This window comes from Colius striatus, chromosome 5 (assembly GCF_028858725.1).
Source record: "Colius striatus isolate bColStr4 chromosome 5, bColStr4.1.hap1, whole genome shotgun sequence".
NCBI lineage: Eukaryota > Metazoa > Chordata > Aves > Coliiformes > Coliidae > Colius > Colius striatus.
The window spans coordinates 13966176-14093908 of NC_084763.1; the positions used below are offsets into that span (position 1 = coordinate 13966176).

Consider the following 127733-nt stretch of genomic DNA (forward strand, 5'->3'; position numbering starts at 1 on the left):
GAATCTCTGCATTGAAAGTGAGCCCTTTGCACTTTCACTCAGTTTCAGAACCAATCAAGACCTTTGGCAGAAGGAATCACAAAGCTGGCTGTGATCAGTGACTAATTTCCTCAGTTTTGACTTCTCTTTTCTTGTTATTTTTAAGCCTTCACTTAATATAAAAGTAGCATTTTAATATTAAACTGTATTATTGTACCTGGAAATTTTTATAAGGGTGTGTTGTGTTTTTGTGTCTATAAAGATGTGTTTAAAACAAAAATATTACAAGGGATACCATTAATTTCATCCAAAAATTTTAGACTTATATTAAAACATAACAGGGTATACTGTTAACTTCTCATGTGTTTATTACAGTGCAGCTCCACTCTTTACCTTTGCTTTATCAAGAAGACTTTTAAGCAATCAAACAAAAAACTTGTTGAAGACACACCATAAGGAGAGTGTTCTGAAAGTTATTTATCATTAACCCCCTGTATTCAAGTAGCTATGCAATGACTTACATGGGTCTTCAGCCCTGAAAGCGGAGTCTGCTACACTTTTCCTTGAGCACTTCTGGTGGGTAGTTGTCCTCACCTGTTCAGAATACAGTAACAAATTATAGAATCACAGAATAGTTTGGGTTGGAAGGGACCTTTAAAGGTCATCTAGTCCAGCACCCCTGAATTCATTGGTTTTGTGGGATTTAGAAGATTTTGGCAAACTTTGCATTTTATCCAGGAATAGCTGCATTAATTTTATACACATATCACAAACACTATATAGAGAGAGATGAATGCTACGGTGGTCTGATTCTGCATCCATCAATAAAAAAAGTGAATTAACTTGAATGAAAAAACGAAGGAATTAAATCATCTTAAGTTTAGATGAATGCAAGGATTATGTTTTCACTTCTTTCCATAGTAAGCTCTTCTAACTTTTTAGCTAAGAGACACAAAGCCCAGGGTTAACATAACATCCAATGTCTTTTTATGTGGTCTGTAGTCACAATTTAAGAGACTTTGTAGAGAATACAGGCAATTATTAGACTGCTCTCATTTTCATTTGACAGACAGATTTTACATTTTTACAGTAGCAAAAAAATTGGGTCTTGGGCTTCCAAAGCTGAGTGCTGAGGCAGAAGTGCCTAGATCCCACTGATGGTCAGCTAATCTTTAATGGAAGCAGAGCACTTGTCAATATTTTACACCAATATAAAGTATTTAGCCCCACAGTCAGCTTTTTTTCTCTACTCCCAGCAGTGCAGCAGGATTTCTACATGTGCATTATGAAATGAATTCTGAACTTAGTTCACATTTGCATTCTGGCTGATTTTCCACTCTAGCTATATCTTTTCCTTCCTGAATACACAACAGACAACCAGGACAAAGTCACTCAAAAAACTACATTGAGGATTTTGTATCCTATTAGAAGCCATAGCACTCAGTGACATTAGAATCTAAAGTTACACTTTAACTCCTTACAACCTTAACTCTCTGTTGGTGAGGGCACCCTGCATGAGAAAGCTGGTAATGTTTATGCTTTTGAAAAGAACATTTTTAGAATCAAATGTTTATTTCTCAAAATCAAGGATGTTTCTAGGCAAAAAAAAAAAGAAAAAAGCAACAGTGCTCCATGGAAATGGCAATTTTAGCAGAGCTTTTTTCAACATCAAAGCCACATCCATCCCATCAGTTGTTCCTGGCTAAACAATTTGTGAAACTGATGGCAAACACCAGGTCCTATAAGATGTCAGTCATCAAGATAAGGAATCATGGAATTAATATAGGATTAGGATCTAATCTCTGATTTTACCTAAAGAATGAGGCTGAAGACCTCTGTGAGGGGAGAATGAATATAACCCACCCAGCAATGCACATCCTTGAGTATGCCCAATCTTCCATCCCGTGTTTTTGCAGAATACTGACAATTCACAGGGAAACCACAACAAACCAACCAAGCCCATCCCAGACCTACGATGTGGTAACTTACTCCTGAGGAAATTTATGAATGGCTTCAGAAACCTCATTACATAGTCGAGCTCAGGCTTGTGAATTCTGCCAAGCTGAATCAAATGGTGTTCCAGAGGAGGGCTCACGAGCTTTTCCAGTTCATTTCTGTCATAGGACTTTCCTAGCGAAATCGCAAGCAGGGCATAGCCTTGGCACTTAGCTTGCAGGGAAACTTTATTCAATGTTCCTTTGTCCCATTGACTCGTTTTTCCAGCAGATATGATGATGATAACTTTGAGTGGTCTTGGATTGGGAACCCCTGAGAAAATGTTAGCAATTGTCCATTGTATGGCGTAGCCGACAGCAGCCTCCCCATTCAGCTGCTGGAGAGATTCTTTAACATACCTCCTCATTCCGTCTGTACTGCCGTAGGTAACAAAGTCAAATTCTTTCTTTACTGGCCTCTTCCCTGTGCCTGCTTTGAAATCTGATAGTGCATGGCTCACCACAGCTATTCTATCCCCTGCAACAGATGTTTTTGGATCCGAGGAAATGTTGAATGCAGCGATGGCTTTGCTCATTAAGTCTTTGACTCGCTCAAATTCAGCACCGCTCATTTCCTGCGAGCTGTCCAGAATAAATGCTGCATCAACATATGCCCTTGGTAATCGTGGCCTGGGCTGCCCACAAAAAGCATCTGGGTTACATTTGTCTGCAAAACAGTGTGAAATTAATTAGCTTCTTTTTTACACAAAGCAAATATGTAACAATGAATATGATCACAGATCTAAAATGTCAGGGAAAATAAAGGGATAAACCCCAAACCCACTAGGAAGGCCTCAATGCACATTAGAGAAATAAAGGCTGGCTCAAAACACATAATTATGCACCAGGTTCTGCAGAACAGTTGGTACTCTGTTTCCCTTTGAAGTAAAGAAAAAAGATCACAGGAATGGATTTAATTCCATTATAATTGTTTATATTCAGACAAATTAAAAAAGAAAGCAAGACTGATAAAAAATGCAATATCAGGTCCTTACTTGCCATTACAATCCTCTTGTTTGCTTCAGTGTGTATTTGGAAAGGTATTTGACTTTTTTATTATGGCAGGGATCACTATACACATCAACTGTAGCAACTCTCGTTTGGGCAACCTGTTAGAATGCATTTCTGTGGCTGTTTAAATAGAAGGTTTATTGCCAACTAATACACCTGCTGGAAGCTTTTCTAAAAAATAAAATATTGTGGCAATAAGAGGAGAAATCAAAGCTTTTTGGAAAAGCACTTTGGGTCAAGAGAGAAAATTGCATTTTCAGAATTACATTTTTTTCCCAGTATTGCAGAAAAAAAAAGGGTCACTGTTCACAACAGAAAGAAAAGAGTCTTTGTGATATTGGTGATCTTCACTAAATTGTTGAGGACTCTGGTCTGGACTCAAAGTTCATCAATATTCTAAAAATTGCAAAATTACTGCAGTCAACACTTTTAAAACATTTGCTAATCTTTTAAACTACTTTCTATGAAAAATAAATCCAACTCAAGGCCTACAACACACACAAGTAGATTGAGGTCTGGGACTTCCCAGAAGAAAGCATTGATTATCACTGCTACAGTTTCTTAAAGGTTTTTAACCTTTTTTATTTTAAAGCTGAAGTTTTTAAAGGTTTTAAGTGAAGGTCACTAATAGACTTCACAGAATGGCAGGGACTGGAAGAGATCTCTAGAGATCATCCAGTGCGATCTACCTGCTCAAGCAGGTCCCACCTAGACCAGATCACTCAGGAACACAACCTCCAGAGAACGTCTCCACATTCTCCCTGGGCAGCCTGTGCCAGGGCTTCCTCACCCTGACAAGAAAGAAGTTTTTCCCTGTGTTTAAATGGAACTTTTTGTGTTCCAGCTTTTGTCTGTTACCCCTTGTCCTGTCACTGGACACTGCAGAAAAAAGTGTTGTCCCATCCTCTTGACAAACACTTTTTAAATACTTTTAAGTATTAATGAGGTCCTCCCTCAGTCTCTTCTCTAAACAGCCCCAGTTCCTGCAGCCTTTCCTCAAAAGGAAAATTCTCCAGTCCCCTGATCATCTTGGTGGCCCTGTGCTGGACTCTCTCCAGCCGTTCCCTGTCCCTCTTGAGCTGGAAAGCATGGAACTGGACACAGGACTCCAGATGAGGCCTCACCAGGGCAGAATAGAGGGGGAGAAGAACCTCCCTTGACCTGCTGGCCACACTCTTCTTGATGCACCCCAGGATGCCACTGGCCTTCTTGGCCACCAGGGCACATTGCTGGCTCATAGCACGTTTATTATCAATCAGGACTCCCAGGTCTCTCTCTGCAGAGCTTCTCTTCATCAGTTTGATCCCCCGCCTATACTGGTGTATGGGGTTGTTCCTTCCCAGATGCAGGACTCTGCACTTGTCCTTGTTGAACCTCATGAGGTTCCTCTCTGCCCAACTCTCAAACCAGCTGAGATCCTGCTGAATGGCAGCACAGCCTCTGGGGAATCAGCCAGTCCTCCCAGTTTGGTGTCATCAGGGAACTTGCTGAGGGTACACTCTGTCCCCTCATCCAGGTCGCTGATGAAGATGTTGAACAAGACTGGCCCCAGAACCGATCCCTGTGGAACTCCACTGGCCACAGGCCTCCAACTCGATTCTGTGCCATTGATCACCACCCTCTGGGCTCTGTCATGCAGCCAGCTCTCGATCCACTTCACTGTCCACTCACCCAAGCCACACTGTCTGAGCTTTCTGGTGAGGATGTTATGGAAGACAGTGTCAAAAGCCTTGCTGAAGTCAAGGTAGATGACATCCACTGCTCTTCCCTCATCTAGCCAGCCAGTCTTGCTCTGTTACATTTGATTAACACTGATTGTAGGATACAACAAGAAAGTATATACTTTTCAGCCAGACATTCTGGCCACACAAGGATTTAAATACCTGTAAAGAAATGCATGGGTTGATCCTATGTAGAAGGTTGCCATGACAAGGCAGACAATAGGTTACCAATAAATAATGTTTACTGGAAATGGATTCTACTTAGGAATTCAATACATCAATGAGAAACAAGGCCAAATAGTTTTGCTAGGGTCAGGTAAGGCCTGAGGAATGCCTCCTGCCTTCTGCTTACCTTACCACTCTTCACTATGCAGCTCTACATAATACTCTATTTGTCCTTTAATGATACTTCAAAATACTGTATTGGTCTTACCATAGCACAAAGTACAGAGTCGAAATCTTTGTAATGTGTCATTATACTGTCCCCCACGAACATTTAACACCTGAAACAATCCAGAATCATCCATCTAGAAGCAAAAAATAAAGACAGTAGGAGAGTACTGTAAGTTCTCTATGACTTCTTGCTGTTGATGAAGTATAAATTTACTCCATAAACATGGCCCAGATGACCCATTGGTGGGGGGCAGAGGGATGCACTGCAGACACTGCACATATCCCAGTTGTGGTAATCAACATAGACTTGTACCTAATCAAGCCCTTAAATGAGATAAGTTTTCTAGTGCAAACCTCTCTGGGCAACCTATTCCAATGCCTCACCACCCTCACACTAAAGAACTTCCTTGCATCTACTCTAAATCTCCCCTCTTTCAGTTTACAGCCATTACCCTTTATACTATCACTACATGCCCTTGTAACAAGTCCCTCTCCAGCTTTATTGTAGGTCCCTTTTAGGTACTGGAAGGTCTCATCAGAGCCTTCTCTTCTCCAGGTTGAACAACTCTGACTTTCTCAGTCTGTCTTCATAGGAGAGGTGCTCCAGCCCTCAGATCAATCATCTCTTTGTCCCTCCTGTGGACTCACTCCAACAGGTCTATGTCCATGCTAAAGGTTCCAGAGCAGGACACAGTCCTGTAGGTGGGGGTTTCACAAGAGCGGAATAGAGGAGAAGTATCACTTCCCTCCATCTGCTGATCATGCATCTTGTGATATAGCCCAGGGTACAGTTGGCTTTCTGGGCTGCAACCACACATTGTCAGGTCATGTTGAGCTTCTTGCCAACCAATAACCCCAGGTCCTTCTCCACAGGGCTTCTCTCAGTGCACTCATCACTCAGCCTGTATTTCTGTTTGGGATTGCCCTGACTCATGTGCAGGACCTTGCACTTGATCCTGTTGAACTGCATCAGGTTCACACAAGTCCACCTCTCACGGCTGTCAAGGTCTATCTGGATGGCATCCCTTCCCACTAGAGTGTCAACCACAGCACTGAGCTTGGTGTCATCACAACATACAGACCTTGGGAGAGATGACCACACTCATTTAATCTCATATTGCACTTATTTCTAGAAAGAGCATTCCAAAGAGATGATGAAAAGGAACCTCTAGAAAAGCTCTAAAGATACACTAGCCTAGAAAACAAAGCTTGACTTTTAATCTGAGAAATTTGTTTGAGAATGTCTAGTATCCTTGGCAGTGAAAGTGGATGTCCTTTACTAATGCTATATTTATCACCTTGATGAAGATAATTTATATCTAGTAACAGAGTCACAAGCAGGAGACAGAGCATAGTCCAAGTGTACTAGAAGAACTGTCTTCTTTGGAAACCTCCTGTGCTAAAACACTGCATTTTTATCCTCATAAGAGTTGACTCCTGAAGTCCAGACAACAGCAAAACCACAGATAGTCCTTGCTATCTGAACTGTTCCTGTGGTTAGTTCTTGAAAAAACTCAGCATGCAAACTTGGCAATACCAAAAATTAGTAGTGTTTTACCTAGAATTCAATATTTTAGCACTTTGATTTTTTAATTTCTGTTCATTGCTACATATATTTCATACACATTAAAGCTCTAGAAATGCTAGTAGGAAAAATAAGAGAGTTTTTAACCTCTTAGTAATTAATTATGTGTTCTAAGCATTTTCCATTATTCCACTCCCTTTTGGTAGCTTCTTTGCCAAGAGGTAAAACAAGGAATTTGCACCTGGCCAATGTACAAGGCTGTACATTGCAGGTTTTACTACTAAATATATTCTGTGAGTTTTTACTATTTTTAAGTGAACTGTCTATAGAGCTGAGAACCATGATGGGCTTCATGATCTGCTTCGTGGGCTTATAAGAAGATGGGAAGAGTCCCAAAGCCTTAGAACTCTAAAAGATGCTGTAATCAGAAAGTTATTGACCATGAAATCTTCCTCTATAAAGTTACTCATGTATTTCCTGGTCTGCACACATTATCTTTATCATGTTCTGCTAAGGTGCTCTTATAAATTTCCAGCATTGCCACACCTTTCGTTAGCTACCTCTATGCCAAATTTGGATCAAAGTTTGGTACAGGGAATCACTATGCTCAAAAGCATTACACATGAGATAAACCTGACCTAATACATTCAAAGTTGCTTGTTTTAAGATAACATTAATGAGTATAAAGAGAAAAAGCTTAGTAAATTTCTTACCGTGAAAGCTTGGGAGATATGGGGTGTGTTTTCAAAAGCAATAACTACTGGAATGACTTCTACTGCGCTCAGCTCCAGGACAGCTTGTTTAACAGAGGATGCATCTGTGGCTGCTCCATGGCTGAAAACCACAGCTATTTTTCTCACATTAGGACCTTGTAGAGTTCTCTTGAAAACATTTTTGGCAATGAATCTCATTGCACCTCCAGTATCCCGTTCACTGGAGGATGACTCATAAGAAATGTTTTTTAGTGCATCGAGTAGCTTATTCTTGTTGTGAAACTCTGAGAAGTGGATCAGATGGTGAGTAACTGAGTTGTAGGAAACAACAGCGACTCTGGCTCCTACTGGGCAGTTGCTGTCTCTGATTCTGGCATCACTCACAATTGCTATTATAATCTCTCTCATTAGTTCAAATATCTCGGGAGTGAGTGTCCTGGAGGTGTCCAAGGCAAACACCAGTTCAGTTGGATATAGTGGGCATTTTGGTTTTCCTAGGAAACAAAATACACCAAATTATTTTACTCCCTTGCATATCAGACAGAGAGACTAATGCACATAAAAACTACACATAAAATGATAAAATGCTAAACTACATCCTGCACTTGACACATGCACAAAGAAAAAGAGGGATTCATACAAAAATCTAAGCAACTTCTACTGAAGTGAGGTGTAGAAGAGTACAAATTGCTCATTCTTACCAATAGGTTTTACAAAGATATTGTAAAGGTATTGATTAGCACTATTTTACAGATGGAGAAGCTGCAGCACAGAGAGTAGAAGTGTTTTTTTCAGCATCAGGTCAAGCAGGACCACAAGTGGGCCAGGAGTAGAAATGATCTTGGGTTTTGTCAGAACTCCAATGGCTCTGCATTCACCTGTACTATAAACCAATGAGTTGTGGGCCTGCTGCACTGTTTGTCCCACTTGCTGGATGTGTCTGCAGGGGCAGAACACACACTACTGACAACAGAGTGAGCTTGCAACAGTCTGCACTGGGTTGCATAGAAGTATCCTGTATTTCCAGCACAGTAGTCCCCTTTAAAGATCCTCTTGGGCACAGTGTGGGCTTACACTAACTCAGGTACTGCCATGCATCTCAGATACTAATTTAATGCTATTATTACCACATTATTCTTAGAAGCACTGTGAAGGTTTGACAATGCATGTCACATTTCTGGAGTAAAACACATTTCATCCTGCAATTACTCCAGATATGATATTATATTGAAAAGCAGAAGTTGTGTTGAAGAAAATAATCTGCTACAACAGGAAGAGAATGTAATTTAAAAGCCATAGGCTCTAGCAGATAACATAACTGCAGTAATAATAAGATCATTTATCTTGCACTCATGAAGGGAGGAAATTACCTACCCACCATTCCAGCCAAATTCAGTGTAGGACAAAAATTCCATTATCATTTCCTATACATAACTGATATCAGAAACATTCGGGCATGGAACACAGCAAGTACTGACAGACATTGAGACATAATGGAAAGAGGATAGTTAGGAAGAAAAAAACCCTTCAACAACACAGTAAAACAAAGGAGTGTAGTATTGAAAGGGGAACAAATAAAGAGAAAACTTTAAATTGATATGTGAGATAAAATTATTTGACAATCCAGTGTAAAGCAGTAGCAGAACTGATGGGAGAGAACTTAAGAACAGAAAAGAAGGCCAGAGAAGAGACCAGCAAGAAAACTGCAGTGATGAAGTTGCAAGATAATTAGAATTATGAAGGGTCAGGGAAGGATAATGCTAGCTATATCTCTCAGAGACAAGTAGAAAGAAACAACAAAAAAGAATATGCTCAGGAACTGGATACCATCACATAGATAATAGGACAAAATTACAAAGGAGGAATTAATGGTATTTGGTATTGGCAATACTCTTACCAACAGGGTTAAATACTGGTGAAACAAAACAATACAAGGCATTAAGAAGGCCTGTGAACCCTTATTGCAAACAGAAATCTTGTGACATATAAAAGATATGAAGGAACTGCATTGAGTTTTAAATGCTCTCTTTCAAATCAGCTTCTTCCACCTAGCTTCACATGAATAGTTCACAACACACTGTACCACTCAAATACACACCAACATATGCACTAAGTATTAAACACAGACAAATATGCTGGGTACCGTGTTATTGAGGGGATAATCCTCAACTGCTACTATTAGATCTGCTCTTCAGGGAATGGAAATGAGGGTCATACAACAAGTGGTTATTCTCTTAACCACTATTGGCATTAAACAAAAAGAGTATGCCTTGATTTTGAAACACATAACGGTGAAGCACATCCAGGAGAAATTTATCGCAAGTAAGCAAATCTGAGCATTTGAGAAGTTTTATGAAACAGCAGGGGAAGGGGAGAGGATAATGTTGGAAAGGTAAAAAAGAAAACTTTATAAGCAAGACCAGTAAGGAACATTTCTTTTTGAAGGAAGAGGGAAGCAGATGTGCTAGATGGCTCAGTAGACTTCTAACTCTGCTCTCCACAGATTTCCTAGGCTTAGCACTTCTCTGCCACACTGCTCCACCTGCAGAACGGTAGAACCTATCTAGATGGCAAGAGCACAGATGAGTAGTAGGTGAAATGTCTGTGTTACGATGTGCATACCTCAGAGTGCAGAGAGACTATGAAGTCTCAGTTTGCTTAGGTTCAGTATAGCTAATCACAGAGATGTGATATTTGAACCTGAGCTAGTGATGGCCAAATAATATCTGTTAGTTTTAATTAAGAACACTTACCACTGCTATGAGTATTAACGTATTTAGTCTCACTGAGTCACTAGTAGAGAGAGACAAACTGCAGAGGAAACACTGGTGACTAAACACTTGCATTTTAGATAGCTAAGTTAAAAGGAGGTTTACTCCATCCTACACATAGATTAACAAACTAAAGCTCCAGTTCAGTAAAAACTCAACTCTCACCTAGAATTTAACTCCTGTGAAGGGAACACACAGCTCAGAAAGTTTGGTTGAGTGGGGTTTAATACTGCAAAGGCAAAGTAGTTCACAGACTATGATATCTCTGCTAGGTCCATTTGACAATTGAGTAACAGCATTCTGCCTGTCTAGTAACAGTAACATAGGAGTAAGCAGTACTCACCATCCCAGCAAGCTAAAAAAATCAAAAGACAAAAAGAAAATTTAATTGTAAAAAAAATTGCAGTTTTAAATACAAAAGTTTCAATCACTGGTGGAATACACATGGAATTAAGTTCCCCTGGTGCTACAGGGTTTAAGATTTTCAGTAATATACAATACATGCATTATTGTCTTCCACTGCTGTGAGAGTAGTGGAAATTGCACAACTACCCTTGATTTTGTTGGACTAAAATGACAAGCAATTCTTTGCCCTGCTCTAGACCAAACATTTTCATTGAGGGGTTTCTACCAGAGTTTTCAGATATAAATATACCATTATCTGCAGAGCTCCCACTATTTGGCATAGTCTCTTTCTAAGAAATTAGGATACATAGACTAGAAAAAAGTAATGCAAACTTACCTCATGGCAACTGGAACCACTGGACACTTAACATTTCTAAGAAATGATATCATAGTAACTTTGGCAATAGAAATTACTCAAAACAACCAAAGAAAAATGTTTTTGCATTCTGAGTCCTAACATCATTTCTCAAGTATCTACCTGCTAAGACCATAAATTCACAGGCTCACTGAACACAAAACTTATATGATATTGATAAGACAGGGAAGAAAGCAAGTGGTGAAACTGGGGTTTACGATATCAGAACAAGACTGAACACTTACGGCTGTGTTTGCGGACATAGTCAATGAGTTCACATGGCTGTGGGCAAGAACAAAAGACATACATGAGCACATGACTACCCAAGGAGATGGTGCATTTGAAATTTATAACGTGGAGTGTGCTAGAGATACATACAGAAAATGAGGCTTGTCCATTCAGTCCTTTTCCACCCTAAAGAAACAAGAAAAGGAAAAATGTTTCATTAATGCCATCTTCATCTCACCTAATTACTCAGCTATTTCACTAATCACGGGGAAAAAAAACCCCAAACCTCAACAAACAAAGCCAAGGGCTGACTGTGTTACACATTTTTATCTGTTTAATTTAACGTTTAGCATGATTTGGGGATATTGACAGTCTACAGTAGAACTGAAGGTTTCCACTATGGGTACATTTTTACTTCAGTAAGTGTGAGAAAAGATCAGTATTTTTACTTGCAAGGACAAGATTTCTAGTACTTTGAGGCATTTTTGTACTTGACTGATGCAATTAATTTCAGTTATGATCCTATTTCAAAGCTATAAGAAATTCATAGTATATCATCTTGTATCTGACAAAGACGTACAGGGACACCATCAGCTTGACATGAGCTGCAGATCTCTTAGTAGTGATAACAACTAATGGCACAAAAACAAACCAAACCTCTCTTTTATACCACGTTGAATTTCAAAGCTGAAAGTGAAAGAGGAAATAAATATTTCTAAAGAGAGCCTTTCTCATTTGAGACTTAAGATACACATCAGCAAACATCCACAATGGTACCTCTAAAGGCTTTGTGAGAAACTTGTAACTCCACACTGACAGCCGAACAGTACAGCGGGCATTGTCCTTGGCTTTAGTTTAGAGGAGATGCTCAAAGCATGAGTCAGGTGCACTTTTCAAACGTGCACATGTTAGGCATTTAGATGGTGACTTACCAAAATTACATTTATAGGTATACAATTAGTCACCTGCATTCAGAAATACCTGATTTGTGCTTATATGCAGATGAATTCACCATCTCTTTTATTTAATAAAACATCAAAGTTCAGAATGTAACACAATCATGACAACTACAATATATGCACAATGCATCAATCATTAGAACCATCAGAACATTGCACATATTACCAGTCCAGACCGCTGTAACAGGAAGAAGATGTTTTGATTCACTCCTTAACTTCCCTTCAAAATTAAAAAGAACAAATGTATTTTCTAGTACTAGTAAAATATATGTAGCCTAGGTCTTACCCTGTGTCCTGGAGATCCTCTGTCTCCTGGACTGCCTTTCAGACCAGCAGGTCCTGGAATTCCCTAGGAGTAGTGGCATATTACATATGTGATATTCAAAGAACATACACAAGTGACATAAAATTTACATTTTCTACTGGAAACTAACAGATTTCCTTCCTTCTTCCTTTATTTGCTCCATGTTTAAGTTCCACTGACTTCAACGTAGGTGACAAGAGCATCATAAATTGTTAAGAGATAAACAACGTGGATAGCGTCAAAGCATCCTTTTTCTTCTAGTAGTTCAGCTCATTTTTGTTCTGTGTGTTATTCATCCAATACATTCAAAGCCCATTTAGAAATACAATCTCAAAATTAAAATTAACATATGCATATCTTTGATTTGGCAGCAAGAACCTCGTTTAATTTCTGATCTTTTTGGAAAAGGAGTGCTGAGCAAAACAATTTTAACGTGACTGAACTCTTCCTGGTTTGTTACTACCCACAGCTACCAGATCCCCTTTCTGTATGGAGAAGCCAGTTCTCATTGCTCCCTGACACAGGAGATCTGAAGCAAATATTTAGCTGTAGAAAAGATTGTGGGGGAAAAAAATAAGAGAAAGAAACATACAAGAAGCCAGAAAAATCAGGACAAAGAAGTTAATGGAGAATAAATGGGATCATCCCACCACTCTTAAACCAGTAGATTTCTTCTATAGCAGGTTTTTATCTAAAAGGTAGAAAAAAGAAAGTAAATTGAAACAGGAGGTAGGATATGCAGAAATGATCATTGCTTCTGTCTAGTATGACTCATGCAGGGACAAAGCATGGCCAGCACTAGCAGCCTTTGAAAATGACAGATGTATCTAAAATTCAATACGGGTGTGCAATCAGCACATAAATGAGGAGCCTACTAAAAATATTCATTAAAGAACAACAATGATAAGGTACTTGCCATTCTGCCTCTGTATCCCTTTAGTCCACGTTCCCCTGGAATTCCCCTGTCCCCAGCATCACCCTAGTTAATGGGAAAAATAACAAAATTACAATATGAAAACAAGATCTTCTGATACCGCAAACTTCTCAAGAAATTATGACATCGTTTTTCCACTGAAACATAGAGATAGGGAAGATTACTCCCAAAAGATTAGTCATGGATTTGTGTAAAAAATCCAAAGCAGAACTACAAAATGACCTGCCAATGACTTTATTAGGGAAAAGGAAAATGATATGCAGATGGGGGGTTGGACTAGATGGTCTCTAAAGGTCCCTTCCAACCCTCACCATTCTATGATTCTATGTTACTTTAATGCATTTTCATAAGAAAAAAAACCAGACATGTATTGTCTTGTTTCAGCCAAATTAAAGCACTTCTACCCTGCAAAACCCATACTGTTGGGTATGGTATATTCTCTCCTGCTTCCAAAATGTGCTGCTTCCAAAATGTGATTTATGTACTTGTTTACTTAAGCACACACTGATTTCCCATGAGAACGGTGAAGAGCTGGCAGTTCAATTTATTTAACAAAACTTCCAATCTCTCCCTAAATACTGTGTAAGTAAAAATACTGGAAAAAGTATTAACAGGAATTTCTGTGCACAGAACATTGAAAATGTCTGGTGATATCAAGAACTCTCTCTGGTTTTCTGGGGGTATTTATATAAGTCAGTAAACTGTCAGAACATGAGACACTCATTCTTCTTCTTTACTCCAGAAACAAATGGCCATTTACCAGGGTGGTTTGGGTCAGAGATTTGGCATTCAACTTTCCAACATTCTCTCTAAGCCATGATGTTCAGTAGAATGACTCTGCTTTTGCAGTGGCCTCAGCTTCACATCCAAAGAGAGTGTAGATGTTAAGCAGCCTTATTAGCTTAAGCCTAATGTATAATACCAATTTCACAGTTTAGTCCTATTTATACAATCTAACCATCCAGCATTTCACAGAATCACATAGAATCACAGAATGGCAAGGTTTGAAAAGGACCTTTAGAGACTACCTAGTGCAACTCCCCTACTAAAGCAGGTCCACCTAGTTCGGGTCACATAGGAACATGTCCAGACAGGTTTTGAAACCCTCCAGAGAAGGAGACTCCACAACCTCTCTGGGCAGCCTGTGCTAGGGCTCCCTCACCCTCGCAGTGAATTCATTGGTTTAAGAACTGGTTGAGGCTCTATACTTCACATTCAGCTTGGAAAAAAAAGGCTCAATCTTTTTCTGGAAAGCCTGATTTTCCATAAGTTGGAACTGAATAAATAAATAAATAAGATGCAATGCTTTTTTTTTCCATGGGATATAAATTCATTTCACTCAGTTGTCACAATTGTATTACTTAATAAATTAACTGAAGGAAATCCTCTCAGATTTCTTATTTGGAAAACAGGTCTTATCAAAACCTTCCATAAAGACCCAACTTCTGTTTTGCAAAGCAGTAGAGTGCAAGAGAGATTTTTTTCCTCAGCTAAATGTATCTTGGTGTTTAAATACAAGAAACTTAAAGCTCATAACCAGTCCACAGGGATATTAATGGTTGGCATATATCAAACGTAAGCTTATTAAACAAACACTGCCAGAATAAATTAATGTTATGTTTAGAACCACATAGAAACACACAAGAGGCTACCTTGTTATCTTACTTCAGTAAATTGCTAACTTCTCATCTTTAGAAAATTATTTTTCTAGTTTAGTTCCCTTGTTGAAACTCTTGTCATATAAAGCATGATGTAAACAGAGTGTTGGACATGAAAAATTTAGGTATTTGAAAGTAAAGAAAGATCAAGGACTCTTACTGATAAATTTCCAATTTATTTCTCTTCAAAATCCTTTTTTCTCCTTTGTCCATATATTAGCAGCACAAAGTTAGCCTGAATTAATTCATTCTGGCATTGTCATACAATGAAGCAAAGCAAGATTTCCTATGCCCATCTACTTTCACTGTAGAGAAGGCAGCAGCTGTTTTCCTAAAGTTTGAGTCTATAGGCAAGTTGGTCTGAAGCTTCAGGAGTAGGAAAACCCACTGCTAGTCCCATTTGTGTGGCAGCCTCTGGATCCTTGGAGGTCAGAAGAAGCCTCTGCCTGCATACACTATCTTTACTTAAACAACTGAACTAGTGCAACAAATTCAAAACTTGCTGACAAAAATGCACATGGAGCGTGACTTCAGTGAGTAAACCATAGCAGAGACAAACAACTAATAGGTGGGTTTCTCAAAAATCATTTCAATTTAGGCTCAAAGTTAGGGCTCATTTGGGTCTTCCCTTTCCACGTCTTCATTTTATAGCAGCCAGCATCAGGTTGTTCCTCCCAGCAAAACATAGACTCTGTTTTTACTTTGTACTCACTGGCTGGAGAGGGGACAACGGCAGAGGAAAGCTTTCAGCTTTCATTTACCACTTACATAGCTTACTCCTCCTCTTCCTTTAACAAAACTGAATCCTAATTATTTTCATAAAATGTCAGGAAAAGTCACTCAATGTGTGGAAAGTTATCTACAAAAAATATCATCATTTTATAAGAAGTATTGGTAATAATATCTGCCATTTTTGGAATGGTTCTATCAGCTACATCTGAGTTACACCCATATAACCAAAATGCAGTAAAGAACAGCATCATTTAAGATAACATAGGAAAGCCAAAGAACTGTTGATGTAAAAAATCAGCATATACCTTTTGTCCAAAATCTCCAGGAAATCCTTTATTTCCCTGTAACAGAGAGAGCAGAGATAATTAAGTTCAGCATCCTCCCACTGTTGTTTTTTAACTGGCATTTGAAAGCAATATGTAATTTTGTATATATATGTATTACTACTCACGTTGTATGTATGTTATATCCAGTGAAGATCTACTTAGGGTTTTAATTTGTCCCAGTGAAGTTGACATTACACTGGCAGCTAAAGGGGAACAATCTCAGCACATGAAAATTCTTGAGGTATATTTCTTGTAAATTGGAGTTGGGGAAAGGCTGGTACTGTTGGTGCTGATGTGACATACTGTATTTGTCCAAAAAACATTCTAGCAAGCACTTGGTATTGGCCAGGAGACATTGTCTTGTAGGTACACAGTGTGCCACATGAGCAACATTTAAGGACCATCCTTCCTTTTTTTAATTCAAGGGACAGGCTCATGGCTCATTTATTGATTGCTGGATTCAAAATCTCTCTCCACCGCTTCAAGATGAAGCCAATAATGCTTCTGTCAATGTGTGGGATGTGCATCTCCAGTTTGACTCCTTCCTGAATCATCATTTCAATAACAATTGCCACAGTTTCTGGCTTTTGCCAGAAAGGGAACTGCCATGGCCACACAGCTGGGTTCTCATCAGGACCTTGATAATGACTTTTTGAATAGCATTACTTGTTGCTTGCATAAAGGAGCTTAGTATCCCCTTTAGACACATTCTGTATAAAATACACTTTTGCAGGCATCAGCTCTTATCAACTGTAGAGTGTAAAACTAGAATGACACTTGCTATGTGATTTGCCTGGTGTTTCTGCCAAAATATCATATAATTCCATGTCTGAAAGCATCAAGATTTCTCAAAAAATCCACTGAAGCCTCTTCCACCCTACAATCAGTATCAGAAATGTATTCTAGAATCACAATATGAACTCAATTTGTCAACGTGACAGATGATGGTTCTTAGTAACGGGGAGTTCAAAGTGTAAAGTTAAGGGTGTAAAACCCATGGCAAGCCACATTAATTTTAGCAAATCATTGTTTAGTCTCAGTTATGTGCTCATATAGAACAGATAGTGTGTTAGTCATAGTGAGTGATAATTAGAAATCAAATCAGTAATTGCGTGGGTTAGAGGTCTAGCCTGTATCTTTGGGATGAAACTCAAATAGCTATAAATGGTTCCTGGTTTTGGACTTCCCCTGCCTCTCCCTCTTGTAGCAATTAATTTCTAAACTAATGGAGAAAATAACAATTTCCTTATGATTCCTCTTTCAGTTTCACCTTTACTCCTTTTTCTCCAGGTAGGCCATATCCAAAAGCACCATCTTCTCCCTGTAAACAGACCATTTTTATTTAAGTATTTGCATTTCTAGTATTCATGTGTCTATCTGCACCTTATTTTACTGACCAGATGGGAATTCAAGAGCCTTGGAGTACAGAATCACTGTAAGTCTGATGTAAGGAATCACAATATTTTGGGGAGGAGCCAGATGACTTCTACTCCACCGTGTACATATGCACTCTTTGGCACTGAACTCCAAAGAGAAGTAAAATCTCTGCATGAGCAGAAAGATCTTAAAAGGAAACATAAAGGTAGAAGTTGGTCCTGGCAAAGACAGGGATGGAGGGAATATGTATGACATTGTCTCCAAAGCTGACCCAGTTTAACAAAGGAAAGTATTACACTGAGAGGGAACAGTCAAGTCTACAAAAAAATCCCTCTCCTGCAATCACTGATTTCCTTGAAAATACTTCTGCATTGTCTTTAACTGTATCTCTAAGCAAATTGTTCAAACATCTATCCCTCAAAGAAACTATGTTTTAGAACTACTAAAAACTGTTCAGGCTCTTATTAATATCTCTTTACAACCAGCACAATTAGAACCGTACTTCAAATGATCAGATACAGAAAGTTTCAGACTCAAAACCTAAACCACTTGGTCATTCTCTATTTACTAGGTCAAATGATATTTCTTCCCAATACTATTGACACAAATATTGTAATATTATAGTAAAATGTAGTAAAGGTTTGGGGTTACATCTGTTATATCTATTATATTATTTATATCATTGTAATTAGTTATATCTATTTCCCTCTCTACTCTGCCCTGGTGAGGCCTCATCTGGAGTCCTGTGTCCAGTTCTGGGCTCCTCAGCTCAAGAGGGACAGGGAAGTGCTGGAGAGAGTCCAGCGCAGGGCCACCAAGATGATCAGGGGACTGCAACATCTTCCTTATGAGGAAAGGCTGTGGGAACTGGGGCTGTTTAGTCTGGAGAAGAGGAGACTGAGGGGAGATCTTATTAACATTTATAAATATCTAAAGGGTGGGTGTCAGGAGGTTGGAACATCCCTTTTTTCTATGGTATCTAGCAACAGGACAAGGGGTAATGGGATGAAGCTGGAACACAAAAAGTTCCATTTAAACACAAGGAAAAACTATTTCAGTGTTGAGGTGAGGGAGCCCTGGCACAGGCTGCCCAGAGGGGTTGTGGAGTCTCCTTCCTTGGGGGTCTTCAAGACCCACCTGGACATGTTCCTATGCAACCTGATCTAGGTGACCCTGCTTCTGCAGGGGGGTTGGACTAGATCATCTCTAAAGGTCCCTTCCAACCCCTGCTATTGTATTGTATTGTATTGTATTGTATTGTATTGTATTGTATTGTATTCTATTCTATTCTATTCTATTCTATTCTATTCTGTACTTGTAGTTAATATCCATATTCATTCACAACAACTCTAATATAATTATTAGGAGACTCATAGCAAAAAGTAGTTTAAAATTTATATTTTCTTACTATTCTGAAGACAAAGATCTATATTCTCTCTGTGATTACACTTACTATCAGGTCTTCATTGACCAAACTGAAATTATTTTTGAGTTACATGTCTTTCATGCCAGGACAGGCCTCTAGCTTTATGTTTGGAGTAGCCAAAATAAGCAGCATAAGGATAAAAACAGAAGTACAAACCTGATTTCCACGCAAACCATTTGGACCTCTTTGTCCTTTTGGTCCTGGATCACCAGGTTGGCCCTATAAAAAAAAAATAAGTAAACTATTCCCATACTTATTTGAGTCATGCTTGGTTAAAGGAATACTGTGCTCTTCAAAATAAGGTTCTGCAAAGGAAACCTGAAATATTGTATTGAAGGTTTCTCTTCAACTCTCTAAATACAGACTGAAAGGAATACTTTCATAATATGTACAGATAATTAGATTTTTTCAAACAATATATGATTTCCAAACCAAAAAAACATTTCTAGTGTCAGGTCAATCAGCCTCTATTAAAGGATGAGAAATTACTAGTATTAAAGGAGTAAAATCCTTGGCTCCAAAAAACCAGCTTGCAGTCTCACAACCCAGTTTCAAAAGAGATGGAAAAACTTCCTTCATCTTGTACAATAACTATTTGACCACACTTGTTGAAAAACCCCACAGACTCATCTACAAATATGAAGGAATCTGACTAATCTGAAAGAAGATACAACAACGCTATTACCTTCAATCTACTTTATTATGATGTATAAAATCAGATAAGCAGCCTCAGGGTTGCAGGCAAAAAAATTGCCTTAAACCCAGCTTCTGTGTTCAAGGTCACTTTGCACTTACCCTTTATTCAGATTTGCAAATGCTGGACTAAGGGATCTCATACCAAAGAAATTTTGTGTACATCCTGAGCCACTCAAATCTGTGCCTCTGCAAATTATGATTGTTTACTTTTGAGATATTCTACATATCCTGAAATGCATAAATACAGCATTTCAAATATCTTACACTTTCACCAGAAAGATTGATACTTTTGTCAGGCATTTGTCTTGTGGATTCTTGGCTTATGATTCTGAAAGTTTAAGTTAAAAGGGAACATAGAACTCTGTCATAGTATTTTTATTGGAATCACTTCTAATTTTTGGTTATATGAAGTTTTTCCCCACACTCTTTAATAGCAATTTTGTCCTAGCACAGCACTTACAATTTCTTTCAGGAAGTGTAAATGAAATGAACTGTGAGGAAGAACTGCACAACACAACATGGTTTACCATGCAAATGATACCAGCCTTATTAAGTGCTTACAAAACAGCTTATCAACTTACAGAATTAACAAACTATCCACAGGGTGAAAGTTACATTAAAGATTTAATAGGTGAAACAAAATTCATTTTAAACTCTGGTTCCCTGAATTTTCTAGTCCACTTGGGTAGAGAGAGACTTTTCATATAAGTGCAAATCTAAAAAGCTTACACTCTTGAAAATCTCTGTGCAGCTGTGGCCAGGGCCATTACTAACATGTGCATTGTGCTGGCTGTGCTTGCCTAGTTGTGGGGTTTTTTTCAAAAGAATTTAAGTACCACACAAACTGCAATCCAAAAAGAAGTGTGATAAAAGTGACTCAAGTCAAGAGACTAATCCTGCAGATATCCCCTGAACCTTTGTCTGGCAAACAGTTTCAGACAGGGATTCCAAGAACAGAATAGGCAAGTCATTTTAAGATCAACAACATTACGGGAGGGAATGAAACCAACAAAATTAATGCAGTATTTTAACTAACAGAGCCTTACTTTAATTCCTGTTCTCCCAGGAGCTCCGGGAGTCCCTTCCAGACCTATAGGTCCTGGTTCATTCTGAAGTAAAGAAAAAGAGACAAACACTGTGATGTAAAATCAAAAAACAGAGAAAACACACAGATTGTTCCTCAGATTTACATTTTATAAATATTGACTAATGCCATAACATTTGTAACCACTGTCTACATCTCCTTTAAGCCCACAGCCCCTAGAAAGGAACCCTCAGGGTTCCAGGAAAAAGGGTGATCCTCCAGATAACACACACAGAACATGTATTGATAAGATCAGCTTTCACCTCCACTTCAAGCTTCCTGTTTAATTCTAGAATCCACTGCAATTCGCAGTTCAACATAATGACTAGGAAGGAAGAAACTAAATGGAAGAAAACTGTAGTTGCTATTCTATTACTTATCAGTTAAAATCAAGGATATTGACAGAATTTGTCTTAAAAGTGAGTAGGATTCTATTTTTTCCAGGACTTTAATCTTATGTAGGTATTTTTGATATAACAAGAGTTTGGTTTAACCATACCTTGCTACATCCTTTAGTGTCCTCTCTCTGAATTATCTGGCTACAGAATGATATTAATCAGATCATATAATACTGACTAAATGCTTTCCTCCAGGCATTAGGCAGGGAATGGCATTAATCAGACAATGTAAATAAAACTTCCTATTTGTAAAATACCACAGTCCACTTCTTCCTTTCCCCTCCCTTAAACAGCAGAAGCTTTATATAGAGTTCATTATTACTTTTATTGGGATGGCACATTTTTTCTAGTCTTCATCATGACACTCTTTTCTTATGTTAGTTCCAAACAAGTACTATTATGTGTCCTTATACTCAGCAAAAATATCTTCACAAGATTGCTGGCAGCTGTCCATTAACATGGCCTTTTAAAATCCTGCACAGCAAAATACTGCTATTTCAGGAGAGCCCATGCTGCATCAGTTGCAACAGGAACTTTGCTTGAGCAAGCCAGATTAGCCTCATGTTTGTAGCCAAGGAGCAGATAACACACTATTCCAAAGAAAGTCATACTATTTCTAAAGATTTTCTGACTAAAATCGGTGGATATGGGATTTGGATGATACAGCAGAGCAAAGGGACATCTGCCCTCCCAGCTTACACAGCTGGCTTTCAGAAGCTGTGATTGATGCCTTCTGATACTGAAAGTGACTACGACCTTTGTGTGTAAAAGACTAAAACTAATCTGTTTCTAGTCTGTTTGGGTTTTGTTCTCACAGAATCATAGAATGGTAGGGTTGGAAGGGACTTTTAGAGATCATCTAGCCCAATCCTCCTGCCAAAGCAGGTCCATCTAGATCAGGACACACAGGAACGTGTGTCCAGGTGGGTTTTGAATGTGTCCGGAGAAGGAGAGTCAGCAACCCATCTGGGCGGCCTGTGCCAAGGCTCCATCACCCTCACAGCAAAATAGATTTTCCTTATGTTTAAATGGAACTTTTTGGGTTTTGTTTTGTTTTTTAAACACATGTAGAAAGTGGACAGATAGGAAGCAGAGACATCTTTCTTTCTTAGCATCTTTTTAAATGAACAAGTTTCATTATAGGGTAAAGCAGTGGAAGAGGATTCTTCTGTAATATCTTTACAAGAGACACAGTCACAATCACATTTTTCTCTATATAGGAAAGGTATATGGAAATTTCTATATCTGTCATCTCTCAAGCTATTTACAAAGGTGTGGAGTGGGGCTAGAAATTGATTTGGCTATGTGCTAAGTAAGGCTTACTCTAGTGAGAGTACTGTAGCTCAAGATATTATCATAAATCTGTCAAACTGCAGTAACTTTATTTCATTTACAACAACAACAGAACCCCAGCAACAGAGCAGTGTTCAATGGACTCAAGTGAGGATTGGAATGGTGTGAATTAAATATTTGTGTTCTAAAACACAGAGTAGAAACATTAAAGATTCTCTGCATCTTGCAGGTCACTTAAGGGAAGGAATATTAGAAAGGACGATGTTTTTTTCAGTACTCAGACCAGCATATAAGATAATATGATACAGAAATGAAAACTGGAAGAGTTAATTTGAGTGAAAAAATTAAATGACCACAGATTAGAATTACTCCAGGTAACAATGCTGTGAAAATAGAATAAAATATCTTTCTATAATACAGGATTCTATTTTCAATTGAAATGAAAGTGTTTCTAGCATGGACTATTTCAGAGTATAAGGATATGAAATGGTTCATTTCCTCCTCAAAAAATGAAGTTGGTATGGTCAGATAATAAATGTGTTATTGACAACTAACAGCTTTGTAGACAACAAGGAACTGAGTAGCCCCGTGGTATTCATTCCCCAGAAAAATGATATTACCAGAACAAGAGCAATTTCCTCGTGGTGAATTGCAACAGGAAAGAAAGTGGGACAAAATAAAGTATAATAGATAAAGCAATAGATGAAGCAATTTGACTAGATTTTTGCCCTTAATCTGATTCTGTGACCTGCTCTGTGTTCCTGGGAGAGTGTACCCCTGGCTCTCTTTTTTTAATCTGCTGCTGCTGTTCAGCTCAAGACTAAATATTTGGATCTCAGATGCTTTTTCTAACAGGGTGTAACTCCACTTCCAAGTATAATGCTATTTCTGCTAGGAGGAGGAGAGCAGTAGCTAGGGACATCATTAAGATCACAATATCACAAAAAAGCAGGTTCACTTCGATTAGGTCACACAGGAACAGGCAGATTTGGAGACCTCTAGAGAGGGAGACCTAACAACCTCTCTAGGCAGCCTGTGCCAGGGCTCCATCATCCTTATGTTTAAGTGGTTCTTCATGTGTTCCAGCTTGTACCCAGTAACATGTTACGTAATAACGTAATATATAATGTTGGGTATCTCATATGAACACATATATTGTATCATAATATTCTGATATAACATTTCTTTAAATAAAGGTTTTCAAATACAGGGCAAGGAATAAAAGTGGTCAGACATAATTCCTAGTCAACTAGTTAATGGTTGTGACTCACCTTACACAGCACGACAATTTGAGTGCTAATTGGAAGACGGGAACTCAATTCCCTTTTTAGTCACTGCACACCACACTTGCAAATAAACACATTAATATCTACATAGCATGTTGCAAAACACTGATGACAGTCAGAAAACTGCACATTTTTTGGATAGAAATGACAAGAATAAGTGAAATTCAGACTTCCTTCATAAGTCAAACTGAAGCCTCCTCAATTCACTATTAGCAGAGAAAGATAAAGCAGTTTGTTCCCCTGGTAAATTGTTTGCCTGGAAATGTATCTTTAAATAAGTCTGCATTTAAAAAATTAATTGTCACATCAAGGAAGCATTCATGATGTCTTTTCAAACTAACTGCAAGCATTCCATGCCTGCACAAAATACAGTTTTAAGAGTCTAGTTCTCAAGACAGCATTTTTATGGATAAGCACACCACAGTAAAAATATTACCCAAGCTTGAACATTGAGTGGTGTCTCAAAAAAAAGAAGTGAAAATAGTTTTTATTTTCCATGACAATCTTGGAATTTGGCACTAGAATAGCAAAGAGGACACGTGAATGACCTAGAAGATGTGTACAGTTCAAACACAGTCTGTTGCAAGGTTGGTGCTCACATGAGAAGCAGAGTAGGACACATTAGTCCCAATGTATTACATTCCATTCTAAAAAAAAAAGATTTATGGAGATTGTAACTTCCATGACTCTGCAGTGCCAAAGTTGTCCCCAACTAAAATGTAGCTTCAAATTCTACAGGATGAAGTTATAAAAAAAAATCAGGAACACACAGAGGTATTAGGTAGAGAGCAGCCTCCTGCTCTCATCAATGCAACTCCTGCCTTTCATATATATTATGTTTTCAACACCAAAGTCTCATGTAACAAAGATACAATGAAAACACGATTCATCTCTAAGCCACTAATTGACTGCCATTCCAACAAACTGGAGCTACATAAACAATTTAGTTTGTACTGCATCATATAGAGTAAGTAGTGTTTTCACTTGTGTTTTTACTGAGAAGCAACAATTTACTTGAATCCTGACCCTGTTTATTTTCCAAAGTACATCAGGAAATAACAAAGTGAGGGACAGAGGCAGATGTGGGAAGGCTGTCACAGGTGGGAACTCAGCATCATCTCCTTAGTGGACCAGACAGCTGCTCCTCAGGAAAGAGGAAAATTCCTGAAAGGGGTGATGCTACGCTGTACAAATGAACTGGGTGAAAAAATGCCTGCAGAGAGTAACATCCTTCACCTCTCTCCTGCTTTTCACCCAGGAGCCCTGCCAGTGCGTTCAGAGCAAGAGCAATCAGAGCAGAAAGCAGGAGGCTGACCTAGTTTCATGTCAACTGATGTGTTCAGTACAAAACGCAGCAGCTATACTTCTCTTTCTCCATATTCCCCTGCAAATGGCCAAAGTACAAGGGAAGAGAGCTCATGAAAACACACATCTGTGTGGGTGTTGGGAAATGTCTGGCAGCTGACAGGAGAGAAGATTAGTTTCAGAGATATAATTGAGCAAGCAAGGGACTCTCCTGGGATTTAGATGTTCCTGAGAAGCCTATGACCATGAAGCCAACAAGAGGGCTTATGGGAACACACTCTAGAGAGGTATTAGTTCATATGTATCACTTAACATGTTTAACCACCAACTTTTAGCCTGTCCTGACAAATCGTTCCACTGGATTGTGAAAAATCAATCAATTTGCTTTGGTTTTGAATTAAAATACTCAAGTGCAATTACACAGATTGACAGTGCACAGTAGGTTGTAGGAAGTCAGGGCACGAACAACAAAAAGTATAATACACTCATAACAATACATCTATATCACCACTGCTCTTGAAAGTAAGCTGTTGCAAAAAAACTCTGTATTACAGCACTGGAACAAGATTTACACCCAGAAAAGACACTAAAGAGAAAAGGCAGAAAGCCTCTTTAAGATAAGTTTTTGCTAATGAAAGAACTAGAACTCACATGAACTAAAACAATGATCATTGTTAGATTAATAACACTGATTCATACTTGACCAAATCTGTGACCTTTCTTCTCATTTTCCATCTTACCTTGCTCTAATAAAACTGTCAAGTCCTTTGTTAATAGTTTGTTATATTGTATATCTACAACAATGTATTAAGTATAATTAGAGAATTTATCATGGCTTGGAAAAATATTGATGCAGAAGTGCCTTACACTATCACTTTTTTCTCCATTATTGCTAGGAAGCAATAGAAAGCTACTATTTTATCAATAATAATTTCTATGGAAATTTTGTATTGCTTTGTCTCTCTGCAATGGGTATATTTTTCTGGTCAATGCCATGCACTGGAAGGAATCTTGAAAAATCAGTGTCATGAAAAACATTCAGATTGCCATCCTCAGTAGGTTACACCTCCAGTGCCTTGCAATTCAACAACATGGCATGCTTTCAGTATGTTACTTACTGAAGGACCCTTAATTCCTGGTCTCCCTTTCTGTCCTTTTTCACCATTAATGCCATTTTGTCCCTAAAAAAAAAAAAAAGGTGTACAAAAGAGAGTTCAGTCTACACAGGAAAATCATTAGGATTGTTTTTTGTGGTTTTTTTTTTTCCTTTTGTAAGTAATAGTAATAATAATATTTACCTGAGGTCCTTTGAATCCTTGTTTCCCTTCCAAGCCACGCTGACCAGGCTGTCCAGGATTGCCCTGTTTTTAAATTACAACAAATCTTTGTCCTGTTAAGGTTTTCTCATGTGACCTGACAGACACTAACATGTTGGGATTTATTGTATTAAAAAGGTGCATTTGTTTTCTTTCTATGGGTCACACATTTTCTTTCATTTACAGATGTCAAGAAAAATTCCAGAAGGTGCATCTAACCAGCCTCATTTCAATATTGCAGCTGAACACAGCAGACACAGGATTAACTATTAATCAATACTGCAAAACCAATTCAAAGACAGAACTCCTGAAACCACACTGTGACAACGTTCTTGAAAGAAAATCTTGTGTGTGCACAATGTGCAAGGCACTAAAAAGAATTTAATACAGTAGTCACTGAGAAATACTTGTTGAGCACTAAAAGCAGCACCTTCTGCTTTTTAAGGTCTAATGTAGAAAATTGATACAAACAAATAAGAAAAAGAAGTTTGGTGTACCTAGGAATCATAGAATCACAGAATGGTAGGGTTGGAAGGGATCTCCAGAGATCATCTAGTCCAACCCCCCTGCAGAAGTAGGGTCACCTAGATCGGGTCACATAGGAACATGTCCAGGCGGGTCTTGAAGACCTCCAAGGAAGGAGACTCCACAACCCCTCTGGGCAGCCTGTGCCAGGGCTCCCTCACCTCAACAGGGAAATAGTTTTTTCTTATGTTTAAGTAGAACTTTTTGTGTTCCAGTTTCATCCCATTACCCCTTGTCCTGTTGCTAGCTACTATAGAAAAAAGGGATGTGCCAGCCTCCTGACACTCACTCTTTAGATATTTATAAATATTTATAGTATTTATAATTTATTTATAAATGTTAATAAGATCACCCTGTCCCTCCCAGACACAGGACTCCAGATGAGGCCTCACCAGGGCAGAGTAGAGGGGGAGAAGAACCTCCCTGGACCTGCTGGCTACACTCTTCTTGATGCATCCCAGGATGCCATTGGCCTTCTTAGCCACGAGGGCACATTGCTGGCTCATATTTAGCTTATTATCAATCAGGACTCCCAGGCAGCACAACCTTCTGGGGAATCAGCCTGTCCTCCCAGTTTGGTGCCATCAGCAAACTTGCTGAGGGTACACTCTGTCCCCTCATCCAGGTCGTTGATGAAGATGTTGAAAAATACTTAGATACAAGCTACAAATGCCTGAAATTTGCAGTTTTATCCATGCAATACTTGGAACATACTCCTGGAGGTGTTTTAGTGTAATAGCATAAAATATCCACATAAGCATCTTGAATTTTCTTTTTCAAAATTCTTGTGTAAGTTCCTAAGTGGAAAAGGGCAGTAATGAGAAAAGAACAGTTCTTACCCCTGGGCCTCGTTGTCCCCTCTGTCCTGGTATTCCCTAAGACAAGGTAAAAAAAAAAGCTACGAGGTCAAGTTAAGTATCATCTGAACACTGTTAAAATGAGTAACTTGTTGCAATTACTTCATTAAAATTTTTCATTGGAAAGCAGCAAATGTAAAATTTACAGTTTTTAAAAAATATATACTTACAAAAACAGTAGTGCAGATTTGGCCTCCAGTGCCATTCTGAATGTTGCTTAGGAGAAGGTATTTTTATTGAACAGTAACAGTACTGCTACTCTACAAATTAAATATTGATACCAAAAAATGCATGTAAGGTAGAGACTGTGTATAAGCTTCCTCTGTTAAAGGAACTTACCGGGCTGCCTATGCTTCCTGATAAGCCAGGTGAGCCTTTTTGTCCTCTCTCACCCTGTACAAGGAAAAATTAACTTCCTTAGCATCACTGCAATTTCTCATTCCTGTTTTTATCTATTTTTGCATGCCAGATTTTTAAGATAATAAAAAACTGTCTTGTGGGACTAACCCACAATAACATTCTATGTCAAAGGCTTTCAGTAAAAAGCATTGATCATCAAAAGCAACCAGTTACATATCTCTGAATGCAGCTGGCTGGTAGCACTAAGAAGTGGGAAATACCATTACAGGTGTTCTTTGGAAGATTCCTGCAGGACCTTGCTAAGAGCACACAGCTGTGAGGACCTTGTTAAGAGCACAAAGCTATGAGTTGGTAGATTCCTGGCTCTGTTTCCAGTCTGCTCTTTGATACTGGGGAAGTTATTTCCCTATTTCTGCCTCAATTTCTTCCATTTGTTGCAGAGACAATAATGACACAGACTACTTGTGAGGCCATACTCCTGCTGGAAAGCACTGCCCAAGAGGCAAGCATTTGGTACTGTTGTATTGCAAAAAAACAGGTTTATTCAGTCTTTTAACTCTCCCTGAAAGTAGTGAGGGATTAACACCAGACCATTTTCTCAGGTCTCTCATCTGGATGACAAAATCTGTTTTCAGTTCACTCTAAGTGCAAGTGGAGCAGTTGCTTTGTCTTGGAGGTAGCCAAGCTTCCCCTGCAACTGATTGCAGAAGAATGAAAGCATTCAGTTCCCTGCCAACAGTCCAGGCATGGATCTTAGATGGATTTACATGAGTTCTGGTAATTTGTGGATGCTGCTAAAGGCAGTGCTCTGCCTGTGGTAGTCTGTGTGTCTGACAGCACTGGTGTCCTCTGTGGGTGTATGTATCTGGAATCCAGGCAGAACCTCACTACTGGCCAAACCTGCAAACAGGAGCAGCAGCAGTGGACCATTGGATTGGGACAGAGACCTCTTAGGTCTTGGTGTGCACTTGACTGAGCATCAATGATTGGGAAGGAGGAGTTCTCAGGTGCCAGAGCCCATGGGGATTCAGTGGCTATCATAAAGTCTTCTCTTAAAATTGGAAAATTTAAATGATTTGCACATTGGCATCACATCAGCTGTTCATCATTGTTGTGCAGGTTTGATGCTGACACTGGTACTCATTCCTTTTCAGTGGTATTTCTGATCAAAGACCTTTCAGACCTTTACTAGAATTGTGTTTGATAAATGGTAAGTTCCCATATTGATTGCAAAGATATAGTTCAAATAGTGCAGACAGGAGGAGGAAATTGTATAACTGGTAAGCAGATATCTTACAGAAATCCCACATACTTCTAAACAATTACCTCTTCCCCATCTTCTCCTGCAAAGCCTCTTTCTCCTGTTATTGCACTGTTCAGACCAGGGTTACCCTGAAAAAAGAAACATCTCCCAGTAAGAATACTTATTCTTAGAAAATTAGAGATGTAAAATAAACAGGTCAGTGCCTAGTCAATGCATATGATTACCATCAACACTGGGAGTTCCATTTACAGATGACAGATCAAGAATTTGGTAGTGCTAACTACTTAAAAACTGTAAAACATTATTCTTTAGCGAGATTTACATGTGAAGGGTTAATAAAAAGCCTTGCCCTGGAACACAGGAGACTATGTATGAAATCTTATGAATACACACAAGAAGATAGTCTGCATCTAGAAAATGATGATGCACACGAAAAAACATACAGGATCTCCTCGAAAGCCCTTCTGGCCACCATCACCAGGAGGTCCTCTTGGTCCTGGACTTCCCTGGAAGTAGAACATATCTCAGTAAGAACCTAAAATATTAACTTTCTGCAGGATTTTCCAGGAGATAGGTCCAAGTTCCAACTTTTTCACCTTCATTTTTAAATAGTCTCACTCACAGTTTCTTCAACAATTCCACTCCCAGAAAAAACCCTGAAACCTGGGGTTTCTTGGACAGAAAGTAATATAGAAACAAGCACTGTGCTCTGCATTTTGTTCCATGTTTTATGCTTTAGGCTTTTTTTAACTAAGGAATCAATTCAAAATACTCATTGCAATGAAATAGGAATTATTCCAAATATCAAATAACTTTGTAGACAAGGCCACTGAAATACATATGTTAACATATATTTCATGTATTGAATGTACCAGCACCTTGTCTGTGAACAACCTGAGGCTTCTGAGTAGCAATCAGCCCTGTGCCTCCTTGGGCACCTGAATAAGGGCAGAAAAGGTATAGAATCATAGAAACATTACAATTGGAAAAGATCTTCAAGATTGAGTCCAACCACTAACCTCACACTAAACTAAACCATATCCCTCAGCACCTCATCACAGAATCACAGAATCTTAAGGGTTGGAAGGGACCTCGAAAGATCATCCAGTCCAAATCCCCTGCCAGAGCAGGACCACCTGGAGTAGGTCACACAGGAACTCACCCAGGTGGGTTTTGAATGTGTCCAGAGAAGGAGACTTCACAACCCATCTGGGCAGCCTGTTCCAGTGCTCCTTCACCCTCACAGTGAAGAAATTCTTCCTTGTATTTCTTTGGAACCTCTTATATTCTCTACGGATAATGACTCCACCACCTCCCTGGGCAGCCCGTTCCAATGCTTAATAACTCTATCAGTGAAAAAGTTCATCCCAATGTCCAATCTAAACCTCCCCTGGAGCAACTTGAGCCCATTTCCTCGTATTCTATCACTCATTACTGGAGAGAAGAGATTGACCCCAACCTCACTACAACCTCATTTCAGATAGTTGTAGAGAGCGATCATGTCTCCTCTCAGCCTCCTCTTCTCTAGGCTGAACAATCCCAGCTCATAAGACAGCTTCTTTTGGAAACGAGGCATCCAGCTGTTATTTGAGAATATTGTTCTCCACACTTGAAATAGGTATCCAGTTGCTGCACCTGCAAGCTCTTAACTGTTCATTGTCAGACCTGCAATGGTGGCTACCCACCAGCCTGACATCCCTGATAAATGGCATTGAACTGTAAAGGATAAACATGGACCAAGCCAAAATGTTCACTCTGTCACCCTGGGCTTCTTACTTCAGTTAGCCATTCTACAAATGGTGTCTCATCAGAGAAAAGGCACATGCTCAATTCTCCAACTGTCTACTGAATCTGCCACAAAACAATGTCTCTTTTTGCCATTTAGAGTCCTAAGTCACACCTGGTTTCAGACTGCACTGGAAAGACAAGAGGGCTGCTCTTGTGCTTTACAAAAACAGAGTTATCTGATATCAAACAGAGACAGAAAATCCCTTTTGTCTCCTGCATGTGAACCTGCTGGGTACTACAGAGGTAAGAGGCTTCATTTTTATTTTTAGGCAAATAAAACTTAGTCATATGCTAAAATTACCCCTCAACAAATACAAGAAAATGTCCATCTAGAAGACTGTAAGGTGCTGATCTAATTATTCTTTAAATTCTCTTTTAAATAGGAACATCTGACAGGCAACTATTCTCTGGGCATATACTCTATTTACAAAAATATCTACTGGCTATTATTCAGTAGTTTGCTCTTCTTCGCATACTGGAAGTCTTATAGCAACTCTCCTGATAGGAATTCAAACAAAAAGTGTGCAAATAGTTTTGTGGTACAAAGTCTACTCCTTGTGCTTAAGAGTTTATTAGAGACATCTCTCACAGAGACAGTTTCATGAAATAGCCATACTATTGTTCTTAAATCCCAACACTGATCAGTAAAAAATAACAAAATGTTACCGGATATCCAATGTCCCCCTTTTCTCCTTTCTTTCCAGGAACCCCAGGAGGTCCCTGAAAGACAAAATGTGGTTTATTAACTAATTTTTATCACTCAATAACTTTAAGGTCAAGAAGGCAAAAGAAGGAAAATAATGTACCTCTTCTCCTCTAATTCCATCAATCCCATCTTCCCCATCGTCACCCTGAAATAATACAAAGGTGCATGAATTTTTCACATAAACAACTTGAGCATATTGACAAGCTCCAGCAAGAATATTGTGATATAAATCAAGATTAAAAAATTCACCACCAAAAAACCCACTAACTCCTCCCCAAAAAAATCCTAGAAACAAAAAAAGGAAGGAAAACATAACAAAGGAGTTAATTCTTGAAGTTTCATTTCTCATGTTCCATAGGCACAATAAGCCAGCATTACAGCAAACATCTGCAAAGTGATCTAGAAAGCGATATTGATTCAACATTCACTGACATCTCTGCAAAGCTCAAAATCTCTATTTAGTGCATGCCAAAGCCCTAAAGAATACTGCATTTTTTAGAGTGCCTAGTCTCCCACTGTACCTCTTTTCCAATGTGTCCTCGAAACCCCTGAGAAGAAAGAAGATGGCAAAAGTTAGAAAAACATGTGATAAAAGCATTCAAGAGTATTCTAAATCACAATGAAGAAGTATTTCCAGAAGTTTTTTTTAACCTTTAAACCTTTTTTGCCTGGACACCCCATGCTGCCTTTTCTTCCTTGTTGTCCAGATGGTCCTCTTGTGCCCTGAAGAGAGAAAAGAAGAATCCAATTGTTACGTTTATGTGAGTTTTACACAAGCTGGTAGCTAATTTCTCAGTTAGAGAGAGCTGGTCCTGTAGTCCTGGAAAGCCTCCTTCTCAAGAACTGAAGTCCCAGTAAAGTCTCTGGTTGACTGCAGGTTAAAGAGATTGCAACAACAGAGAAATGTGCAACTGCAAGATCCTCATCATTCAGTGACCTAAGAAAGACCAAATGTATCAGCAGTATCCTAGCAAACGTTGAAGTATTTTTTACCTCCCCTGCTATAATTTTGACTTCTTTTCGGCCAAGTACATTGTCTTGTTAATATTCACATTACACTTGCAATCCCAAGTCTCCAGCTACCATTTTGACAAATCTGATTCTTTTAAAAAAGCATCACTGTACTGGTGTATCTTGAAGTTGAAACTGCATACAACCACAGCAACCCCAAAGAGCAGAACTAATACTCGTGGGGCTGGTTAACAGGATTTCCGTGAAAATTTTCTTCCTGTATAGTATGATGAAATAAAAGCAAATGCACCTCTCCAGGGCTATTTTTGGAGTAAGACTTCTAGACATATCAAGACTCACTCTAGAGAGAGCGGTCTTCCAGAGCAAATCAGTACAAGCTGTCTTGACAACATCAACAAAGCAGTTAGAGCATCCTCTTGATGGCAGCTTGGGGCCTGCTCCTCTCTGATGCACATTCTGCTACTTACTGTTAATTACTGTTAGTGTAGTTACTTTCAGTTTCCATTGTTGAGTCTTTGCTCATTTACCACTTTTAAAAATTTTTAAACAAAAGCTATATAGATGAAAAGTCTTTGCTCTTTTGAGAGCAAATAAATGTATCTATCCATCTAAGAGTTGGTCATAGCCTTGCAGTACACTTCCCAGTAGTAGGTTTTGGCAACCTACTAGCATAAAAAAAATATTACACCTGGGTCAAATCAAGAGGATACAAACAAAAATATCTCAAAATGGATGCCTAGATCAAAGAGCTCCTTTTGACTGGCCAGAAATGGTTTATTAACAGTTCTTTCTAGAGAAAACAACTGGGTTTGCCTCCTTTTTTTTTTTTGCTTTAGTTTCCTCATACAATACTTTTTCGATAACAACTTAGGGAAACAAATAAAAATTGAGGACAATAAACCCACATCTTTTGTTAAAATCTTCTACAGGAATTTTTTAAAAAGTTCTTGAATAGTTTTGCTCTGTAGGCTCCGCCCAGCCACACGAGCTAATCAGGTTGTTTGATTCCAGTTATGTTAGTGAGGTAATAAATAAGGTAATACAGCTTGGTGAGGTCACAATCCAGATAGTTTAAATGCTTTTCTTTTTTTCTCTCCTGCTCAAAAGTTTTACTTTTCACAAACACAGGTTACAACTTACCGGTTCTCCTTCATCTCCAGGATATCCCTGGTTGCCTTTAAGACCTCTGAGTCCCTGAAGTTAAAAGATGAGAGATAATGTTGTAATTCTTGGTTGACCATCAGAAATGTTTGAAGAATTTTGGAGAAACTAAATGAGCCAATGAGTTCTTTCCATATTCTGTCCTTCTGAGTACTTTGGGCTTCAAACACTGCCGAAATCTTGAATAGCAAACAAATTATTCCCTGATCATTTCTCTCCTAATATTTCCCCTAATACTACTAACACTTTAGGTCATCACTAATGTATTATTTGTCTCATATTTAGATTTGAAGGTGAACTAATGTTTTTACTAGATGCTCCAGGGTGAATGATTTTCTTTCACTGCAGGCCCCAAGAAGAGCTCTGTCAAAGTTTTGAAGTTTCTCCAGCAAGTGATTAAACGTTTCAAGACAACACTAAGATATAACTTAATTCTTGAATCTTTTAAAACTGTCAAAAAAGAAAAATCCAAGATTCATAATCTGTCATAAATTACTTCTTCTTTTGTATTTTTATGAAGAATAATTACATGGTTTGGGTAGAAAACAAGTGTTTGAATTCTGCTTCAAATAGTTTTATTCTTGAACACATTTTGTATTAATAGTAGTCAATCAATTGCTCTTCTGTGTTTGCTGATGAGTGAGGACTACATGATCTTCAAAGCTTCCTTCCAACCCAAAGCATTCTACAATTGCATGACTGGAGCTGCTCCACACTAGTATGAGACTGATTGTTTTAATGGCTCCACATCTGTGAACCTGGATGAGCAAGAAAGCACAATGAGAAAGACCAAAGAGTAATTGCCAGCCACAGGATAAAACATACCTTCCCCAAGCCATTATTTTTGACAGACACTGAACTAAGGATTTAACCCAAGAGTGATTGGTATCTATCCTTGTTTATATTTAAAAAAAGCCTCAAATAGATGTTAGCCAGGAAATACTCCTGAACAGATATGGCAAAACATTTTAGGGCTTCTGTGTAGAATCCTTCTTTGTGTAGTCCAGGCAGATTTTTAAAATTGACCTCTTTTCAGACTATATTCCTTGTATCCACAAAACTCACATAATTTCTTTATGTTTCTTATTTAACATTGCTCTTTCATATCGATTTTTATTCTAATCCAATTATTTTTGAAGGGCCTGATGTAACTTATCTTTGTACAAGAGTTGAGATCACTGTTTACCCTGATTTGGAGCCCAGGATAAAAAAGGGATACCAGTAAATGAGTTGTGGGAACAGTATTTTAAAATGTTTATGAATTATGAGCACTGTTTTAGGAGAGATATAATCTACAAAACAAACCATTCTAAATCCAAGGTGTGAGTTTCCATTTTCTATGATTCCACACAGATGAAAGCTGCAACAGAAACAGCTGTCCCAGGCTTTGACTTTCGGTATAGGTTTAGTGAGTGATTCACAGGCTAAAAAGAAGCTCCTACCTGAAATCAGAGGCCTCTTTTGCAATAAGGTACTGTATGCAGAGTGAAAATCTAGCCAGGCACAACAGCCATTATGCTGAATACTGAGATAGAGCTGAGTGTGAGTAGCTGTTTTCTTCTGTATGCTTAGAGTATGCTGTCAGGTAGAGGAAGCACTGACACTGGCACAATATTTTGTGAGAGTATTTTGGAAAGCAAAAAGCCTTCATATATACTCTCTTCTGAGAGAGAAAGACAAAAAGAGAGAGTGTCTAACCCCCTAGATTTTACCCCACCTAATCATCAGCAGTACAAATTGCTACCCTGCAAGGGGTTGCTTTACACTTTGCCTTTTGGAGCAGCAAAGTTTGTTCTGGGTGTGAACTGCAAAGAAACACTTTCCTCTGTGGTCTCTCAGTTTCCTCTGAAAACTCACAGCATTAAGCAAAGTATCAGACACCCATTAATGATTGGCCAGTCAACATGTCCACAGGGATATCAGGACTGTGTATAAAGTAATGCTGAATTTATACAGAGGACATTTTTCTGCAATATTTGCACACCAAACACATCCATGCAATGAAGCATGTTTTTATTTAGAATGAATGCACACATTTAACAGAACTCTCAATTATTATGGAACCTGTCAAAATAAGTTACTTAAAATTGAATAGATTTAAATGTTACACTACTGAACTACAATATAGAATTTTCCACTATTTCTGAACTACATCAAAGGAAAAGAATACAAGAAAAGTTCACAGATGTTTGAGGCTTAGGAGGGCTCTGTTGCATTCCTTAACTGGACATCTAGTCAGTAAAAAACTAAAATCAAAAGACAAATAGTTTTATTTAAAGTATTTTTTGTTTGTTTGCATGGGTTAACTTCTAATCTCTAGCCTGTAGCATTTCACTGGCATATTTCCATTGACTTAAATGGAAATCTTTACTGTCAAAATGAAATTCAGCATCTTCATGAAGTTTTGATTTTTCCAGAACTCCTGAAGAAACAACCAGTTGCTACCCTAAGTTCTTCCAAGACTGTTAAAAAAGGCAGTCATTAGGAACTTCTTGATGGCTTTGAATACAGATCTCTGAAAAACACATATCTAAGGGAGAAGCAGGCAGGTTGCAAAGCAAAACTAGTATTAGAATCTTTAGATGAGTTCATCAATTATGCAGTGTTCCTCAACCTCCATACCACTCGTAACTGATGACTGATTCCTCCTCCTGCACTGTGAGACAGAGTGTAACGTCATTTTGAAAGATGCACTAAAACCGTGCCATAAGACATAGGCAGATAAACATCTTCATGCTCTTGCTTTTTTCCAAAGCAGTCGATAGCAGGTAGGTAACAGTGAAAGAATGAATTGGCTTAGATCTAAAATTACCAATACATGTAAAGGAGTTAGATGTTTATCATTATCTTATATCTCAGTGACCAGCAGCCTAAAATCCACAATTGACTTCTCACCTAAAATAATCAGTCCAGCTGAAGGGGACTATTGGAAATCTAATTGCAGATTAAGAGAAAAACCCTTTTTTTTCAGAAAAGAAAAACCTGCTTTAATTAGCCACAGCTCCTTTGGCTGATCTGCAAGGTAATAATATCAGGATGGACAAGAGGATATCCCAGAAGTAAAAGACATCACCGAATACTGATTACATTCACCCGCAGCACTGCGCTCATTCATAGAATCATTTTTGTGCATTGCACTCATTACTAGCTGTGGCATCTGTAGGTGAGGATCCCAAAGCATGGTTTTCTTCCCCCACATGCAGCCCATCATTGTTTACAATCCAAACTTAGGGACACCAAGCTAGGATGTATTCTTACCTTTATCCCTTTTTTCCCCCAATCTCCAATTTCACCTTCTTCACCAGTACACTTGCAGGACACACAGCAGCAGGTTCTCTCAGCAATATTGTTCTTAAAAAAGAAGAAGTTACTGCAGATGAAAATGTATTTTCCAAAAATTTCCTCATGGCTCTGCTCCTGCTGTTACTGGAAGCACTCACCATAAGAATACAACTGTGATTTATCCTCTATTAATGGCATGAGTCATCACTATGTCATATTTACCAAACTTGATACTTATAGTCTGACTGGCCAGTTCTTTGACCTTACTTTGACCAAGTACATTGGTTCTTTATCAAATAACTTACCAAGAACCTGGACAGCCTGCTAGCGATATCTGTCATGCCAATATCTAAGTGAGTTCCATACTCAAATCCTTTTCCAAACTCAATGGATTGGAGGTCTTGAATACCAGAGGCTCCTTCCAGAACAACAATTATAAGAGCGTCCAAACCTAATTACAATAAATACGGATATAAGTGTCAGTTCCACTGAAAAACAGTTCCTGTACCTTATATATACATGCACCAGGTGAATGGTATCTACTAGAAATGACAGCTGTAAAAACCACAGTTTTGATGGTATACAATTCTGTAAAGTAATTCAGATGAGGTGCTATGAAGAGAAAATAAAAAGCTCAACATTAAAATCTTCCTGTTTGAATAATGAGCAATGATTCAAGAACATACAGTCAATTTGGTGAAAATCCTCAATCACTTAGCCCTTAGGAAAAACAGAAGCTTTAGGTTGCACTTCTTTTTACATTAAAATAACAACAGATCTTGGTGGCTTCAAGTTATCATTCTATCTCTTACAATAGCACATCTAAAGCTGAGGTGGACATGGGAGAAATTAGAGCTCTGAATTGTCTGTTTCTCCAGCCCATTTTTGCTGTAGCATGTATGTCTCTACACTGATCTAGCATGGCACCAGTGTGAAATTAGAGTAATCCTATGGCCCACAGACATTTCCTCAGGTTGCAAAGCAGGAGGCAAAGAGATAGCCAGTGGTGTAATGTCTTGAAATATTCCTCTTGAACTCAGATAATTCAGAGAAACTACAGGGGAAAGTCTATTTTCTTTTGTAAGGGAAAAAAGAATAGTGAGGCAACAAATCAGTTGAAAAGGTAGTTACATCAGGATCCCAGGGTGAGACTTAGGGAAGGAGGAAAACATACAGAGGAATATACTGGTCACAGCAACAGCAACAAGTAGTACTGTTCTAGATTTCTGGCTTGGTTTGGGCTCCTTTTATGCTGTTGTACAACTCAGCTGGCAATATCACCCTGGTTTAACTTATCTGAATCTAGCACACTCCCGACTCACTTGAAAAGAGATGACAGCAGTCTCTAGCAGAATGATTCCGCATGGCCCCAGAAAATTAAATTTAAAGACATCAGAAACAAAAAACACCCCACCTAGACTTAAGACAAAGTTTATTTTTAAATATATTGTAAAACTCAAACCCAAATCACACTTCTACACCGAATTTGCTGATTGACATCAGACAACTGGCCAATAACACACAACATGCCATGGTTGTGTGGTCTTTGATACAGCTGAACAAGCTGTCAGGTAGATCTATGTATCTTCTTGTCTTTCCCATGCATCTGCCACAGCATCAGAGAAGCCTCATGTTCTCCCCATTGTTACTGCTCTACAGTTAACAGAATCTTTGCTAAAAGGACTCTTATGTTCCATTTTACTGCCTGCACTTGTCACCTTTGTACTCTGCTGTAGCTCTTCTTGCCACTTGCCTGCTGTTCAGAATAGGAAATTATTTGCAAGGCTGTTGTTGGGAAAAGAGAGAGAGACAACAGACATGAGACAGTAGATGTTTCTATAGGATGAGAGACAAGCACACACCAAAGGGACTAGTGCCAGAGAAGCCCCTCACATCTTCCTTTACCTTTCATGTTCAGGGTAGAGATATGTGTGGCTGTGGGGAAAGTTATTTAAACATTGTAAGAAAGATTGTTTCACATCATAAAATCTCAAAATGGGGAAGACTTTAAATGGGAAAGCACTACTGTTTACTTAGGCAAGTTACGAGGTGTTTTCTGAAACATCCACTACTGGCCACAGACAAAGACATGAGCCAAGCTAGGAGGACAGTTTTCCTGGCATTGTCAGTCTCACTTGAGTGAAGCTATCTTGATTTCTATTGACTGAGCATCTGAGACTATAAGTCCTTCTGCTGCTAACCTCTCTCTGCTCCTTCTACAGAGAAAATGAAACACCTCTTCTCGTCCCATTGCTAGGCCATCTGAGAAATGAAACATTCTGACTTTTCTAATATAGATACCTTTCTTTTTAAGTTCTTCAGATTTCTGTTCGAGTGCTTCCAAGTCATCATCCACACCATCTGAAAACACAAGCATTACCTACAGAGACAGAAATATTTAAATCACACAGAAGCCAAGAACAATTGTATTTAAATCTTTTCTACACAATTTTGACCAAAGGATTTTGCCAAAGTCATCATATTACCTTTTGTCGGGTCTGATCCTCATTCTGGAATGTTTCCCAAAGTGACTGCAAGAATTCAACATTAAGTTGGGATGGTCCCTTAACCACAGCATCTGACAGGTTATGCAGGACAGATTCACTGTCAATATAGAACTTGGTAGAAATTGGAGTGACAGCGTTCATCACTTGAATAGCCACACTGCTCTGTGTCTTGGACCCAACATTGCAGCTCACGCCCGTTATAGACAGGAGGGCTTGCAAAATCTCAGGGAAATGCTTTTCCAGTTTAGTTTGTCCATGAAATAAGTGATGGCCTTCCCTCTGTGATGAAATGTCAAATCCCACAGCTATATCCACAAAGCAAGCCACTGTTGGGAAAATCAGATACAAATCAAAATAATAAATGCATCAAACGATTTTCATTTCAGGTCAAGAAAAACTGAAGAGAAAAAACAATGCACATCAGCTAAGTAGGCAGGAGCCTACTGCAAGCCCCAGGTCTATTATATAAAATGAATCTTTAGGTCTGTAATTCATATTCATCTTGAGAACACGAATGTTTGAACTCTGAAAAAATTTAATTTCCAGATAAAAGTAGCATAAATTAAAAGCATGTTGGATAGATAAAGTTGTCAAAAATCCCTAAACACTTTTAAGTGAAAATGTGTTCTATAATTATCCTTACATAACAAATCTGAGACCTCATCCTTAGTAACAACAATTATTTCACTGGAATCACTTCCTGGTTCAGCAGGCTTTGTCCCTTTCTTCCCTTTATTCCTCAGCTATAGGCAATTCAGTAGGTATCCTTTAGAAGACAAGAGGGTTGTTTGTTTTCAACATGTAATACTGAGTAGTTAATATGTAAGCGTTGTAGTATTCTCATTAATTTAAGAGTAATGCTACGCCTAATGTTTAAAATCTGAGCCAATATCAAATTATTTTCCTTCTTTACTCCTCATCATGAATTTTATCTGTGCTTGCACATTTGCTGTGCTATGCACAGCTCTGCACAGACTGATCAGGAGCCCCCAACTCTCAGCATGCATTTTAGATTAACTCATCACTGCATGTGAGGAGATGGGAAATCCAGAAGCCAAACAAAAACCCATGCCACAAAACGAGAAGTACTGCCACCATGTCTCTTGTTTAATTAGACATGTGGTCACTCTAATACGACTGAGTCACTGTATGGATGTTCTATGAGATGAATATCTTTCTCATATCCTTTCTTCCTGCAAGTCAGAAGAAAATCAACATTTTTAAGTGTTACCTATAACTGCTAGCACTTTATTTCTGCTCTGCAATAGCTATAACTGCTTCTAATTTTCTCAAATTAGCATTTGGATGATATGGCATCACAGTTGCTGTTAACCTAGAAACAGAATCTATTTAAAGTGCTAAAGCTGTACTTTGAGTAAGGGAGCAGATGAAAGTTATACATTTTAAACATCAGACACCGGTTTAACAGTTAGATCTGAAATCTTGAAGCCTGAGTTGTGTGATCTCAGTCAATCACTTAAAGTTTGCAAAAATGAGAACATAAGTAGATGGATAAGTAAATGAGGCGTAAGTAGGATGTGAGCTTGCAGAAGACTTACTAAACTCATACTAACAATTAACATGAATCTTTTTACCCTTCCAGAAGAGGAGAAGGTGGGGACTACCTTATGTACCAGGGAAGAAAAATATTTGCATGAGCATCAAGGGAGAAGCTAACACAACACAAACTGACATGGGTGGTTATTTGTTTGTCAGCTCATATCCTTTATTCTGTGGAGGGAGGAAAGCTAAAACATCTGGATCATTCCTTTCAACAATTCTAGAGAGATTGTGAGTTAGAAGAATTTTCTATTCTGTTCTCAGAATGTTGCAGATGACCAATCAAATGTATTCTGAAGAACCACTCTAACTGGGAAGCATACTTAAACGCAGCACACAGGGATCTCAGAGTAGTTTGGTTTAGGGGTGTTTACCTTTTCTATTATCATCCTCACAAATAACGTCAACCAGTCTTTTTTTTATGGTCTTCAACTTAGAGAAATCATCAACGACGTATTTCCTACTTGAAGATCCAGTTATCTGTGTTAGTTGGGACTGATCAACGTTCCCCACACCTATGGCATATATATCAACACCTTTTTTTCTCAGGCTTTCTGCTGCTCTTGCAGCTTTACCAGTCATTCGTCCAGTTATGATTACCAGTAAAATCTGTTGGATATTTTCATGGATTCTGCTACCCTTCTCTGGTTGGAAGCTGAATTTCACTTTCTCAAGTGCATTTTCAACATTACTTTGGTGTCCTTGAATTTGTTTGATGTTTTGAATTTTAAATTCTAGTTCTGATCTGCTCTGGAAAATGCTTAGGTTGAACTCTTCTTTGTAGACATCGCTATACAGTGCAAAGCCAATTTTTGTATTTTTAGCAATAAGACCGGAGATGATTACATTGGTCATAAAGTCCATCATTAATCTGAAGTTTTCTTCATCTATGTTTCTGGAACCATCCATCAGGACAACAACATCTGCTTTCTTTGGACACTCTGTAGAAGATAAAGGAAAATACATTATTAAAGTACGCAGTTCTGAGTCTGTCACTAGTAATGCTGCTTCTGCCTCTCACATCCATTAGTCATATTGACAAAAAAACCCAACAAACAGATGTACAAGAAGAAAATGAAGCATGTAAAATGTGACATGTATACAGAAATCTAGATGTCTAGTCTCAGAACACAAAACACACTTCTGTAAGCACACACGTTGCAGGGTAATCATAGACACATTTCTGTCTTACCTACTGTGCACTTAACAGTTGCCTAACCAAATGTCCAGGGGACAAGGGCTCACTGCATCTCAGCCTCATGCAAATGCTTAAAGAGGTCAAGTGACTCACACACCAAAACCACCTATTTCTCACCACACTGCTTAGAAAAGGAAATTACTGTGGCTAGTCATGATAGTTGTAAACACCTAAAGCTAAGTAAGATAAATCCCATCCTATATGTGTATAACCATTGAGACTCTTTAAGATTTATAGATGAGGTCTCTCCCTTGTTTGAGAATAAATTGCTCTCAGTATGCTTACCACAACCTCAAAAGACCAACTTCCAAAAAAGCACAGTAGCTGTAGCTATTTCTATTCAGAAAGATGGTAGAAGTAGAAGGTAGGAAAGAGTAAGCATCACAAGAACTGAATAAGCAAACAGAGATGACTGTAATTTAAAGCATGTTAACCAGAACACATTATGTTATCTGTATGGATCTGATAGATGCCTTTGCAAGACTTTCCTTCAAACACAGATGTAAGGGAAGAGGAAGTTGAACACGATAACCAATAGTGAATATACACTTACCCGACACTGAAATATCACATATATCGTCTGTAATATTTGGAGTTAAGTTCTGAAGTCCTTCAAAGTTATCCACATAGAAACATTTGTCCTCTGATCCAGCCATTGTCAGAAGCTCAGTTCGAATTGCTCCTTCTACTCCAATTGCGTAGATGACAATTCCTTTGCTCCTTAAGCTGTGGGACACATCACCCAGCTTGTCTCTGTCATGGGACTCCCCATCAGTTATCACTATCAGCACTTGGGGAACTCCTTTGCTCTTGCGGCTGCCATGCTTTTCAGTGAAGAACATTTCTGAATGGACCAGTGCCTGTGCTGTGTAAGTTCCTTGTCCTAGAGGGTCATCTCTCTGGATAGCCTCAGCAATGTCCAGTTTTCTAGTATACTTATTGAGGTAGAAGAGCACTACCGGTTCATCAGAATATTTTAGTGCTCCAAACTGAACTCCATCAGGGCCGACATCAGATTTGTTCACCAGAGCAATCATGAAGTCTTTCATGGCCTGGTACTGTGTGGGGCTTATGCTTCCAGAGCTGTCCATAACAAACACAATGTCTAAACGTTCCACTCTTCTACATTCTGTAAAAGATTAAGAAAAGTGAAGATTTCATGTGTAAAATTATGCAGAATCTTACTGATTATTATAACTCCAGTCCATTTCTCAGAGTTTTATGTGTCTATATAACTTTGCTAACTGAGTAGTGCACAGAGAATTGTTACTATCAATAAGCTGTACATATGACAGATTCTTGTTGCTTCTGAGACTGTTCCATGGCAACTTCGTGATTCCAGTAATCAGAGCAGTGTTAGACAAAACTGCATGTTTTCTTAGTTACCAAAAATGCCATCCTTTTGCTCTGGACACCACAGTACAGAACTTATAGAACTTATTTTCTGTACTTACAGTACAGAAAATGGCATATTGCAGATGATACCAAGAAAATATTTCTATTATCTCACAATATCTAAAGCTATCCTTCCATAGGATATGAATATTAACTGAAACTTCCCCTCCTCTTTCATACAGCATATTTTGTCAGTTTATACTTAACACTAAGAGAAAAAAGTCCCAGAGTTTATTTTGTGTCTGAATTAAACATAGCAGTAGGTTTGCCTCTTACAGTCTCTATATTGTAAATTACTGCTTTGAGGAGCTGGGCTAACACCTTGCCTCCACTTTACTTCCTGGAGGAAGAATGGTTTGCTCCCTCTGAAGGACAGCGTTCACTCAGTTGCAGACATATGGAGCAGCACAGATGATAGCTGGGGACTCATATCGCAGAATCACAGAATCTTAAAGGTTGGAAGGGACGTTAAAAGATCATATAGTCCAACTCTACCCAATCAGGGCAGAGGAGAACCTCTCTCAACCTACTGCCCACAGCCCTTCTAATCCACCCCAGGATGCCATTGGCCTTCTTGGCCATGAGGGCACATTGCTGGTTCATGCTCATCCTCCTGCCCACCAGCACCCCCAGGTCCCTTTCCCCTACATTACTCTCTAAAAGTTCATTTCCCAACCTGTGCTGGTACATGGGGTGATTCTTTCCCAGATGCAAGATCCTACACTGGCCCTTGTTGAATTTCATTGGATTTCTCCCCACCCAACTCTCCAGCCTGTCCAGGTCTCGTTGAATGGCAGCACAGCCTGCTGGGGTGTCAACCTCTTCCTCCAGTTTAGTATCATTAGCAAACTTGCTGACAGTGCCTCTGTTCCCTCAGCAAGGTCATTAATGAACTGGTCCCAGCACTGGCCCCTGAGGGACTCCACTAGATATAGGCCTCCAACTAGACCCTGCCCCATTGATCATCACTCTCTGTCTTCTTCCCTTCAACCAGTTCACAATCCACCTCACTACCTGATCATCACTACCTGATCATTCTCAGTTTTGTTGCCAGGATGCTGTGGGAGATGGTGGCAAATGCTTTACTAAAATCAAGATAAACCACATCCACTGCACTACCACCATCTGTCCACCTGGCTACGTCTTCATATATTTCAGGCTTCCCTGTTTATACCTGATCATTCTCACAATACAAGTTACTTATTCCTTTTCCAAAACTGCTGAGAAGAAAAGATGATCCTTAGCATCTTGTCTAATTGCAGTAGTACTTACCCACCACTCCCTTAGCTAAAAGTCCTATATTGCAGTAACTCATAGTCATACATCTGAACACTGATTGGACCTCTTAGGACTCTGAATAAATCACCTTTGCATGCTTTATGCTTTGCTCTTGTCCCATCTCTCTCTGCTGCCTCCAGTCCCTGAGCACTAGGTGAAGAACAGGAGTTTTGAAATTTCAGAAACTGGATACTGAACTCAGCAGCTAACATCACCTTTTTAAAAGAAGTGCAACTTCCCCAACTGAAGCAGCAACTTTGAACTGTATATCTTTATACAGCAGAAATAAAAAAGTACATACTCTTTAAAGTGTTTTGCAGTGTCACAGCAATATAGTATACCTTACTGTAACCAAGTCAGACAATCATACCTGCTGCTCCAGTGGTTTTTTAAATCCTATCTCATGTTTGCAAGCGTGGCTGACACCCACGAGAGCCCACAGCAGCAGGATATCCACTACTTCCTTTTGCAGCCTTTGCTGCTTTGCTCATTTACACCCTCAGCTAAGGGTATCATTCCAAGAGAAAAGCAATCCAGTTCACTTAGTCAGACAGGACTGTAAAATTATACTGTATAAGTTTGCCTGCCAGGGTGGTTTAGTATGATTGCATTCATTTAATTCTCATAGTGAATGAAAAAAATATAAACAGAACAGCTTGAACTCTTAATTGTTTTTGTCCAGGAAGGGCAACATTCTGGGAACACAGAAGAGTAAGAAATTTTAAGTCTGATTAGAAATGTAGTCTTGCACTCATTCCACCCTGGTTGCCTCTGCCCCCAGAGAAATGCATTCAGCAACAGTGTGAGCCCTTCCAACATCGCTCATCAGAAAAAAACAAGACTGAGTTACCTTTCTTGCCCCTGTGTGGAGCCCACAGAAATAGAAGCTGAAAGGCATACATAACGAGGTGATAAGATTTAATGGAGGGAGGGAGTGAAGCTTTATTCACTCTATGTAAAGACCCATACTTTTCCACACTGCACACAGTCAAGGGAAAGAATCAGAGTCATCCTTGCTCATCTAGACCTTCCGGGTGTGAGCAGAGAGTGGTCAGAGCCCTGTAACCCAGTGGTATCCTAGGAGATCTGCAGAGTGCCCCTGCAGAGACAGAGCAGTAGGAAGCAGAGAAGAACAGAGGATAGAGAGGCAGCCAGCTCTGTGACTGTGACACTTGCTTAAAACAAGTTCAGAACAAAACCTCTGTGATTCCTCACACACTAACAAAGTACTGAAAGCAACTATACTTACTGTCATAAGGACTACTGCAAATGTCAAAAACAAGGTCGCTTTCTATCTGGCTTAGAATATCAAAATTTTCAACATAGAACACCATCTCACGCTTCCCACTAATCTCTTCAAGCTGCGTTTTGTTTGCATTAAAAATTCCAACGGAGTAGATGATAATGCCGTTATCTCGGAGCACTGTGGCAGGGCCTTTCACTTCATCTTGTGATTTTCCATCTGTGATCAGGACAACCACCTTCTTAACTGCGTGACGTGAACCACTACCAGCATGAAGGTACTGAAGCATGAACTTCAGCGCTGCTCCTGTCCGTGTGGTGTGTTGAAGGGGAGATATGGTATCAATAGCATCGAGGATGTCTCTTTTGGTGGAGTAGGTGTTCAGCTTGAACTCTTCCTTTGGTTCACGGCTGAACTGGACAACGCCAATCTGCACTCTGTCTGCACCAACATCTGTTCTGTTCACCAGCTGTCTCATGAAGTTTTTCATTTTCTGAAAATCCTCCTTTCCAATACTTTTAGAACTGTCTACTAGAAACACGACATCAGCTTTCATCTGTTTGCAGGCTGTCAAGGAAAGAAAGAACTTTAAGCTTAAGGGTTTTTTCATTTTTGTGAGAAAAAACAAACAAGTTAAAGCAGACAATAACATCAGAAACAGAAAACAAAGGGAAAAAAATCAGCATAAGCCTTTTCAAACGCTAGATTTTTATTAGTTCATTGATAAGTTATGACTGCAACTAAAATACCCCCCATATCTGAACACGGGCATTAACAGCTCCATCAGTTGCAATTCAATCACAGCCAAGCAACTGAAGTAGCATCTTAAGATCAACAAGGAATTTCTAAAATAAAAACCTAAGCCTGTTGCTGGTCAAGTTTTGGAGCCTGAGAAACCTGAAAATTCGCTCTTCATGTCAGTAAGGTAGGAAACAGCAACTTGCTTTACAGAAAAAGGTGAGCTAAATGATAGGTGGGAATGGACAGCCTGCACACTGGTGGGTCACAGTTAAGCAAACTTTTTCATTAATACATTATAAGGTTCTAAGAAATAAACCAGGGGTGAAGGTATTAGTGTGACATAACTTTTGCTTGTTTCCTGGTGAATGTTGGCCAAAAAGCTAACATTCAGCAAATACTTGTTTCAATAGCATTACTTGAAATTGCAAAACTGTCTTATTTTGATTTCAGCACATCTCAATTCCACAATCCTATTTGAGGGACATGCTGTGCCTATCTACATCTGGTAAAAGAGGTTGCGCTGGTTAAGACAAGGAAAACAGCAGGTTCCATAGCTAGCTTTAAGAAAGAGATGTTAAAAATTAGATAGATTCACAGACCTAGTTTTTCTACAGTGACGCATGAGTTTGTGCGCCTTTGACATTGGTAGCTCAGTTTCACAGAGTCATGGAATCATAGAATGGTTTGGGCTGGAAGAGACCTTTAAAGATCATCTAGTCAAACTATTTGTCATGGGTTGCTCAAAGTCCCGAGCAACTTGACCCTGAACACTTGCAAAGATGAGGCCTCCACAACTTCTCTGGGCAACCAGAGAATAAAGTCTGTAATATAGAGGCAACAGATGTTTAGTATTTTCTGGAAATAAGACTTTTTCATGGTATTGTCAAACACTTAAGCTACATAAAAATCACCATCATCCTCTGAAAACTTAAGCTGATTGTCAGTGAAATTGTCCAAGCTAGAGACAATGGTATCTTCCATTATTCATGAAATAATTTCTCTATCAAATCAAAAGAAATATGTTTATTTTCTGTTCTATAAGGACAAAGTGAAAGCATTTTCTTACCTTCTACGGTACAGATTTCTCGGACAACAGCATTTTTAATATCTTTCAGCAAGTCAAAAGAATGTATAAAGAAGGCTCTGTTTTTCATTCCTGCAATCTCGTAAAGCTGAGTTCTGTTAGCTTCCCTTACACCAATGGCATAAATGTTAATCTGGTCTTCTCTGAGTTTCATGGCTGCTTCTTTCACACTGTCATGTGACTTCCCATCTGTAAGAACAACTAGATGGCAAGGCACTGTAACACTTCGTTGCCTCCTGGCCTCTTCAAACAATAGCTTCATATAAGCTAGAGCTTCCCCTGTATAGGTATCTCCACCTATTTGTCGAAGATTTTCGATAGCTTTTATCAAATTACTTGCTGAATTGTATTTACTAAGTTTAAACTCCAGTTCATTGAAATGTGAGTACTGCACAAGTCCAAATCGAACTTTATTCACTCCTATGTTAAACATCCCAACCATTTTGTTCAAAAAATTCTTCATATCATCAAAATCTGAGTAGGAGACACTTGATGAACCATCAATGAGGAAATAAATATCAGCTGCTTCTGTGTCCAGGCATCCTACATGGAACGAGAAAGTCTCCGTTACATCACCGTTGTGCACGTGGACAGATTATTTATCTCCACTCCTTTTGTAAGACATAATAAACTAATACATGGATGAACTCTCAATCTGGTAACAAAAAATTGGCAAACTTAATCCGCTACATGTCTTAGGGATGGCAGCAAGAAACCAAACACTACTTATCCATGGCTATATGACTGCTTTCTCCACAGAAAACAAAAGTGATAGCTTGGAGTTTTCAAACACACCTGAAATGCTTTTAAGCAAATAACTTCAGCAATTCCCAGACTTCCAAATACAACTTACATCAACCATCAGAATTCATCATGCAGCATTTCATAGCCATGTTCAACATTTAATCAATATGATCGGTTTTACTGTTTAATAAGGTTCCACAGACTAGCAGCAGTACACTTTATATTCTGATGGTCCACAGCAGGAAGCCAATGACTTTTAGTGTTCTTAGGCATAAATCTACTGGTAATTTTTACTAAAATATCTAATGCTATTCTATCACTATTCCTACTTCTAGACCAGTCTGAAAACTTAAGCTACTTAACTTTGTTGGGACATGCACTCTGATGGCTTGACATCTGCTAGAAAACTCATGATGTACTTAACTTTGTTGGGACATGCACTCTGATGGCTTGACATCTGCTAGAAAACTCATGATGTACACATACTCATCTGTTTTCTAGGTTTGATCAAAATAAGGGGTAGACTGACTGGAAGGTTAACATTCCTAGGGAAATCTCATTCAGATGTAGCATATTCCAATAGAATAAGCTCTGCAGGTGCCTTAGTAGGTTTTTAACTTACTCTCTAACAGGAACAGATACCGTTTCTGCCAGAATTAGTCCTTCCTATTAAATAATGGTACAAACAAACAGTCATTTAATACTATTGAACATTAGCAGTATGCTGATGAGTAAACTGTGAATCTACATTCAATTTGAAACATAAATTCCTCTTCTTTAAGGGTTCAAACTGATAATCCCTTAACCTGGAAGCCAAAGTTATTTGGAAAGTTTTACCTGTTTTGAGCATTTCTCTTCTTTCAGAGAGGACATACAGCTTGTTCTGTATTTGATTCAGGATCTTCTTTTGAAAAATTGTATTCTGTTTTTGCAGATGAGAAAATGCCTTGAGCTTAGTAACATACTGCTCTTGAGGATAAGAAGCTATTTGGGCCAGCTGTTCATGAGAAGCTTCTTCAATACCTATGGCAAACACTGTCACACCACTTCTCCGCAGAAGAGTAGCAACATTACTCACATTGTCGAGAGAGGGTCTGTGGGTAACCACAACAGCTATTTGCTCTACCCCTTGCTTCTTTCTGCTCCCAGAACTTTCACGGAAGAGTCTTAGCCTTGTGACATTAATAGCTGCACCAGTGTTGGCCCTTCCTGATCCAGCAGAAAGTTCTTGTATCACCTGCAGAATTTCAGCTTTGTTTGTGTCTGTGTTGAGACGAGACACCTCTTCTTGTCCATCAGTGTACATCAACAGGCCAATTCTTATGCATTTCTCCTGCACATCAAATGAGGATGTTAGGTTTCGTAGGAATTCTTTTAATTCTTCAAACTTGGACTCTGAAGCACCACGATCAACTATGAACACAATGTCAGCAACCAAGTCTCCATCGCATACTGAAGTGGAAAAAGGATGAGAACGAAGCAATGTCAGTGGTTATTTTCTATGTTGTTTCTAGAATTAACTAGCTATGGGTTGTGTGTTTTTTTCCTACGACAAAGTTTTCTGCTTTATTTTAAAGTAAAACAAGTTGCAAAAAAATGGTTTTTAGCCAAACATAACCAACTACCAAAACAAGTTGATATAACCTGATTTTAAGTTAAAATAAATGATGAAGAGATTATAGAGCTAGGAGATATAATAGCAGAAGTGTTTAAGGTTTTTCGATGAAGCATATACTCATAACTTCAACTCTTTCATAGTGTATTAATCCAGAAGATACATCTGTTAGAATATTGGTTGGACTATGCATCCTAAAAGTCTTCAAGTACAGGGTTTTGATTCTTTTTTTTTAATCATTTATCTGAAGTATTATATAAAATAAAAATCCCAACACACAAAGCTATTTTTAATCCTGTGTGGAAAGTGGTTTTTCAGCTGTACGATTAAGGATTTGATAATGAAGAGTCCAATATAATTTCTTCAATTCACACTTGCCAGAGGTCATCAAAGACTATTCATTAATTTACTATTTGTGGAAGGTCCATAGCTTCATAAAGAGTTGTATTTCATTAACAGATACTAGTAGTATCAACCACCAATGAGTAAAAATAAAAACCAGGTGATTAAGTCTCCATTCCTTTGAGTATCAGAATACAAGTGCCTCTCATACACCTATGCATGTAAAATTCTTAATTATTAAACGCACTAGAAACAAAGATAATAAAATACCAATGTTCTGGGGAACAGTTGTGTGTGTCTCAATGAGGATGAAGAGTAAAGCCAGTAGTATCTTCATTTCAAGGCAGGGTCCTCTGAGCATCCTCTGTGAGGGAGGCAAAAAGAATGGCCACAGTGAGAAAGTTGAAGAAACCAGCTTTTCACCATACATGTGTGTCAGAGAAGGCCAGCTCTACTGATGCATTCTGCTTCAAATTTTTTTTTAATTTGAGAGAAAGTGGAAGGCACTTATCATCTGTGAATGAAATGGCAATTATTATTTCCAAAGAAAAGTGTCATTTGAACAGCTGTTAGCCCTTAAGGAATGCGAATGGCCAGGTGTTGGACATTGAAATACTACGAGTTTCCGTGAAAGGTTTTAATTTTGTTTTCTAAAATAACCTGTTGTGAGAAGCTTTTTACACAATATTGAGCAATGATCCAACTTCTGCTGATTTTAGTGCGAGCAGGACTGCACTCCAAGGCTTCATTTGTGTGAACTTATTTTAGCTGCTATTCAGTATCCACTGGCTAACAGCATGTAGATGTTGAAAATTCATGGAAATAAACTAACAAAAGAGTCATCACTCTCCTAAATGTTACCCCTGCTCTTGATAGCCAGTACAAAAGGAGGAGGAATAGTTCTATTTAACAGTGAGCTTTCCTATTTGCACTGCATTGAATTTGAAGAGCTGCAGGAGTAAATCTATGCCAGACAAAGGATATTTCTATGTAGGTTGTGTTGTGCTTCCAGCTCTGCATGGAAAATGACATGTCTCTGTAAGCGATCAGTCACTCCTGACCCTCTCTGTAAAATGAAGCCTCTGCATTCCTGTTCGGTTGCCAGCTACCAGGCTTTTAAAAACAAATGTAATTAACAGAAATAATTTCTAGTCTTTCATAGGGAATCTTAAGTAAATCATCCTGTAAATATCACGCCCCAGTTGCTGGCTATGATCTCTTCATGCTTGTGAACATCCTGCTTTATGCAAATATTGCACTCACAGCTGCCTGCACTTGGAGCCAGAGCTGGTGCCAGCAGCAATGTAGACTAGGTCAGGCTCCTGAGAAAACTACTCATCTGTGAAGGAAGAGTTGGGAAAGAAAGGTCCTGGAGAAGCCACATCTGAATCCTCTGCCCTTTGCATCTGGGAGCTGCACTGCAGGTTGGTCCCTCACCCTCAGTCCACCCCTGCATTACAACTGCAGGCATGCAGCAGCCCAGCACCTTCCTCAGCTGCACGCCAGCCTAGGATGTGACTGCCCAGCTCAGCCTTGGACTAGCCTCATCACCAGGGATTTGTGGTGCTGCTTTAAGTAATTTGATACTTTCCCCTAAATATTCCTGGGGAGCCACATTTCCCCATTTTTCTGACAGCATTGATAAAGTACACTCTCTTGCAGGACAGTGCAGAAGAGCTAGCTCTCAATCCCTGTCTTTTAAGGAGGAAAACCTGATGTTGACAATCTCTAACATGATTGGGAGAAGTCCTTGCCCAGTATCAAAGGAAAACGGTTATCGTCAGGTGCCCTCTGCTGAAAATTTTGGCAGGTGGCTCTGTAGGAAACCTCTGCTGCCACTTCAGATGGCTGAAATGTGATATTGTGTTCATATAACTTGCTATTCTAGATTTTTACAGCTATTTCATGTGGCAAAATTCCAGTGATTCTCCATTAACCTCCATAGAAGTAATAGCTGAAATGATGAGCATAAACTGTCATTGGTTTAATTTGTTTTCATTCTATCTAAGAAGTCTTAAATGTTCCCTCTATTTCACCAAAAATAATAAATATCTAATATCTGAATTGAAATTCTTCTCTCAAGCACGGCAGACCAAACACAAAATTATTAGGAATACCTTCGTTTTTTTAATCCTCTGTAAATTAAGGTAACAATCAAAGTACTTGATGCTACTGTAAAACTTCAAATTAAGTGTGCACAAATGGCTAAAAGGTGTGAATAATTTATGGATGCCTGGCTCTCTGAATGGACACAGAAATTGTGTTAATTCTAATGTTCTTTTAAAAGCTCCTTGAAGGAGCAATTCCATATTACTGAGCAATGTTTTTAGGTACAAGGGAAACTTACATGAACAAAGGGAGGTTTGTTTCTTAAGGGTTATTCTTAAGAATAAGAATAAGCCCAAAGAAGGGTGAAGGCACACGCATGTTCCCAAGGTTTAGAAATCATGAGGTTCAGACTGTATTTTAGAGTGCTGCTTTTCATTTCTAACCTATTCTTTCATCCTTTATATCATGCAGGACAGGTAAAAAGAAGATGATTCAGTTCATATGTGTCTACTGATGGCAGAATCCTTGTTGCAGCAACATATTTAATTTGAGGATGATTAGTATGTTATTTACTAAACATGCATCTATAAACACACATATTTATCTATATGAAGTATTAGGAAACAATTGGCATAATTTGGAAAGACAGCAGATTCTTCCTGGAAGGAGTGCAATAAAATAAGTTAGTCAGCCCTAAGTCACTGTAGGAACAGTAAGTGATACTCTGTTTCTGTGCTGAAGTTCTCCATAGTTTTTGCCCAAGGAATTTCAGGGAGCTCTGCTGCTGCATTCAGAATTCTTCTCATAACAGAGAAGCACTGTGCCCATGCTGCCCTGTGCCTCTGCAGGGCCAGATCCACTGGCCCGGACTGGTGTGAGCAACTCCTCCAGAGGGGCAAGGAAGCTAGGGGATGTTCTATTTTTTTTCTAAAAGATCTTAGCAAGAAGTTTAAAAGCCCCTAATAACCAGGAGCCAAATCTTTGTGAAGCTCTATCAGCCACAAGACAGCACAAGTCTCTGAGGTATGTTCAGGATACCACTAGCAAAAGATAACCTATACAACATATGTCTGCAATTACAGTGCCTTTGGAAGTGGTATTTTTTCCAGGTTCTTGCTATATTATAATAAGATTTGTAAGTCAGAAGTTCATTGTTCATTACTACAGTTATATTTGCTCTTCTACATTTTTTTCAGTCAAGTGTCCAGGAAAGTGATACTGGATTTCATGTATTGTCATTACATAGCCTATTCCTTATTCCTCTCACCCACAGACCTATTTCCTATTTATCAAACCTAATTGAATTAGCTTTCAGTTACATTTTAAATATTTAAATGTTCAAGAAAAGGATCACCCAGAATTTTCATCTTGGTTAGACTGTCAAGCAAACATGATTAATACCAGTGGATATCATTCATCTCCTATAATAATGTCACTCTTTTTAAGTGTTGGAGCTCTGTAAGATTTTACCACCATTCATTCATAACTACATCAGTCTGTACAACAGACACAATTTGAAAGACTTCATTTACTTTGCCTAAGTCACTACTCTTTTAAAATCCCGAGTGTATAGTGTTAGCTTATGTGTGTACATGTTCACAATTAAACATTAATATATATGCAGAGTACAGAGGGAGAAAGAGAGGGAAGAATAAAAATCAAAGTCAAAACAATAGGTCCAATAGCTTTTAGGAAAAATCAGTAGTAATTTCAGAAACTCAAATCAAAGCTTTTGCAGAGTCACGTACTAGCAAATTAATACAAAGAGACTAATTTCTCACCCCGAGAAATTTTTTGTTATTACCGTGTTTTTAAAGAAAATCTTTTCTGAGGAGCAGGAAAGACAGTTTATAACACTTACCAGACAAAGGGAAAAGTGTCTGAATGGACCATTTCAGATCCTAAAGGTCACTAAACAGCTTATGGATATTGATATAGAGTCCTTTTATAGGGTTTCAATTAATTTGACTTGCAAAATCCTCCCACAATAGTATTAATAGATTATGGTGGTTTGGAAGCCTCGAAAAAATACATATTTCTTGTCTTCCCCCCCCTCCTTTCCCTTTTCCCTTCTTCATCTCCCACTCTTTTTTCTCTGGACTGGTTGCCAAGCTGACTTTCAGGACTAAGTTGCTTCAGACATCAGCAGCAGCAGCTCTGGAATTCACATCTGGCTCCTTCATGACATCTGACTTTTTGGATTTTGGCAGTGCAGTCATTCGAGGCATCCCTCAGCCCTGTACACTCATAGCAGTAAGGCAGTATTCATCAGCTCCTTCAGGGTCTTCAAAGTGAGAGACTGACCACATCCCCCATTCCCTGCCCCCTGAGCCGTTGTGGGGGGAGGTGGTAGAGATATTGGGAGCAGTGAGCTGGGCCCAGGAAGAAAGGAGGGATGAGGGAGGGAGATCTTAAAGTGCTGGTTGTCATTTTCTCATCATCCTACTCCCTTTTTGCTTTTATTCCGTTCTGTTTCTTGTAGAATAAACTTTCCTACTTTCCTCTCTAAGTTGAGTACTGGAGTCTGTTTTGCCCAGAATCATAGTTGGCAGCGAGCTCCCCCTGCCCTTGTCCCAATCCACAACAACCTTGCTTATCTTTTTACTCCCATTTCGCTGGGGCTTCCACGATCCTAATGAGGGTGGGGGTGAATGGGGGCACCGAGCGAGAGATTGTCGTGGTGCTGCTGTGCTAGCTGGGCCAAACCACGACATCGCTGATGCTCTCTTCACTAGTGGGGACTGACATCTTAACACTGCCAGTCACCATTTTTCACGTCTTGATCAAACTGGTTGGGGATGGGGCACTGGCACAGACTCATTGGACTATATCAGGGAAAATAAAAGGGCTGCTACAGAGATTCACGAGCTGTGAATGACTCGTCAATACCATGACATTTCAGACCTTGCTATCCCGCTCCACTTTCATCGTTTCACTTTTCAAAATTCAATACATTCAATTCAGTATGAAATTCAATACAATATCACACTGACTTCTTGGAATTTAAAACCCAGATTTAACATACAGATGACAGACAGTTATGCAAAACTTGCAATTGCTCTGTGTCTACATAACATAAAGAAACCTGTTGATTTTAAGCCTAAAGGTAGTTGCTGCAAGAAGAAAATCTACACAAAGCCTTATAAACCTATCTGGAACCTTTATGGCTATATGAAAATATTTTTAGGCAACTGTAAAATTTTTTCATGCAATTTCCACTGCGGGTTGCTAGTAGATGATATTGTAGGGCACAGAAAATCTTTTTTAAGATAATTGCACAGAAAGGTGGGCCTGGCAGCACTAAATAGTTATTTATCTTCATTGATTTAAAAGGAAAATTTCATCATTATAAGAATTTTATAGTAAATTAAAGCCTTGATTCAACAGACTTCTGAAATACTTTCTGGATCCAGGGGCAGTCAGAGTAAGAGTGAACAAACTGCAAGTTCACCCATAGATCTTGCCTCACAAAGAGAAAAGCATGGAAATATTCTCTGAGGTACTTATGGAGAAGATGTCTTTCTCCCACAGTTATGTTCAGCCTTCACATGACCTACTCCAGCTCCTTTCAAACTCACAGGAGTGTTTTAGGCTTTTTGTGTGTGTGTGTGTGAAGGTTAATAGCACAGGTCTCTAATGAGATGCCTGCAAAGAAAGCTGGCTCCGTTCCACCTCTGCTGAATGAGTCAGTCTGACACAGACTACAGGCTTTGGGACAGGGCAATCAGGTGCTACGAGTTTCTGCCTCGCTTGCTGACACCTCTTCCATAATAACATAGGCCTCCAGTAAGGTCTGTCAGGTGATTTACACCTACCAGTCAAAGCTGAGCCTGAACAGGCCAGGAATGATATGGATGGGAAAAAAAAGATATCTGGAAAAATTTGTAGCCATGATTTAGTCTTCTTGGATTAACTATGCTCACACTTGTTTTTCCAATGCATTTTAAAGCTATTTTGGGAGTCCTTATCAACAATAAATTCTGATATAACAGCATTTGCTGGTAATGGTTCCCTTCACCATTGCTTGGTTAGGAAACTCTGCTCTGAACTGGCAAGCTTTAGACAAACTCTAGTGTAAACTACAGCAATGCTGTATTGCTGAGTGTAAGGCCAGTAGTTCTTTTGAAATTCCAGCAAGGTTACAGCCAAGCATTTTGTTTCTTCAGCTCAGGTTCTGCTAATCTAAGTCGAGTCTACTGAACACCATCACATACACTGGGAGTAGGTTAGGCACGTCTGATCCAGGGAGACAGGAACAGAGCAGGGACAGGATAATTGCAACATGTTCTTTCACTACTAGAATACCTTCTTTGCCAGTGCTGGCAGTCCTGCACTTCAGTAGTAATCATCTAGAGAGTTGGCAGATGGCCCTTCAGAAATATCCTTTCTTGAGATACATCCCTTTCTTGGGGCTGTAGCTGCCTTGCCTTGGGAATTCTGTGGCAACTCCAAAGACTCAGAGGCTTCTTGTTACTGAAAGTATAAAGAAAAGAGAATCTTTCCAAAGTTAAAGCTGTGGTTTAAATTAACAAAAAAACCCTAATCATCTGGGGAATCATATGTTATTTCCCCCTTAGATTCTCCTAGATTTTCCACTTGATTTTTTTTTTCCACATCACAGTTACAGTAAACCTTTGCCTTCCCTTGCTGAAAATTAAAGTTAAGCAGTTATTCACGTGTTGTCAGCCATTTGTACAGGATTGCAATAAATATCTGGAAATAAGTAGAACACAGCTTCTACCTAAAATGTTTTAATCCATAAAAGACATCAATCAGTCCCTGTTTTTCACGATCAAACACTGTATTTCTCAAATGAAACAGAGATTATCTTCTCTTAGACACAGTTTAGAGCTAGCAATAAGACAGCAAAGAAGGGGCGGTGATCTCCCAGTTAGTACTGCTGCCCACAGGTGTGCAAATAGCAGGCCCTCAGCAATACAAAGGGTAAGGTGTCTCAATCATTATACAACAATTTATTCATACTAATGGAACTTTTATGCTGGCCGTTGCAAAGGTGGAAGCAGACAGCGGGGCTTGTCCAGGGCACCACAGCCCTTCCACTGGAAGACAAAGCTACTAAGCACAGAGAGGAATCATAGGGAAACCAGCCTTCTTAGCAGGAATTCTCAGTATGGAGTCAGTCATGTCCCTCAGCTGGGCTCTTTGAGTTTGGCTTGCCATGCATCAATAAACCATGATGTGTCCAGCTGTGTTCCCTGTTCAGAGTTAGAGAAAACTCTGCTGAAACTGGTTGCTTTTGGCAAGATACACAGCGCACTTCATGAGTAAAGAGGAACAAGTAATGTAAATGTTTTTCTGGTTATTATGAAATGGTTTTACTTAACAAGAAATCCTCATGTAACCTTTATGACAGTGGCTCGATACCAGAACATATAATTGCTGTCTGAAGCATGTTTCCAGCTGGATTCACTCATGCAACCTGATTGGAGCCAGTAGAGGAACTCTGGAGCAGCCAAGAGCTGGGTTTGTTGGGAAAGTTCGTGTCTAGAGCTTACATGCATACATACATGTGTTGTGCTACTTGGCACAACAAAGTATCTTCATAATTTTGAAATCCAAGACAGCTCCCTCCAAAGCTCTCAGTTTGCTTTAGAGCTCTGAGTAGTTGATTCCTAGAAGCCTTTGGATGACACTACCTTGTTCAGTCATGATTTCTTGTCCTTGAATATGTTATGGGAGAGTGCCCTAAAATGACACAGGACTATTTTGTGTCATTGTGGACATGCAGGGTTAGTCATTAAGTAAAACAAATTAGCTTAATCCTCCATTAAATAGGTAGCAACATATTGAGAGTCTTTGTGGCAAAGAGAAAAGGGCTCCCTGATTGCCACACGTTGTGTGCAATTAACTGCGCATCCCCCTGGTAATGGTTTTGGGTGATTTCTTGTGTGCAGAGTTTTCTAATCACAATAGCTGGTTTACTCTCATCCCAATTTTTTCCACCCTGTCCCAAAAAGAGAGAAATTGCTCTATAGTTTGGCAGTGAGCAGAGTTCCCATAGAAGTAGTGGCTACGCAGTCACAGAAACACAGCACTACAGCGTGGCAGAGGCTGAAAGGGACCTCCAGAGGTCATCTGGTCCAAGCAACTTGCACAAGCAGGGCCACCTACAGCCAGCTTCACAGGACAGTGACCTGATGGCTTTTGGGTATCTCTGGGGAGGGAGACTCGACAACCCTGTCTGGGCAGCCTATGCCAGTGTTCAGTTACTCTCACAGTGAAAAAAAGCGTCTCCTAATGTTCAGAAGGATCCCTTGTGTTTCAGTTGGTGCCCATCGCCTCTGTGCTTGTCACCAGGCACCTCTGAAAATACCTTGGCTCTGTCATCTTTGCACTCTTCCTTCAGGAATTTATATCTACTGATAAGATCCATTTCTGAGCCTTCTCTAGGCTAAATAGTCTCATTAGTCTCAATCTTTCCTCCTATGTGAGGTGCTTCAGTCCATTCATCACCCTTGTGGCCCTTTGCTGGCTTCTCTCTTCAGTATCTCCATGTTGCTCTTGTACTAAGGAGTCCAGAACTGGACATGGTATTCCAGACACAGCCTTGCTAGTGCTGAGTAGAGGGGAAGGATGACACCCCTCCACCTGCTGGCAATACTTTAATTAATGCAGCCCAGGATACAATCAGCCTTTGCAACAATGGCACGTTGCTGGCTTATGTTCAACTTCGTCTCCACCCGGACTACCAGGTCTCTTTCTGCCAAGCTGCTTTCCAGATGGGTTGTTACTTCCCAGGTGTGGGACTTTCCACCTCCCTTTGTTGAAGTAATGTTCGATGAAAAAAAGGGAAAAGAGTTCTTGAAGTCACACCTCTTGTTGAATTTGATAAGGTTTCTGTCAGACAATTTCTCCAACCTGTCTAAGCATTTCAGGATTGCAGCATGACCCTCTTGCACATCAGCTGCTTCCAGTTTTGTGTCATCTGCAGACTTGCTGAAAGTACACTCTGCCTCATCATTCAAATCACTAATGATGTTAAACTGAAGTGGACCCAGTACAACTGTGGTACACTGCTGGTTACAGGCTTCCAGATGGGCTTTGCATCACTGATTACCATCCTCCGTACCTGGCCATTCAGCCCATTTTCAATCCACCTCATTGCTCATCCAGCCCACGTATCCGTAGCTTGTCTACGAGGATCTTATGGGAGACAGCGTTAAAGGCCTTACTGAAGTCCAGCTAGACAATATCCTCTGCTCTCTCCTCATGTATCATGTCAGTCATTTTATTGCAGAAATCTGTCAAGTAGGATCCCCCTTTGTTAATCCATGCTGACTACTCTTGATGATTTCCTTGTCTTTCATGTGCCTGGAATGACTTCCAGGATTAGCTGCTCTATCACCTTCCCAGGATTGGGGTGAGGCTGAATTGCCTGTAGTTCCTGGCCTGTAGGTCCTTCTTGCCTTCTTGAAGACAGAAGCACCGTATAATTTCCTCTAGTTTTTGGGCACTTCTCCCAGTCACTGTAATTGATCAAAGATTATTAAGAGTGGCCTTAAAATTAAATCTTTGAGTTGCCTCATTGATACGTCCCGTCAAGGCCCATAGAATGACATATGTTCAGTTCAGTTAAGCATTCCCTGACCTGATGCTCTTCCACCAAAGGAAGAGGATCTTCCTCCTTCCTCTGGATTATCCCCCTGGCATCTACAACCTGGGGGTCTTGAATGACTACCACATGCTGGGAAACAGCATCTGGCTGCTACTAGTAACCTCTTATGTATTTGAGATGGGCTGGGATCCTTTCTCATTAGAAAGGCTGATCAATTCACCTGTCAGATACGCAGCTAAATTCTGCAACAGGAAGTAAAAAATAACGTAGAGCCAGAAAGCGGGATGTTTTCCCTCAAATGTGCTTCAGATCTTTTCTCTCTCTAACACAATCCGGCCCTATTAAATAAAGACATATATCACTAGTTCTAATTAGTATAAAATGCAATCTAAAACCTTTACAAATTAGTACTAGATTATGGGCATTATATTTATATACTTTCATTCATCAGAACCCACAGGCAGTGTTTGATCCTACACATGTCTATTCTCTGGTGATTCTTTCTTTTCAGAGGACTTAGCCCCAGAATTCAGCTATTCTGGATTACAGAACTTAGAATATGTGCATTTTAGCTGACATGTGACAGTAGTAGCACTAGTACCTTGCACTTTTTTCAAATTGTTTTAACTACAGCCCTCACCAGCATCAATATCAAACCTTGGTTTACTGTGGCAAAATTAAATTGCTCCCTAAACAGATTTATAAGTGTGTGGCTTAACTCCTTCAATACAGCCTCTGATAATATCCATAAAGAATCAACTTCCCTGTTACGTCAGAGAGGTTCATATTTCTTTTATAGTTTGGGAGGAATTTGGGATTGAGCAGCAGGTACATCTTCAGAAGACTGCTCTCATCAGAAGAGAGTTATCTCATGGCAGACAGTCATATCCCAGTACAAATAGTCATATCCCAGGTTTCACTCTGTTAATGGACAGCCATTCCTGTATTAATTAATTTTTCTTTAAAAAGCAGGGGTTATTACCACTGACACAAAGGCCTTGAGCTACAGTGTTTAAACTGCTTTCAAATGGAGCCAGCTGCAGGAGAAGACATATGATAGCACAGGCTAAGTAAGCATAGCTGCACAAAGGCACCTGGGGGACAGAGCGGGAGGAAGGCACAAGGCGTGCCCTGGCACAAGGACATCACTAAGGGCCATACCATACACTACAGATCCTTTACAGTTCCACCTTTACAGTACAGACACTCAAAAGAATGACAAGCATTCAAAAAAGTAGGTGCTAAGTAGTTCACTACCTAAAGCAATGTTCTGATGTTTAAGCATCCAGAGCACCAGAAGCAGAGTATTAACTCAGACAAGGTATGAAATTCAGCACATAGATTTCTCACAAAAGCCTGTTCAGTTCCTAGAAGCAGCAACATCAGAACATTTCACTGGCATTAGAACTTAGTCTTTCACAAAAAGCATTTTGCCATCTGCTGAACACAGATGTTTCACAAGTCAGTGAAATGCTCCAGTCAGAGCAGTCTGATTAGTTGCATGCAAAGTTATTCTTTTCATATATCACATTGTGTAACTGATCAAAATTCCATAGTATTCCATACACCTGAAAATGAAGTAAAACCCGTAAAACCACCAGTTTGCAAATGCTGCTTGCTGGACCCTCTGATACAACCAGAAGGATGAGAGAGGGGTTCAACACCAGACCCCTAATCATCCTGCAGTAGCTAGGATATTCCTCCCTTTGGAAAAGAGGCCAGGGGAATTCATGCCAGGGATGAAAGAATAAGGAAAAACAGATTAGGAGGCTTTGAGAGTCATTCTTTAAGGGTGGGGGGCGGATTGGGCAGCTGGTTGGTCTTATCCTGTGTTGCCCCACAAAGAGGATCATCAACCAGTCTGAGGTAATGACATGGAAGATGTGTGCATACAAAGTGTAAACCAGTTGATACATACAGACATGGGAATTTCTCCTATCAAGGAGAAAGGATCTCATGCAGTGGGACTCACTTCTCACAGAAAACCAAGAGTTTTGAGTGAACAGCAAGACTAGTCTCGGACAATAAGGGTCAACAGAAAGGTACTGTGTCCAGTCTGGGCTCCTCAGCTCAAGAGTGACAGAGAACTTCTGGAGAGAGTCCAGTGCAGGGCCATCAAGATGATCAGGGGACCGGAACATCTTTCATACGAGGAAAGGCTGCAGGAACTGGGGCTGTTTAGTCTGGAGAAGAGGAGACTGAGGGGGGATCTTATTAACATTTATAAATATCTAAAGGGTGGGTGTCAGGAGGTTGGGACATCCCTTTTTTCTATAGTAGCTAGCAACAGGACAAGGGGTAATGGGATGAAGCTGGAACACAAAAAGTTCCACTTAAACATAAGAAAAAACTATTTCCCTGTTGAGGTGAGGGAGCCCTGGCACAGGCTGCCCAGAGGGGTTGTGGAGGCTCCTTCCTTGGAGGTCTTCAAGACCCGCCTGGACATGTTCCTATGTGACCTGATCTAAGTGACCCTGCTTCTGCAGGGGGGTTGGACTAGATGATCTCTGGAGTTCCCTTCCAACCCTACCATTCTATGATTCTATGATTCTGTCACTTGCAAAAAAACAGACAAAGGTGAAATACAAATGGCTTTGACTCACCTGCCCCACTCAGTTTGAGTTTTAACAGTAACCCATGAGATGTTTCAACTCTCCAGCACCGAGCTAAGGGTGGCACTGTCACCTTTAGCATTGAGCTGCTCAGCATTATCATAGCCCCAACACTGACAGTCTCACAAAAGACCACTCTGTTCAAAGTCACAACAGACTCTCCCTGTACGAGTCAAAAGCACCAGGCTCTGGAAACCTGAGTTCATGTATGTTCCTCATAAGTTTGTTGAGAACTCTTGGCCAGTAGTTCATGCAAGTTTAGAGATATTTCGTGCATCTTCTTGTAGACAAACACAGAGAAGAATAAAATTCCAGGTGATTATGGCCACCTCTACAACGGATAGCACAAAGTGACAAATTGAAATGCAGCATGACCTCCACAGACATTAAATGGGCAGCAGCAGAATTTGGCTAAGTCATCAGAGCATGAAAGCCCAAGTAAGTCCCACTCTTCTGCAGAGCATTGCATTTATTATCACAGAAATATTATCTAATAAAGCAAAGATGTTCTCAGGACTTTTTCTTCCCATCAAGAGCAACCATGAAAATTTGATATTCTAAAAGGACTGCGCAGGGAAAGGGATGCTTATTTACACTGAAAGCCACACTATGGAAAAACATGGACAATTGTTTCAAGACTAACAGTAGAAGTGAAATATTTGAGAATGATAATTTTTATTCATGTGTTGGATTTTTCAGAAAGAAATTAAAAGCCAAGAATAACTCTATGGTAGAAAATCCTCCAAATCAAAGTGAAGTAAGCTCTAGTAAGACTATGGCTTTTGAGTGCCAAATGCTTTAGGGTATTTTCTGTAAGCAGGATAAATGCAAGCAAATGCATCATATCTTTTTGACATTCGTGTCTCACATTCAATGTTATTTCATGAAAATCTCTGAGGCATTGTTTTCTTTTATTCAATACATTTAGAAAGTGAACAGTTTGGTATATATGGAAGAAAGTCAAGTTTCAATACTTATATCCCTTTTAAAGAACGTGTTGTTGGCTCAGTGCTCAACATGTTATATCAGATCAACTGAGAAACAGTTTTAATTTTAGTTTCACCATTAAGTTACTAGATCATAACTTCACAGTCAAGTGTATTTTTTCATCTATAACACGGGAGTGGAGTGATTATGTAGAAGTCTTTTCTTTTTCCCCATCACCCTGACAGCCTAACTGAATGAGTAAGTGTCTCTGCACTAGGTGGACTCTATACATAATAATCTACATTCTTCTTGTGTTTCAAATCTATTTCTATTGCCTCCACAGCCCCCATACCAGAACCGACCACACATTTTCTGCTCTTTGTTGTAGTACCACTTCAGAACATAATTCTGACATTCTCCACTATCTTGAACAAGGTCACACGCATCTGGAAAAGGGAAATAAGAGACAGGTTTAACAAAGGAAAGATCCACCCTTCTCAGCACTGTAATTTCAGGAAAAAAACATGCAGTGCAAACTGGCAGATGAAAGAGGAAGCCTTTGTTCAAGCATTCATCCACAAACCCTCAGTGCCATCATGGTCTGAAGCCCCTCTTCTTATGACTGATTTAACCAGAAAGAATGTCTGAAACAACTAGATTTTCAGTAGCATAAACAGAAGGAGTGCTAAAAGGTCTTCAGTCTTCTAGCAAAGACTTTTGACTAAAATTATTATAAAACTATTTTCCCTGCTCCATAGAGATTAGGTAAATAAAGCTTTTCTTTATTCCAACCTGTTCTGTAGGCATCTCTCAGTAAAATTTTATAAATGAACATATATAGAAGGTTAAATTATCCATGAGAGTATTTACATCAAATCCCAGAGTGATACAGATTTAAATTGCATAAATTAGTCCAAAGGTAGGTGAGAGCAACATACTTTGCAGCAATCTGGTATTCAGTAAATACAGATCTAACCAGCTTTCACCAATGTAAATTCAGAGTTACTCAAATCAAGTCAGAAGAGCAGCTCTAGACTCTGGTATCTGTATGATATCAAAGCAGAAGCATTAAGAAATAAAACAAAATACTTTAAAAACTACCCAACATAAAGATATAAAATAGCATAACCTTCTCCTTCTAATCAACTGAAAAACAATAATCTCAATCAATAGATCAGTATAAAGTACATCTTAAAAGGGATGGCAGCTGTAGCAACAAGCTAGCACACTCAAAGCTATGCAGATACCATTGCATGTTTTTTCCAGAGAAATTCTGTCCAACTGTGGTCTAAATAATAAAAACAATCACTAGCATTAAAAGAACGTTGGTGACAAATCATCTCACAATCAGCTTCCCATACCTATTGTATCAAGCAGCAAATCTGCAAAGCAAAATGCATAATTAGGAAGCATAATTAGGAAGCAAAGTAAAAAGAACGTGAAGAATACATATTTTGATAAGATGCTTCTGCTGAGGGATTCTGTTCTTCCTACATGAACAGACCATTCGTGTCTCTTCCTATATGAATAATAATGTATTATTATTATTATTAATAATAATAATTATTATTATACATTAATAAATATGTCTCTTCCTACATGAATAGACCATTCATGTAGGAAGAGACATATTTAAGGTCTCTATGCTGAGCTCTCTATGCTGAGCTAAGCCAGCAGCAGGAGTAACTCAGTGGTTATAGTGCAACTTGGGGATTTTAAATGGTCAGCTGTTTTAGTAAAGAAGATTAGAACTCTACATTATATTATTACAATAAGATACAAATCAAAGCTAAGGTTATTATGACACCTGCAGTTCAGACTTTAATGACAAATTTTGACCAAACATAAACATGTGGTGACAAAACTCTTTGGAAAATGTAATTAATGGAAATGCTTCATGTGGTGTAAATATTCAACTGAGCCCTTGACAATTTGGCGTCCTTTTACTGAATTAAAAAAGATTTTCATATTCTAAAGTCATACCATAATTACTATAGGCAGTTCTAGTTTCTACTGTTGCCTTAAAGTTTTCACTGTTCTTCTCCCAAGCTTCTCCATACTCTTGTGGCTTCTCTCCTTCAACACCTTCCTCTGCTAAATACTCATTCTCCTTAAAATCATATCTGAGTTTTGGCATTCTGTAGACAGGTTCTGTGGTGGTCTCTTTAATAGTCTCCAGGATTCTACTTTCCGTTGTTTTAATGTCTTCTAAACCATGACCATAACCTGTTTCAACGGTTCCAGGAAAAGGCACCCTTCCAAAGGAGAAGAAAGAAAAAAATCCAACTAAGTATTTAAACACCAGTATGCCCTTGAAAAATGATTTCATTCATTCCTTCTGAACACCATGAAAAAAACCCCACATTAGATCGTGATCTTATTCCTATTAAAGCTACATTGAATACAGCTAGTAACTCAAAGAGAGAAATCTTATGTTCAAAAACACACTCAAAAAGCTCAATAAGCAATTCCAAACCTTTCAATCATAGACACTTGCTGTTGTGTGTCTCCCCGATCTAAGTTTTCACATTCTTCTTGAAGTTCTGGTGAAGGATAACTGTTTGCTTCTTCTGTGGGGAAAGCACAGACATTATGGGTTAGTTTTAAAGTCCTCCAAGCCCCAAAATGTTTAATAAAAAGCACTACATGTCTTTTTTTTTTTGTTGTGGAGTTTTCATTTTCCGATAAGTAACTATTAACTAGTGTGACTGGCACTGTATCCAGGAAAATGAAAATGATGTTAGAGATCAGTTCAATGAGAATTACTCCTGAGCCAGGCCTTTATACTTTTGCCTTGTTCTGTAATACACTATTTATCCTTCTATAGAGACTCCGAAACCTCTAAGTACATGCTTCTGATGAGGATTTAAATCAGTGACAACTTCCTTCTCAATATTCTCTTGTTTATATTTCTAAGCACCTAAGACATGCTAATGTGCACAAATGTGTCTTGTAATATGAAATCCTTTCTCTGCTCTATGGAGGAGGAATATCTGCAGTAAAGAGAAGTTAATGCCACATCTGCTAAACATGTAAACATGTATCTACCCCAAAGCTTCAATACACATAACCAGCTCAGTAATCTGGACCTGCCAATGATCAGAGGAGAAAAGTAGGTCTAAATCAAGAATATAACTGTGTTGTTTTGGCTGAACAATGATCTCTCTTCAGTGAAAGGGGAGTCAACAAAGCCACACAGTAAACACAAACTTAATGGACAAAAACTATCTAATACTTTGGCCTAAGGCACCATTAGAATGCAACGCTCATCTGTCATTATTGGCACTTCCATTAGTGACCAGCCTCTGCAGCAAACTAAAGGTGAAAGATTGGCTAGCTAAATTATGGCTAGAATCTGAATGACAGCACATATACACTGACTAGCTTATTCTACACAGCATTTAGCTTTATCCATAACATAAGCAAAAATTATTGCATGGTACTTACTCTGTAGAAGATTTAGAAATGCCCAGCTAAACCTCTCAGCATACACCATCTCAGACGCTGAAACCCTGCCCAACACCAGAAAGTGCTGCTCTGTGGGGGAGCTTGACAGCTCCATCAGCTGATCGTCACTCACATCATTGCCAAGCACAAGTGTGAACAAAGTGAATCCTTGACACTTGGCTCCAAGGGAAATCTCTTTCAGCTTGTCTCTGTCCCATGTGCTTGTTTTGCTTCCAACTATTGTAAATATGACTCTATGTTTTCTTAGATTGGGGGCTTTAAAGAATACATTTTCAACCGTCCACTGTAGGGCAGAAGGAATGGCTGATGGCCCTTCCAGTTGGTGAACAGACTCTTGGATATGTTTCTTCATCAAATCTTTATTGCTGTATGTGACCAGATCAAACTCCAAGGCCACAGGGGTCTGGTTTCTGTCAGGCAGGAAACCCCTGGGAGCCTGCTGCACCAGGGCCACTCTGATGCCTCCATATGATTCATTTGGCTGTGAGGAAACAACAAACTGATCTATCATGTTGCTCACAAAGTCTTTGGCTCTCTGAAACACTTCACTGCTGATGCTGCGAGAGCTGTCCATGATGTAAGTGATATCCATATCCATAAGAAGAGGGGAAGAAAAGGGCATCTCACAGTTGGTTCTTGGCTTGCATTTATCTAGAGAGGATAGGTAATAGGCAGCAAATTATTTAGTAATGCAACAAAAGCAATAGTTCAGAAAAAAATTCCTACAGTCCTACTCATTCATTTCTTTTTCTTACATTTTTATTTAAAAAGATAAAAAGATTTTTTTAACTTGAAATCTTGTTACAGTAAGGAACAACAGATGGGTCTTGCTGAATAAGGTTTTGAGAAATCATGGGATTACACTGATCCTGCTGATGACTGGGAGGACTGGCTGATTCCCCAGAGGCTGTGCTGCCATTCAGCGGGATCTCGACCAGCTTGAGAGCTGGGCAGAGAGGAACCTCATGAGGTTCAACAAGGACAAGTGTAGAGTCCTGCATCTGGGGAGGAACAATCCCATGCACCAGGACAAGCTGAGGGTGATCTGCTGCAAAGCAGCTCTGCAGAGAGAGACCTGGGAGTCCTGGTTGAGAATAAATGGAACATGAGGCAGCAATGTGCCCTAATGGCCAAGAAGGTCAATGCCATTCTGGGATGCATCAAGAAGAGTGTGGCCAGCAGGTCAAGGGAGGTTTTGCTTCCCCTCTACTCTGCCATGGTGAGGCCTCATCTGGAGTCCTGTGTTCAGTTTGGGGTTCCTCAGATCAAGAGGGACAGAGAACTTCTGGAGAGGTCCAGTGGAGGGCCACCAAGATGATCAGGTGGCAGGAGCATCTCTCTTATGAGAAAAGGTTGAGGGACCTCGGCTGCTCAGCCTGGAGAAGACTGAGGGAGGATCTTATCAACATTTATAAATATTTAAAGGGTGGTATTGAGAAGATGGGGCCAGTCTTTTTTCTGCAATGCCCAGTGACAGGACAAGGGTTAATAGACACAAGCTGGAACACAAGCTGTTCCACTTAAACACAAGGAAAAGCTTTGCTGTTCAGGTGAGGGAGGCCTGTCACAGGCTGCCCAGGGAGAGTGTGGAGTCTCCTTCTCTGGAGTGTTTCAAAACCCACCTGGACACGTTCCTGTGTGACCTGATCAAGGGGAACCCGCTTTAGCAGGGGGTTGGACTGGATGATCTCTGGAGGTCCCTTCCAATTATTTGGGCATGAGAGTTAAAAATGTTCATCAGGTAAAATAAAAGTTCACTTGATAAATTTTCTTCTGTGGAAATCTAAAAATTGTGAAGGACATTGGAACAAATTCTACTTTCTATCTCAGACCATCAATCAGTATTCTGAAATATTATCATTTAGCAGTTTCTCACCCCCTCACAATGTAGAATTTATGGTAAATGAGCCTGTTTTCCTAGAATTATGATCTTATTTTAAGTGAATTTGTGTTAAAAAGAAAATGCCAAACAATGATTTGTCTCATATGGTTGAGACAGCAACTCATTGAACAGTTTCCATGGCTTTGAAGTCCTAATTCTTACCATACACTGAAGGGGAAATTCAAATTGAATGTCTCAGCAGTGGTAAACTGTGATCACGGAGGGTAAGAAGGTCCAATTGCAGAAGGGGTAAATTGGCCGGAAACAGGAATGTCACACACAGAACAACTCCCTGTACTGGAATGCATTGTCTTTTGGTGATGACAAGAAACAGCCATAGTGTTGTCTTGTAGCCATCCTGGAACTGGATCCATCAGTGTTCACCTTTGGGAGTCACCCACGCAACCGCTCATGGGATTAGTGCTGGTACAAACATATTTAAGGAACCCGCTCCTCACACACCTTTGCAGCCTGCTTGCAAAATCACTTACAGAAGTAGGACTCTGCACAATGCATTATTCATTAATATTTTTTTCATGTTTAAGGGCAAACACACTAAAGGGGTATCATAAAAATTCCCCAACACCACACTGCAAAATAAAATCTATAGGATATGTTGGTGAAAGGGTTAAAAGTACAACAGTTGGCATTTGGAAAAAGTCTTACCAAAGCAAAGTGTACAATATGTGACATTCTCCAAACTTTCATCCTCTTGTCTTTCCCAAACAAATAATTGAAATCTTCTAGTATCATCAATCTATGTTTTAAAGCAGACAAAAAATTAAAATGTAAAAGACGAAGAGCACAAGATATTAGGACTTTTTTTTTTTCCACTAAAGGGCAATAATTGGTTTTCTTAGAACAGTGCTACAAAGAAAAGGATCTCCTATTTCAGATCTTTCAGAGACAAAGAGAAGATCTACAGTGAGGATGTTTTTGTGGGAGAGAAAATTCGGGCATTAGCACAACCTACGCGCCGTCTGTTGTCAGCTGAAGACAGACAATCTTCCCCAGTAGACAAATGTCTAAATTGTGGACAAATGTCCACAGAAATATTTGAGTAACCCTGAGGAAGCTCCAACAACATCCTCCAATTTCGATGACCACTCAAACTCATCCAAATGTGTTTCTAGGGCAAAGATATTTCCTTGTGGAATAAGACAAATAATATATACCAAAATATATCAGGAAATGAATCATATATATGGATAAGCTAAAACGGTGAGGAACAACATAATTACATCTTTGCATCCACATAATTACTTCTTTGTGATATGTACAATGAAACACAATTAACTTCTGATTAATGTCTGTAAAGGATGTTCTAGATAGGCCTCTTCAAAGGAAAATGAGACTCCTAAAGCAAACAAATCAAAGCCAGTTAAGTATCTGTCTCTACAGGCTGATAGGATCAAGAAAATGAAACCACCTCTCAACTGCAAGGGCAGAAGTCCATCTGCAAGAACAAGGGAGGATGTTTTTCTTTGGTGGTGGTGAGGTTGGTTGCCTTCCTCATTCTTTCAAATGTAATCATACAGGAGAACTGGGCAGTGAATTTTTAGCCTTTTCCCTTGCTAAGTAGCTTTTAAAAAAACTTTTCTACTCTGAAAAATCATTTATGGAAAATTGGCACCTCTGTAAACGCCAGATGTTGTTATATGCCTTCAGGTTCACCATCTGCTTATAATAAGTAAACAAAATACTGCTGTTTGCTCCTGTTTATCCCATGGAGCAACTCAGTGAATAAACTAAAAGCTTTCTTCTCATACACCAGCAGAATTTTTTTCCTTTTGCTAAATTAACATTCAGCCAGACAAATATGTGAATTAATTACTGGATATGAGGCTGCATGAGAAAAGTTCTAATACAAAGATTAAAGGGCTGACTTAGATGCAATTCAATTTGAACTCAAAATCCAAGTTTTTCACCTTTTGTCACATTCAAGTAAAAACAGCTTTCTAGAAATTTTATTTCCAAAAAGTTAAAACTTAGCACAGATGCTACAAAAATAAATTGCAAAGAAACAGAACAAAGAATTCACACTATGAAACCTTAAAGAAACTTAGAATTGTCTTCCTTTGGTCCTTGGTAAAATAGACTGCTTATTTTTGTAGATGAAGTACTATTTTTAAAAGGAAGTTGATAATATTCTCCTATACTAATGACAATACAGCTGACAGAAGGGGGTTTGCTTCAATTTCATTTTCTTTTGGAAAATAAAAACTTCAACCTGGTATACTCAAAGCCTTCTACTACTACTGCTACTACTACGTTAATTAAATGGTTAGCACACATCACAACTTCAGAAGAGAAATGGCATAGGTAACCAAGTGAAACTAACAAATTATTGAAATCTCTGATTTGGCCTAAAAGCACAAGTCATAAATAATTCATGTGCAGAAAGAGGTCAGATGGTAATCATTAGAGTCTAGTTAATCAATGTTTCCTTGTTGAAATAGTAGCCTTTAGTAACTCCTTTCTAATAAGAGATTGGGCAGTTCCTGTAGAACTCAGTGGCTTGAGAGAACGCTTTACTCAAATACCAACAGATACTAAGCAAATGGATCTACTTACAGAGAAGGCACGCCTGACATTTGGCACTTCACTGAAGGCAATAACCACTGGAGCAATATCCAAGGCACTCAACTCAAGTACAGCTGTGTTGACAGCAACATCATCCTGTGACGGACCATTGGCAAAAAACAGGGCAATTTTTCTCACGAGGCTGCCCTGACGAACACGTTTGAAGACATTTCTTGCAACAAATCTCATGGCTGCCCCAATATTACGTTTCCCAGTGGATCTCTCCAGTGGTATTCTCTGAGTGGCTTGTAGCAGCAAGGTGCTCTTTTGGAATTCTGAGAACCGTATGAGATAGCGTATATTGGTATTAAAAGAAATAACAGACACACGAGCACCCGTTGGGCAATTGCTTTCACTGATCTTAATGGTCTTCAGCAATAACATAACAATGTTCCTCATTCTTTCAAATGCAGCTGGTGTAACATCTTCAGACATATCCAAGGCAAACACCACTTCAGTTGGATAAACAGGACATATGTCTGTAAATTGAAATTAAAACGTTGTGTGAGAGCTTTTCCGTGACTCAAACATTGTTAGTTTTTTCTTCAAGGTTATGAAAGAATGGGCATGCAGAGGCCAAATGGGCTTACCTGATGAGCAAGCTGAAATAAAGAGATGGAGAGAAAATAAATTATTTTGGATTCAAAATAATTAAAATGGTGACATATTCACTTGCTTTCACTAAAGAACCTTATGCAAGGCCCAGACAACTGACAGAATCTGTCAGTGACAGACAACTTGCGCTATCAAATACTCAAAATAGTACCATTTCATTGGATGATAATTAAAAACATTGTTCTGGGTTCTGCTGAGCGCACAAGTCAGAAGTATGAAGACTTCAAAGCCAGAGGACAGGTGATATACTGTCTTCTCTCACAGAATTCCTCAAAAGGAGTTAGCACAATGCCAAAGAGTTAATTTAATCTTCAATGATGGAGACATTTGTTACAGTTTTTGAAATTTATAGGAAAAAATGAGCAAAAAACATAAACCTGTGCCACACATCTGGTGAAAATCCCTCACAGTTGACAACCATCATCCATCATCAAATTGAGCCCAGATACAGGCTACGAGTCTACAAGGCTTCCAATGGAAGCTATTCCATTTAGGAAGAGGGACTAGTTGGAACCTGAAGCAAAAGAAAGTGTTCCCAACTTACGACAGTTTTTTCGTGTGAAATTCACAAGTTCACAAGGCTGTAAGAGCAAAAGACAAAAGTAATTAACAGCAAATCCCAGATCATCCCAGAATGGGAATCCTTCTATTGGCTGGAGCTGAAGGTCCTATCCCATCCCCTGAACTAATCTCACTACAGTAAATCCAAAATCACACACTCCAGTTCCTCTGTATTCAAATAGTACAGGGGTTCTGTCCCCACTGCAGAAACAAAAGGGGTTTTCAGACATGCTCTGTAGGGATTTAACCATGGTCTGGAGTATCAAGCATCCATTTATACACTCTTTGTTTTGTCCAATAACCTGATCTAGGAGGTCATCAGGCAATGGCACGTTCACTAGAGAAATTTCAATAGCAAATCATAGAATCATAGAATGGTAGGGGTTGGAAAGGACCTTTAGAGATCATCTAGTCCAACCCCGCTGCAGACACAGGTTCACCTAGATCAAGTCACACAGGAATGTGTCCAGGCAGGTCTTGAAACCCTCCAAGGAAAGAGACTCCACAATCTCCCTGGGCAGCCTGTTCCAGTGCTCCATCACCCTCATGTAGGAAGAGAGGCCCACAAAGGAGGAAAGGGTCCTTCTGGACATAGAACATACCTGCAATGGTACTACTGTCTGTAGGTGGGTTTCCATGCAAAGGTTAGATAGCACCTTTTCCTCAGAAGGGTTCATCTTACATGGCATTGAGGTTCTGAAGAAATCCTGCCTTACTATTCCCAGTGAAAAAGAACTGTTGCTGAGGAAATACCTTCCCTTACAAGGGGGTAAAGAGTAACCCTAAACGTAAACCAACATGAATGAAGAAACAGATAAAGGAACATTCACTGTCTGACAGTTTGTAAAAGTCTGGACATGGCAATAATCCATATGTATAATTGTTTCCAATTCTTTCTTGATTATTTGCAGAACAGCAGAACCCACTGCACTCCAATAAGTATTTGAAAAAGATTGTACTCATGGCAGTCAGTGCTTACAAATGGAAGACTAAAATTGTTAATTCCATGCAGTGTGCAGTTAGCTGCATACTGATTACTTACTTCCATTAAACTGGTGCCCATTGGTCCCTTGGCACCCTGAAACAAATTAAACACAGGTCCAGAAAATCAGACCCTGATAACATATTTCTGTTTATTACTCTGTAGTCCAAAGAAAATGCAGGCATACAGTGTTTCCCTGATAACAATTTGTGAATTTGAAATATGAGGAGACATCAGCTCATAGCACAGATTTCTGTGGACCTGTTCTAAACAGTTGCAGACTACTTCTCAGATCCATTTCTCAGTACATTTTCCTTAATAGTTTTATACACGTTCAATACCTGCTGCCCTTGAGGACCAGTATAATTTAGAATTCCATTTCCTTTCTAAAGAGCAGTTTCTTTCCTGTGGTTCAGTTATCTGCACCTTACATCTTTCAGTCTCTGTTATGTGATAGATTTGCCCTCTCCTCTTGCAGGGTACAATTCCCACAGTTCTTGCTTGAGAGATCCTGTAGACTATACACATTATGGCTACTCAACCAGCCTAGCTAACTTTGGCTACACTGCAGCCTTCTTCTTGGGACAAATATTGTTTAATATTCACAACATGAATAAAACGACAGGAAAGACTTCTTCTCAAGGCAGCTTGAGAGTTTTCATCACTTGTGTCATTCAGACGCATAGTAAGACTACTGAAAATTTTCACTTACTCACAGGAGACTGCAGTGAGATATGTAAGCAAAATAGTGCCACATCACACAACCTTTACTTTAGCCTCCCTCTACCATAAAACCACAGTTTACTAAAATCATATAGTTCCTTACATCCCCAAATTAAAATCTCATCTCCACATTTGTTCCCTCCCCCTACAATTAACCTTTCATTCCTCCACCTCCTGCCTGAGGTATCCTCCTCATGTCCTCTGCTGTCCACCACAAGCACCCCCACAGACATATTCCATGTTTTTCTCTTCTCATGTTTCCCAGAAGGTCCCATTTCTTCTTTGGTACCATTCAGCAGGAGTTCACTGTGAGTTGCCTGAGTCCTGATGAATGCCACTTGCAGCAGCTTAGTGGTCATGACTGAGCTATGCAGACCTGACCCATGTCACAAAGTTAGGAAAGATGGGTAAATCATGTCTGTTTTGTCTGGCCTTGCTGTACTACCTGTACCTCTTCCTGCAACCCTATCTCTTCCATTTCCCATGAGCTCCCACTTTCCAATTTCACTAATGCACTGCTAGTACAATAATCCCACCAAGCCCATACCTCCCAAGCTCCACTCTCGTGTCTACATCTGAAAAGGAGATCTGGAGCTCGGATTCTCTCTGAAGACTTTTTGTACCACGATTGGCAAGGCTAACAGCTATCTGGCTCATCAACACAGGTACATGCAGGGGCCAGGTACATGCATTGACTAGCACAGTGTAATGACAACAAAAAAATCAAACAAAAAAAGATTTTGTAAGTTGCATGTATCCCACAGGCCATGTTAGGCAGGTAATGATACTGTTATCAATAGTGTTCCACACCCGAACTAAAAGAGTTAGCTTAAAGAAAGTTTAACAAGAAAATAATTGGTTTTGGTCACTAGGAATCTGATTTGCAGAGCAGTTGTAAGATAAAGAAATCACAGACAGGGATTTTCCTCACTGCATAAAATGTTAGTCTTGTATTCTTCTGAAATCCACGATCCCTTCCCCTGCTTAGCTAGAGAATATAACTTTTTGTTGTATAAAATGGTGATCATGGACACTGGAGTAAATCAAGATATCTACTTGAATGTAAAGATTGACAGGTTACAGTCAATTTAAGCTTTAATTAAGTGTCTGTAATTCAAGTCTGACTTTAAATGGCTTTTCTTTTAAAATGAAAAAATACAATGGCTGTCAGCAGAACAATCCAGATCTACGTATCAGTACTCTCACCTTTTTAATTGGATATTCAGTTAGTCTAAAGACAATACCAAATACTATGGGAAGAAATGTATCCTATATTGTTGCAGTTCCATTTCCAGCAGCAGGCACTCTTGTGAACACACACATCCACAGGCAAGACATAACTCTATATAACTGCCAGGATGACTAAGCATAGTTTACCACATGAAATATTATTAAACATTTCATTAATCTAATAGCAAGTTTAAGAGTAATCTAAGAGTGTTTTTTTAAATTAAAAATTTACTACCATAGGTCCTGGTGGCCCTTGGTCCCCTGGATCTCCCAGGATACCTGGTGTGCCAGCATCACCCTAAAAATAGAAATACGAGTTTCATTCTCTATAAGTGCACAAACAGATGTAGAATTTCATGATAAAGGCCTTTATAACTATACTGTGAGTTGGATCCTGTATTTACATAGACTGCCATCCCTAAGAATTACTAGCAGCTAACAACTCTGAAGACTTAGACCTGCAGTCTCTCAAGATCTCTTGCCAAGGATACAGCAATAAAAGATCAGAGTGAGAACCAATTTCCAACATTTTGGGTGAGGAAATATTTGTGACATAAAAACTTTACTTCTAGAACTCTTCAGAGAGTTAACAGATGTATCATTCTTACTCTTCTACCCCTAAGTCCTTTGGGTCCTTCAGCTCCTGGAATGCCTGGGTCTCCATCTTCTCCCTGGAAATTAATGAGATCCAGAACATTATAGGAAAGGAGAAGACAAACAGAAAGACAGATAACCACTTCCAAACAATAATGTAAATGAGACATAAAGAATGCCAACATGACCTTTAATCATACCTCTGGACCAGGATATCCTGTGAAGCCAGATTCTCCCTACCAAGGGAAAGGAAAGAAATTCCTAAGAATCTAGAATTTTGCGATCTGCTTAGTGTTTGATGTCTTTAAACCAAAATCAGTTTCAAAACTATTCTTAGCATTACAGCCTAATTACAGTGGTAACTACTCTGGTCTCAAATGACACCATTTTCAATTAACATTTTATTCACCCGAAGGAAGATCATTTTTAAAAATTCAGTTTCTGAATTTTCAAGAATCTTACATTTCTCCAGTAAGTGTTTTAGCAAAACTTATTTATGCCTTCTAGTAACATACTGAGGAATTCATGTTTAGCAGCTATAACATTCAGAATGCAGCTTCAAAATATTGTACCCTCTATACTAAATACTGATATCATTATACTTTCTTGGCATATTAGAAGTCACTTCATTGATTTTTTTCTTTCAGTTACTTGTGTTTTTAGTGTGTTCTGTGCTGAGATATGTGAAATATAGGAATTCTCACAAAGACCAATCAGAATTGACGAGTATCTTTCCTTGACATTAGAGTAACTATCACAATTCACATTGCTTTCGTATTTCCTTGTTTTAAGAGCTCTGTCCCATGAAGGGGGACACCCTTGTCAAACATCATAAGACCTTATCCTACAATTTCCAGGCCCCGCACTACACCTAGAGAGCATAATAGCATAATGTGACTGTGAACCTGTATAATTAATAGCAACCTTAAGCAAAACCTACACTAAAGGTTGTTCTTTTGCCTCTCAGGGGAAAGTAGCTCTTTCAAGATCACTGTTAACTGTTTTAGTTCAGGCTCTGCCCTCTTCAGTAGACAAATTAGTGCATAAGGGCGTTAAGCCATAGAATCATAGAATGGTAAGGGTTGGAAGGGACCTTTAGAGATCATCTAGTCCAGCCCCCCAACCTTTTAAAACAATGAATAATGACAAGATGATTTAGCAGAAACCTTTTCTTTTCTGATTTTTTTGTTACAAGACAGACATTCACTGAAACAAACAAGTGGGAGATTCCAAGAGATTAAAAGAACTAATCTTGCACATAACATGTGTAACCTGTGAAACTCTCCCGTCAAAGGAAATTGTTAGGGTTAAGAAGGTAAGAAAAGAGATTGGACAGTAAGAAGCATCAAGAGTTATTTTCATTAAAAATCCTTTTAGAAAAAGGAAATCATCAGTTGGTGAGGCCTCTGGGAAGCTTTTCGTATATTTTCTGCAGCTTCTGTAGTACTCTGCTTTTCCCACAAAAAGGAAATGAAAAAGATGAGATCCTTTGGATAACTTCTGTTTCACAAGTATTGGGAAAGGACGAGTATTGTTACACTACACAAACTCTTTGAAAGAAGGAAGCTGTTCCTAACATCCTGAGCCCTTTGCTCACAGACTGACCTGTTGGTGCCACTGGTACCATGATTTTGACCTCATCTTTTCTGTGAACTTTTTACTTGAGCTGGATTCTTGTCTGTTTTTAAAGAAGCAGTCATTTAACTGCTAGTTTTATCAGAGCTGTAAAGGGAATGATAAAAATTTCTAACTATGTAGCAATCCAGAGGTTAATCCTCAGATCTTATTGCTCACCATAGGAGCACAAGGAAGACTATTTCACATTAAAACAACAAAGATGTTTGGAGAGTATCACCCTCACCTTGGTAGTCAAGAAATTCCATCTTTGAAAGAAGAAAAATTAAGAGTCCAAGGTGGCTGGCTCACCAATACTTGCCAACGACAGTGGCTGTCAAGTAGACTGAAGTGTGTACTCCAAGAAGTACAATCCACCACAACCATGTACACACACACATCAAGGGAAAGAGCAAGAGAGAGTGGTTGCCAAAAGAACATCCTACTGAAAAATTTCTCACAGAGATGGTTGTGGGAAGTCCGAGTCTCTTACTGAACCTCAGAAATGCACTGTGGCCACATCTTACATTTGTTTTGAACCAAAATATCGATTTTCATGTTTGATTTAACATTGCAGAACACAGACTGTGAGACATCCTGGCTCTAAGCACTCACCTTTGCTCCTTTGCTTCCTTCAGGACCAAAGGAATCTCTGCCATCCATGCCCTGCATAGGTTGAATATACCATGAGTTAGCTTTACTAGAGGATTAGATTTACATCAAATTGAATTTTGGGATAAAGATATCTCATTGTGATGAGGTGCCCCAGCTGTTAAGACTGGTGAAGTAGGGCAAGCTATCAAACCACAGTCAGATGGCAAAATCTGTAGAGAGAAAAACCAGGACTAAGGCCACAGTTCCCCTCCACTGTGTGCCTTACCTCTAGCATATTCTCTCTTTCCTAGAGAACCTGAAGGAAAGATATTCTCTTTAGCCCACAAGGATTCTGGTGTCTTAAACTATGGAGGCCTGGAACTAGAGCAGAAAGACTCACGGGCATGCCTCTCTGTCCAGCTGCCCCCACTGGGCCCTTCTGTCCAGGGTCACCAGGTTCACCCTGTTATAATAGAAACATAAAAGGCATTAGTTTGGCTCATTCAGGAAAAGTCTTTCTGAAATGTAACCTTATGTGCTAGACTGAAGTGTACTCACACGTTTTATAGACTACTGGATGCTGGCCAAAAGGCCTCCATTACAATATTTCACTGAAAGTTTCTTGTACTGGAACTGGACAGTACTTGGCAAATCAGAATATGCTGAGCATTTATGCAGCTAAATCCCAACAAAATGCCTATTGTCATACAGAATTACCAGTGAAAATAGTATTTTATGGAAAAACTATATTAATGGTAATAGGATATAGTCAAGAATTCTACCAGCCTGAAGCATGTGTTAATAGCAGATGATTATTTTGCAGGCAGGCTGTCTGCATCGTGCTCTTAGTCTTCTTGCAGGTTTTCTTCAGTTCCATTTTTGGTTTTCACTTTCTTAATGAACTTTCTTCTAACAAGAACCCCAATATTAAACAGCTCAAAATCAGACTGAAAAAAATGGAATGTAGGATGGATTAAATTCCTGTGTCTCTTCTCACTTTTTGTCACTGTTTCACTGTATGTTTTCACACGTGACCTTTCATAGTAGCGCTTTGACCTTCTGATAGCTCTCTCACTGAACGCAACAATATACTGAATGTAATAACCCTTCAAAGAGACTGAAAGGCTTAGCTAACTGGTACTATTTACAGCTTTTAGTTCCAAAGATGTAACATCTAAAATTAGTTATTTTTATTCAATAAGACCCCCATATTAATGTACATTAATGACAGAAAATTAAGGGAGAACATTTACCATAAGCAGTGAACCATAATGCGGACCACCTATTAGTATAAGACTTTCTGTTTAACTTCGTGTTGACTCAGTTCTTCAACGTATTCCTTCCTGCACAACAGTCAAAGTTCTTTGGACTGGTCAGGAATTTTTAGATCAAAAAGGTTACAATAAGCAAGTATGCTTCATTGAACTGGGAAGTTCAGACTGGGCATTACTGAGAGGGTTGTTGATCCTGGAATAAGCTCCTCAGGGAAGTGGTCATGGCATCAAGTCTGTCAGAGTTCAAGGAGCATCTGAATGATGCTCTGAGACTTACGGTTTAGTTTTAGGTAGTCCTGCAGGGAAGAACAAGGAGTTGGACTCAATGATGGGTCTCTTCCAACTTAAAATATTTTACAAATAACTTGTATATATTTTCATTGGATTGGACAGATTCTAGGAATCACAAAAGAAGCTTAAGGGTCAGCACTGCCTTATCCCCACTGCATTTTGTGAGAATCCAGGCCACATTGAGAATCATGACCACATCCTTTGAAGAACAGTCATGGCAAGACTAAAAACTTCTTAATATAACTCTGAGACTTCTACTTAGAAAACATCACTTACCTTCCCATCTAAAAATGTCTATAAAACTTGACATTCTTCACATGTCCCACAGGAACTACACAAGTGTTAGTTCCTGCTTCTTCAGTCAGATTTCTGAATGAATGATAATGTTAGATTGCTGCAATTAGGTAGCTTTAAAATCTTTACCTTTGCTCCTCTTGCACCTAAATTCCCAACAGAGCCAGGTGAACCTGGGACCCCCAGACTAGCCTGTAATCAAAAGTATCAGTTAAAAGGTGCACAATGAAGAAATTAAGCACTCACTGTGCTCATTGCACTCAAGGACTCATTGTCACTTGAAATTATTACAGAATCAGTGTAATTAGAACATTAACAGACTTTTGGGGACCACAGTAAGGGTTACTGGTCAAGCTTTCATTCCAGTCAGTCCCTGTTTTTTGTATGATTGCTTTAGAATTCTCAAACTGTTTTTAAGTATGACACGAATATTCTTTTCTGTCTACATAGATACCTAGTGAATACTTGTATATGTGCACAAACAATATGATGATATGTATACACACACATACAAATAAGTGTGTGAGCATGACCATCATTACATGACCGAATCAGATGGCCAAGGTTGAAGGAGTAAGACATCCCAGTCTTGAGTTACACTGATGTAATTCTAAAATAAGAATCCCCAAAACCAACAGTATCACACTAGCAAGATCAGCAGGTAGTGCCCAATAGTTACAACCTCTTCATACCTTATCATGCAATTTCAGGCCATACTTTAATGAAACCACCAACCATTATCTAACTTTGCCCTCAACTACACCACTGTACATCTGAATTTACATATGCTGCAAGCCATGCTGTTAGCCATGATACTATACAACTGAGAGTGTAATCTGGAGCTAAGGCTTTTCAGTACAATCATGCAAAAGCTTGAAGTTGAGGTTCACTTCCAATTTACACCTAAACTTATTTTCAAGACTGTTATTTTATCATATGAAGCTGCAAATCAGTTTCCTTAAGTACTATACTGAAAAATCTTGAGTTTCTTTCTATAAGTTTTTTTAAACTCTCTATAATAATAATATCAACACTGAGAATGAAAAACTCTAATGTGTACAGCTGCAATGTATTATTTAAAGCTAACCAGAGGGCCTGGCATGCCTTGGGGTCCTGGAGGTCCTCTGATCCCTTGTAGTCCTCTTGGGCCCTGATGTAAAGAAAAATTCACTGTTTCCAGATGCCTATCTATTAAAACTTAAAGAGCATCATTAGAGCATCTAAGAGCATTTCAAATTGGAAGTTAATGTAAGCAATCCACCACCATAATTCCCTTTAAAATTACTCCACCAAGTGGAGTAATGTGTTTTTTAAACCACAAAGCTTCCCTCATTGGTTTTGTCAATCAGTATATCATTTTCATAAATTTCATGCACCCTGGAAATACAGTGCATTCAAAAATGCAATAGTACTTATGGCTAGCAACTTCTAATGAATGAATTTTGAAGATATCTCCTTGATAATATCTTTCAAGCTACAGATGTGTTTGTTGAATTACTTATTTCTACTTCACTTCCCTTTCTTCATTTCACTAGAAGCTGCACTCACATAAATGGAAAGAGAAACTTGCTAGGTTTAATTCCTCAGGGTTACAGAAGAGATTTTACAAGGAAGAATCTTACTCATAATATTCACTAGTTGAAGTAGGCAAAGCATTCCAAAAGAAAAACAAAAGATCAAGATTGACACTCTTCTCAACAGCTAACACAAAAAACACTCACAAATTGTTTTAGTTACCTGTGGGCCTGGAAGTCCAGAGTCTCCTGGGTAACCTGCTTCACCCAGGTCTCCTTGCTCACCCTGACAGAAAAAAACCCCCAAACAAATTAATACCTGTCATATGTACACCTACAGATAATAATTTCATATCTGCACAGAGTATCAGTTGATAGAATGTTTTTTAATGCTACCACACAGCTTTCAAGCAGCTTCAAACTCTATTTAAGAAAACACAATTAAAAAGTAAGAGTTCAGTACATTCTTTTGTTGTTTGGGGTGTATAATGGATATAAAACCTGCAGCTCAAGAGATTAGTTCTATCTGTTTTGCATTTTGTTAAGTGCATTTTACCCCATGGACTCAGCAATAGTCCTGCATTACCCTTGTCCTTGTCTATTGCAGAGACTATAAGAAGTCATAAAGCCAGGGCCACTAGGGCAGATCCTCTGCATCTTTATCTATAGAGAACTTCTCTGAGGGGGAATCATGACTTTACAATTCAACCTAGAATTACATGTCTTTATATTCCCCATCCTTCACTCTGGTTAATCAGTGAAGCAAGTCAAATCTACCTTCATGATGGAAAAAACAGAAACAATTTTCAGCTCTCATCTACATAAAGTTGTGATCTGAGGATGAGTCAGTTTAGCTAACATCAGTAAGAAATATTTGCTGTCTGTTGGATTGAGTAAAACGGTGATCAATAGCATCAAGACATTCCAGGTCTTGCAGATGTCCTTTTACTGGACAAATTATAAACTTATATTATAAACATATGTCTGAGGATTCTCAGAAAACAGATGGTTCCATGAAGAATCTCATGAGGAAAAACTGCACTTGAAAAGCTGAACTTCCATTTTCCACCATATGAATGTAATGAAGATAACAACAGCAGAAAAAAAATAAAATCCAGAGTGACAATACTGTAACACAGAACATCAGTTGGCAGAATGATGCCAGGCTTATGCTAGTTGTAAAAAAAAAAACAAAATCAAACAGATCTCCACAAAAGGCACTCGGACTGAAATGGAAATGGACAAATTCTTTTACACAATCTACTACAATTCAAAACTAATAGAAAGTTTTCAGCTACTTAACTTTGAATCCAACCCCTTTTCTCTCTCATGTCTTCCTTTATTCTTTCCATCCCCATTATTTTCCACACAGACTGTAGTTCTTGCCTGTGAAAAAGCACTTCTCAGGCTACACCACATCTTTTCCTTCTGCCCACTGACTACTTCTGCCTGAATGGCTAGCTATGCTACTTTACTTCTTTAAAACTATTTCACAAAGTTAGTCTCCTTTTTATCACAACAATAGATAATTTGAACTGGAGGTCCTGGGAATCTGTCCTTTTCAGGACATGGTGTAAAGCAGTGTGCTTATGCTGACTGCAAAGGAATTTAACAACTTTGCTGATGGGGGTGTTAGTTCAGTGCCTTTTATTGACAGCTAAACCCGGTACAAGTCCTTCAGTATTATCTGGGCAAATTCCCTCTCACTGCTTGCTATTTGATTATTTGTCCCCGAGTACATCACCATCAACATTTATTTTCATCTAAAAGAGGGATTAATTTCCATTTCATTCCAGTACAAAATCTTCCAGACGGACTGGCCATATCATATTTGCTCACAGACCCAGATACTGTGGTCCACATAAGAGCCCTTGAAGATGCTGCAAAACCCTGCAAACATTAGGACTACAGAGTTCTGCTTCCTGGCTCAGGGACACCAGGAAGCCTGTACAATTAAGTTTTCATACCTTGTGCTGGTAGAGTTATGCCCTGTGGCAGCTTTGCAACAGTCTGCCAGGCAAGAGGACTTGACATCCAAAATCTCAACCAACGATGGATACTCATGCCATATTGCAGCGTTTCCTGTTCCATCTAGTTCCACCAGCAGATGTGGAAGATAGAAGAGGGTAATCCTCTTTGCCATCTGCCTTTTACACCTCTTCAATGAGCAGGTTTTTACATAAGCTGTGCTCTGAACATGGGTTGGGACCTAGCTTTTAATGTCTACCAACCCATGCAAGTGTTTTCTGTTATACTTCCAGAAGTCAAAGCTGGCCATCAAGTACTTAAATGAAAACAGTTTGGAAATTCTCTGTTGCTATGAGGTTCAGTCATTTCTTCTGTTCTCCACCATATTGCAAAAGAGACAGGAGGCTTCCATGGAGACAAAGAGGGAAGGGGGTTGTCTCAAAAGGTTCAACTAATTATGCATCCTGTAATTTTAATAAACAAATTGAACATTTTTATTTTCTAACCACATTAGACTTACTGTGCTTGTTCATACAACAAAGATAAGGTACAAATCCGTTTCCACAGACTCCATTTTTTGTCCCGTTACCCCCTTAGTTCACTAAGGGGTCAAGCTGGTTTGAATTTTGCCCTGACCATATTTGGGAGTGAAGAGTTGCATAGAACAACCTCTACTCAAAAGGCTACTTTGCATATTTATTCAAAAGATACAACACTGCCCATTTCCCAGACTCCAACCCTGGGCTTGACTTCAAGACATCCTGGAGGTACTGACAATGTAATACATGAAACTGAGATGTTTCTCTGGGTTTATATGCACAAAGATAAAGAGGAAATGCTATACCAGGGAATATACCATTTTCTTTATCTGTGTTAACAACCCTGCAGAGAGACTAGATCAAATGGGAACTACTTGTGGTAGAACAATGTGTTTCATGGAATGAGAAAGCAAGCAATAGGGTAGAGACAAGGGCTGTATCTCACAAGATATATGGGAGTCAGTTTTAGATGTTCTTACAGGGTCCTGACAGGGTGATGGACAAAAGAAAATGTTTGTTTACAGGGGAGGGGATGGGAGAGGAGAGGAGAGGAGAGGAGAGGAGAGGAGAGGAGAGGAGAGGAGAGGAGAGGAGAGGAGAGGAGAGGAGAGGAGAGGAGAGGAGAGGAGAGGAGAGGAGAGGAGAGGAGAGGAGAGGAGAGGAGAGGAGAGGAGAGGAGAGGAGGCAAATCTGAGTCTTCTCACATTCCTAGAATTTACCTTTTACTCGCACTGATGCACTTGAGTATAGCTGCTTTTAGATTTGCCTTGATAAATTTATTTTGTAATATATACCCTGAGACAAACAAGCTTTCTTTTCTAAGAGTATTATTTAAATTTTAATACAAAAGAATGGTACTGGTGTCTTTACCAACTACATCTCAGGAAAGTTTCCTTTCATTGTGGCTCCATGGAGTATATATAGGTCTAGGAAACTTAGGGCTACCATCTAACAATGACATGAGAGATTTTTCCACCAGAGGATCTTTCTGGAATAATCAGTCAGTATGTACCTATTCCTTACACCCCATACAATCATTCAAACTGCACTACATTCTCTTAGATATCTACTTGGAAAATTATATTGTTTCCAAAATCTTGATTATTTTATACGTTTTGAGTTAAAATTCTTATGTTTATGTTTTAGTAAAGCATCATTTAGAACTTGCCTTAATTTTGTCCCTACTCCATACACACTTCACTCAGATATCTGTGTGTATGCAGCAAAGAAAGACAAATCTGGCAGACTTCTGACCTTATGCTGCAGAAGTGTGGCCTGACTACTCATTCCTGTCATCTTCAGCAGTAGCCTTTCCTCTATGTACTTTCCCACATTTGCCTTTAATAAAAGTAACTATTATTTCAACAAAAAGCTCCTTTCCAGTGCAAGTCCTTCCAATCAGGAGGGCCTCTGGTACCTTCACCTGATACACAAAGGCTGCCTTGGCTTGAAACAGATTTGTGATTGTCAAACACTTGTGTCTTGGATCACACTGAAATTTCTCCCTTTAGAGGAGCAAGTGCTCAGGCTGGACACGAAGCTGCATATAGAGAGGTAGCAGCAGAGTCAGCCACTCACCTTTATACCTGAAGGGCCTCTTCGACCTGCTGCACCCTAGGAAGGAGTGGCATGAAAGTTTACAGCCCAATTACTCAGCGATATGTGAAACAACTTACAACAAAATACATAACACACACAATCAAATAATATACAGCATCTAGAAAGCACAGGTTATTTCCAAAGGAAGATTTAAGTTAAAAAAAAAAATGAAAGAAGAGTGGATTTGGGACAAAAATTCTTACACAAGTCTTACCAAAAAACCCCAAAGAAGGTTTTTGATCCTTAGTAAGTGCAGAGGGAAGGCATCTCACACAAAATTCTGAAAAAATCTTCCCAGTCAGCTGTCCTTTGCCCCAAGAGCCCTTTCTCTCCCTCCGAGCTAAGAGGTCTGCACCAGTTTCTGCTGCATAATGCTCAGCAGCACTAGTGAATGTTACTGTTAAATCTCACATCAATAGAGACTTTTAGGATGTTTCTGCAGCCTGAGTGAGGAGTGATCATCATGTCTGACCTTGGCATTAGGCACCTTCCTGACAGACTGAAAGAGATGCCTTCTTATGTTCCAGACTCCAGTGGAGTAAAGACTAACCCAGCTGCCAGTGAGCTTATATACAGGCTTGAATGGACATATGGAACTTGCAGTCACAGGGAGGAAAAAGGGTTAGGTTTATCCATGGTGAAATTATGAAGCAATTAAGGCTCATGGAAAGGGTTGCATTGAGTGACTTTATATGAATAAGACCTGAAATTAATGGGACAGCAAAATCACGATTGACAAAAAATACCAAGACATATTGCAATACACCCAAACTAATAAATTTGAAGCCAAATACGTTTCACTATGAAAATTTTAGAAGATTTTTGTTCCCTCTCATTGTAGGATTTTTAAGTGAGGGATAAAAGGAAGCAAGGGAAAAATTATTTTTTCCAAAGGGAACTCCATTGTATGTTGTATGAGTTACTTTCACCCTGTTTTGATTACAACTCTTACACCAGGGCCAGCATCACCCTGCTCCCCTTGGAGTCCATGTGGTCCAGGATCTCCCTGCAAAACAAAGAAATGAGTTATTTAGATATTCTGCCTTTTTCTTGTAATTGTTCCCTCTTTGTTTCTTCTCCTAAGTTATTTCATTGCAATCGGTTGTATCGTGCTAAATGCTGATTCTTGTTTCCTGCAAATCTTTTACAACCAAAAATCACAAATCAGGGAGATCGTGCTTGCTTTGGATTTGCTATCTGTCAGTTACTACAAGCTGCTAGTGTCATCCTCTTAAGATTCATCCATCACCACTTATATACCACTGTGCAACTACTTATCATCTTTGCTTATTCTTTCCAAACAAAGTGTGACAATAAAACGGGCTGTGTGTTTCTGTTTTCTTTTCTTGCTCAAACACCTCTTAAAAATTCAGGCAACACTAGATGAGCATATAAGTGTTGATATCCAGTGCATTTCTCCCTGCATGGCTTTTAACAGTATCCTTACAACCCATTACTAGAAGCCTCTCAAGTCAGTGATGTAAATTTGTGGTAATTATTTATACTAAACTTGTATTTTCCCTTATATTATAAGACCATTTGCATAGTCTTTGTTAATCTTTTAAACTTTTAAAAAATATTCTAAAGGATCAAGCACTTCTCTAAGATTTCTGTGTTGCAGACAGACACTAAAGGCAAAACACAAACTAGAAGAAAAGAGCTGCTTGGTCACCGGGCAGCCAATAGAACTTAACAAGCATGCAAATCCTCTCTTTGTAACGTGTAACTACTTGCTCACCTGCTGTGCAGGGTTTCCCTTTTCACCCTTAGGACCAGGAACATTATTGCTAATCCCAGGATCTCCCTGGAAAAGTTAAGCACAAAGCTCAGCATTTTCAGTGACCACATTTTTATTACTCTGATTGTAGGCAGGATATGAAAATAGGATTAATGAGACTTGTCACTGCAGCAAACAGAAAACACAAAGGCTGCTATTTTAAATGAAGATGCAAAAAGATGAAAAGAAGTATTACTAATGGGCAACAAATCAAAACCTGAAAATGGGAAGCTGTTCTGGTTGTTTGCATATAGTTAACTGAGTTAAGATCCTAACTGGCTAGTGAGTTTCAGATAAGGTTACACTAGAATGAAGTCCTGTTTAGCCACTTAATGCTACACACAGGTGAAACTGTGATCTCTGAGAGAGACAAGTTACCATGATACCCGATTTTTTTCAATTTTTTTTTTAAGGAGTCAGCACTAGATTTCACTGTTTGGAACAAAGGTCTTTGAGATATCTGTGAGAAGACTTAAAACTTTGATACAAGAAGCGAAGAAGTGTGGTGTCTCCACCAAAATCTTAGTCATAGAATCATAGTCCTTGGGGACTGCACTTATATAAGGCTCTGGAGTATATGAGTTAATGTCAGCACGAAGGAGTAACTTGCACTTGTATCATTATAAACTGCTAAGTGTCAATGCACAGGATTTTTGAGTGATGGAGAATTTCTTTGTAGGATGGGAGCCACCAGGGGGGACTAAGGAGTTATGTTTCCATGGTAAAAACAAACAAATACATATAATGAAAAAGCAAGGAACAAGCAGGAAAATCAAGGCTTAAATACCTACCCTTCAGGGTCCATCTACATCTAAAGAGTTCAGGACTCCTGGATGTATGCCATACTTTTTGGAGAATACTGCAACATCCCAGATTATTAAAAACTTGTCAAATCATGTATATTTCAGGCAACTCCATCACAAAAGTCAAGCACAAACTGAACAAAAATGAAGGAATATACTTACATGATCTCCTCTTAGACCAGATTCTCCCCGTTCACCTGGTTCTCCTCTAGGGCCTTTTCTGCCCTAAATTCATAAAAAAAGCACAAGCAATTTGGATACAGACAGAAATGGTATTTGTGGTAGAGGAAGGCCACACAAAAGAACACAGATCTGAAAGTCAGTGGGGCTACAATGATTTACAGCAGGAGCCATATGATATTAGAGAACAGGCAGCTATCAAAAACAACTCACACGTACTACAGATAGTATCACACTTTGGAAACAGGATTCCATAACATATAACCATTACTCTAAAGGATAGTTCACCCGTTTTCCTGTGTTGCCTTTCTCTCCAGAACACCCAGGAAATCCATGCTCTCCCTAGATTCAAAGGGGGAAGAAAGAAGAAAAAAATCAGTGGTAGTTCTTTCTGATACATGTGGTTCTCAAATTTTGTCTGGCCGAATCTAGCTTCAATCAGATATGCAACTTTAAACACTAAACAACAGAATTTCTGTTCAAGGTTAAAGCTTATTCAAAGGTACAAAAATCTGTACTTTTGAATCCTGAGGTAACTGCACTGCACATTTAAACCAACAAGATTACCTGCTCTCCATCAGTGCCATCAAATCCACTCTCACCATGTTCACCCTGTAGCAATATGCAAAAAAAAACCCTATTAGCTTCAGTCCCTTTGCCTCTTTCAGAACAGGAAGAATAGTTCACATCACTTTTGGAAACCTGAATAAGAGTGCTGGTTTTCAATGGCAGGCATAATATTTAATGAATTATCAACTTTTAAAGCAATTTATAATTAAAGACACTTAGTAATAATATGTTTATTAAAACCAGAGATCTTCATCAGGATTTAAATTCTGCTTTTCCACCTGTTGGTTTTCAAATCTTTTTCCCAACTGCAGAGGCTTCACCATCTAGATCTATTTCAAAATGCAATTACTAGTATCAGATCTAATGTGCTTGTCCTTCTGGTTTCAAACATCATATGTGTTTGTATTGTGTCTTTGAAAAAAACCAAAACCAAAAGTAATTTCATACCATAAACAATGTCTTGAAAAGGTAGAAAGAATAGCAATGATAAAAACAATTACAGAAGACTTATCTTAGGCTTTAAGACCTGTTAAGAAACTTCATTACTGTTTCAGCAATGGATGCCTGCTATATAAACAGCAGTCTCATTCCCAGTTGAACACACACTGCCCCTCTCTTTGTCTGCAAAACTGAATCACTGTATTGTAACAATCTATGGAAGCAAAACAACCAACCCCACCATAATGAGTTTGCAATGGTAACTTGTTTGTCTGAAGAGTGAGGCTTCTTAATAGAGTTAGTACTCTGAGAACCTTACTTCATTTACATATACTTCACAGTTGTTTTAGACCTGGCCGAATAATACACTCAAATTGTAAGGGATATTTGGAAGTGCTTCTTCTGTTTTTCTTTACTAGGATAAAAATGAAGGAATTACCTGTACTGGCTTGATTTCTAATAAGAAATGAAATTTGCAGAGACCACCACTATGAAAGCTGAAAGGACATTCAACAAATCATTGAAAGTGACACAAGAACATGTTGTAAATGCCAGCTAAACCAACAGGAGTTTCACTCTGATAGAGACTACAATTGCTCTGCAGGTTTTGATGTTAAATTGACTTTGCAAAACCATTTAGTTGTGGTTCTGAGAAAAAATTTAATGACAGATTATTTTTTTAGTAACAATTTCATATGTGCTACATATGTGCTGGCTGTACATTTTGTAAGATTAATGTCACACACAAGAATTTATTGAATAAGTATTCCAGAAGAATTCTGAGCACTGAGCAATCACGACTTTTATTAAATTCTTAATTTTTCCCTCGCTCATTTCCTACCTCAGAAAACCTGAGTAAAAGTTCTTGTATTAAATATTCATGTATTGCCTTTCTTTTCTTCAAATAGCTGTACTAAAATGCCTTACCAATTTCAATAAACTAACTCAACTCTACTATGTTAGTAGTATTCAGTCACATTTTTAATGTGTCAAAACTTTCATATTTTTAGTTAAAATAAAATTAGCAGATATAACAACAACATAATGAAGACATTTCTATATTCACAGGATTTCAGTAGCTTTTGGGATCATCATAAGTCCTACCATACAACTGAACTTGGACAAATCAAAACTTTCAGCAAGCACTCTCCCTCTCCTATAATTAGATGCTTCAGATATTTCAAGGAAGACGAGTTACTTCAGGGAACAGAGTAGAAAATGGAAAAGGGAAGAAAAATACATGGGAGGATTAAAAAAGTCAGTACAGAGCAGAACTTCAGAGCTATCAGAAACATTCTCTTAACTTTCTCAGATGTATAGCATGGAAGCAGATATTTTGTGAGTCTTTGAAGTTCCTAAATCTTTTCTAGGATTGGTTTCGGTAGAGAGCACCCAATACAATTTGAATTCCATTTTAGTTGCACTAGCTTGGAAACTAATAATGCCATTATGGATCATGATCTTTCAGGCTTCACATATTATTAATGAATTGATGAGGAGGATGTTTCAAAGGTTAAATATGCAGAGTTGCAAGATTAGTGGATGACAAAAACAGCTGAAGAGAAGTTTGGATATTGAAAAAGTGTCAATAATGATTCCATGAAAACACTATCCAAACATGCAATAAATATTAGTCGAAAGATTTTTTTCCCTCCTGCTTCAGTTTCTCAAGAATTAGAACATGAGACTCATCTGTCAAAAATTATCACTTTGACAGATAATTAGAATAGCCAGTAAATAAATTCCTTTCCTGTGAATTAGGCTAAATCAACTATGACTCAACTATGCTAAAAATACAACACAAGAACGCTGGGGTTTAATAATGTGATACCTAATAGCTCACTTAAATCCATTCTTTAACAACCATAGCAAAAGTACATTTTAATACTCTGAAGTTTTTACAGTGTTTTCCTACCTTGTTGGTATTTTCATCCTACAAGGTAACATGACCTTAAAAGGAAGGACACTTCTCAAAGAAAACTGATCACACCTGAAAGCACATACCTGGCTTCCTCTATATCCTCTGGCCCCCTGAAATTGAAAATAAACATAGATTAAATTCGGTGATGGTGTTTACATTGAGCTGCAGAAGCAGGGCACAGTAGCTTGCTGTGCAGAGGCAAGCTGGTCTCAGTATCGATAGTCCCCACTGTAGATCCCTTTACAGCCACATACAGGATTGATTCCTTTCCTGTGGGAAGACAGTACAGCCTTCATTTTCATTCCTGTTCTGTAAAGCATTATAGTTTTACCTAAGGCCAGTCTGGAGCTGATGGAGGAAAAGTCACTGGCAAGCTGCTGAGTTAGCAAACTCCTCAGTCACTTGACCATGCTTCAGTTACACAAAGTGCCTCTCAAAATTAGACAGCAAAAACTGTCCATTATCCTTGCAGCTGGGTCTTACTGTGCATTCATGCTTCAGGAAGACAGCACCAAGGCTTTGTCCTGAGTACAGAAAATAGGTTTGTGGGAAACAAAATTAGGAAATGCTTCAAAGTAACATACTTGCCTTACGGCCTCTGGCACCTGGACATCCCCTGTCTCCTTGAGTCCCATTGAAACCAACTGGACCCCTCTCTCCCTAAGAAACAAGAGAGAATGTTCAAATTCACCCATACAATAATGACTACCAGTGAATCATTCACTTCACTAAGGACACAAATGGAAGTCACTTGGAAATTTTCATGCCGGCTATAAGAAAACAATCAGTTACTAGTTTGAGTTACACGTGGTTCTCTGCTCTCTCTAACATAATGTCTTTTAGACTGTACCACTAATCTCTGACTGGAATTTCTGTGCTTGAAGGTAGATTTTTTGGTAGGTTGCTTTTTAAGTGAACATTGAATTTTCTCTAGTCACTGATCTTTGAAGACTTCTATTTGAGGTTTGTTAGGGTGGAAGTTCTACAAAAAGCATATCCCCTTAAAACTGCCATCTAAGAAGGTAAACAATGACACATGAAGTGAGAACAGTGAACATGAGCTCTTGTACTACTATGCAAAAGAGAAGACAAACTTAAGAGCCTAAGGTCAGAGGATTAAAGACCATTCTCTTTTCTCACCTTTAAAGACAGGCCTCTCTCTAAATTAGCAAAAAAGCAATATGGATCACATTCTAGATTGTTAGACAATGGTGCCACAGAATCACAGCACAAGATGGAAGAAAAGAACTTTAAGGATCCTAGCCTGGCTGCATTGCTGTGATGACTATGTGACACATTAAGACTAAAGACTAACTTCTGAGATCAGTACTACACCGTAATAAACCAAAGCTATCCATCATTATCTCCTCTCTCTCCTTTCCGTGTAGCATCTTCTGTAATCTGTTACCAACAATCTGGTTTCTGCTGTGTATTTGCTACACTCAACTGTTCTGGATGCTTCAAATTCTTATCTTGTGGCTAGAAAAAATTTTAGCCTTTAGCAAGGAAAATTTACAAGATTCAAGTCACCTGTAGGTTTTACACACAGGAGAAAGCTTCTGAAAGTGTGGACACGACTTCTTCTCATCCTCCCACAATAAAGAAAAGATGAAAGAAAGGACCATAACATTCAGAAACAAGACTTCTGTAATTTACCTGTTCTAGAATATTATGCTGAATTCCAAGGAGGTTAAAAATAAAAATTCAATTTCACACAGGAAAACAAATTCAAAAGTGTTGTCATGCCTTCGCCAATTCAAAAAAGATGAGGCTCAGAAGCATTCAAATCAAAAAGTGGTGGAAAAATTGAACCATCCCATTTCACTACATTCAAAATGTTTCTCATTTTAAAACACTCTCAGTGTTTGAATTTTAATTCTTACATATATCATCTCATTCATATCTGAAAGTATGTGAAAATACTTCTGTTCTTCAGTAACATCAATATTAAGTCTGGAAATGCTTATAGGGAATTTTATTCTATCATTCAGCAAATCACGCTGCCTGAAAAAAATTAATTCTGTGAAACCTGCTCCAGCAGTTATAGCCGGTAACTTCCAAAGGAACAATAACACCACCACCACAATGCACTTATGATCATCACAGATGGCTTTCCCCAGGTTGCCTCACCAGAGGTAAATTCAAGCTGCCCAATGATGACTAGTCTCATGACTGTGAGAACTAGAATTACTTTATTGTGAATTTTAATAGTTGTGCACAGAGATAAATCCTTGGCTGTCCCTTGGTTTGAAGGCCTCTCCCCTGTATTTAGGAATAATAAACACCTCCTTGGTGTAATATTGTAAATCTAGTTGTGTGTTTATGGTGCTAAGGAAGTTATGTCTTATTCTTAAGGGACTTTTGTTTGCTTGTTTCTAGACAGTAAAAGAAGAAAAAACGCTCCTAGTGGGCTAGGCTTTGGCTTATGGCATTATGCTCAAGTTTATGTCAGGAACAGCACACTACAAAGGACTTGGAAATCACCAAAATACACTACAAAATTCAGCTTTGTTATCTAGTCATAAGACATTCACTCATACTAAGAAGGGAAGGGATGAGCTTTTCTATGAGAACTATCAGCACAGAATCTGGTATAATCTATCAGGACAAATGAGTATAAGGAGTAGCTATAAATATGTCACAAGAGATACTGTTATGTGATTCTTTCTAATTCATTCTGTTTTTTTCTTAGAAGTTATTATTAACTTTGGTGAGAGCTGCCAATGCACAGCGATTCAAGCCTGTGTATTTACCTGCATCTAAATATATACATGTTGCCTAACCACATTTTAGGTTAACATTGATGACCATCAAGTGAATGAGTAAGTACAGACAGGCTCAGGCAACAACCAACAACATTTTAGCAGGAAGGAATAAAATGGTTACTTACAATCCCACCTTCCTCACCAGGATGGCCAGGAGATCCTCTGTAACCTGTACCTCCCTGAAAAACAAGGACTTAAGAGGTAAATAACATTCTCTAAGCACACTGGGTTAATTTCTATCAAATTACACATGGAGATAGAAAATATTTCCTGAAAATTGGATCTGGTTATGCTGAGGCAATTACATTTACACAGACACTCTGCACAGTCTTATGTACCTGATATGGCTGTGAAAAAAAGAAAAATCTCAACAACGTTCAATATAAAATTTCAACACGTTATTTTAGGAAAATTCCTGATGACCAAATATCCCACTGAGCATATTAAATACATTTCTTAGTGATTAGGAAAAGAAAGCATTATACAATAATAAAATTCTAAGGTGACATTAAAAACATGAGTTGAAAACTTGCAAGGACAAAGGTACTGCAATACCTTACAAAGGTTTCTAGGAATATTGCAACTCTGCATCTGAAGTCATGAAAACCTTACACCCTCAGGGCAAAAGCTTGAACCAAGTGAAACCAGAACAAATGGAATTTCTAGGAATGAAAATGGACAAAAACAGATTTGTATTGCACAAACAGGCTTTTACAATTGTACAACCCAGACATCATGTCTGTTTGCCTGGAAAGAACTGTTTTGTCTAAGCATACTAATCTATTAATTTTTAGTAAAACAGAAAGGTATAAGAATATCAAGAGTAAGAGAAGAAATCAGTAAATTGATTTATGAATAAATATTAGAGGACCATACTTTTGCTATGAGATAACCAAAAATTCATTTAACTGCAAAAACAGAACTCAAGAGTGTGAACTACAGATATAATCTACCTAGCATCTTTCTGGAATAAGTAGAAATAATAGAATGTAGTCAAATGGAGACTATGTATACTAAAAACCTCAATAATGAAGTCTACTGTCATGCTTTTTTTTCCTTTTCTTAGTGGAAATAATGTAAATTAGTACCGTATTAGATCAGAAAAAAAAACTGATAGAAGAAGATATTTGGAATAACAAGAGGTACAAAAGGACAAGGCTCATATCTAGTTAAGAAGGATTTTTTTCTACTCTCAGCTTGTTGCCTGGAAGTTTCTCACTCACAACAGCTAACAGGTCAAATAGACTTGATTTTTTTAAAATCCCACTCAATTTTTTTTTGAATCAGAGAAGGAAAGTACTTAATAATTTTTTATATATACAAATTATTTTCATTAGAAATATACTTTTGCAATAGGAACATGTAGCAGAAAAAATATCATATTTCATGTTTCTCTTTCATCTGTCCTAAGAGCAAAGGTCATGGGCAGATGCAGACATACTCTGAAATACTACCAAAAATGAGAATATTTTAAAAAATAAAGCAATTGTTGCACAATGTCTATCTTAGCTCTCCTACCTTCCTTCCAGGACTTCCCTGGCCACCATGATCACCATTTTCTCCAAGGCATTTACAAACAATTTTACAGCATTTCCTTTCGGCAACAATATCCTGGAAAATTACATTTATTTATGTATATTAATCATCAAATAAAGATTCTTTTTTTCCCTTTTGTTTATTTCACAGAAGGACTCACGAGGTTTCTTTGCAAGCTGTTTGCAATCTCTGCAAATCCAACACTCAGAGGTTCGTTGTATCCAAATCCTCTGCCAAACTCTATTTCCCGAAGTTCAGTCAAGTTTTGTGTATTGTCCAGGCCAACTAATAGAAGTGCATCAAGACCTTCAACATAAGAATAGAGTCATTTACATTAGTGAATGTCTGAACTACATTATTTATATAATTGTGAATAACAGCAGTTCTCTAAAAGGTTTATGTTTCATGGCTTCAACATGGTATGTTAAAAGAAATCAAGCTATTGAGAACAATGTGTAAGAGAAAAATACAGACCAGTAATTTTCCAATTAGGTGCTCTCCCCAGCTGTCCAACCAGACTGCTACTCAATGCCCAAAAAGAAGTGTTAAACTCTTTTCTTCTGCAGAAGTCAGAGTTGGGTCTAACCTCTGGTGCAGCACTTAGTGAGAGAGCCTGCCCTGAATTGCCCCAGTCCAGCACTGTCTGCCAACCAGGGACAAGCCTTCCTGTACACCGGTTCACATGGAGAAGAAAACACTCTCCCAGTGACTCGTGAGGAATGCCATATGAGTGTGGAAAGGTAACATTATGTGGAAAAGTTGCAATGGGGCCATTAGTAGCAGGAGCATCAATATGGTACTGTAATACCTTTAAAGTGAAGTGAGTCAGCTGCTTTTCTGAGATTTTCCAGCGAATCATCCAGCCCATCTGAAAATACTAACAGAACCTGTTAGGACAGGGAGTAATGTCAAGCCAGTTGTGAAGAGACTAAAAGCTGAGTCATCACAGAAAGTACAGTTTGTGTTGAAAATTAACTACGAGGTGGTCAAATTGTACTACGCTATGGTAGATCTGAAACGTGTGCTGGGAAACGTGCTGAGGAGTAAGAACAGACACAAAAGGCTCTCTTCCCTGACAGCACTCTCATTTGTTTGGCTGATCAGTTCATAGCAGTACTATGAATTGTATCTGTCATCTTAGTATACCAGTTGGAAGGCCAATTCTGATGTGACTTATCCACTGAGGTGTTTTATCAGTTCTCTATATGTGAATGTGGAGAACATCAAGCAACAAAAATTTCCCTTTCTGCAAGAGCAGCTCCAGTTGTCTCTCAATTAAGCCACAGTAGGAAGTGAATCCTCTCGGGGTCTAATCCTCCCTCCCTGCAGATGCTTATGTCCCTTGTCCTTTCCACACAGACAGTGCATCACTCTGCTCTACTTTGCCATATTTTTCCTTGTTAAAACATGAGGATTACCTCACATACAAAGTCTGTTCCAGATCCTTTCTATCAGCTACATTCCTACCTTTTCAGGTCAAAGAGCTATAGTTAGGCCTCTTCCAGGGCTGAGGGAAGCATAGTTTCTTACAGTTGCTCTCCAAGCTACCAGTCTCTTCTCATTTCTCTCCTTGCCTTCCCCCTTCAAACCAGCAGAAGTTTTTTTAGACATCACTCATCCAATGGATTAGGTTTCCCAAAAGTGACTGCACAAGTAAACTGTCTCCTGTCTACAATTGTAATGACTAAGTCCTCCTAAACTCCCTGACCAACAAGTGGACAAGTACAGTTAGAGCTCCTTCCCTCTCACCCTTATTTTGCGTTCTCTATATGAAGCCCAGCTTCAACCAACTCAAGCCTTAATTCTATAAAAGCTAATTTTTCCACAGGTGACAAAGGCACATGAAATGACTGCCACACCAAACACCCCACTTGGCGTACTAAAGCAGCAACAGGACCACAATTTCAAAGCAGGCAGAATTTACTGGGTTTAGTGGTAGAAAGCTACCAATGTGCCTCCAATATGGAGGCACTGATACTGATTCTGAATTTGATCCAGCAGAGAGTGACAAAGTGGAGAGCCAGACCATGGATGGCTAAACACATCACAGATTGTTAGAAACAACACTGTAGGCCTGAGCTGGACTTTTTTTTTTGCAATCTTTTAATCTAAAAACATGGGTGGCAAGGAAAGTGGGGTGTTAGCATGGGCATTATATATGTTCTAAAAGCTTTCATTTTTATAAATCAATACATTGGAACACATCTGAGTCTTGCCTTCTCAAAAATGCTGGAATTAGCTCCAACATTTTCCTGAAAAGTAAAAAAAAAAAACAAAAAAACCACCCTAAATAAAGAAGAAATTAAAACTATAGAGAATCACTATCCCTGAGGAATGTTTGTAACCAACAATCTTTCCAGAACAAGCATGTTATTGCTCAGGATCCTAGGGAGATTAAATTGTGATTTCCTGTGCATTCCAAAGCTTTGTATTTTCCATTTGCCCAAATAATATCACAAAGGAATATTAATCCACTGTTAAAGTGTCGAGACGTGTAGTGTATCTGTTTCCAGTAATGCATGAGCAGAAAGAAGCCTTGCTTAAATCTAATCTTCAACAGGGATCTAACAGCACTGGCAATTAGGAGAAAAAAAAAGCACTGCTTTTACTTTTATATCAAAGAAGTTCTCTCAACTGAGACCCAAAAGTAGCAAAATTGTATGCGGTCCTGTTGTTTAAAATAAAATGACATTTTAAGAAATCTTTGGGAAAAATCAGTATTAAATATGCACAAAGTACAACCTAAATTGGTAAGCCACACCTATACAAATGCTGTAAAAAAGAAAATGACAACTTTCACCTGAAAGCAGGGGAATACTTAAGAATATGGCTTTCTCATTCGACATTAGATTAAAATAAGCACCTTGTAAGTGTTAAAATGAGGTTCATAGAGGGAGACTATGTAATTTGAAAGGGCTAACCTGTCCTTCCTCTGTAAGAAGGTCTTCCTGTCTGGAGATCTTACTAAGTCATAATATTCGAACAGCTACCTCAGGATATGCTCAGTGAGTCAGTGTCTTATTAAGAATAAACTGTCAGGGCAATGACTCTGAAACAGTCCAGTGAGATGTAACTTTCTTTCATCTAAGTGGAACAATTCGCCATTCACTTCAAAATATATTAGATTAAGTCTTACACTTCACTCTTTACCTCACTTAAATACAGATAAATTAACTGCAGCATCTATGCAGACTTTCCTGATCAAGTTATCCATGAGCAGAACTCAGCTTTGTTATTTGAAGCTGTCTGACAAGTCAACTACACTGTCTCCTGCAAACACAGTTCTTGGCTGATGTCTTCTGTGACTTCTGCTTACAGTTGTCATTATCCTGGAAAGAGATTCAGGATCAGGATGTAGAGTTTCTGAAAGAGAACTGTTTCTACTACTCAAAGTACAAAGGGATTCCAAGGCAGATATAGAAGATTTTTGGTACAAATACTGATGAACACATGCATTAATTCAAATGTTCTAGATATCATCGCATTGCAGAAGTGCCTAGACAACTGGAGCTACTATATGCAGTTATATCAGTGGGGAAGGAAGAACAGGAGGTTTCATACAAACATAAGGAAACACAAGGATGGCTAAGCATTAGTTGTCACAGGTTGCACAGAGAGGCTGTAGAACATCCATTCTTGGAGATACTCAAAAAACATCTGGACGGGTTCCTGGGGACCCTGCTCTAGTTGATACTCCTTTGGACAAGGTGACCTCTGGATCTCCTTCCAACCTCAAGCATTCAGTGATTCTGTTTACTAGATTCATCAACTCCCAAAGTAACCTTTTGTCTTCCTGGACTACTCAGCATTAGAGTCTGTAAACTGCATAATTTTCCCAATATATACATTCACACCATTAAGTTACCTTAACTTTGGCAGAGGTCACAGTAAAGAACTTTTCCCCAAGTGCTTGTAAGAATTCTGCATTCAGGTAGGTGTCCACAGTGGCCTGTGAATCTAAGAACTTCTGGATATTCTCTTCATTATAATCTTCAAAATCAGAGTCAAAGATTAATTGCTTGGACTGTGCCAACACTTGGAACTTGAATCTGAAGTTAACTGGAGAGTCGGCATTACAACTGGTATTTGGCAGAGATTTCACCTGGAGTAAAAGCTTGGGGAGGAATGCTTGCAATTTGTGTTTCACAAGCACTGTGGATGCTGGCCACGTGCGCCTTGAAATATCAATTGCTACAGAAAGATCTATGTCACAATCTGAAAAAAAGCAGAAGAAACAGGAAACTATAAACATACACTACTTGTGACCTTGTCTTCTGTCAGAATCACGGGAGTGGAACAAAATTCAATATCATAAATCCAAATCACAAAGTCACAACTAGTGAGATAAGTTTTTCATAGCAAAAAAAACTGATGCCATCAGCCCAACAGTGTCAGTGGTGCTGTGTGAACTTGGAGATAGTAAGGACTACATTACTGGATATCTGCACATACCCAAATTTCTAAACAGGTCACCGTTCCCCAGCTGTCAAAGGGTCTAATCTCACAAATGTTTCCACGAGTTTTGCTACCAGCTGAGAATGTGTAGCCCATATTTAAATTGCAATGCGAAGCTTAATGGCTGATTGTGCTTTATCACTTTGTCACAAGACCCAATGATACATACAAATGTAAAACACACCAAAGAAATAAACATGAGAGAGGCACCATTGCCTACATGCAATGTTGTATATCTTCTGTATATCAATAATAGCTGCTGTAAGGTCAGAGTTGCCTCAGTTATGGAATTGCTTGCATAGCTTCTGATAATATCAGCAAATATTGTCATTTGGATAGTTCCTATCCCAATCATTTAAACAGCTAAACCACTTGGCACTTTTTGGTTTTTTTTGTACTTCGATTCTTCATGTGTCATGATGAATTTTACTCTGTGCCATTAGATGCATTATTGTCTGTTGTACCTCTGCAAGGAAGTCAGAGGCATACAACTCTATCTGTAAAACAGCACTTCCCTTAATTTTGTTCCTTCTTCACCCATAGACTCTGAAATACTTATCAAACACAAGGGGTTTTTTCCATATTTACTAGTTTGGGCTAGTTTCTTTAGACTATTCTTCCATGTGAGCTTCATTACTCTTCTCTGGACCTTCCCTCACCCATGAAAAAGATGAATATATTCAGCTCTTTAATCAACTGCATTCAGAAATAATTTAATCTCAGAGTGGCCACCATTATGTTTCGATATTCTCTTGTGGCACAAACAGCCATCTTGAGGGTATGATTTGCTGGTAAGCAGCATGAAAATCTTTAAATGTAAAAGGTGACATTGAATGAGTTTTTATGGCTAAAAAATCCAACATTCCTGCCTTGGAGCAAAAATTTATACAGCTTTTCTGTTTAAGTCCACAAGAAAAGTTTTTTCGTAAACAGTTGAATATACCTATACACACAGAGATGTCTACACACACCCCTCAGTCATGCCCCTTGGGCAGGCTGCAAGGCTGCACATCTGATTTCAGAACTCATAGAACACCCATGATGCAATGGCCATCAGTTTAGGGAACAACATTTTTCTAATTGTGAGGGATGTTTCGGATTAAACCTTTCCATAACCATAACATTTATTGTTTCTTCCAGTATGTGTTTATGCCCAGCACACATGCAGTATGTTTTCATAATGAGTTTTTTTCTGAGAATTGGGTCTTTTTAATCACACAGTTTGCAGACAGTGTGAAAAGCAACCATGGACTCAGTTTAGCCCTTATTATTGGTATCCACACTACCTAACTCTCAAAACATTCCCTGCCAACTCCACAGTTTACCAGCAATAATACCAAAACAGTAGTAAAGCATTCACTTTTCTGCTACCATGTTGTGCAAAAGAATGTGTAATTTAGCTTCTGATAGGTACTCTATATTCTGTTGATGCTGGGGCCTGGGCTATAATGAACTATATGGAGTTAGACAAAGAGGGAGGAAGTTAGCAGTTCATCTTTGAATCGCCTTTGGCAGCAGAAAAAGAAAAGAAAAGAATGCCTACGTGACAGCAAGCTTGACCAGGGAAGAAATCGAAACTACAGACTGTGACGGAGGCAAGGTCAAAACAAGAAGACAGGACAGAGCATTTAACTAAGCATTGTGTGATCATATATTACAATTTGACTAACAAATTGTAATATATGTAACTAACAATAGTATAAAGCTAAGCAAAATGTAAGGTAAGCATAACCATAGTCTAGTGTGAGAGATAACAAACTGAAGGCCAAATACATGGGGTGGTGTTTAAGCACAATAAGGTGGGTGTTTTACCACAATGAGGTTGGTGTCTAAGTTGTTACAAAACCGAAACTTTGAAGCCTTATGCATAGCACATGATTCTTAGTATTAACTGATTATCGTGAACTGTAGCATGTATACAGCATTTGTAAAAGTATGTAAGTGATGATTATGTGGCAATAAAGTTGGAGTCGATGCACATCAAATTGGTGTCTGGTCACTCCCATCTCGCATGATGAAGAAGAACCCCTGCACATTGATAATCTATATTTATTTGCAGGAGTAAACACCTCTGTCTAAATAACTTCTTTTTCATGTGTGTATGTGCACCCACACATATCCACATTCTTAAACTGCCCTGTCTTACAGCTGGAAATCTATCTTTTTCCCCTGTTGATGTTCTATACCTTGAATGTAGTTTTTTTTAATTTGAAAAACCTGTCAGTTTAAGAGAAGGTGACTGGAAAAAAGGGAATTAACAGATTTAGTACAGGAAAAAAGCTCAGTGAATATAGGAAAACAGAAGACGGGACAAGATTAAACAGGCTTCACACAAAGTTGACCTTTGTTTTATGAGACAAATCTATGCAAACAAACTAAACTAAACAAAACAATAAATACCTGCATCGGTGAGATCAAAGTCAAGATGCTTTTTTTTGACTTATCACTCTCTAAACATGTGTGACAGTAAAAATATACATATATATATATATAGTTTACTAGAGAGAGATACATAGTTTACTGCTGTGTTTCCCATTAAATGTCCCTGTTTTCTTGTCATGAAACACCAAGAGGTGCTGCTGCATCAGCAACAGCCATGCTGTTCCGCGGCACTGCATTTCACTTTCAGAGTAGCCCTCTCTGCCTTCAATAGCCTGAGGAAGCCTTTTCAGCTGGAGGCTTGCTCAGCTCCTCGAGGAGGTAAAAAGGAGTAGGGGTACAGAGCTCATACTGAAACAGGCCTACCTGTCCTTCTGTCTGAAAGCCGCCTGGGAAGATATAATTCACACAAAGAGCAGCTTCTGGTTTTAGTGGAGTCAACAATGAAAATGATATTCAGTTTCAATGATATGAAAACGAAACATTTTCTGAAAAAGGCTCCACCAGCTCTAATGAGATAAAATGGAACATACTTTGTAGAATCTATGAATCTGACCCTGGTTTTCTTTGCAATACATTCAGGCTCAGCTTCAGAGAGTACTGAGCATAAGCTTAGCTTCCTATTTTAACAATTAAACCTCATTGACTTCAATACAGACACTGAAATGTGTTCAAATGAAAAAGGATGTTGTCCTGAACTGCAACATCACTGAAAATCAGCCTCATTGTTTTCAGACACATTACACAATTGACATAAAGGGCACTAAAGGACATTAAAACCAGGACCACTTATCTACACCTCATTTTCACAATTACACAGTATGATCAACTGAAATGGCACAAGTATGAAGCCAACTTCTTACCTTCTATCTCACTTTCAATTAAAACTGAAAGTTTCCCAAAAGTCTTGTGGACAGATCTTGGAAGTCCTCAAAATTATAAGCACTACATAGATATTTACCAAAAAATTGCTGGCTATTTACTGAAGCTCAGATGAATTCTGGACATCTATTCCAAGAACATACAGGGAGGTGCCTCTCTTTCTCAATTTCCTGGCAGGCAATTCAACTTCATCGCTGGATTCTCCACTGGTGATTAGAATAGCTACCTGCAGGACACAGTTCTGCTACCAGTAGGTTGAGTGAAATATACTCTATTGACAAAAGCCAGAGGTTTCCCTGTCTTTCTCCAGTTCTGTATGACAAATTTTCAATCTACTCCCAAACATCACTTTTCAAACACTGATTCAGTAAGAATTCTTGGTAAGTCTCATTGCTGTATTGTGCCAGCCCAACTTGGATCGCATCAAGGCCAACATGAAGACTTGAAACCAAAGTGGAGAGGAAGTTTACATTCTGAAAGTCTTTCTGACCAATACTTGTTGAAGCATCCACTAAGACAACATCTGTCAATGTGGCTTTTCTGCAAGCACCCAAAAAAGACCATGTAGAAGAATAAATGAACCCAGCTTCTTCTCCAGTTTTGTTCATGAGCAAGGAAGAACTGACTGTACATTCCATCATTCACAAAATAAATTGCAATTGTATTCCATGTTTCTGCTTTCCCTTTCTTCCCCTCACACCATTATTTTGAGTATTTTAAAGGCAGACAGGTATTTTCTAGAGAGGGTCAGAGTAGTTGTTGAGGGATATGGTTTTTAGTGATGAGTTTGGCAGTGTGAGGTTAATGGTTGGACTTCATGATCTTATGGGTCTTTTCCAACCATAATTACTCTATGATTCTATTATTCTTGGGCAAAGGAGACATGCTGAAATTCATACCAACATAATTTACATACACAGCCTGCTCAGAACTCATATGCAGTAAATGCATATGGTAATTGCTGTACATGCTTCTGTATGTAAACCACAATCATAAGGATATGTTGACCTGCTGCCAAATGAGCCCAAAGGAAAAATTACTCGTGCACTTTGAGCTCCATTCTGCAAGCACACACTACTATTAAATGTTTCTTATCTGACAGGAAAAAACAAAACACATCAACTTAAAAAGGACAACAATTACTCATACTAAATACTAAACTCATGTTTTCATACCTTTCAGAAGCACATGACACTACTAGAGCATGTATGAAACAGTTCTAGTTTCCTCAAACCAACAGTCATGCAGGAAAAAGTCTTCAAATGGACAGAATGCTTTCTCAAGCAGACCTTCCAGAGATCTGACTATCAAAATTAAAATGCAAAAACCTGTGACTTACCTTGCTTTTGGTGGTCTCACAATTGTAAGAGTTTTTAATTGCTTTTGAAAATAAGGCATCTCAGCATGAATGACCAAAAATCTTGAGGTTTTGCATTTAGTTTTGCATTTTTTAGGACAATACTCTAATCCTAGTTTTAATATATATTTCATAAAGACATAGGTTAATCCTAGTTATACCCATAAATTGTCATCAATTCTTAATCACTCTCTGGGATTAGGTATAAATGGAAACAATTTTGCTATCAGTAGGATATAATTTCTTTAGTATATTACCAGTCTGCTGTGTCTCTATAGAGCAGAAAGTGGAAACAAAGAGAAGAACAAGAAGTTGTTTCCAGTCATCCATTCTGAAAATCTCCCTAGAAAAAAAAAAAGGTAAGAAACATAGAGAATTACTTCCTCAGAAAGAGATTTTTAATCATGGAGGGAATAGGTAAGTGCATTTTAGTAACAGTACAGAGGCTTTCTGATTGCACCCAATTTAAAGCAGCACTTTAAATTCATAGTTTCTTTACTCAGCTTTTAACATGCAGACTACATGCATATAGCCAAAATGAACTGTTCACTGCACTGCTCTCACAATCATGCTTTGTTCTGATTCACGCGGCTAAATTTACCATGATTCAAAAATTTATCCAAAAACAAGTGATTCACAAAGTAAGATTAATGGGAGTTACACTTCTAAGTTTCCCCTCTAGGCTTGAAATTCCTCACTCACACACCTATTTGGTGGTATCTGGATACAACATATGTAGATAAGAACAAGCATTAGAAATGAATTATGCCAGTTGGCCAGTAACGAAGACACTTGCCGTGTAAAAGCACCTACAACTCAATGATGTGGGAAATGGGAATGAAAATCTAGGATGGGAACCTATTTCCCACTTGCTCTTTATTTCTCCCTTCAGCAGCCCCTATTGATGCTGCAATTTTTAAAATGTGCAGACTAATTTCCCTGTTTGTGCCACTTATTTTGTCTTATCTTCACATAAGAAATCCCACTCATGCACTACAAGCTGCATAAGCAGATGTGTTTCATGCCTTCTACATGTATTCTTCTTATTGATAAAGTAAAATGAAAGAAGTAATTTAATGGAAAACCCATGTCATATAGCTCATAGATACTATGGATCAACGCCTAAATAAACTCATTTAGAAACATGGAGTGTCATAAGTCCTGCATATTAAGATAGCAACATGTTAATTCCAAAATTTATTTGAACATAAAACAAGATTCACAAGGTTCTAGGAAAAGCTACTTAAATATGTGTATCTCTTTAGCTGTTTATATAAATATATGTAGGCATAATCTATGTAAGACACTAACACTTCTCAAAAATCCAACTCTTCTTTTTACTTGAATGCAACTGTAGGAGACAGTAGTATGAAAATTATTAAAAGTCCTTAGAAAACAATATGAAAGGATACATACTTTAAAGTTTATTTTACTGCCAGAAGTTTTCCTTGTTTGTTCCCAGAGACTGACCAATACAGTAAATCCCAAAGAAAGAAAATGATCCACAAATTCTTTAAATGTTTCACTAAGATTGCTTGCAACTACATTTTGTCTTTGCTTTTTTGATCAACTAACATCCCAAGTTTATCTTCATTACGTTGATGTTTTACACAGCTAAAAGAACATAATTCTGTACACATTTGCGGTCAGAGCAGAACTCAGACAAATATTAATACACGTCTTAAGCACTCTATCAAAAGAAAGGAAATTTGGAGGAAACATCTGTTTTTCACTTACAATTGATAACCATGTTGCACACAGGTTCTCTCTGCACACCCTAGTTTGAGGACATTTTCCCTTTTCCATTTGTATGTACTAAGAGAAGGAACACAATCTTTCTTGTGACAACTTCAAATGCCATCTCCATCACTGTAATTGAATGTGATCATGTAGCTTTCTCCTACCTACTGAAATACTCCAGTTGGATTTCTTCAGCTTTCACATGTTGATTTCATTCCTTCTGGTGTCTTGGAAAAATCCTGAGTCCTGGAACACAGCAGGCAGACAGCTTCCTCTCACATGCCTGAGTCAGTTATTCCTTTCTCTGCCATCCCCTTTGCTCTCACTAAAGCAAATTTAAAGCCTGGATTCCATCTGTGGAACTTCCTGGTCTCATCAAACAGTAAAACAAGCAGAAATCCATCCCACCTTCCTACCTCACCCACTCTCCTTACACATCCACACATTGAACTTCCACCACTGAGACACACTAATACCAGAAAGATAAATGCTACTGTAAAAATAATGCAAAATATTTTCTAGGTGTCAGCTCTTTATGTAAATCAGTTAACTCCTCTCTACAGGTATATTTCTTCCAATAAGTACATTATGTTTTTGATAGCACTGAAACATCCCCAGGAAGAAAGTTACAGCTTTATTCATAGTGTTACTTGCTGCAGGTTTTTCAGAGAAAATAAGAGTTTCCTAATTATTCTAGGTACAATCACATGGACACTGTTGGAAGCAAGCTGATCCTGGGTGACTTACCCGACTTTGGAAGTCGATGCAATCCACATGAAGTTTCAGGTGTTCCAAAGAGTGGTTTCATTTAGAAGGCTGAGCAGCTATCATTGGAAAGAATGTGGTCATAAGAACAGAAACATCCCCACATACAGACAGCCAAATGTACAAGCACACAATCAGCTCATTGGGTGTTTACAACCAGTCTTAAATGGAAGAATTGACTGGCATTAAGTCAATGTCGTTTGCTGTTAGATTGCTGCCTGTGAGCTTGTGGGATGGCTATTTTCACTCTACTTGATTTTAAAGAATAAAAAGACATAATTTTCCATTTCAGTATTTGGTGTTCCTTTTATAAGCTATTGTCTATTTCTTTTCTAACAATTTTCTAATAATTAGCATGTTATTGTTCTGTAAGCCTTACATATTCATTACCATTCATACTTGTATCTTCCTCCTTAAATTGTACAAATTGCAATGAGCTCACAACAACATGTTTTTTTTTTTTAAATGGACCCTGATACTCCAGTAGCCTCACACAGTTCTTAACCTATCACAAAATTAAAAAACAAATTATAGTTTCTCTGTCCAGTCAAGAGGATCTCTCCAAAATTAAAGTATCTATCAGAGAACCCATTTAATAGTGCTGGCTCCATATGTGAAGTAACAATACCAATGCAGTCCCTCCTGAAGTCAAATGTGTTAAATGTATTTAGTACATATTTCTATTCCCTCAGGAACAGAACCTGAGCTCTCAGCACCCTTTAAAAAACTAGTCTATCTACCCACCTTCCCCTGTTGTCTGCCAATAATTAGAACTAAAAATTCCATAAGATTCAGAACAACAAAGTTTCTGAAACTGCTTTGCTGCCTATCCTAACCCCAATACTTTGCTTTTGAGAAATCTTCAGTGAACAGACCATTTTTTCCCCAGAAAGCTAATCTTCATCACAGAATAAAATAAAAACCTGAAATAAAATAAAGCTTAAAACTGAAATAGTTGAAAATAAGATCTAACGAGGATACCTATTGTATCTACCTAAGCCCACGGCTGGCTATTCTGAGTGCCTTGTAAACTTTTACTTCTTCACTTTGTACACTCTTTAAATACTTATTTACTACTCACACCCTAGTTTAATTGGTATACCCACTTGAAGTTAATTAATGTCTGCTTTTAGGTGTATAAATTCACCGAGAGTATCCCATGTTGTCGATAAAATATGAACATTACTGTCCATAGGACCACGGCTTTAGACTTTTTTCCTGGCTTAATTTCTTTCATAAAGAAGTCAGGCTGACTGTTACATTTCACCTTTCATCTCAGATTGGGGAAACAATTTGAAAATCAAATCCTGTAAATGGATTTGTGAAGCTAAAGAGTCTCTTAACCTTGTTAAACAACTTCTCATGTAGAAATTACTCATTTTTTGACCCAGAACAAGTTAATTTTCAACCTCCTAACCATTTTGTTCTTTGGTCTCAATAAAAGAAGGGCAGAAGGGGACCTCATATGATAATTTGGGATTATAATCAATAGTGTGTATATATACATGTCTTTCACAGCAAGGTCAGTGTACCTCCTAAGGGAAGTGTAAAGGAAGGCAAAAGAGCTCCATGATACAAGGAATATTTTTACCAAATTAGAAGGTCCTTATGGAGCAGCAGATACATTTGTTAGTGTTCTTCTATCAAATCTGGCTTTAGACCTACTTTGTGTTATGACAGGTAGTATCATAGAAGTATCAAGGATCAATTTTGTTTGCTTATAGAAAAGAATACAAAAATGATGAATAGAAAGCATTAAAGCAGGAAATCAAAACCATTTTACAGTCTTGTAAAATGGGCCAGATAAACCCAGATGATGATAAAAGTAATTTGTCATATCCTTGCCAATTCCTTTGACTGGAAAGTAGACACATGTGAACAGCATACAAGGCTAAGAATATCAAGTTCACCCACATGTGTTTCACTGAGTCATTTAGTAAAGGATGTTAAGTGAACTAAACACAAACATTTAATTCATAAAAGTAGTCTCTTGAAGCCAAGACTGCTTAAGAAAATTGACAGATGTGTGCCTCTTGCTCCTAGGAATACAGAGTGGGAAAGCATCCTCTACACAGCAGTAAGTACTCAAGCTCAGTCTCATCTGGGACAAATTATTTTTATTATAAATCTTGCTTTAGAATAGAAATAGTGCAAGTCACCTCAAGTCGAACTACCACAAAGTGTGTAATTCAAAATTGAGAGCAACCATTTCCATACAATGTTATAGAAGTTTTTGAACCACCAGTACGTTATCCACTACCATATGTTAGGTATACCTTTGAAATAGGACTCTGTCAATCTGAGCTTACTGGTCTTTTATAAAAGCTTCAGCTAAGAAAATTGTAACCTTGCAATAGTCAATAGATGCAAAACTTCTAACATTGCCTGGCTAGAAGAACCTAATTGCTTCCTCACTTCTGATGCTGAAAATCATGACATTTTACTAGACTCTACCACTTTTGATAGCAGGAAAACATGAAGCTAGACGGAATGAAGACTTTTGCTTTTGAGTATCTTCACAATATCTGCCCTGAAAACAACTGGAAATCTGTCATTTTGTAGCTATAGATGTGAGGTGTATCTTCTCTGTCTTGTCAGTTGTAGGCTTATAATTGCTTATAACAAGTCTTTTCAAAACACAAAATTTAAACCAAGCTTCCACTAAGACCCCAAAAATATATGTATCCTGTAATAAGAAATAAATCAAGCAAAATGCTGTTCATTTTAAACTACCCAGTGCTTTACTCATTGCCATAACTCTTGGAAAGCTGAAAAGGCAAACACACTTTTTCTTGTCTTATTTTTCCATACTGCAAACCACCAAAACTACCATGTTGCCAATAATTAGTTCAAAGCTCATTGTGTCTTACCACATGAAATGTCTTTGTACTATCAACAAAGCACAGATTTTAGCTCCAAGACTTTACACATCCATTTCTGAAGTGTCTTAATATTATTATCATGTGCATATTTTCCTTTGAATCATCTAGAATAAATTTTGTTTATCCAAAGGCTCTTTGCTTATCCACTGAAACAAATAAGATTTGTTTGACTGAATTATACTGTATTTGGATTTGAATGTCTTGAAGAATTATGTAAATGATTGTATGAAGGCAAATCAGAGCCTAATAGTTTTATGGCCATCATCTTTACAACTGTAGCTGTCGCAAAAGCAATGAAAAATAAACAGCATGTTTGATGTATTGTCATACCATGAGAACAAACAAAAGTAAATGCTAGAAGTGTGGAAAGCTGACACTTTCCCAGGTGTCCACAGTACTTATGCAAGTACCTTAGAAAATGTTTTTTGTGACACCTTGCACTAGATATAAATTCAGATATAATGTAAGTTAATACATATGTAGATATTTGTTAATAATCCTCACTATATTAGAGATCTTAAGGAAAACAGCTTGGCAAGGAGCTAAGGAACTTTAAACTGGCTTCACAGTGAACCAAAATATGAATGAAAAATAGCAATTTCTTCTTGAAGTGAAATTAACTTGAAAATAATTTGGCATTCCTCAAAGTAATGCATTTTTTCAAAAAGTGGTGTCCACTGATTTTTTGTACATACTATAATGCCAAGACTTTAAATACTAATATGACCTGTATCACACTTTGCAAAATGAGGGTGCTTTGGCTTCATTTTACAGAGGGAAAACAAGGAATCAAGACACAAATATCAGCTAATAACGGTGTACTCGGTTTCAGATGTGGCATTTCAGAGTACCTAGCACCCAAAGCACAGCCATTATTGATCTCAGTTAAAAATAGCTAGTCTCCAGTACAAAAAATAAAATTAAATTAAAAAAATTATCAGGCATGCATAAAAAAAACCAAAATCCCTCAACTACTTGAACACACAATTAGTGAATGCATGTGAAAAGTTTGTCACATATGACCAGTCAGTACTACATAGGACTACCTCAGCAGATGTAGGAATATCATTTGAGACTCTAGACTAGTACTGAAGGTACTGAGCTCTCTTCCTTTAAAGCCCTATCCCTTTTGTCTCAATATATCCAGAAAGAATTACACACATAACCTCCTTCACTACATTTTTTTTAATCTACAAAGCCAGTTTATCATGCACACTGGAAAAATACATACGTAGGAAAATTACTTTGGTATAATATACAATTAAATACTGGTTCACATTGCATAAGCACAGGGAGTCAGTAATGTAATTTGGCCTCTTCAGCATCATCTACAAAAAGAATCATCTGTTTCCTTAGGACCACACAAAAGAAAACAACAAATACAGCATTACTGTTTTTTCCCCAAGCGCTACTAAGAGTTCCTGGCTAATGATTCAGATCAAGATGACCATATGCCTTTATTTATTCACTGATTGGAATTCTGATATTAAGAATTACACTTCTATAGTCTCATTTTGTTTTGTAAGTTTGTAGGTTCAGTTGATTTGCAAAAGGGCTTCTAAATAAATGTTTTTACTTCATCTGATGTCAAAAAAAATTAATAACCTGTAGATTCTTACATATTTGCCTAACATAGCAACATACAGATAATTTAACTGCAGTTCCCTCCCTTTTTAAGGCATGCTAATTATTTCCAAACAACAAAAGCAGAGCTCTTAAGATCCTCTGAAAGTTGAGCCTGGAAGTGGGTACCAGTACTACCTGGTGATGCTGGCCTCAACAGATAGTAAATATCTCTTCAGTGAAAGGGAGCCAGCAGCAACTATGTAATCAAATCCATCTGCAGTTGTTGTAGGTAAGAAATGTGCCTGTATGTACTGCACAAATGTTTGTGATCTCAAATTGTAAGGAAAATGCTGAAAGCTCACTTGCCCAGAGCAGAGACAATGACTGAAGACAAAATTTCCAAAGGAGAGAGTGCACAAGCCTAAACCTTAAAGAGAAAAATAAAAAAAGTTACTTCAGTAAAAATACTTCACCTTGTATGGTATTAAAAATAAGTGTCTCCCTAGGTATCTTCCCATTTACACAGTACAACAAGCCTGTGCTCATCAGCTATACATAGTACAGCTGCATCTGGATACAACCTCTCTTTCAGATTCTTTAATGGCTTGGGGATGGAAAAGCACAACACTTGTCAGAAATGTTTCTGTAAGGGTAATGTTGTTCCTTACCACCTTTTTATAAGGTACTTATCAAATGCAGCATTTAAAAAAACATGTCTTGACTTCCCACTCCCTTTTAATTACCCCGGTTTCAGGATACAGTACATATTATAGTCACATGCTGGAACACTTAAAAGCCTAAACCAACAAAACAAGAAAAAGATCAAGCAGTTTAACAGAAATGAAGGACTCATTTATTTCTGCTGAAGCTCACAGAAAGTTTCCAGAAATTGTATTACTCTTAACAGCTCATAAGAAATATCCAAGATCTTTACAGTCAATAAATGTATTGTATTCTGAAGTTTCAAAATGTTTTGAGTGCTTTATGAGGAAATCAGAGGCTGGTATATCTTTTAAAAAATTACCTGGAAAAACGTAAACAGATTGTCTAGCAGAACAGCAGTGGTGATGTCCATAACAACTTGTGGGTTCATGGCAATTCAATTCAATAGGCATTGCTTGCATGAATACACAAAAATAAAAAAAAAATCTACTAAAAAATGGTACATTCTGTCAACAAAATCCCATCTGTAGATTAGACTGATATAAACCTAGTATCACTTTTCCTTCAACTACTGAAGCAGATGCCCTTTACAATTGTAACCTGACAACTTAAAAGCACAGGTACAACTACTGGCTTGACCAAAATATATAAAGGCAATGAACTGGAAAAGAATTTTTGGGTCATTTCAATGCTACTTTTTAATAGAACAGAGAAAAAAAGTGGCCTCAATTTCCAACTGCTTGCTCAGGATATTTCTAGAAACTTGTCAGGATTTACTGTGCTAGTAGATTGGTCTTTAACACAGTGAGACCACCTGTGCAAAGATGCTTTTTCCAGTTGAATAACTCTGGTTTGAGGTAACTGCTCCAAGTAACTGATCCAAGAGTTTGAGGAAAGTTTGTTCCCTTTGCTTCTGGGACAGCAGGAAGCAGTACTGCAAAAGCAGCAGGAAAGAAATGGTCTCTATACCTTATCCTAGTAGTAAACATACAGAGTACTTTTGTTTCTGAGCACAAGTTCCTTTCAGCTAATCCACTGATGAGTAGATTCTGCAGCCATATAAATTTAACATTTTCATCTGTGAATACTGAAAGCAGAGAACAGCCAAATCTCACTGTGTTCCTCTCCTCCATCCTTCCAGACTGCTCCCTACCATATGAGTCTAAAAATTAAGGAGACAGGACTACATTGTGTGGAGTGGAAAATGAGAGAAAGGTGGAGGATGTTCAGCAAGCTGTTGATTCAGCTGTGGCAGGAGCTGCAGCCTAAAGCATTATCTAGCTGAGAATGAGCTATTATGTCTCCAACGCAAACAGTTCAGTCCTCATGTATTCCCACAACTCAAAGGAAACAGATCACTAACCATCTGAACAATGCCTGTGAAACCTCCTGAACAAATCTATATCTCAAGCAAGGTGTAGTAAGCATTCTGGAATTTAATAATGAGCCTGTTTTCAACCATTAAACAATGTTTTGAGGCATGGAATTTTTCTACAGTGGAATATAAAGCTATTAAACTTCATTAACAACCCTAGCTAACAAATTTTTAAGGCTACCTTGCAGAGAACTTTATGAATTTGAAATTGTGACAAGAGGTAAGAATACACTGTCTACATATCATTCATTCAATGAAGGAAGATGGCTGGAAGAACCACAGAATGTTTTGGAAAGGATCTTAAAGATCATCTAGTCCAATCCTCCTGCCATGGGCTGGGATACCTTCCACTAGACCAGGTTGCTTAAAGCCCTGTCTACACTGGCCTTGAATACTTCAGGGATGGGGCATCCAGAACCTCCCTGAGCAACCTGTTCCAGTCTCTCACCAATCTCACCACACAGAACTTATTCCTTTTATCTAATCTAAACCTACCCTCTTTCAGTTTAAAACTGTTCCCCCTCATCCTATCATTACATACTCCCCAGTAAAGAGCTCATCCCCCTCTTTCCTATAGGTTCCTCATAAGCACTGGAAGGCCCCTCTAAGATTTCCTTGAAGCCTTCTCGCTCTTCTCTTGGTTAAATACCCGCAGCTATCTCAGCCTGTTTTTATACAGGAGGTGATCCAGCTCCCTGATCACCTTCATGGTTCTCCTCTGGACGTGCCTGAGCAGGTCCATGTCTGTCTTATGCTGGGGGCCCCAGTGCTGAGCACTGTATTCCACATGGAGTCTCAGGACAGCAGAGCAGAAGTACGAAATCACCTCTCTCAACCTGCTGGCCACACTTCTTTTGGTGCAGCCCAAGACACAACTGGCCTTCTAGGCTTCTAGCACACATTTCCAGGACATACTCAGGTTTTCATCCACCAGCACTCCCAAGTCCACAGGGCAGCTCTCAATTCACTCATCACTCAGCCTCTATCCATGTTGGGGATTGCCCCAAACCAGATGAAGGACCTTACATTTGGCCTTGCTCACCTTCATGAGGTTTGCACAAATCCACCTCTCTAGCTTGTCAAGGTCTCTCAGAATGGCATCCCTTCCCACTAGAGCATCAACCACACCACTGCACTTGGTGTCACTCACAAACCTGCTTAGAGTACAACTCAAGCCCTCTGTCCATGTCCCCAGTAAAGATGTCAAATAATACTGGTCCCAATATGGACATTACTTCTCATTGGTCTCTACCCAAACATTGAGCTATTAACAACAACTCTTCAGAGTGCAAACATCCAGCCAATTCCTGCATAGGAATTATGTTGTATGGGATAGTGTCCAAAGCTTTGCATAAGTCCAGGCAGATGACATCAGTTGCTCTTCTCTTATCTACCAACACAGTAACCTCCTTACAGAAGACCATCAAATTTGTCAGGCACAGTTTGACCTTAGTGAATCCATACTGGCTCTCACCAGTCACTTGTCCATTTTCCACATGCTTTAGTTTCCAGCAGGATCTGCTCCATGATCTTGCCAGGAACAGAGGTTAGCCTGATCATCCTGTAGTTCCCCAGGTCTTCCTTTTTTCCCTTTTTTAAAAATGAGAGTCAATGGGAATTTCACCAGTCTGACACGATTTTTCAAACATCATGGATAGCGTAGTAATTTCCTTTGTCAGTTCCTTCAGGACCCGTAGATGCATCTCATCACATCCCATGGTCTTGTGCACATTCAGCTTCCTTAGATAGTCTTGAACCTGATCTTCTGCTAAAGTTGGCAATACTTCATTCTCCTACTCTCTGCCTTTGGATTCTGTAAACTGGTTGACATGACTAGATCACTTGCTGGTGAAGAAAAAGGCAAAAATGTTGTCAAGTACTCAGCCTTCTCTATGTTGGTTGCAGGAAGGTCTCTCATTTCTCTCATTTGAGGAGGTACAGTTTCTTTCTAATCCTTTGTTGTCTTGTGACTTGAAGAAACCCTTTCACATTCCTAGCCTCCCACAATTCAGCTCCCACTGTGGCTTGGCTTTCCTGATCCTTTCCCTGCACCCTGACTTTTTCTCATCGGTTTTTCATTTTATTTTCAACTTGTTTTAGCTTACAGCTGTCTCATCTATTTTTTTCCAGGAAACATCTATGTCAAAATCCACACACATTTTGCTCTCTTCTGTTTTATAACAATCATCTGTCTCAGGAAAGATGGGTAGAAATTTTGCTTTTTTAAATTTATTTCCTATTCAACAAACCCTTAGGATATGAATCAACAAAGCACAGCTGACTTCAACACCAGAGTTTACAGTAGATCTGGAGTACAGATGAAGTTTTCACTCCAAATTCCAGTAATCTCTTGCCTTAGAAATAAAAAGAAAAGCTGTTGCACTTTAAGTAGCCTGGCACTGAGTATGACCAGCTATTTTAAGAGTGACAGAATCACAGAATCTTAAGGGCTGGAAGGGACCTCGAAAGATCATCCAGTCCAACTACTCTACCAGAGCAGGACCAGCTAGAGTAGGTCACACAGGAACTCACCCAGGTGGGTTTTGAATGTCCCCAGAGAAGGATACTCTACTGGCCACACTACTTCCAGGTAGGTACTAGAAAGATCTTTTGGCCAATTGACAGTGAAATAAAGATTTTGTAGAAAAGTCCATCATTTCTGAACATAGTAACTGAAAAAAAAACCCTGTAAAAACTAGGGTGAGATGCAAGCATACTGTGGATGAGCAAAAATCTTATAGTTTACATTTCTGGTGACCCTATCCCTGCTCTCACCACCAGGATAGCTACAGTGTGGTTACAGTACATCAAGTAATGGGGTAATTATACTGGCTTTTTAGAGATGATGTAGTAGTTTAAATTTTAATATATGCATTCCTTCCAGTTGATAGACAGAAGCATGACGGTCCCCATGAGACAACAAGTGATAGAAAGTGTTCTACTTTTGGATTACAGATATGCAAAGACAGAAATTTCTTACAATAAGCCAAAAAAATCAAGTCATCAAACTATGGTGTTCACTGTTTGTAACAGATTTACCTAACTAAGAAAAGAATCCTATTATGGCATTGATTCCAGACTTCAAATTTGAAATGACCTTCTTCATAACTCGTGTTTTATTCTCCACATACTCAGTCCATCAAAACTATTGTCAAATTAACTTTGGAAATTTACATGTCATAGGCAAAGTTGCCACTAAATTTACAATCCTAAGGGCTGATCATGAGTCAAACTAGTTAATCTACTAAAAAAACCCCTAAGAGTGCATCAAGAAACAATGGAATTATTACAAATATACACAATCTCTGATTGAAACATCTCTCATGGCTGCACATTCACACAAGTGCACTTTGCAAGTCTTATAGTTTCATACTTGACACCATCCTGTTTTTTCATGAGACTGTGCAGATCTCTGATGAAAACAACTTTCCAGGTAGACACAGACTTATAGTACATATACTTCAGGAAGCATATTCAAACAACGTTTTGTGCTCTCTTTTTTTTTTCCCCAATGAAATATAGGTCACAGCAAATTCAGGTGAATCTCCTGCATATTCTGCTCAGAAATTTAGTATTTGACTTGAGGGACACTGTAGTTGCCTGACCCTGTTCAGGCTCTGCAGAGCATCTTTAACTCCATAGTATATCAATAAATGTATAGTATTTTTAGTTTCCGTTTTTCAAATCAATCGATAAGATGAAAATATATCTTCTACATCTGCCTTAGAGGACACCTTCTGCCCCTATAAATGTACCATGGATAGTGCAAATGTGTGTGAAGACGGGGCATGTCAGCCTGCTAAAACTGCTTGATTTTCAACTGCTCAACCTTAACATGATTTTTTAAATATCATCAAGAGCATTAGTTTGTTACTCAGAGTTGCATCAGTAAGCTTGCCTAATAAATTCTGTGGTATAGCTTCTATTACACTTCCATCTCATTTCACAAGCCCTATTTACAGAATAAATAAAATCAAGGATAAATTAGAGGAAAATGGAAAAAAAAAATCTTCCTTTTTCCTGAAAATGACAAGATACTGTCTTGTCAGAGGCACAGAGGCACAGAGGCAGACCATTCACTAAATGTCAGTTTCCCACAAAACAATAAAAGCATTGATACAGATTTGAAATAGCAACACTACAAGCAAGCTAAAAAGTTTTCTAAAATAAATCTGATACCACATACAAAAAAGTAGGTTTGCTGTAAGGCAAGCTTCTAACCTGAAAGGGTGGTATGTAGTTTCATCAGCTTGATGCATTGCCATTTACACTCTATTGTCCTAACAGACAAATAAAGGCTCATCTGCTATCCTTTTCATTTCAATGGTACGTTGAATCTGTAGCCATAGCAGGCTAAATTATCGCTGCAGCACAGCTTCTATTTTACTGCACCTTTTATCAAAACACTGATTTCATGTACAAAATACCGTAATGTTTGCTAATCTCTTCCACACGTAAGGGGTAGGAGGTCGATGTATGGGACTGACACAGTTGCACATTTGCCCTCCCTGATGGATCACTGAACCAGATCTATTTGCAGAAGACCTGAAAAGATTTCTGGACCAACACAGTCCTGTGGCACATTCATGGGATGACAGCACACAGGTGATGCCTTAATCCTGTACAGATAAGAAATCTGCACTCCTTAGGAAAATCATATTTGATACATCAGCAAGAGAAGGTGAAAATTCCTCATAAAAACACACTTTAAAACTGACTTTTCTTACAAATATCACTGGCTTAGTTTTCAACCCTGCAGTGACATCTCATGGCTCCACAGTAGTTCCAGCAGAGGATGTGTGTTAATAACTGTGACAAAACTAGGGAACTAAAATATCTTCATGTAGAAAAGTGGGTAAGCCAACATTGATATAATCTAACCCCATTAGACAACAATACTGAATTCATCCTCCCAAAATAAAGCTAATAAAAAAAATACTACCTGCTACAAGGCACTTGCCTCTGCACACATGCCAGCAGCTTGATGCCTTAGGTGGCTACCTGTCTCAAGAAGAAAAAAGATACGTGTCTTAGTTTCAGAGAATTGAAGTCATGACATTTCACTACAAGGAACTTTATATGTGTCACAGAAACCAGCAAGAGGTGAATTAATACTCTATATTAAAGTTAATGTGTTCTTACAAAAGAATGTACTAAAATGCTCAGTAAAAAGTGCATCCTACAACTAAAGCCATTCCAGTCTGACAAATCACTGTATTCGTGTACCTTTTCATAATTAAATGCAAGATCAGTCTTTATTCCTTAATTAACTGAAAGCACAGTATCATTTTCTGGGTCAAAAGAAAACTACCATATAATTTATTTTCTTATGATGAATAGCAAAGCTTTTAACCAGGTCTCTTGGGAGTTTGCTTTCTTTTTGCATGCATTGCTGGAAACATTAAGGTACTTCATAGTAGAAGCAAACTCAGAGGGGAGCAATAGGCAGGCTCATTTTGCTGTTGTTGAGGTCAGATTTTGAACCCAACACTATTTTGAGTGATTATTTGCAAAGGGATCAAACTGGGAGTTACGGTGAAAATGCAACTGAACTTATCTACGAGCCACCCTTGCAGCATTACATTTTTGCTCTAACAAATTAAATCTTCATTATGTCTTTAGGGTCTAGATCTGAATGTGTGTACACTGTCAAGAACATACATTGAGCTATAAAATGGAAATACAGCTTATGTCCTACCACACATATTGAAAAGACTAAGTATTTCAAAAGAGGAAGTGTAAAAAGTAAAACCTCTATATTTTTAACAATCAAAAAGGTATTCTAAAATTTAAGGCTATACATTCTGCATGATCTCTAAACTCTTGGCTTTTGACACCGGTCATTACAGAAATCCAACCTTGCTGTGGCAATTTTTGGTAGTTAGTGACAATAATAGGGATTTCAACCAAGGGACACAAAAAAAAAATCTTCAAAGGCACCCCCACAGTTTTCAGAAATATGTTTTCCTCCTCTGGCAATCACTAGTTTTCATACAAAAGAAAGGATATTAAAACATCTGGCAAAAAGACCTTTGCAATGTTCCTAAGAATGGAGGGCTTACTGAGCTCGCTTATATAAACTGGAATACTTCTCATTTGATTTGTAGATAAAGATGGGATGAGATCAAGCTAATAAAACATTCACAACTGTACACCCTTCTTTTTTAATATTTCCCTTTAGTGTTTCATAACACGTATCACTTTTGCCTGGTTTTGCTTGTTTATTGGGTTGGGGGTTTTTTTACTTCTATTTTTGTGACATATTGTTTGGGTTTGCATATTTTGGTCTATTGAAGAGTCTAAGTTTATTGCAAGGTGTCATATGGAGAGAAATTAGTAGCAAAGTTTACATAGTTGCCTCTAATTACAAGTGAACTTGACTGAATAACTCAGACCCTTCAAGCCCATGTGTTCTTTTTCCTGGTCCTTCTTCCTCCTATGTGATCAAATCCCCATGTTTCCAGTGGAGTTGTCATGATTTGACATGACAGCCTTTTCTGGTAATGGGGAAGGGGATGTAAAGATGAATCCTGCAAGTAGTTGCTCGAAACTCTCCCCAGCTCTGAGCCAGACCCACTTCTGGGGCTGAGCCTCCACGATCACTTTTTAGAAGCCAGAAGAGGAGGCTTCTTCCTTCTTCTTCCTGCTTCTTCCTTCTTCTTCTGTCCCTTCTTTTTCTTCTGGCTGGGGCTGGTGCAAGGAGTAGGAACAGTGAGAGAAACAACCATGTGGACTCCAAGGTCAGTGATGAAAGAGAGGAGGAGGTGTGCTGGAGCGAGAGTTCCCTGCATTCTATGGAGAGAACTGGTGAAGCTGAGATTTATTTTCATTTCTTTAAAGACCCCGCATCGGTAGTAGAGACTTATTTTGATAATGAGCCTGTATCAGGGGCAGAGACTCATGTTGCTAAAGCTGACCCTGGACCAGGGGCAGCAATTCACTTCATTAAAGGTCCCAAGCCAAGGACAGTGACTATGGCCGGAGGAGGTTGTGTCCCGTGGGAGGGACCCAACTACTTCACTGCAGACCCCGAGCCAGGGGCAGTGATTTTCTTCTTTAAAACTATGGCCAGAAGAGGCCGTGTCCCAAGGAAGGGACCCAATATCCACAGCTGTAACTGTGGCAAGGTATCCACAAGAAAGCAGCTCATCAAACTTATGCCCAGAAGTGGCCAAGTCCCGAGAGAGGAACCCTGAAACTGCAGAAACTGCAACTGTGAATCCACACCAGAGATATTCACCAAGGACTGTGTCCTGTGTGAGGGAACCTGTATCAGTAGAAGCTGCAGCTGTTGGGAGCAACCCACACCAGAGAAGTTCATTAAGAACTGTTTCCTGGGGCAGGAACCCCATGTTGGAGCAGGGGAAGAATGCCAGGAGTCATCCTCATCTGAGAAAAGAGAGGTGGCAGAGCCCATCTCTGAGTGACTGATCACATCCCCCATTCCCTGCCCCCCTGAGCCATTGAGGGGGAAGGAGGTAGAGGTATCAGGAGCAGTGAGCTAGGCCCGGGAAGAAAGGAGGGATGAGGGAGGGAGATCTTCAAGTGCTGGTTGTAATTTTCTCATCATCCTACTCCCTTTTTGCTTTTATTCCGTTCTGTTTCTTGTAGAATAAACTTTCCTACTTTCCTCTCTAAGTCGAGTACTGGAGTCTGTTTTGCCCAGAACCATAATTGGCAGCACACCCTCCTTGCCCTGGTCTCGATCCACAACAATCTTGCTTATCTTTTTACTCCCATTTCGCTGGGGCTTCTACCATCCTAATGGGGGCACCGAGCGAGAGATTGTCATGGTGCTGCTGTGCTAGCTGGGCCAAACCACGACAGGAGTAAAGTTAACAGTAACATAAGAGATCAGTAATAACTCTGAGAATTCACCCAAGCACAGACCAGGGTAAAAGGACTAGAAGAAAGGTATGCAAAGACTTCTGATTGCAAAATGAGTTTTCAGTCTAGTGGGGAAAAAAAAAGTTGGCTAAGTAAAGACATGACATGTTTACAAAGCCACAAGCAGCATGAGCTCTTCAACAAAAGAACAGGATATCAGCTGAAGCTAGACCCTGTCATATTTACAGCAAGCAAAACAGAGGTTCATGTATTGGGTGATTAAGTTGTGGAATGCTTAGCAGCAGGACATTGTGAATGAATATTTTGTACAATCACAAAGGAAAAGGCAACAAAGTAAAGAATATCAGAGGTTATTAAATACAAACATGGCACCTTTTAGCTCTAGGAGTCCTTCATCCATCAGTATTACTACATTTCTGCTGTGTTCTTATAGTCTATATAGCTGCATTTGTTTGTCACAGACAGGATAACAGTTTAGAGGGACATTTGGTCATATCAGCTGTTGCCAGTCACACTTTTATGATTAGTTATCCAAATGCTAAAATCTCCATAAAAAGATAAGCAAGTCCTTCAGCCCTATGGATCAAGTACAGCCCTGTTCGAGCGTTTTATTTGTTGTATCTGATAAGAAAAGGATTATGCCTGCTAAAGAACAACAGTACTTTTTACCAAATGGTACTCATACTTGCCTAAGGAAAAGAGCTCTTCCAGCAACATGTCTCATCTCATACAGACTTACAGGAAGAGGGCAAAAAAAATCTGAAAACTTTCTGCTAAACCAAGAAACTGGAAAACTTATCATTGTACAGAACACTCAGGTTAAAAATGAACAATATAGAGAGCCCAGAGTTAAGCTCTAACAGTAGGGTTCACATGCATAATTCACTTAGAACAAAAGACAATTTCCTGCAAAGAACATTGGAGATTGTCCTAAATGGTTATAACTTCCAGACTGCTCCACTTTCAGTTCTAAACTGCTCCTTTGTCTCTTTCAAGGCAGTAAAACAGGCAAAGGAGTGTTTATCTACCAATACTGCTGGAGGTCCCAGTTCTGGTTTCCAGATGATGTCCAGTGCCAAGTTCCTTGCCTGCAGGACTTAAAATAAATAAAGTGCAGGAATTGTCTTATTTCTGAGGGACATCTGCATATCACCATTCTGTTCACTCAGGCTTCTGAGTTAGACATTCACTGAAAAATTAAACAAATATCCCATTGGCTTTAAACTTTAAAACATTCAATGCTTAAGTAAAAATGCAATAAAAATGAGATAGTCGCATGCAAAGCCACGACCAGGTGGAAATGTTGTAGGATACGACAGCCAGATTCAAAGTGACATTTCCAGGTAATGTTTTCCTGTCCTTAATTCCGATTGTACTTACCTATTGTTTGGAAAAATCTCATGATGAGAAGCTAAGTGGACTCTCCTTTTATTCAAATAAAGGTTACAGGACTCCTCTGTCTCTGCTGTGAGCGTGAGATTTTTCTAAACACTATTTTATTTTTCTAGTTCAGACTAGATATCCTGGAAAAATGGAGGATGGTAAAACCACTACACACTAGACTCTACTCAGAGTTATTTTATCACACGGTTAAACACTGCACAATGGTCCCACTGGACTAAAGGGAGATCCTGGTTATTTACAGAAGGGGAAATTCATTTGGGTATTCATTTGAAAAAAATGACTACATTTTTTTTGCATGCTTATTTAATTAAAAGATAGAGAGTTATGGTTGAGGGATTCAAATGTTGTTCACATGTATTTTCTTTTGTTCCAGCTGTACAAACACTTATGCACATGAACAACCTGATCTTGGTGAAATTTTCAAAGATGAAGTAAAAGTTTGGAATACGCAACAATTGAATTAAATCCATCGTCATATACACCTTTGGGACCTCACAACTTCAGTGTAATTTTTTTCTGCTGCATTCCTATGCAGTGCAAATGGTATTATTTCAGCATATGTTGAGAGATCTGCCTGCTACCTGTCTACTTATCTGTTTACAAAAGTGTGTCTGACCTCCTGCAAAAGCACAAACTCAGGCAAATCACGTTAATTTGCTGATACTTAAAAATGGAAATAACCTATAGTAAAAAACAACTGAGCACAAGTGACATAGGGAAAGCCTGGGGAAAGCTGCAGATGTAGGCTTCATAATTACTCTAAATGCAATCAAATTGGTTCTCTTATGTCAGTTCACAAAGATGAACTTTCTCAGTAGTCAATTAACAAGGCTTAAAATGGTCTTGGAGCAATTCCTAGACACCCTCCCATTACAATTATTCTGGACAGGACTTCCTCATTCCTTCATATACATTCCCTCATTCCTTCTGCATATATTTTCTTTCTGTCTACATTTTATAGCACGAAGATATGAAAATGTTTTTGCCAATAAGCTATCTCCAAATGTAATTAGGTCCAACACCATTAGTCCAGTAAAAGTTCATCCATGAAGGAAAGTTCTTCAATCATCCAATGTCTTGGTTGCCTTAGAAAACAGTAATAAAGAGTAGGGGTATTTGATAAAATTCTGCAAGAATTTACTTTATTAAGGAAGTATCTTTTTAGTTAAAGGAAAGAAAATATTTCTTAATTAGAGTAAGCATATCAAGCAAAAGAATCACAGGATGTTTACAAAACAATGTTTATGGATCAACTTTATCATCAGTATCAGCAGAAGGATAAACTACTCAATCTTCCATCAAACGAGCTTTTTTGTGATCCAGAGACCCTTACTGTAACCTTGAGAATTTCCCAAGAAAATTAGTCTCTCCCGAGTCAACTGAGCTGAACTTTTTAATTAAATCCAAATGTGACTTTTTCAAACCTTCTCCATTTGGGGCCTTTCCATGCTTGAAAGGAAGTTGAAATTTAATCCATTTTGATGTATCTAATCTATTAGAAGTGTTAAACATGCTATCAAATCAGAGAGAGCTATCAAAGCTTGAGTGCAATGTGAGATTGGTCTCTTCCTAAAGGGATATCATACAGTCTTGCAACTGGACATACATAAAACAGATCAATATATTACATTTGCCCTGATTCCGCTGCATGATAAGGAAGCACCTTTTTCAGGTTGTGAAGTCTCTTTTACAATGTACATGCAGTTTCTCTGAAACAGTCATCAATACTTGCCTTGTCTGTATTCATGTTTCTATAGGTAGTCATAGATGCAGTTCAGAAATAGATGTTTGATAGAATTCCGTCAGGTCACAGAGTTTACAGGAAGTAAGCACTAAAAAAGAAAAAAAAATTAAAACCTACTACAGATACACATCATATTGCACCTTGAATTCCTACCTAGATAGAACATGTTCTATAGGAAAGACCACCTCTGCCAAGCTTCTCCAAATTGCTTGGAGCTGAAAGTGAGTTCAGTTCAGATGAACCTAGCATGTAATATAAGATAAAAGCTTCAGTAGAAAAAAAAAAAAAAAGATAGTCAAGAGAGACCAACCATACACTCTCAATTAGAAATTACTGTTTGGGAAGGTCAAGTGTAAACTCAATCAGCAGTTGCTCCAAGCACATTACACTCTCAAAGATAGTATTCAAAAAGTAAATTTTCCTTCTCACTGATCTCACACTATTTAGTATTGCAGGCTGAAAGCATTTACATGGTACTTGGGACAGTGCATCAGATCACCACCATGTTCACACCATACCTTTGCTGGTAAAAACCACATTCTTAACATGAACATCCCTCCAACAACAGAAGTCACCACTCAATATCCAGACCTTCACAAGACCAGATAGGACCATACCACCTGTACCCAAGAGGCATAGCACAGGAGGTATCAGTGCTTCTAACTTATGTCCCCTTGATCACCAACATAGTCTTCAACAAGGGTCTTCCCTGCAGGATTCAGCAGTCTCAGCTCAGAGAGCAAGGACTGCTTCCTTCTGCAGCTGTGGGTTTAGTTCAGCCTGTAACATCACCTCAGGATATAGCCATTGCAAATAGCACAGGGTAACCCTGGAATGAGAACCTGAGCTCCATGTAACCTCACTATGGGTCTTGTAACCTTCCATAAGGTCATGCTTTACAAGTGTAATATCAAATAGTAACTAATCCAGCCCTGATTGCCTTAGCTGAAGAAGGGGGCTAACAAACACAGGGGGAAAATACCCTTATTTGTAACATAATGCTTACTTGCCTTCAACCTAATCCCATTATGAGTGTAATAGGTATAAAGAATAAGGTTCTGGTAGCAGTGGTGGGGTTGCAGGAGCAGACTCTATGAGAAGAAATAGGGGGCTGCACTGTGTCAGACATAGTTGGCTTGGTAGTGGACCCATCACAGGCTAAAGCTAAGCTAAAGTTTGTTGCACCTCTATGAAAAGTTTTTAAAAAGGGTGGAAAAGCTAAGACTGAGAGGATTGATGTAAGGTCAGAGCAGCAGGCGTTTCACACTGGTGCAGGCACACCTCTGAGGGGACTGCAGGCAGCAGAGGACTCACAACAAAGCACATCAAACAAGTAAAGGAGTAGTGGAGGAAAAGAGAAACATGAAGCAGCAAAGAGGAACCACTACATACTGACCCATAGCTCCTGCATTACCCACCACCTTACTGAATGTACCAAGTGTAACTTGCATCAGTAATGAGGGGGGAGAAGAGGGGTCTATAGTGAAGTTAAGCCTGGAAAAGGGTGAAGAAAAGTGTTTTCCCAAAGGTTAAAATTACTATCATCTTTGTTTTACAATGCCCAAATCAGTAATTAAACACTTATGCTAATGGACAATAAGTTAATTTAAACTCAGCAACTGGAGTCTGTTTTGCCAACAGTAACTGGTGAATTATTTCATGTCTTTGTTTTGACATATAAGCTTTATCATTCCTGTTCTTCCAGTTTTCTCTGTGCCTCTCCCAGTCTTGTCCTGCTGTGTGGCTTGAAGCATGCAAGCTTGGCTGCTCGTTGAAGCCAACCTGTCATAATGAGGAATAGGTACAAAGCTTTAAGTGTATAGTTCCTTGGGTATATAATTCTTCAGTATAACAAGCTGTTTTGCTACAGACTTTGCTTGATCACATTCAAGCCTCTTGCAAATAATATTATTCATGCTAACTAAAAACTCTGCATCAGAAATGAGAAAATGAGTAGGACCTTAAAAAGAAAAAAAGATAACATGTTTAAAAAAGCCCCCTCCCACCCAATACATAGATTCTGAATTCTTTTTATTTTTTTCCTCAAAAAGAAAAACTAAACAAAACAAAACTAAACTGCATGTATAAACCATTTAGGAGTCACTTCTGGTAAAAAGCTCTTAACCTGGACCAAATACTGTTTTGTTTACATAAATGTTTTCCAACAGATGAGAGATGCATTTCAACATCTATTTCAGAACCAATTTGCCCTTGAAATTGAGAAAATTAATTGGGGTTATGTTCATTATTTATATCACTTTTGGCAATTTTGAAGACTAACATGGGACATTAGCAGTTTGCTCTAGAGCACTTCCTCAGTGTCTAGTGCAGCACAGAGGAAGGAAAGGACTGCTGTTAAGCAACAACCTAGCTTTTATTAAGA

The 127733-nt window shown here is 38.7% G+C and overlaps 2 protein-coding genes across 2 annotated transcripts; both read right to left on the reverse strand.

The window, feature by feature from the left end:
• Positions 1-508: 508 nt before the first annotated feature.
• COL6A6 (collagen type VI alpha 6 chain) lies at positions 509-63151 on the reverse strand. Its single transcript, XM_061996912.1, has 31 exons — positions 63040-63151; positions 49692-50306; positions 48093-48653; positions 46292-46852; positions 42923-43498; positions 41546-42112; positions 39591-39937; positions 39406-39484; positions 37410-37555; positions 37081-37173; positions 33802-33855; positions 32211-32237; positions 31790-31834; positions 31650-31703; positions 29639-29701; positions 29258-29323; positions 27911-27964; positions 26172-26234; positions 25992-26054; positions 20554-20616; positions 18968-19030; positions 17279-17329; positions 15988-16023; positions 13275-13337; positions 12341-12403; positions 11113-11149; positions 10983-10993; positions 7337-7831; positions 5139-5232; positions 1969-2640; positions 509-573 (listed from the first exon to the last, which is right to left on the reverse strand). The coding sequence occupies exons 1-31, from the start codon at positions 63149-63151 to the stop codon at positions 509-511; spliced, it is 5859 nt and encodes a 1952-aa protein (XP_061852896.1).
• Positions 63152-64248: 1097 nt separating this feature from the next.
• Positions 64249-107879, reverse strand: LOC133625507 (collagen alpha-4(VI) chain-like). The gene is given in 37 exon segments (XM_061996913.1): positions 64249-64421; positions 65959-66230; positions 66452-66545; positions 67423-68094; positions 69992-70082; positions 71900-72387; positions 72499-72510; positions 73068-73104; positions 74127-74162; positions 76255-76317; positions 76628-76690; positions 76814-76849; positions 78843-78893; positions 79222-79284; positions 80810-80872; positions 81768-81830; positions 82418-82480; positions 86280-86315; positions 87253-87306; positions 88039-88104; positions 89043-89105; positions 89349-89402; positions 89628-89672; positions 92073-92099; positions 92578-92649; positions 94880-94933; positions 96273-96365; positions 96451-96596; positions 97099-97177; positions 100156-100505; positions 103988-104014; positions 104017-104091; positions 104094-104243; positions 104246-104308; positions 104311-104631; positions 105621-105706; positions 107851-107879. Coding segments are annotated over 37 exon segments (4230 nt in total).
• Between the last annotated feature and the right edge of the window lie 19854 nt (positions 107880-127733).

Excerpts from the sequence above, each read along its gene's own strand:
- COL6A6 (XM_061996912.1), bottom strand. The coding sequence starts at position 63,151 with ATGATAATGCTGAGCAGCTCAATGCTAAAGGTGACAGTGCCACCCTTA. Across the intron at positions 37,174-37,409 it reads GCAGGCTGTCCAGGTTCTTG|AACAATATTGCTGAGAGAAC; the intron begins GTAAGTTATTTG and ends TTCTTTTTTAAG. Across the intron at positions 12,404-13,274 it reads AGGGATACAGAGGCAGAATG|GGAATTCCAGGACCTGCTGG; the intron begins GCAAGTACCTTA and ends CACTACTCCTAG.